Source organism: Sander vitreus, chromosome 12 (genome assembly GCF_031162955.1).
Source record: "Sander vitreus isolate 19-12246 chromosome 12, sanVit1, whole genome shotgun sequence".
Classification (NCBI taxonomy): Eukaryota; Metazoa; Chordata; class Actinopteri; order Perciformes; family Percidae; genus Sander; species Sander vitreus.
Window position 1 is genome coordinate 14,880,137 of NC_135866.1, and position 133,667 is coordinate 15,013,803.

Sequence of the window (133,667 nt, forward strand, 5' to 3'; positions counted from 1 at the left end):
ACAAAAAAGGAAAACGTAATTGTAAGATGACTCTGTACGAGGAAAAGAGGGCTACTCCTAATTTCTTTTTCCAGAAGAGGGCACTACTGCTCTGTTGACCAGTGGGGCATTTCATAATGTGAATGTGTAATGTGAGTCCTCAACAAAAACATTGTGCTGAATATGGGGCATATTGTTTATTTTATATGTTAATAAACTATATTCTAAAGTGTAATTAAACCTCTGGTATCGATCTGGTTAGAGCTCTGGTATCAAAATGGGAAAATATATCGTGATCACATGTTTTGACATATTGCCCGGCCCTACTTTCAATGATGACTTTTTAGCTGAATTCATAAAAATGAATTAATTCCAATACTTACAATGCCAGTTGTGTTGCTTTATTTATTAATTTGTTTATAAGGAAGATGAAGGTATACCTATACCCTTATATTTAGATCTAATCGATTAGTTGTATCCAGTGTCAGAATAAATGTGGTATCATCAGCAAAACGAAGTCTCTATACAGCAATGAAATCATTCTTTTTTAAACATGGTAGAGACATTTCAAGTTCAACTTCTAGCTTATTACAATGAGTGATAACAGACCACAATAAAATCACAGAATTACAATACATGTGTCATGTCATGTACAGATAATGCAGATTTACAGTACAAGTCAAAAGTTTGGACACACTTTCCCATTCAAATGAATTAGAAAGCGTGTCCAAACTTTTGACTGGTACTGTACAATAGTATCAACCTTTAGCAAGACATATACAGTAGAGGTGGACCTAGTATTCTGTATATAATATTTAAAAACAAACATTGGAAGGGTTTTCTTTTCTGTTTTCAAGAGTCCCAGAACTTAGATGCACATGTATTATATTTATATTTTTTAGTAATGATGGGGCATTTTCAATTGATGCAATACAAAGCAGCAATACTAAAACATGCAACATTAAGCCATAGGGAAACTGTGTCAAGAGAAGACACATGACACCAAGGGCCTGAGAAAGACAGGCCATGAGGACAGAAATAGTTATAAAAAGGAAGAATGACAGTACATCAGAAACACAGATATCACTGTGACGCTATCAAATCCCTGTTATCCTTCACTCTACACAAATTCTGTTTTTTCACTACATCCATCTTGCAATGGGAACAACATGCAGATTGTTAAAAAATGATTTGTGCAGAGAGAATAAATAGACTACTCATTTTCTTTTTTAGCTTTTCAAACGTCCATTTTGCCCTTCACTGTCGTGCCATTGCTATCTCCCACTGGGTCTGGAAGGTGTAAAACTGCTGTGTATCACCTGTGATACACATGGAGTCATCAACTTATTTTTTCACCTGCCAGATTTACTGGGAGGGCATGCGATGCATTAATGATTCAAGCTTTTCCCTAAAAATCCCACTCAGGTACCACAACCAATCAGTAGGAGTAACTAGTACGCTGTTGAGGATGTATTCCCTCACCGGCTTCCCACCACGAATCCTGCCAATGGGGTTCAATAGGCTGAGCCAAGCCATAAGCACCAGTACCAGGCACTGAACATAGTGCTGGGTGGGAAATCAGGTGCCCATTTTGGTTAGATGCCTATTGGTCAGTTTTTAGAGCGCACTTTCCTTTCCACAGAATCTTTACGTGGTGATCAACTAAATTATTTCTAAACTTAGCACAAAAAGTAAGGACATTTGTGTTTGGTAGATTATTTCTCTGTGGTAACAATGCTTTTTGGCAATCAATCTTATACCGTTGGAAAGCCTGTTTAGTTCCCTTTCAAATGGTGCCCCATTTGTAAAGAACATGCATTTGTGGGATGAGCAGCAGCGCTGAGTATGTGGGTTGCGCCCATGAAAAATCTGCCAAATCTTCTCTGCCAATGCCAAACAGCTTATTCTACATACTCAACGCTGCTGCTCATCCCACAAATGCATGTTCTTTACAAATGGGGCACCATTTGAAAGGGAACTAAACAGGTTTTCCAACGGTATGAGATTGATTGCCAAAAAGCATTGTTACCACAGAGAAATAATCTACCAAACACAAATGTCCTTACTTTTTGTGCTAAGTTTATATGGCAACTCCAAAAAGTACAAAAATTGAAAAAAATGTGGTTTCAAAACGACAGCGGTGCAGTCGATAGCATCTAAGCCAGAGATCTTCAACAGGGTGTCCAGGGCCCCTAGGGGGTCCTCAGAGTTACTGCAAAGGGGCCAACAAATTATTGTTAATTTTTTTAACGTTTTTCATCACAGAAAAATACTTTATACATCTATGTGAGACAGGTGAGTCGGAGGGGAATTAGTAAGTCAAAAGTTTTAAGTAAATGCAAGTCCCTACTGCTGTATTCCGCTGTTCTCACATTGTACCAATGCTGTGAAGGCAATGAGGAAGCTTACAATGCATTTCTCAGGAAGGACGTGGTGACTGCATGCATCTGCTGGACTGTCAGAGCTACAGCAGTCTTTTCATGCGGCAGGTATGCTTCTCTATGTGCATGGTGGCTCGGTCAGTGGAGCTGGTTAGCTCATCCAGAACATCATCCTGTCGTTCCAGCTCTGTCTCTGCCTCCAGGGCAAGGTTCTTCAGCTGCATCAGCATCTGCATGCACACGCACACACACTTTGTTTAAGTAATTACACACCAGTCCTCAGTGAACATGGACAGCTGAGGAGCAAGACACAAATAAAAAAATGATTAAATACTGAAACCCACAGAAAATTGGTGAGCAGTTGTATTGTGGAACATGTGGAACATATGTTAAAGATGGGGTCAGTGAGTTTGAAAGAGAGTGTGTTAGTGAAACAGAGAACGAGGAATAGATAAGAGTGACATTTAACTTTATTTCAGAGGTTTTTTTCTTCTTCTAACCTTGGCTACAAAGACAATAGCCTGCTGCTTAATGTCTGCAAATGACAGCGAAACTTTACACTAACCATGAATGCAATAAGAGCTACTCACGTGGCAGATATGATAATATTTTATTTTATGAGGGACTGTTGTTGTTGTCGATTGTTGTAGTCATTTCTTATTGTATGTGTTTTATCTTGTATTGTCTGTCTTTTGCTTGATGTTTTTTTATTGTACTATGGACCGTTTTTTTTGTGTCCTGAATAAAGTAAAGTAAGTATGTATATGAAGCTGCTTGAGAAGATATTCAGAGAGAAGTCTTGGCTTATCTCCTGGGATCATTGATATCATACAATACGGTTTTCTGCTCTCAGTGGTTTTAAGGAATACTGCGACTACATCTCCATCGTCCAACAACTGTGTATGTTATGATTGATGGAACAACTTAAATATAAGGTGATGTGCCAAGCAAAACCTAATAAACACTACTCCAAACCCCACTACCATGGTTTCTAAACTAATATTATGTTATACTACACATGCTCACACACCCACCGACGTTATGTCAGTTTTCAAAGGCCGGTACGCGCGGACATTGCGACTGAGTACAGAAACAGTTCCAGTTTGAAAAACATATAGTATGTCAATACACACCATGGCACGACTGTATTCGTTCACTCAGGTCTATGACTTTACTATTTCAACTGGGAGAACATGACTGAATCGCACCTTGCAGTTAACATTCACTGGAGTTTTGGTGTGTCATAGAAAAACACAGAAAATGAATATTTTTAGCTGTTGCTTATACAATGGTTAGAGGACTTAAGTCATGTAGAAAGCCCTAAAATTAAACATTTAGGCTAGAACTGATAGAAAAACACATGAGCTAAATGCTAGTCTTGTGCATGAGTGGGGTAATTTCAAGACTGTAAATTAATAGAAAAAATGAACCAGTTTGTGGTGTTAGCTAGGTAGAAATTTCCAACCTCAAACAATAATAATGGTATGAAAATGCTCAGACAAAGGGGAATGGTTGCTAAAGCGCTCACTGCAGGCCATTAAACTGAGTGGCCCTCTGTACAAGTTGTCCCACTGTAGATTCTAATCTTGACATGAATTAAGAGTAGGGTGTGTACAGAAGTATAGCATTAAGTCCAAACTGACAGCCTTTGAAATTTGAGCCATTATCAGCTGTAGACAATACACCATTTATGAACACAATAGACGAGCCAACCTGTATGACTGGCTGACTAATGCAGTCACTGTTATGATAAGTTTGTTTGAAAAATGATTATATAGACAACGACAATATTAGGTATAAAGTGCCTTGTTCAAGATAAAAATCATGCAGTGGTTCAACACAATAATGTATCATGAAATAGGACTAAGTTTAAGTAACTAAACTACAATGGAAAACACTGCAACAAAGGCGGAACATATAAGGACACAAGCAAATGCCTATTACTTGCCAGCCCCAATATTCTGTATATGTCAATCATGTTCTTACTTGTGACTGCTTTTCCTCTTTGTAAGGGAATTTGTAAATATATTCATTATTTTTTTCCGACTGCTCATCTTGACAAATTAAATTAAATTAAATTAAAATGTAATCTTGGCACTAGGTAGTAGGACCTTGGTGTCATCCCATGAAGTCTACATTAATTTATTCATTCATCTAAATGACCCTATGCGATGTGAATATTAGCATGTGGTAACAAACAAAAGTAGTTTACTGAAAATGTTTTACTTTAAATATCTTATAGTATGTAACACACACACACACACACACACACACACACACAAATTGTCCGAATCATACATCTGAATTTGCGTCACTGTGTAGGTCTTGCCACCACAGACCATGTCTGTAACATCTCTCAGTGTTGCGAGGTTCTGAATGGAAAGACATTGTAAAGTCTGACCAAATGACAGAACAGGTCTCTTTCCTTCTCTTAAAACCAGGATGGACTTTGGTTTGTGGTCTCACTAAATAACATTTTAATCATACAGGATGAAAAATACAAATCATTATGGTGAATTGTCGGTTGGAATGGAACTATCAAAATACATGTCACTTAAACCGTAGGGTTGTTTACTAAAATACACATAAGTATACAAATATGAAAAATCTAAATGTCACAATGGTGCAAGTCATATATTCACACAGGTCTCACCTGTTTGAGTTCCTGGGCCTCAGCCTGACTGACAGATGGCTGGAGGACGTGCACCTGCAACTGGGACAGCTCTCCTGCTTGGACCTCCAGCGGGAGCTCTGTGTCTTGGCACCTCTGCAGCAAACCTGACTCCATGGGTGGAGATGGTGAAAAAGTGGAGAGTGCATATGTTGTTTATGAGGAAACCAGACAGTAAACTCAAAGTAACTGGGGCAATCAGGATGAAGTGACTCATCAAAACACATTTCTGTCAAGGAGAGACACCAACAATAACTGTGTCCAAAAGTCATGTGGATTAAATGTTTTTACATGTGGCTACACACCTATAAATAAACAGATGTGGAAACATAGACCTTTACTGCCACTTAGTGGTCAATTTCATACTAGACATGGAAACAGTGAAAGAGCCTTTATTTATATTATCCATGCTTTACCTTCATTCCAGTTTGGCCCCTCTGTACCACACGGAGATGAAACTGGAGTTGCTTTGAAAGCAGTGTATTCATTCATGAACTCCACTTTCTTTTTGTACTGCATCTCTAACACTGACATTGCCTCTGGCATCTTGGCAGACAGGAACCTGTAGCATATATCTGGCTTCCCAATAAACCGCTGTCTAACAGTGATCTCATACGGACTGTGCACCCTGATTTCGTCGATGTCATTTCGTTCGAAGCGGTGAAGGAGTTGACAGTTTGTGTCTCGCACCTCCACTGAGGACACCAGCACCAACAAGCATCCGGGTTTTAAGTCTGAGTCCCCGCCTTTGGTCACTACAGCTGGGATGCTTGCGATCACCTTATTTCTACTGGACTCTTTGCCAGCTGCAGAAGCAGCGGCAGCTCCAGCTCTTGCAGCGTCCTGAGCCTTGGCTTCCTGCTGAGTCTTCCAAGGAAGTTTACCAAAAGGCCACCAGGAGGGAGACTCCAGCTCTAACAAAAGTCTGCAACAGAGTACAAAGGGAAAGGAAGAATTCTATGAGAGTGTATGACTTGTTTCACTATTATTTTATGCCAGTTTTTGTTTTGTAACTACTACTTGAGTTAGGGCTTTGACTTTTGCCCCAAAATCATATTCGAAGTTCGTTTGTTTATTAATATTAATATTCGAATATATTCAAATATTTATTAATAATATTTTGACCATTAAATGCCTTTAGTGAGACCTATATTGGTATAAGTTGTATATGTTCTGTCCACCAGAGGGTGTATCAGTCAATGTCAATAGGCAGGCAATTATGTTTGAAGAAAAAAACACATTGCCGCAACTGTTTTTTTTTTTTTTTTTTAATGAAAAGTCAGACCCTGGATTAAACACAAACAGTATGCTTTTAGACCAGGAATTTCAGACTTTCACCGTAGCCTCATTAAGTGGTCTGATGTTCATGCCCAATGCGCTGGTGTGCATCGGGCAGTGTGTGTGTGTGTGTGTGTGTGTGTGTGTGTGTGTGTGTGAATAATGTCAATAATGTGTGTGTGTGTGTGTGTGTGTGGCTGTGTGTGTGTGGGAAGAGTGTGTGTTGTGAGTGAGCGGTGATTACCGGTGGTTTCAAGCGGCGACTATATAGAGTCATAGTGAGAAAACCATCGTCTCCCTGTGTTTTCTGATACGGTGGGACATCTGTAGCAGGAAAAGTTAACCCTCTCCTTGATTGTACGTTGTTTATGGAGAAGGAGAACCAGGAAATGAGTCGGGGGAAATGCAACGCTACCAAGCTGCGGCCCGACGGCGTGCGTCGCAGCGGCAGTGTAGTTGGTGCAGTCAGTGAAAAAGCCTAGGAATCTCTGGATTGAAAACAAAGGTTTACAACAGAAACACATTTACAAAAAGTAAATACCATAACAGGTTCGAAATCCCGAATATTAAAGGCACCCCTAATATTAGATTCGAATATCATTGTTTTTTTAAATATTCGAATTATATTCGAATAACGAAGTTCGGAGTCAAAGCCCTAACTTGAGTTATGGCAGTCAACAGCATACGAATAAAACATGAACAAGACTTCCAAATAAAAAAGTGCATAATATCATAATCGAGTCAGAAACTATTTAGATAATTACTTATCAGCCACGCCCAGATCTGAGTCAATCTTCTCCAGTCCCTGTATCATATTGTCAAACTGCTCTCCTTGGTGGCTGAGGACACTGCCGGTGTCCTCCAGTCTTCTCTGGGCCCCTGCCACCAGGCTAATCAGCTCTCTGCCTTTAGAGGGTTTACATTCGGCTCCCCGGGCCTCTGAGCTGGGGGACAAAAGACGTTCTCTCCAAAAATGCTCTAAGACATTATAAACCACCACCCTGTTGGGCTTAAGCGAGCCAAACCAGTGTTTCACATTGCCCTCTTCAAGCACTGTGAGAGTGCTGAAGATAAAACTAGACGACTCCATCTTGAGCTCCATGATCCTGGAGAGGCGGAAGCTGGCAAGACTCTCCTTACTCTGGTTAGAGACGAAGCGCACCATGGTCCTGGTGAGGGACAGGGTGCCATTTTCCCACCGCTTCTCACTGTTGATGTAATAGGAACCGGGCCAGCTGTGGATAGGGATGTCCCGGCTCATTATGGAAGGAGATACACTGATTCACCTAGAAGGACAATGAGCTTCAGTATTACGGTTATGTACCATACACATGCACATTGTTGCTGTTAAGAATATCATAAGGACACTGTACTGAGTGATCTCTCTGTCCTGATAGTAGACATAGTTTGTTCAGTGTAATAAGGGATCCAGCAGCAGATGAACTTAGCTGAGGCATTCACACTGGTAGCTTCAGCTGTGGAGGAGCCTTTTCTTTCCAACTGACCGCATAACGAGTGCGTCATTATAATGTTATAAACCCTCTTAGCATGTATCATTTCCTCTTGTAACAATTGTATCCGTCCCACACCACATTAATCTAATGTATTAGTAATATTACCTTGTTGGGCTGAGCATTACGGTTACACCACACTCTCGCTTGTTTATTACGGAAGTGACGCCACGCAGTAGCACGGCTGTATTTACTGTCCGACTTCAAGGTTTTGGAAACGTATTGTTAGCTAGGACGCTTACCTTAATACATCCATGCTAGGACGGCGGTTTCTGAAGTAGCTAAAATAGCATTCACTATTCGCATTAAATACATTGAAACGTTAATATAGCAGTGGTGACAATAAATAAACAGCAACAGTTGTGCATGTGCGGCGTTCAGGAACTATAACCTGGTGACATTACCTTCGAGGACTGCAGGCATCTGCTATCAAAATAGAAAAAAATACGTTTTAGCATAATGTTAGCTTTCTAGCCTAAGTTTGACAGCAAAAGTGAAACGACGTGCGGAATGTAATGTCAAACCAATCGACCTGCTCGCTTTTTCTTACCGTTTCTTGCTGTCCAAGCGGTGATAGCTAGCTTGCTAACGTGAACCGGCTAGCCGATGTCTTGTTTACCATTATGGACAGGGAAGCGTACCGTAACTGCTGCAGCCTGGTCAACATACCAAGACAGTCGTATGAACAGTTTTGGTCATCACATTTTGTTGACTACATCGACAAGGAGCTGAGCTATTCTAAGTTTTTCAAGAAATACTTGCTTCCCAATCACCCATGTATGTTTTCAAGAAGGTTTACGGAGAACTGGAAGTGTAGAAAACAGTGGGTGTCTGAGGAGGGGAAGCCTAATTTCCAGAAACTGCTGCAAGAGTTTGGTAAATAAATATTACTAATGCGTAAATAAGTATTACTAAAGCAGCTGCTGCAATGACTGGTCATGTTAATGTGTTCATTCTTTATCACAGATGAGATTCCTGTTCCTGTTGCAAATTGCAATGCAAAGGAGTACAATGCAAACCCTAAACAAGTTATGCCATTTAAAGAATTTATACTCTACTGGAAGGAATACATCCAGTATGGCCACTCATCACCTAAAGGATGTCTCTATCTTAAAGACTGGCACATGTCAAGGTAGCAAGTAATACGGATTGAACTACACTTTGTTTCATACAGCACAATATGCAAAATATGTAACTACCCATGATGAATTTAATATTATTGTTCTACAGGGACTTCCCAGAACATAATGTTTACACCACACCAGTATTCTTTTCTTCTGACTGGCTTAATGAATACTGGGATACACTTGAGGTGGATGACTACCGCTTTGTCTACATGGGACCTAAAGGCTCATGGTATGTAACATCTAACATAATGTTGGCAAAACCCAGATTATAGATTTTTTTTTGGCAGTTAAAAAAAAAAAGCTGTCTCAACATATTTTTATTATTATAGTTGTGAGGCAAAACATGTGGGACATCTATCAATCAGATGCACTTTCTCATCACCAGGACCCCGTTCCACGCGGATGTGTTTCGCTCCTACAGTTGGTCTGCAAACATCTGTGGCAGGAAGAAATGGCTCCTGTATCCCCCTGGTCAGGAAGAGTTTCTACGAGACACTCACGGCAACCTCCCTTATGATGTAACATCAGCTGAGCTTCGAGACGGAGGCCTTTTTCCACACTCCGAAAAAGCCTGTCAACCTCTTGAAATTATTCAAGAGGCAGGTGAAATAATTTTCGTGCCCAGTGGCTGGCACCACCAAGTTTATAATCTGGTAAGAACTGTAAAGGCAACAAAATAGAGTAAAAATACCTACCAAATGACATACTACTGTGTACATTATGGCGTGTTATCTAATTGTGACATACTAGGAACTCTCTCTCTTTAATGTTCATATGACAGGAGGACACTATCTCTATTAATCATAACTGGCTGAATGGCTGCAACGTAGACATCATGTGGCAGTTCCTTCAGAATGAGCTTTTGTCCGTTCAAAAAGAGATCGAGGAGTGGAGAAACACGATGGACTCGTGGCATCAGCACTGCCAGGTACTTCAGGGACAAGACTGTTCAACCTGCCTGCTTTCTAGAAACATGCTGCTGCCGTGAATGTTTGTAATATCATATTAAAAGTCATTGTTTGTTACTTTTCAGGTCATTATGAAGGCCTGCTCTGGTATTAATTATGCAGAATTTGCCTCATTCCTGAAAATCATTGCTGACAACCGAATGGCTTTCCTGAATGCTTGTTCCTCTGGGGATTCCTCCGATTGCCCACGGCATCTCTCAGAGACCCTCACCACACTTGGACCTTACCATGCTGCTTTTGACCTACAAAGAGTGGCTCACATAATTGAATGCCTACTCTGCAATGAAGACTTTAAGCGGCTCGATCATTCAACTTTGCAGCCAGAAACCATGTTGCAGCAAATTCGGGGCACAATACAATCCACAAGGGGGCAGCATCTCCTTTATCAGGAATAAGATGTTCAGTGGTGTCTCAACAATGTTATCACCCGGAAATGGCTTGAATGAAAAGTGCCAATTTGTACAGTGCGAAAAAAAAGATGATAAAGGTTTTACTACACTTTTGATTTGAGATGAATTGCAATCTCCAATTTTCAATGTTTGGAATTAGTTTTTGCACTGAAAAATAAAAGAAATTAAAAAAAATAAAAAATACAAAAGTTAGTTGAGTTTGTGTGCTTTATTCAACAACTAACAATAACATATCACTGTTGATATATCCTGTTGTAAAGTGCCACAATAGATAATTTAAATAGCATAATTCTGTGGTAAATAATACTTTACAATTTGGGAAAAGTCACTCTCAAAGTTGATTTTATTGGAAATTAAACAAATGCTCTTATATGGATTAGTGCCACACAGCTGTTAAACAATGACAGTACATACTGTACTTAAGGGTTCTGTCTACGAGAAGTCTGTCAGATGTGATATATGTCACATTTGAGGGAACTATAAAACACCCTACTCTTCAGTTGATTTTCACATCTTTAGGCCACCAGTCTGGCACAGAGGCCTCAAGTGTCACTGTGGTGTCGTCAGAAGATTTGAGTGTCAACACCTCTTTGGCATGAGCCATGCGGATTAGGCTCAGACCGAGCTCTCCAATCCCTACTCGGTGCTTCCCAGCTGGTTTGCCCGACTGCGTTTGCAGCTCAGCTCCTTCCTTGAGGCCTTGGACTGGAGTTGAAAAGCGTACTGGCATCAGGCGTTTCCGAACCACCCCAGTGTGATGAGTCCTAGCTGTGAGCTCCTGGCCAATGTAACAGCCCTTGCTAAAGCTGATACCCTGCATGTAGGCAAGATTGGACTCTAGTGGTAGTGCCACCCCAGGGGGAAGGTCCTTCACTCCCTCAGGAAGTCCTAGACAACAATGACAGCAGAGGAAATAAATGAAACTTGTCAAAAAACTGTCAAGAGCACATGGCCACACAAATCCTTACTTATCATCCCGTTTTTCATTTAATACAAACAACAAACAAGGATTCTAACATACAAACTGGTCTTACCTATTGCATAGCGATGTCTGTGATATTCCTCCGTGTCACCTTTCTGACATGATGCAATGATATCCAAGGGGTCAATTTGACTTTCCAAAACCAATCTCCAGCCCATTTCCTGAGTTCGAGGATCAGCCTCCCATACCAGAACTTTGTCTGGGGAAGAGAGCTCGGGTTTACTGGCCTCATGACCTGCGTTCTTTTTCTTGGAAAGCACCGCCCATACAGAGAGCTCTGGACAGTGGTTTATGTTTACCTTTCTGCGGAGCTTGTACATCTTCAAATGTCTCAAGATTGAGTCCTTAATTAAGCTGTCACACTCCAGGAAAACGCCTTGTCCTGCATCAGTTTCTTTTAGACTAAAAAGGAAATACAGCAAGTTTAGTGCCTTGTTTTAAAAAAAAACAAAAAACACTATAAAAACTGCCTGATCTAGCTAAATTAATGATTTAGTTTATTTACCAAAGAGACTTTTGAGTAGCACCAAAAGATGTGCATATCGGCATATTTTGTAATCCTTTTAGTTTAACGGTGGCAAAATTACATATGTCTCTTATTCTACAAAGTTCAACAATTGGCTTAAGATGTATCCAAGTGATACAAATTGGATAAGTGAATTAACAAACTGAATAAAATGAGTCTGTAGCTGGATAGGAGGTCAGGCTTGCCAGGCAGAGTTCACACATTTGGCATCAGTCACATACTAGTATCTATTGAGTTGCTACTATAAACTAATATCTGCTGAAACTGTTGAGCAAACTTCACTGGCAACTAAAATGTATACATGTGTCCTTCAAATGTTCAGCAGCATTTTATGACAGGCTGGGTTACAATATGTCATGTTCTGTGTATTGCCATATCTCAGTCAAAAGGTTTCACTGAATTACATAAGCTTATTATGACTTTTTGTTTTGTCATATTGAAGATTGTCACAAAAATATATGATGCTGTGTTTCTTGCAACATGATGGTCACAATTGAGCACACTTTTCCAGAAGATTAAAAGGAATTTATAAATATAAATTCAACTTGAAAAGTCGTAAATTGTTTACGTAAACCGGTCCATATAAGTTCAGCTGGAAAAGTGAAGGTCTTTCTTCATTTCACTGACCTTAAAGGTCGCTACCCTAGCTTTCCAGCCCTGAGGTCTGCTAACGTTTCTCGGCCAGTAGTACAAACGCCCGAATTTAAATATCTATGATCAACGCCAGCAACTGCACTTCAAGATATGTAGCCACACCCTCGTGTTTACTGAAAACATGTGCAAGTAGTTTAAACGGTATAAGTTAATGAAGTTTACTGTACCTGTACAACATGATCTCATATAGTGTTCTTCCTTGTACATTTAGCATATGTGAGTACATGGCTGAGAGTCCAGGCACCTCCAGCAGCCCCATGTCATTGGTTATAATCCCCTGAAGAAACGGGCTCGTGTCTTGTCCCTGGATTTTAAGTAAGGTCCTGTGAGGTAGGTGATAGCACACAACCTGTCCAGGGACATGTCTCTGGACAGTCTCTTGGCTGTACCTTTTGACACGGATACCTGCTGGAGCTAAAACACCGGAGAGAAACGTGACGCACAAATACCGCCCGGGGTATTTTCTGGCGGACGTGAACGCTCTCCTGGCGAAATACAACAACCCCATGTTGTACACTGTCACAGAAGAGTATTACTTGTTAACTTAAAGTGGTTTATCCTCCTATTAACAACAGTGTACGGCTACATAACACTTACGGTAGGCTCCATTTTGAAATCCCACAATGCATTGCTCGATAATAACGGAACTGTCTATGAACACGACTGGCGCTCTTCTGCAGCTTGCACGCATGCGTATTTATACATCCATGAACATTTCATATATATGTCATAATGAAATTATATATATATATATATATATATATATATATATATATATATATATATATATATATATATATATATATATATATATCGCGTGGATATGAAGTGGTCAACATATCTGCTGGAATTGTTCTTTATGTAGCCTATAGTCTATGGTTAAACTTCTTCTCAGCAATATGCCCTTGTTATAACAAGATTATGCAAGATACGTTTTTGTGTCATTATAACAAGAACTTTTCATATGTTAACTAGAAAAAGGAGTCCCATAATATCGAGAGAGAAAATTGCAATAGGCTACTAAAACCTAACACGATGTTTTGATACAGGGATGACTAGATTGAGCTGTTTGTTAAATACAGCATCCCAAGATGATACAAAGATGCTTTTTGAAATGCATAGGGTTATACAGAACCTCTTAGAGGTAGCGTCATTTATTATTTATTAACTTAAATAACTAATTAAATGAATTAGGCTATTACATCTCACTGAAATTGTATTTTATATTATTTCACTTGACAAATAAATAGATCTATTGATTGACTTACCACAAAGACACAAATCCTATTCCCAGATTCATGTACATTATCAGCAGTCATTTTTACAGAAAATTATATTCAGGAAGTTTAAGTAAGCAACACAACAACTGATAACTATGGTATTGCTATATAACAAACCATGACATATTGGATAAAAAATATCGGCTCTTTATGGCTATAGGGTTATGAATGTAAGTAAGCTACTTCACTCAGCTGATTATGAATATGTAAAGCCCAAATGTTGATTCTCAGCTAATTATAATGACTAAATGCGCAGCAGGCAGCATATGCAGTTTAACGTGGCTCCCACAAAGGCGCTATAAACATTCACTGCTCAGTAAAACGCCTTAACAGATGGGAAAATGCAAAAACAATGAGCACACACACACACACACACACACACACACACACACACACACACACACATGCATCTGTAGTTACAGAACAAAATGTGTAACTCATTATTACCAGGTAAAAGATTTAAAACATATAAGCTATTTCTTACAAAACTGATGGAAAATAGATAATAAAACTCTGATGTGAAAGTGCACCAAATGGTTTCTTCAAGGATACAGATGGTTGGAAAAAAATATCATATAGGCTAAGCATAAGAAACAGCTCTCCAATATTTTATTTTTTGAAAACAATCCATCCATCCATCTTCATCCGCTTATCCGGGGTCGGGTCGCGGGGGTAGCAGCTCCAGCAGGGGACCCCAAACTTCCCTTTCCCGGGCCACATTAACCATCTCCGACTGGGGGATCCCGAGGCGTTCCCAGGCCAGGTTAGAGATATAATCCCTCCACCTAGTCCTGGGTCTCCCCCGAGGCCTCCTCCCAACTGGACGTGCCTGGAACACCTCCCTAGGGAGGCGCCCAGGGGGCATCCTTACCAGATGCCCGAAACCACCTCAACTGGCTCCTTTCGACGCAAAGGAGCAGCGGCTCTACTCCGAGCTCCTCACGGATAACTGAGCTTCTCACCCTATCTCTAAGGGAGACGCCAGCTACCCTCCTGAGGAAACCCATTTCGGCCGCTTGTACCCTTGATCTTGTTCTTTCGGTCATGACCCAGCCTTCATGACCATAGGTGAGGGTAGGAACAAAAACTGACCGGTAGATTGAGAGCTTTGCCTTCTGGCTCAGCTCTCTTTTCGTCACCACGGTGCGATAAATTGAATGTAATACCGCACCTGCTGTGCCGATTCTCCGACCAATCTCCCGCTCCATTGTCCCCTCACTCGCGAACAAGACCCCAAGGTACTTGAACTCCTTCACTTGGGGTAAGGACTCATTCCCTACCTGGAGAAGGCACTCCATCGGTTTCCTGCTGAGAACCATGGCCTCCGATTTAGAGGTGCTGATCCTCATCCCAGCCGCTTCACACTCGGCTGCGAACCGATCCAGTGAGTGCTGAAGGTCACAGGCCGATGATGCCATCAGGACCACATCATCTGCAAAAAGCAGCGATGAGATCCCCAGCCCACCGAACTGCAACCCCTCTCCATCCCGACTACGCCTCGATATCCTGTCCATAAATACTACAAACAGGATTGGTGACAAGCGCAGCCCTGGCGGAGGCCAACTCTCACCTGAAACGAGTCCGACTTACTGCCGAGAACCCGGACACAGCTCGCTTTGGTCGTACAGAGATTGGATGGCCCTGAGAAGGACCCCCTCACCCCGTACTCCCGCAGCACCTCCCACAGTATCTCCTGGGGCACCCGGTCATACGCCTTCTCCAGATCCACAAAACACATGTAGACTGGTTGGGCATACTCCCAGGCTCCCTCCAGGATCCTTGCGAGAGTAAAGATCTGGTCCGTTGTTCCACGACCAGGACGGAATCCGCATTGTTCCTCTTCAACCTGAGATTCGACTATCGACCGAACCCTCCTTTCCAGCACCTTGGAGTAGACTTTACCAGGGAAGCTGAGAAGTGTGATACCCCTGTAATTGGCACACACCCTCTGGTCCCCCCTTTTTAAAAGGGGAACCACCACCCCAGTCTGCCACTCCTTAGGCACCGTCCCAGACTTCCACGCAATGTTGAAGAGGCGTGTCAACCAAGACAACCCCTCCACACCCAGAGCTTTAAGCATTTCTGGACGGATCTCATCAATTCCTGGGGCTTTTCCACTGTGGAGTTGTTTAACTACCTCAGCAACCTCCACCAGGAAATTGATGCCAATCCCCCCCTCATCCTCCAGCTCTGCCTCTACCATAGAGGGCGTATTAGTCGGTTTAGGAGTTCCTCAAAGTGCTCCTTCCACCGCCCTATTACCTCCTCAGTTGAGGTCAACAGCGTCCCATCCTTACTGTACACAGCTTGGATGGTTCCCCGCTCCCCCCTCCTGAGGTGGCGAACGGTTTTCAGAAGTACCTTGGTGCCGACCGAAAGTCCTTCTCCATGTCTTCTCCGAACTTCTCCCACACACGCTGCTTTGCCTCTTTCACGGCAGAGGCTGCAGCCCTTCGGGCCCTTCGGTACCTTGCAACTGCCTCGCGAGTCGTCTGGGATAACATATCCCGGAAAGACTCCTTCTTCAGTCGGACGGCTTCCCTGACCACCGGTGTCCACCACGGTGTTCGTGGGTTACCGCCCCTTGAGGCACCTAAGACCCTAAGACCACAGCTCCTCACCGCAGCTTCAGCAATGGAAACTTTGAACATTGTCCACTCGGGTTCAATGCCCCCAGCCTCCACAGGGATGCACAAAAGCTCCGCCGGAGGTGTGAGTTGAAAGTCTGTCGGACAAGGGCCTCCTCCAGACGTTCCCAATTTACCCGCACTACCCGTTTGGGCTTACCAGGTCTGTCCAGAGTCTTCCCCCACCCCCTGACCCAACTCACCACCAGATGGTGATCGGTTGACAGCTCCGCCCCCTCTCTTCACCCGAGTGTCCAAAAACATATGGCCTCAGATCAGATGAAACGATTATAAAATCGATCATTGACCTTTGGCCTAGGGTGCTCTGGTACCAAGTTCACTTATGAGCATCCCTATGTTCGAACATGGTGTTCGTTATAGACAATCCATGACTAGCACAGAAGTCCAACAACAAACAACCACTCTGGTTTAGATCAGGGAGGCCGTTCCTCCCAATCACGCTTCTCCATGTGTCGCCATCATTACCCATGTGCGCGTTGAAGTCCCCCAGCAGAACTATGGAGTCCCCGACTGGAGCCCCATGCAGGACTCCACTCAAGGTCTCCAAGAAGGCCGAATACTCTGAACTCTTGTTTGGTGCATATGCACAAACAACAGTCAGAGTTTTCCCCCCCCCCACAACCCGCAGGCGTAGGGGAGGCGACCCTCTCGTCCACCGGGTTAAACTCCAACGTAGCGGCGCTCAGCCGGGGGCTTGTGAGTATCCCCACACCCGCCCGGCGCCTCACACCCTGGGCAACTCCGGAGAAGAAAAGAGTCCAACCCCTATCCAGGAGTATGGTTCCAGAACCAAGACTGTGCGTAGAGGTAAGCCCCACCTGATCTAATCGGTAGCGCTCCACCTCCCGCACAAGTTCCGGCTCCTTCCCCCACAGAGAGGTGACATTCCACGTCCCCCAGAGCCAGCCTCTGCTGCCCGGGTCTGGTCCGTCGAGGCCCCTGACCTTCACTGCCACCCATGTGGCAGCGCACCCGACCCCAGCGGTTCCTCCCACAGGTGGTGGGCCCATGGGATGGAGGGATGTCCGCCACGTAGCTTTTTCGGGCTGTGCCCGGCCGGGCTCCGTAGCAAACCCGGCCACCAGACGCTCGCTGACGAGCCCTCCATCTGGGCCTGGCTCCAGACGGGGGCCCCGGGCTTCCTCCGGGCAGGGTCACTTCATCCCTTCCTCGATTTTTCATAGGATTTTTGAACCATTCTTTGTCTGGCCCCTCACCTGAGACCACTTTGCCTTGGGAGACCCTACCAGGAGCACAAAGCTCCAGACAACACAGCCCTCAGGTTCATAGGGACACACAAACCTCTCCACCACGATAAGGTGATGGTTCCCGGAGAAGTTTTTGAAAACAAGCTCATTGTAATTTCACATGAGGTCTTTTGCTAAAGTTTGGACAAACACCGATTGTTCTCTCTGTTAAACAATTTCTTAATTAGCAGCAGGTGTGGAGTGCAACTTGATATATAAGGAAACCTACATTGGCACGGAGATTGAGGAAATTGTGTCAACTTTAGATATATTCAGTATATTCATAGGTCGCCTGTACCTCTTGAAATACAGTGATAATTTGTGAGTATGGAGATAATGTGAATGAAGATTGTGTTTTGTAGATTGGTGGTGGGGTTTGCTGATACAATGAGCTGCTCCAATGTAGGTTATGTTTGTTTGTTCTAAGTGGCAGTCCACATCTGGTGCTACTTATCCAAAAATTAATGGATACATAAATGGGTTTGTCTCCAAAGGTACATTTTTTAAGTCTTGTTTTAATAATAAATGTAATGTTTTTTATTTTCTTATTGCTGCAGCTGAATCTGGAAAAGAACCCTTTTTATGGTATTGTCCCATATTTAAGAGAATAAAAATGCTGTGTGCTTCTGCAGGTTATAAAATGATATGCCCCTCCTGCACCAATTATTTTCCATATACCTAAATGTGATTCTTCTCATTACAGTTTCCTGCCCCATACATTTAAAAATTCTTCTTGGACACTCTCCGGCCACTTCATTAGGTACACCTGTTTAACGGCTTGTTAATAGAAATATGTAATCAGCCAATCACGTGGCAGAAACTCAATGCATTTATGCATGTAGACAAGCAGGCGATCTGCTGAAGTTCAAACCAAGCATCAGAATGGGGAAGCCAACGTTGGGCCCATTAGTAATAATTGAGCACAGCCTACCTGAGTATTGTTGCTGACCATGTCTATCTCTTTATGATTACAGCAGGATAACGCAACATGTTACAAAGCTTAAATCATCTCAAACTGGTTTCTTGAACATGACAATGAGTTCACTGTACTGTGAAGGCAAAAGGGGGTCCAACCTGTATCTAATAAATGGCCCGTGAGTGTATTTTTAAGACACATTTGCTGTGATTAGTAACAGAAGAATCTCAACATCTAATCCCAGCATCAGTTTGTATAAATGAGTCATTTACAATTTGACTAATTGTTTATGTATTTTGTTTAGGCTTTGATCGGATCGTTTTCTTGTTACAACATATGAGACACATTTGTTGTAACAATAAAACTTTATTGCAAGCGTCCAACCTTGAAATACAAAAACTCAGCATTGCTATTAGTGTGAATAAAGCAAGAAATCAGACCTTTCAAATCATTTTATTTCTTCATGAATAAAATATGAGAACAGTCTTTAAAAGTTTGAGGCACTTTGAAGTATGACAACAGTGAAGGCAGGGTTAAATATTACTCAGAAACCAATTTTAGTTAGTTATGCTTCAATGACAGAAAAACTGAAACGGTCATTTTCAAGACCTAACATGCCTAAACATAAGATAAATGTAGCGCTAATTGAATAGCTAAGGATGGGATTTCTACTGTAGTCTATGTGTATACTGTATGTTCCCATTTGTAAAGCATGCATCATCTGCTTCAGATTGCAGCAAATCAGTATTTAGTTTAGGATATAATCAGATTTTCTATTCACCTACCTCTTTCCCTTCTAATGTGACACTGAAAGGCTTTGGAAAATATAAAATAGATAAAGGCTTTCACGCAATGACTGAAGATCATCACACTGATTAGATGTTGACTGGGAGAGCCTGCAGTGACACAGCCCTGTTTCATTATCTTTATCAAAATATTTCACATTGAATCTGCTTTCAGCATCCGTTCTGCATCCAAAAATACTTTCCCAAATATTAAACATGCATCTTTCTGAAGATAATCATCATTCCTCAGAAATGAGTCATTGTACATTTGTACAGTGTTTTTCACTGCGTTTTCTAATTTGGAATTGAGGGTACAATCACACACTTACAGTTAGATTTCGTCAGATTAATCCAGTTCAGCGGCAGTCAAGGGTAGACCAGATAAATAGCTCGAAGCAGTATGTTTATACTTTGACATTTTAGCTGGAATTAGAGATGTTTAACTAAATAAGCACATGTTAATGTTAATCATGTCCAGAAGCTATGGCAAGCACAAAATAATGCACTACAGTAACAAAGAAGATTCTTGATATACTGGATTTGATCATTTCCTCATGTGTCTTTTTTTAAATTTCCGAAAACTTTGTACCGTACTTCTTCAGCTAGATTGATTGAAATTGTCAATTGTTATTGTCCAAAGTCGCATCTCTCACTCACACGTACACACACACTTCCTCCAGCTGTGTCACAATGGAGTCCTGGAGACCTCAGTTTTTTACTGTTAATTTACTAAATTAGATGTATCTCTAGATCCAGACAGAGGTCTTTCCATTTTTAACAATGGTTGCTGCCTTCTCTGTGGCTGATTTCGGCCTTGCTCCTTGTTTCTCCTGGACTGTATTGACGCGATTTTGCTCCGCCATTGTACCCCCAGATACAGGACTGCTGGTTCTGGAGGTTTGCTGGTTGTTTTTGGTTTGATATGTTTGAAAGGCCATATCGAGCTGTTCTTGGGCAACCCGTAGGTGCCGGTGTAGGCTTACCAAATCAGAAGGGATGTTCTCATCTGGGCTGGTGCACTGCTGCTCCTGGGCTACATTGGCCATGTTCTGCTCGTGGGTGATGAGGCTGTTGGGGATCCTGCTAGGTTTGTCTGTCTTCATCACAAGGTTGTACCCCGGAGGAGAGGCTGGGATGTTTCGAGAAAACGGGTAGCTGTAGGACGTCCGTCGGCCGTTCCTCTTCATGCGAAGGGTGTCCCGAAAAGTGCCAATTCCCAAGTGAAGCATCTCACACACATTTAGCACTAGACAAAGACAGCTTACCACATACATGATTAGGAGGAAGATTGTTTTCTCTGTGGGCCTGGAGATGAAACAGTCCACTCGGTGTGGACAGGGGACCCTGTTACATACATATGAAGGACTAACTTGAAAACCATAGAGGAGATACTGTCCTGCAAGGAAAGCGATTTCAAAAATAGCTCGCGACATGAGCTGAAGAACATAGATTCTCATCAGGCCTTCTTGCATAATTCTTCGGCGGCCATCATGTTTTGGTGGGTCTTTGCTAGTGCTGCTCACTGGTACGGGCTTGGCCTCCTGCACCTCCAGTGTATCCTCATAGATCATGGGCTCAGCATCGTCATCTTCATCCTCCTCTAAGACATCCTCTAGATGGTGGCTTTCTTTCCATCTGGAGAGAGGAGAAGGCTTTTTGCGGAGCCTGAGTTGCTTCCTGCGATCCAACTCTGTACTTCGGGCTATCTTGTGGATGGCGTAACCCATGTACATAATAGAAGGAGTGGAGATCATGATGATCTGGAAGACCCAGAAGCGGACATGCGAGAGCGGGGCAAAGGCATCATAGCATACGTTGTCACAACCTGGCTGCTTGGTGTTGCAGGTGAACTTGGTCTGCTCATCGGAGTAGATTGACTCGCCTCCAACCGCTGTGAGCACAATGCGGAAGATGATGAGCACAGTCAGCCACACTTTCCCCACAAAGGTGGAGTGGTTGTGGATCTCTTCCAGGAGACGAGTGAGAAAGCTCCAGCTCATGTTGTTCTAACAAGCTTTTCAACTAGAATCTGTGAAGAGAGAATAAAGCATTGATTATTAATCCAAATACTTATGGAAGAATTTGGTTGGAGCTTGAAAAAGCTATGAGTTGCAGATTAATTCATGTTCAATGTTAGTGAATTGTAAGTTTGCAATCACAGATAATATTACTTTGTAGTATAATGTTGTAGCTGTATATACGTCTTTCAGTTGTGTTCCTTATACAAAATGCCTGAGCTGTTTGTGTGCAGTTGTCAACCCAAAGCAAATCCAGACTAGGGCTGCAACTAACAATTACTTTCATTATCAGTTATTTTCTTGGTTATAAAATGTCCCAGGTGACATCTTTAAATGTCTCATTTTATCTAACCACCACTCAAAAACCCCAAAGATATTCTATTTACTACCACAGAAGACTAATAAAAACAACAAAATCACATTTGAGAAGATGGAACTAGATAATTCATGGCAATTTTGCTCAAAACAATTATTAAATAATTAATCGATTAACAAAATAGCTGCCGATTTATTTTCTGTCAATCAATTAATCATTGATCAAACTACAGCCATTTCAGTTATAATCCAGTGTGGACCTACAGTATAACTAGGAAATGTGGACTTTGCAAATGTCACAAACATCAACTCATCTGCACAGATGTAGAGGAGACATTCATTTTCAATTGATTGCACGTCCAAACACAAGACAATGGCTTGTGTTGATTCATGTCAGTGATAGGGTGATGTCATCCAGTCACCCTATCTAAACACACATCACACAGTATTTCTAATATCCCCTTCTAACAGATTGAAATAGGTTATAAAAGGGTTGAAATGGCAAAAAATAGCAAAGGAAAGATTAAAACAAAAGAGAAAAACACTTCATCAGCCACACACATAAACCCACCAGCAACAACTACCATTTTGATTATAGCTTTGATCAAAGAAAACGCTGAACACTACAAGAGGGTTGACAGGCTAAAAACACAAAATGAAACTGACAGAGCTGTGAATATAAGAAAAGACCATTCTGGTACAAGAGTGTACTCCACTCAGAGCCACTTCAGAAACATACTGATCTCTGCATTTCAACACATAATGCCATGGGACACGCACAGAATAACAGATGACATGAAACCTCACAGTGTCATACTCTGACTCTGTGAGGTGAATGAAGCTGTGATAAGGAGATAGCGTAGCGCTTCTGTCCCTTCATTCATGGGGCAGAGCTGCAGAGTTCATGTTCATCTCATGACTGCGGCACTGTGTTCCCTGGCGTGGGATGTGCCATCTCCCCTGCCATCTGAGTGAACAGGAGAGGCTTGTTGCTCTGCCACGAGGCCTCCCCTCCAGATCCAGCACTGCTGACGCTGGGGAGGGGTACAGCCACAAGGAGACAGATGGCACCTATGGTTGGCGACTCATGTGCCCCAGGATGGCATGACAGGAGGGCAGCTGCACCGAGGATGTACTGTATAAGATTGAACAAATCTGTTGTATATCATAGCATCAACATCATACGGTAACCTAACACTGAAGTGATCTTGAGATATCCGCCTGGTGTTAATGTGTTTTGCAAAGTGTTCTACAGCGTGTTGATGTTGATTATTTGCTGCCTTGTCTGTCTTTAGTTTTCAGTGCTGTTGCCATTTTAACGAAGTCTACCCTGAAAAGAAATTTCTAATCTAAGTGGGACTGTTTAATAACAGATTTTTACTAAAAGGTCAAGCAGCAATGTAATGCAACAGAGATCATCATACAAAGTAACTTACTCTAGGTCAATGCCATTTTTTTCATTTATAATATTTTTAAACAGGGGAAAAACATACTTTTCAGGATCAGGATTTTTAAAAACAAGCTTATCTCATCTTACAATTCAATATCAAAATGGAATAAATACATTCACTCTTGATATTAAAATTCCACAAAATAGAGCCACTTTTTAAATAAAGGTGTAATATGATTTAAGAAATTAGATAGTCAAGAACATACTGTATGTTTATGTTTATAACTATTTAATTTATTTTTTAATAATGTATTTATTGCAGGAGCAGTGGTTCATCATACATGGGTGAAGAGCTTTTGGTTCAATTGTCTTCATAGCAGATATATTTATATTTGAAAGACTACTGCAAAGGCATGAAATAATCTTTCAGGAGGGTGGATTCAGCAGGATCTTACAAACAGTCCACAATTTCACTGATAATTGAACAGAAACTATCATTCAGTTTCTTAAGGGGAAAGGCAATAACTAAAACAACCCACCTGGAAAAGTTGTACATGCATTTCCCATCCTGAAGGTCTCCTGTGCCCTCTCTAGATATCCCCTGCACAGTCTGATCCATTGAATTCCACTTCCATCCTAATGTCCTGGCCTTTTCCATCTTATTAATAACTTCCAGAATGGCAAAAATGAAAAAACAATAACGGAACTTATCAGACTAGACTTTCTATTTATTCCGTTTTCCCACTCTATGAAGCAGTGAGGTCTCGCCGCTGTGAATGCCTCACATTCTGGCTTGTGTCTGGTTTCTATTACACCAGCCTTCTGCCCAAGAAGGAAGTATAAAAAACAGAGAGGCAGAAAAAAATCCTCCTCTGGCAAGTGACCCTCATCCAAGGGTTCAGACTTGAGGATATCGTACTGCAGATTGAAATGAACACCCAGCTGAGGGAGCGTGTTAATCGCAACACAGTCAACCTCCCCCCAATGCTCATGTGCAACATTTGTAACACAGATGATGAAGGTCTCTCCCTCTCTCTTTCTGTTTCTCTTACTGTGTCTCTATTTCTCTCTCCCTCTCTTTACATCTATCTATATATCTTGGCTTCTTGCAGGTTCCTGTCTACTGTACATGCCCTCCAGCCATTTATACAGCAACAGCAGTAGCTTACTCTGAGAAAAAAGGTGATGTTTAGCGTTGTGGCACACTTCACACACGTGTAGAAATGCAAATAGTAATTTAAAACACACACACACACACACACACACACACACCTCTCCCTTTTTCTCTTTCTCTCCCTCTCTTGTCGCACACACACACACATCAACCACAATAACTGCAATTAGCAACCTCTATATTATCCGTCAATTACATACCAGTTTACAGTGGGTGACAGTTATGAAAAAACAACTTTGGGGCGACAAAGACAGGGAGTTTGAGGACAGACATGTCACTGAGACATAAGCCACCTTGCCTCAGTGCAGATCCGCTAGAATGTAACCAGCAGGTATGCTCAGTCATATCAAGTGTCATAACATTTAGATCCTCTGTCCAGGCAGATGGCCAGATAACAGAGCAGTGGACAGGTTACACTCTGCACTCCTGCTACACGTCTTTTCCATGTTGATGTTTATACTTTCAAGCTTTCACCTCGGCCTGCGGAGTGCAGTAGCACACGTTGTTACTTCAGGCATGAGATGGATTTTTTTTCACATGATGGCAAGAGCAGCTGTATGTGGACAACAGTCTCTCCCTGTCTCTCTCACTCACTCACACACACTTCCTTCCATTTTTATTTTTTAAGTCTGAAATAACAAAACAAAGTACAGATGAGGAGGTGATTCATGCAAGATTAAAATCGGAAAGGAATTTCTCCATCTCTTTATTGTATGTGCCAGACCTTGCTGTCAAGTTTGGGAAAGGATCTAAAGTCAACTTCTTTTAATAGAGGACAGATAAACGGGTTAGTGTCTGGCTTGCATTAATGAAATGTGTCTGGTCATTGTCACAGTGACCTTATTATTATAATGTTACTTTCACAAGGCCCTCAATAAGCCTTAATTATGACCTGTATATAGCTATAAAGCCAAGAATAACGTTCAACAACACCAGCAAGGCCACCATTAATCAGATCACACATCCATCTCAGTTCTTTATAATTTTAATAATAAAAAAAGAAATCTTGATGTCCTGTGTCTTAATATATTTTAAGAATATCAGACTGTCTTTAGTAAAACAGCAAAGACAACTGTGCGAGACATGTCAAGAATGAGATAGTACAAGCACGTTATAGACGTCTTTGCATTTAAATCTCATTCTGTTTGAATAGTTTGTGGTCGAAAGAAAGCTCTAAGAGCCAGCCATCTGGGCCTGCAGGACTCATCGTCCTGAGGTCTCGCCTTCAAGGATCCCCTCTCCGTCTGACTGAGGAGATGTGGCGTAGCGGCACCCCTGGTGCAGTACTGAAGAAAAGAAGACGAGCGATGCTGCTAGAATGACTAGAGCATTTGGGGTTTTGGACATGTGCTATCCCTAAGGGACGGATAAGCACGTGTTTTTAAGTTGCAGTGCATTCCTCTCTATGCTAAATCTTTCATCCAAAAGACACAGATGGTCCAGTGAAGACAGTTGTTAAGTGAACATTCAAATAAAAGTCAATTAGAGTTCATGTTCCTCAACAAATTTCTGGGATTAACACTCTTACTGAGGTGCCACTCTACTCTAATTGATATTAGGTCATATATGTATGAATCTTATGTTTGTATTCCCAGATCTGTATTTAATACAGTTATGTTTAATATTATATTTGGTGATACATATAAAATAGATACTTTCCTTTTTTAATTGTGGTTATCCCTCTTTATACCTTTTGTTCTAAAAAATAACCCCTATTTTTAATTTATTTTTTGGTTCTTCTCAGAACCTCACAGTACAAGGTTTTACTTTTTACTGTATGTACAAAAGAAACAAACTGATTTAGACCTATTACTACTTACTTTATTACTGTAACAGCCGGCAGGATGCCGTTGTGTTGACTGTTCTGCACGGCAGTGCAAAGGATCATGGGACTAGGACTTAACGGTCCCTGTCCTAGTTTAAGTGTGTAAATGATGTTCTGTTAGTGTTTTTGTTATGCATTGACGTTACCTTGGTTTTAGTCTAGATAATGTGTTCATGTTTATTTACATTTGTTGGGTTACCATGTCTGAAACGCTGGGGTAGATTGATGACATCTGTGTATCGACGCATGTATAGGTTGAATGAACTTCTGTTGGGTGACATTTTGGGCTCTCTGACTTCTTTCATGTAGCTTGCAACATTAAAATTATTAAACTAGTTTTTTATTTCTCTAACAATTAATAAAGAAAAAGTCTTTTAAACTGCATCAATACATTGGAATTGCTCACAGTTAAGCAAAAACAAAAGTGCACAAATGCATACAGTCAAATCAATGACTGTCTAGTTTTGAATGTGCCGTCCCTGTGTCCTTGGACAATTCAGGCTAGTGTAGCTTTGGGTAACTTCAGTTCATGTTGATAAATATTGATTGGACTGCCCAGAGCCAGGAGAATACTCCCCTGTAAGATATGGTTTGACATTGTTCTTGTCACAAGGACTGGCATCATGTGGCAGCCAAATGAGAATGCTTAATATTCATTAGGTTACGGTTATATTTAGTATTACATGTAAAATAGAGCAGATGTGGTAGCATTGTGAGATGCGAACTTTCAAAAATATCTAATATGACAGATGACAATTAAACAGAAAATCTAAATTACTTTAAAGACAAAATTGATGAAAAATAATCAGCATAATTGCTGTGGTGCAATGGCTGTATGAATCATATAATACATTTATTGCAATTGTTTTTAAATGTATACTCACACAGACATATTTTAACAGAATGATTTGGTTATTCCCTGACAGTTTCACCTTTAAGAGGTCACTGGGAGCTGTGAGGGTTTGCAGCGTAGCCGAGTGTTGAAGTGATGCAACATGGAGGAGTGAACATCTCGACAACTCTCCTTGGCCGCCACCAATGTCATTACAAGAGTTTTATCCAAATGTATTTACTGAACAAAGTTGATGCAAGCAGACTGGGGGCTGTAAGGGTCTGTGTTTATGTAACAGATCAAGCGCCACCATGTGACTTGGATGCCCCCCCCTCAGAGAAAAGAGTGACACAAGACACCAGAGTAAAATCATGCAACTTGGTGCTTGGACTCCTCCTCTCTCCCATCTCTCCTACTACTATCATTAAACTGTTCTTACCAGGCTGTGGGGGGCTATCCCATAGGCAGCCTGAGAGTGGTGGCAGTCCCATCTCATTTGTTCATTTTTCTCCCAGTTTCTCAGCCAAGCCTATCCAACCCCCGGGGTGAGTGTGTCCCGTGCCAGTTTTACTAAGGCTGGACTCCACTGAAGCGACTGAGATGAAAAGCCTTGAGGTGGATGCCAACAACTATCCTCAGCCAGGGCTCTGCGTCTCCCACATGAGCAAAGCAACTTGTATTTAAAAATTAGCTGCACCACTACTGTACAATATTTTTTATGTGTAAATGAAATTAAAAAAGGAGTGTATTCCACCTAAAATGATTTAACATAACAGACGAAGCCCTCATCTTTATTCCATACTATACATCTGGACTCATTTAAAAATGCACGTCAAACTATTTAAAGCACTGGAGAAAATGAGGATATATAGCAACATTTTAATAGTCTTAAAAATAGTTTATCTTCCATTGGAAAAAGGCCTGTTTCCTGTCTCAGAAGGAGGTTCTGTTTATTTTACTGCCCTGGAATACTCCAATCATTCTGGTAGTAAAGATTTGCCAATAAATACTCTTACACACATTACTGTACATGCTTTAAGTGAGGTATGAGGCTGGCATATAGACTTGATATCAAGAGCTCAAAAATCATGTCTCATTTATGTTTATGATTAGGAAGTAATAAAGTGTTGCATCAGTATTGCCTCCCCAATTAGACATTTCCATCATAAATAACATTCTGATATGAGCTGCCAGTTTTCATCAGTGTGCCAGTTATATGTTTCACAGTAGTCTCGCATTGCCACACCTTCTTCCACAGCACTGCGGAGGAGGGTCTGGCTAGTCCACACAGCATTCCGGGATGGAAGAAAAACGTGCTCTGGTTAATTGGCATTTCTTTAAACCAATCACAATCGTCTTGGCCGTTGCTAGGCGCTCTAAATGAAAATACTCTAGTGATAATATTGTTTGAGAATAAAAAACAGTATGTTTACATGCCCTCTTCATAGATCATGAGCTGAGCACACTAATTTAGATTTGCTTGACAGCTCTCAGACTACAGGAGCCCTAACATTAGAAAATGGAGGAAAAAAAGAGTGATGATAATGTGTTTTGTTGAAAATGTATATTTAAAATCAGGGTTGTATACTTGACAAGGCACATTACATTATAATGAAATACTCAAGCGAACAAGTGAATCAATAAAATAGTATTCAGATCACAACAATTGTTTAACTCCTTGTAATCATTTCTACACTCACTTGCTGATGAAGTTTTCCATCAGGGCAGTAAAATCCAACACACAACTACCCATCCAAATGAACAAAATAACAGCGCTTCGCTCGCAGAGCTGGAGGGCCTTAATCTTTGACATTATCTTGTCTTAACTGGCCATGGCATGAGCTGATCTGGGGCAAGCCCAAAGGTGCAGCAGACCTAGTCAGGGTCATTTGGATTACCAGAAATATGTTTACTGCAACTCCTTCCAGATGCCTTATTGCCGTTGCCCTTCTCTAATTTAGTGGACTCCGTAGCAACACTGCAGGATTACACTGATAACAGCAATATACACTCTCTCTTTGGCGTAAACTTAATCAAGGAAAGCTCGGATCAAAATTGTATATGTGCACATACTGTATAGTGTACTGGTGAACACATTTAAAGCTCAGCTATTAAGCCAGTGAGAAGAAAAGGCAATCTGCTGACTTAAAGGCAATGGCTAACAGAAGTAACAAAGTAAAATCATGTGCTAATGTGTGCTGGGGATATTTTCTGCATTCACAAAATAGAAAAAGAACACTTACTTATCTAGTTTTTCTCTACTTTCGTCAGTGGACGTTTTTATCCACTAGATGGCAATCATTTATTCAATTTATATAGACTCTTGGACAATCATTATCTTGTGTTAACAATGGTTAACAAACATTTTGGAATTTATTTATCTAAAGTCTAAAGTCTAAAGTCCTGTAGACTGTTTTTGCCCCCCAAACATGTGGTCAACAATACCTATAATGGGGGCTATGACCCAGTTGACACTGAGTAACATTAGGTGATAAACCAACCTGTCAGATCCTTTTGACTACACAAACATCACAGCTGAATCCCTTAAAGCCTTTAAGGTTAAGTTACTATATTTTAAGGCATTTAAAGCATCTCATTAAGATAGCTGAGGAGCGTAAAATACCAACAACTACAACAGTTCACATGGAGGCTACACTGAAATAGGAAGGGTTGTTCTATGTGCTGTTGTCCCATTGTTTCAGGCTTTGGCCACGGCTTTCCTGTTGAACTGATTGCACCTCTTTATCACTAATATAGGTTATTTTTCTTTTTTTTCATTTGCAAAACCTAATATGTTTTTGCTTTATAGAAACAAAAAAAACAATACATTTACAGGACATAAAGCAATAACTTATTTTAGTATTTAATGGTTTGCTAGAACTTTATCAATTTGAGCCTCGAGATTTTCAAGGCTAAAGTACAAAACAAACGCCATGTGACACAACAACACAATGTGAGACAGTGGCATTAAAACTAAACCTCAGCATGGTGTTAAGCCCCACTTGGGGTCGCTTTAACTACCCTCTATTAAAATTGAATAGAAAATGCCTAAAATATGTTTAGGCAAAAATGTAACAAGCAAACCTTTGTTTTGCTACTTCAAGTTGCATGAACTAATTCTCCAGTTGAATTCAAATGCTGGTAAAAGAAGAAATTTAAGCTTTTGTTTATGCAAATAAAGCCAACAACTGCATACTATTAAACAGCATAATCTACAGAAAAAGCCACAAAAAAGAAGAAGAATGAATGCTCTACCTACCTGTCCATGCGGATAAAGCAGGAGCTTATTCTATGCTTTATGGTAGGTCATCCTGGGCGGGCATCCAGAGGCATCGTTTCACTGCTCAGGCTCAGAAACAGGATGAGAGAGACAATGGGTCATTTTTCTTCAAAACCCCTCACCACCAAGTACAGGCAGGACACTTAGGAGACCAGCATCCTGCCAAAGGCCCCATTGTTTCCCAGCTTGTCCGCCTCCATTGCCATGACCACTGCTTGTATTTATTTAATTCAGGATGAGTCCTACTACAACCCCATTCATTCACCCAGAAATTAACAGTGGCATAGCTCTGGACCTCCAAAACCTTGCTTTTCCTGATTTAGCTGTGTGTGAGTGTGCAGACGTGTGTGTGTGCTACATGACATGCACATTCACATTATTTCCAACATATTTTTTTAGGGGTTTATTCAACCTCCAGTGCATATATTATCCACTTAAACCTTTTTTCTGCTGCATGAGTTGAAGAAGATTTTAATGGGTTTTCTTTGCCATTTTCCAAAGTTTTTTTCAAGACCAAGAAAGCTTGTGGAATGTTTTTCCTCAGCTGGTTGCAGAGGGCTGTTTGTTGTTTTTTTGTCAAGTGATGGAAATACGGCATGACAACTCCTTTTCCTGATGTGCCATGGCATGCCAAAACCATGAAGATTACAAAAGATTTGATGTTATTTTTTTGGCATTATGTTTGACCTCTTGTCCTCTTTTGCATCAGAAATGTAGTTCTGTTGTAGTTGAACTTACATGTAGTTAAAGTAGAAGATTGCACTATGTGCTATGTGATAATTAACTTTAATTCAAGGAACAACAAAGACTAAAACAATAACAAGTGAGGAATAGGAAATGTTTGAATTTCACCAAGAAGAAGTGGTGGGCCCCAGATCACATATTTGTGCAGAGAGTGGTTTGATCGACAAAACATATTCACAGATATTTACACCAGGCATGTCAAGAAAAAGGCTAGAATTGTTACAGGTTCAAACCACCCGAGTAACAGTTTTTTCTCCATGTTGACATTCATCAGGTTCATCAGGTTCATCTGGTTCATCAGAGGCTCAGGAATAGCTTCCACCCTAAGACAACTAGGATCCTAAATGAAGACACTGAATGACGACACTCATTACTGATCAGAGTTCTTCTTCTGAAAAATCTTAAATTGATGCAGTCTTTCTTCATAGTCATATATGATGTAGGTGTGAGGACACTGAGGAGGACAATGATGTTAAACATTAATCTAGTAATGGAAGGTTGACGAAATCAAGGGTAATGACTTAAAGGCCGTGTTGCAGGGTTCATTTTCCAACAAATTTGCCCAATATGCTTGTTGGCAATAAACATTTAAACTGTTATCCATTGTATTTGATGTTGTTGGGTATCACAAAACGTAATATAATACGAAAAAGTAGGTACTATTTTACAGCGGTTTGCAATGATTCTCCTTTCCCCTACAATGCATTGCACCTTGGGGAGATGACCAGGGGACTGGCAAGTTAGCCCATAGCTAGCATGATTTCTTCTATTTCTAGATCTAGATAAGTTTACCGGTATTTATCTGAACTAACAGACATACCCCTCCCATCTTCTCCCTCTGGTCATGTGCATTTGTTTTCAAAGAAGCCAGCGAACGCACGGAGCCATGTCCACTGAGGTATGTATGATACATAGAAGGCTAGCATATAAATGTTGAGATAGTGTATATTTGTATTGTGTTATCAAACGTAATCCGTCACATTATGGTGAAAAACAAGAGACTAAGAAATGTTTCCGCTTATTTGTGTTTATTTTTTTAGCTTAGCCTATCACGATTATAGACCTTTATAGAGATTAGGCAGTATCAAAATTCTTTTATAATGTTGACGGGGATTAGAGTGATTGTTTGTGTCACACCCATAGTTTCTTTGGCATGAGTATGTGTAGTAGGGTAGGCCTATAAGTTATTTGTTCATAAGGGACGGTTCGTTATTTATTTCAGAGGCCACCGGAGGAGTTTTGGGATCTTTAGTCAAAATAGGCCTGACCCTCCCTTCACCAGCATTACATTATGGATGACCCTCCAAAATGATTAGGAAAAAAGGGATGACCATCCCCAACAATTAATTGAATCCGTCTGTACTGGTTTGTGCTCGGCAAAGAGGTACAGATGCCCGTTGTTTTTTCTACAGCCATGACATGTGTGACTAAACCTCTGCATTCTCATCTTATACATCACACTCCTCTGTTATGGTGGCCATTTCAGTAGATTTACTCACTAACATTGTTGTGGAAACACAATAAGCATGGAAACTATTACTAATACTACATATCCCCCCGATGGAGTCTAGACACTGGTGGCGGCGGCGAAGGAGCCCCGAAGACCAGACCGAAGGAGCAGCGTTCTGCTGGAGGTGTGATGGTGACTGGAGGTGGAAGGGGAGGAGGAGGGTTGCATGCTTTACCTGAAATGACAGCTGACAGCAGCAGAGAGAGAAACAGATTTAAAGCAGGGATGTAATGCTGTGATTCAATCGTGAATTTCGTGGCCAATTCTGGTTGGTTTACTGAAAATGAACGTCTCTAAACAGCTGAATAGTTTTAGGAAGAAAGAGCGGTTATTGAAGTTATTAGAAGTCTTCCTGAAGGAATTTGCGCTGAGCTTCATTTGTTGAATCATGTAGGTAAAAAAAGGTCCTAAGGGTATGTCCACATGACCCTGGCCTGAACTTGCTGTGATATATTGAAGGTCTAAAACTTGTTTTATCACCACATACACAGATGTAAAGTACACACAAAAAATTATGTATATGAAAGGAATATGTGTATGTATTGTGATGGCAAATTTACATTTAAGCATGATTCTCTATATTATTTGTATAATTTCTTTTACTGTTTCTCTCACAATACTGGAAGGGAGTTTTTCTTATTCTCACATGTTGAAAGTAAGAGCCACAAAGTCTGGGAACGTAATGTGTACGCTGAAAAGATAGGGGCTACAAGGTCACCCTAAACTATTTGTTATTTCTCCCTGGATAGTTGAGACTTCTCACATAGTTGAGATAAACGAGATGTCTAAACCTCGGGGTAGAAAGTGCTACAGAGGGGAAGAAGTGAAGTGGCTCCTGAATGTCTGACTATGTTTGATTGTAAGAAATGTTGAGTCATGTTTAGAAAGGGGGCATGTCTTTCTATCTCACTGGAGATGCATATATACTGTGTGCTTTTTCTTATTCGTTGAAGAGACCTTTCACACCAGCGCTGCGTGCCTTTTGTGAAATGTGTGCTTCCTTGTAAACTTGCAAGTTTATAATAAAATACAAAAACCTAACTTGGTTTAGTCTTCGACTGTCCTTATTTTGTTTCACCTTCCTATTTTAAAACATCTACACCTGCTGCATCGAAAACTTCCACCACAGTATACTGAAAGGTGCTTCCAAAAATGTTGTCCCACTATTAATGCGTAGCATATTGAGGTGAAAAGATATAAGGCATGCATTTAAAAGTCCACAACAGTCCTCAAAAAAATGATAATAGGGTTGAAAAAACAAGTTGGACAAGGGTAGTAATTATAGGATATGAAAGGTACTGTAGGCTTATCACAAGGTGTTTAGCTTTCCTGGCCATTTATTGTGTTTTCAAAAACACCTTAGAATCTCAATGGTTCAGTCTAATATTGGACAGCGGATAAAGTGGCTAGGGCTAAATAAAGCAACCCATTAGATTGTTTTTCTAAAGTTTCCTCCATGTTTTATCAGATGCTGGAGATGACATGGAAGTACAGCATATGGCATGCATTAGTACCAGATGTGTGCATGAGTTTGTTTCTGTGTGTGGCGTGCCAGCAATACACAGCATGGAATGGTTCAACCCACATCCAAGCAGCTTTTTTACGAAACAGTGTGACTGTGGGGTAAGTATCTTCTTTCTCAAAAATATCAGATTTTTAGGCATTTTTGAGTTAAGTGGGTTGTGAAAGCCATTCCAAAGCATGCATTTATTTTGACCAATAGAGGAACATGTAGTGCAATCTGTTCCTGATATAACAACAGCAATATGTTAGTAAAGTGAGTGCAAATGTGAGAATCGACACATCTTTCTATCTGTGATGTCTGTACAGAGAGTTAAAAAAGATACAGGAGGTAATCCTATATTGCACATATTCATTATAATTGTGTGAAAATCAGCATGTACAGACTGTGAGTGCATGACGTCTGACACATATTGTCATACTATCATACCTCTGACAGTATTAAAAAAACACCTCTCTGACCCAGTCTCACATTACACATTCTAAGTTTGGATAAAGGTAGTAATTTTTGCAGGATTATCAAAAGCCCTATTCGCATGTGATTTAGAAATGAACTACCCCACTTCTGTGTTCCGTGCGGCACTTTCACACGTCATAAGCAAAGTCTGTATTTTACTCAAATTTACTGACATTTCCCCCCGCATATGATGTCAAAACTTTCATTAATAATTGCCAACGCAGCCAATACAACCCCAAATCACAGAAACCTGACGAGACTTTGGACTTTATTGGGCCAAATGGGCATTCTGATATCAAGCACTGTTTTTACAAAATCACAGTTTGTTTTGTCCAACTCTTAGACTGTTTCAGATTTTATAATTAGCATGAAAGTGGGGAGCAGCTTTAAGATCCTCAGTAAAGGATTTGCTCTGTCCCCTACAATCTTCACTCTACAAACATAATTTACCCAACTTTATGTCAGGTACTTCATGTCTCTTTGTTGACGACCTAAATACCCTCAAAGAACCGTGTAAGTTTGTGTTGTAAATATGTTATCTTCCATTGTGTGAAAACTCTGAACAATGGCTCTCTCATCCGTTTCAATTGGGAGGCTATCATAAATTGTAGATTGTTTTTCTGCCTGGGGTTTAGATGTGACATTCTGAGTTTGTTTTTATTTTTAATATGTTTAAAATCTGCAGAATTCTGCTTCTGCAGATTTCGTGTGGCCCTGCTAATGATTTATCTGTGTGAACGTACCTTGAACCAATCCTCCTTTATTTTGGTGCCCTTATCTACTCTCATGTCATGGAAGTGAGTGGAGCGATTGTTAGAAAATGTTACTCTTGTGTGTGTCCCTTCAAACATTTACAACATTGTAAACTGAACCCTGCTTCATGTCACTTTGTTCTCAAAGCTAGTAACTGTTTTTAGAATCATAGAGGTCAAGCCATGACCTTTAGCATTCCAATAAACTACGGTACAGAGCTACTGACCTGTGAAGTAAATATGTCTCAAAATCTAAGCAAACTCTTCACAGTCAGCCTAATGGAAGTCAATGTGGACTAAACTGTGGATCACTTTTTATTAATCTGACACAAGATGCATTCAATTACAACATCTTTTAAAATGTATGGACTGTTTTCTTACTCAAACTAAATCACCAATGTGTTGTTTATTTACAGTTATTTTTGTACATGTTCACATACTATTGTAAAACTGTTAAATGTACGTTCAAAACATATCACAAAATTACTGTAAGTTAGGACAGAAATTTGCTAAATGCTGCTATATGTATGGTACATCTAAGTTTTCAGCAGTGGAATGATAGTGAGCACAGCAACGACTAGTTATGTTGTTTAAATATGGTGATAGCTAAAACGTAGTGCCAGTCATGTGTTATTGAGTAATTATATTTTAAAACAATAAAGTTCAGAGACCACAGTAAAATATGATCTTTTGTTATTTTGGTCAAATGAAGGCTTTGTTACAGGTTGAAAAAAATCTAAAAACTCACAAGCATTTTAGCATAATCATGCTAATTAACAAGCCATAAGTATGGCTACAGGTGCGCACACCTCCCATACCTAACGCTGGCCGTCTTAAGGTTACACAAACAAACAAAAATTTGTTGAACAAATTATTAACTAACATCATGATGACAAAGCAATGGCATCTCAGCTTTTTCTACTTCTTTTTACATTATGTAAAAAGTAATGCTAACTAGTTCCAACACTCAAAATGTTAGCATCTGAAGCTCTTCATCTTTGACTGTCATCTCATTTTTTTTTGTCTTGGAAGTAATTATTAGACAACACTTCATAGTACAACACCTGCTAGAAATGATATCATACTGGAAAAAAGCTGTGTAAGAAGCAGCCATAATATTCACAATATTCTATTAAACCAACATAATTTGTTTATACAACGATTAATGATTATTGTTCTAGACTAGATTGAACTGCTCTCTGATTTGTGATTCACAAGAGAGAGGGAGTTATATTCATAATAAACTGGTCAAAATATAAAAAATAGTAGTGTATTTGTGCATAGTACAACTGGAGGGAATTTATTGTAGTTCTTATTTATAATATGGTTGACAATTTAGTTAGACACAAAAATATTAAAACACAAGTTTTAAAGCCACATTCATAATGTGCTTATCACATCACTGGAATGGAAATAAAAACAATACTTCGTTGTGGAATCTCATGTTTCCGACATAATTGTCAAATGTGCAGAGATGATCAAAACCAGAAAACACTTTGTCAGAAAACGATTGATTAGTTTAATATTTGAGTCTGTATCGGAACTGAATGTCGCTGTCAGGTTGCATCGTTCCAAAGCCCCATCGACTGAAGTCCATCTCAGGTATCTTCTCATCAGGATTCTTCAGCTCAAACTCAAAATAAACCAACATGAGAAAAACAAACTGCTTCAGCTCATTGGTGGCAAAGAAACGCCCAGGGCACATGGAGACCCCAGCCCCCCAGGGCATGTTGTAATACTTCACCTTCTTCCCTGCTTTGTAAAAATGTGTTTTCTTGCTCCTGTCTGGATTGAGAAAGCGGTCATATTTGAATGAATGTGGGTCAGAGTGGATCTCTGGGTCAACTTGAATGGCAATGTAAGGAAAGACTGCCATTCTGTCACCCTTGCGGATTAAGTATTCCCGCCCATCAGCCATCTTGAAGGTCATATCCTGATTTACTGCTCTGGTGAGGAGGGGTGCAGCAGTGAGTCGGAGGGTCTCTTCCACAACACTGTCCAGGATTGGTGTTTTCATCAGCATTTCACGGGTCAGGTTGATTAAAGGGCCACCATGTCGGACTTCTTGCCCAAATTCCTTCAAAACCGTATTTACCTCTTCCTTTACTGCTGCCATGGCTTCTGGGTTTTTCATGAGGAAGAGGAGCAGCCAGAATGAAGAAGGCCCTGTGTTGCCCTGAGAGGCCCAAAGAAGCACAAACATGTACCTGTCTATCATTGACTCCTTTATACCCATCTCCCCTTTGCCTTGCTGGATGTCCCACACCCAGCGACTGATGTTGTCCTTGGTCTTCATCTTCTGAATTGACAGAGTGTTCCAGAAGAGTCCCAGGAGCCTCTGTGCTTCCAACCTTTCCCTTGGTGGCAGGACCCCATAAGCAAACCTGGGGAAGAGTTGGTCATATTTACGAAACTCGTGAAATAAGGCTTCTGATTCAGCTCTGTCTTTCTCCTCACTTCCTTCTGACTTGTGTGGCTCATTGCCATATAGAGATAAGTAGCCGGCCCTGAAAACAATATTGTAGCAGTACATAAACAGTCCATCCTCCGTCCAGGTTCTTTGGTCTGCAGGTGAGCCAATGTTGTGCAACATCAGGTTCTGCAAATTACTCATCATGGATTGTGTCATTGCATCCAGGCCATCCCCCTGAAGATGCTTGTTGCTGTACATATGGAGAATGGTGTGTTCGTTTTCTAAAGCAGTGTAACCAAACACTCTGCGCACCAGCTGCACAGAAAACTTCCTGAAGTCCAGTTTTTCTCGACTCTCCTTAACAAATGATCCAAACGATAGAGGGTCCTGAAGGAACGTAAAGTAATACCCTCCCAGCTGTATTGTGAACACATCACCGTGTTTTTGCTTCATCCTCTCTAGGAACTTAAATGTGTTCCTGCGAAACTCTAAGACATGACCCAGCCAGGGGATGAGCCCCTTATCCAAAGGGGGTTCTCCTGGTCGCCGCTGTCGAAACACCCCGAGAAGGTACAGCCCTCCAATCAGAGCGGCAAGAAAGCCAAGAAGAATCGGCAGCAGCAGTCCCATGACTGGTTTCTCTGTCAGCCACACAGGGTTTTAGAGTTCAGATTCACATCATGCTTAATATACAGACGTTTGCTCCTCCCTTTGCCTTGGGGATCGGTTTCAGGTTTCCACAAGCTGCTAAGTCAATATCATCCCTTTACCAAGCATGCAGGTTTTCTAAATGAAACGTAATCAAATTATAGGTATTTTATAAAAAATACATGCATTTATTTTGACCAATAGAGGAACATGTAGTGCAATATGTTCCTGATATAACAACAGCAATATGTTAGTAAAGTGAGTGCAAATGTGAGAATCGGCACATCTTTCTATCTGTGATGTCTGTACAGAGAGTTAAAAAAGATACAGGAGGTAATCCTATATTGCACATATTCATTATAATTGTGTGAAAATCTACTGTAGGCTTATCACAAGGTGTTTAGCTTTCCTGGCCATTTATTGTGTTTTCAAAAACACCTTAGAATCTCAATGGTTCAGTCTAATATTGGACAGCGGATAAAGTGGCTAGGGCTAAATAAAGCAACCCATTAGATTGTTTTTCTATGTTTCCTCCATGTTTTATCAGATGCTGGAGATGACATGGAAGTACAGCATATGGCATGCATTAGTACCAGATGTGTGCATGAGTTTGTTTCTGTGTGTGGCGTGCCAGCAATACACAGCATGGAATGGTTCAACCCACATCCAAGCAGCTTTTTTACGAAACAGTGTGACTGTGGGGTAAGTATCTTCTTTCTCAAAAATATCAGATTTGTAGGCATTTTTCAAGTGGATTTTTCAAGTGGGTTGTGAAAGCAATTCCAAAGCATGCATTTATTTTGACCAATAGAGGAACATGTAGTGCAATCTGTTCCTGATATAACAACAGCAATATGTTAGTAAAGTGAGTGCAAATGTGAGAATCGGCACATCTTTCTATCTGTGATGTCTGTACAGAGAGTTAAAAAAGATACAGGAGGTAATCCTATATTGCACATATTCATTATAATTGTGTGAAAATCAGCATGTACAGACTGTGAGTGCATGACGTCTGACATATATTGTCATACTATCATACCTCTGACAGTATTAAAAAAACACCTCTCTGACCCAGTCTCACATTACACATTCTAAGTTTGGATAAAGGTAGTAATTTTTGCAGGATTATCAAAAGCCCTATTCGCATGTGATTTAGAAATGAACTATCCCACTTCTGTGTTCCGTGTGGCACTTTCACACGTCATAAGCAAAGTCTGTATTTTACTCAAATTTACTGACATTTCCCCCCGCATATGATGTCAAAACTTTCATTAATAATTGCCAACGCAGCCAATACAACCCCAAATCACAGAAACCTGACGAGACTTTGGACTTTATTGGGCCAAATGGGCATTCTGATATCAAGCACTGTTTTTACAAAATCACAGTTTGTTTTGTCCAACTCTTAGACTGTTTCAGATTTTATAATTAGCATGAAAGTGGGGAGCAGCTTTAAGATCCTCAGTAAAGGATTTGCTCTGTCCCCTACAATCTTCACTCTACAAACATAATTTACCCAACTTTATGTCAGGTACTTCATGTCTCTTTGTTGACGACCTAAATACCCTCAAAGAACCGTGTAAGTTTGTGTTGTAAATATGTTATCTTCCATTGTGTGAAAACTCTGAACAATGGCTCTCTCATCCGTTTCCAGGCTATCATAAATTGTAGATTGTTTTTCTGCCTGGGGTTGAGATGTGACATTCTGAGTTTTTTTATTTTAAATATGTTTAATATCTGCGGAATTCTGCTTCTGCAGATTTCGTGTGGCCCTTACCTTGAACCAATCCTCCTTTATTCTGGTGCCCTTTTCTTATCTACTCTCATGTCATGGAAGTGAGTGGAGCGGTTGTTAGAAAATGTTACTTTTGAGTTACTCTTGTGTGTGTCAGGCTTCTGATGTGTTCACTTATTTATACTTTGAAAACCCAATATTCTAATATTTCCAGTAAGAAATCAAATGAACACCTAGGTGAACAAATTTCTGTCTGTTCAAAAAAAAATTATAACATTTTTTTTTTTACAGATGTCAGAGAAATGTTGTAGGTACTGCCTACAATCTGTGATGGGACCAGTGGCAGCAGGAAGAAAACCTAGTAAAGCATTTCAAATACTATATGGAAATATAAGATCTTCTGTTCTCATGTATTATTTTCTCACATTTGTTTTAACATGGTGAAATAATGTCACAAATTATTGGAAAGGCATACAGCCACATTTAGGTTAATATATAAAGTTTAATTTCTCTAACACATATTTGAATTTAGTGATTTAAAATGGATCACATCACACCCAGATCATTTTGAGTATAACCCTGACCCACACTCGATTGATTATGAGTATAACCTTGACAATGACAACTGTTCATTGTGTTGCTTAGATGTGGCAATCTCTTATTTATTATAGCTCATGGATAAACCTTACATAGGAAAGTTCAAGACCTTGAACCTGTTATATTTGACATCACTCTTTAGCTGGACAGTTAGAACACATACCACCCACTCACAGGATTGGTTGTTGCTGCAGGGTCCTATGCAGGTTCCTTTATTTGTTCACATTATTGTAACTAAAACGGTTGATATTGTGCATTTTAAATTGTTGCTTTAAGTTGTTATGTACTTGGTCTCTTGAAAATGAGATCTCGATCTCAATGGGGGTTACCAGATTAAATAAAGAATTGATGAAGACATGGTATGTCTGGTTACAGTCAAGGACAATATATTTGCTTTTAATCCTGTCTCATGGCTTCATAAAATGTGATAATTTGGTCACAAGTGAAGGCTTTATTAAGCGGGATTGTGTAATACAGACACATTTACACATTAACAAGCTACAGGGTACTATGGTTAAAATATGTAGTAAATCTATGATATCCCTGATAAAACCTTTGACCTTTAAGTAAAACTTGATTGACAGATTACAAATGTATAAAGCTACTAAAGATAACCCCTGCCCTGTCTGACACAAAGGGATTTGCATTTTCCACCATCATGATGACCATGTTATAGAAATACTTTGCTATATTCTGCTTTCATCCACATTGTTAACCTTTCATGTGCTGTTTAGAATTCAATCAAACAAGGGATAAGAAATAAGGTGATTTTAGAGCAATATTTACAGTACTGAATTCACCCCTTTATTTTTTTATATTGATTTTTTGAGAAGTAAAAAAAAGAAGCAAAATATTATCTTCACAAAATGTATTTGAGCATAAATGTCAAGAATCATCTGATTTCCAAAATCTGCTCTATGGTGCTCCTCGAATACGCAAGTGGACATGTAGCACCACCTGCTGGAATGAATAGCCTATTGGTCTTCCTCATTGGAAAAAAAAAAACAACTAAAAAGCAGCAGCGGAAGGGGGTTCATGTGTGAAACCGACAACAGAGCGTTATTTATACAAGATAATACATTACTGTCTGTATTGAGTTAAACAGCTTTCTAATGTTAGGCTAAAGGTGTAGATTTAGATTGTGATTGATAAGCAGAAGAGACAATAAGTTATATTGAAAGTAAAAGTATCCATTTTTGAAGGCTGCACTGTATGAATGAAATTATTCTAAATCCGAAAAAAAACATTTCTTGGACTATCAAATTTTATAGAGGAACCTATTACCTCCAAGACTAGAGAAGGCCCTGACAGCAAAGAGCAGAATAAGTCAAAAACAGGACATTTGGTACCATCAGGTCCAACCAGGCTGAGATGGAACTTCCTGAGTGTGTGTTCAGATTTAACTTCAGTCAAGTTTTAACTTCTCAGGAAATAAGTAATGATCATTTTTTATTAAGTTGTTTCATTAAGGAAATTTTGAGCATCAAACACGTCATTTCCTGCATTCTGATACATTTTTATGCTCCAATTTATGGTGAAAACATATTTATTTATGTGAAGGAAAACATTAATTCAGGAGGCAGTTGGCAATTCAAAATATAAAAATATAATGGAATATAATGCAGTGACGGGGCTTTCACATCAGGGACCTGGGTCATGATGTGGGCTCAAAGTCTAGTTTGTTTGAGGGGGGCAAGGTGGAGGGTGGGGGTGTGGCCTTGACCAACTGCCATGCTTTGCTTGTTTTCAAGCCATGATGTCTCTCTCTTTCTCATGGGTGGGCCAAATTCTCTGGGCGGGCAAAGCAGAGAAAGGGGAGGTAACCTTCCTTATTATGACCTCATAAGGAGGAGATTCCAGATCGACCCATCTGAGTTTTCATTTTCTCAAAGGCAGAGCTGGATACATCTATTACATCTATCGCCATTTCTAGCCACTTGGGGACCATAGGCAGGCTAGGCCATAGGAACTCACATTAATGTTAAAAAACTGTTAAAAAAACTCATAAAGTGACATTTTCATGCCATGGGACCTTTAAAATGTATTCTATAGACTTTAAGCTTTATAACTTTTATTGGTGGTAGTTGTAGGTTGCTTATGATGACAGAATACCTTTTTGTTCATCATAGCATTGCTGCTTATTGTCCTCTAGCAGGGATAAACAGATGAATATGCTGTAGCACTAAGGCTGCCACCAAGGTCAAGGTCAACTTTATTATCCACAAGTAGGAAATTCATGTGGTCACCATAACACGCTCCATTGTTATACAGCCTACTGCATAACATTAAAAACATAAATACAAAACTTTAAAAGAAAGAAAAACAAGGCATAAGAACATTGAAGAAACATGACAAGCATGTATGAATAAATAAAATAGTTGAGTGTTGATACAGTATGCTCATAGTTTAAAATGCCTAAGAGTTTTTAAGTCTATTGTTGTGCAGTCTAATTGCTGTAGGCACAAAAGACTTGCTGTACCTTTTAGTCCTAATTTTCCTTTGCAGGAGTCTGCCACTTCTTAAGAAATTCGGATGAAGAGGGTGGGTTGAATCATTTAGAATTTGTTCTGTCTTTTTTAAACATCTGAAGAATACAGCTGTCTATTCCAAAATGATTGAGTTTCCTTAGAAAAACATCCTCTTCTGCAACTTCTTGGACTTATTTTGTGCACATTTATTAAATTTCAATTTATTGTATATTGCAACACCCAAATATGTGTATATTGTGACCCGCTCTACCACTACACCATTTATATTTGAGGGTGGAACTATAATTCCCTTTTTTATTAAAATCTATGGTCATCTCCTTTGTTTTCTTCACATTAACCACAAGGAAATTATCTGGACACCATTTAATAAAACCCTGCACCTCCCTCTCAAAACCCTCTAGACTTTACAAAACCCACTAATGCTGTATCATCAGCGTATTTAACATAAGTGTGGTCTGAGGAGGTTGCTTGGCAGTTATTGGTGTATAAGGTGTATAGAATAGGGGACAGAACGCACCCTTGTGGTGCCCCTGTGTTTACGGCTTTTAACGATGAGACACGTGAATTGAATTTGACTTGTTGACTACGGTTCATCAAAAAGTCAAAAATCCACAAAACTAATCTTGGGTTAACCTCGAGGTGTAAACATGTTTTAACCATCAGGTGGGGTTGGATTGTGTTGAAGGCACTGCTGAAGTCTATGAACACAATCTTGACAAGACTCTGTTTAAGGTGCTCATATATGTTGTTTGTCAGGGTCAGCAGTGCATCTTCAACCCCTCTCTCTGCACGATATGCAAATTGGTTTGGGTCTAAGGATGGTGTGACCTCACATAAAAGCTGTTTCATGTCCTGCTGCTAATACCATCAGGCCCACTAGCTTTACAGGGATTCACATGTCTAAAGTAAAACATCTTCTAAACAAATGTCAATCAACCAAATACACCAGCTTTTAATAAAGTTCAGGCTTAAGGCCTTTACACACCAGGGACGTTTTTTTTTTTTTTAGCAATTAATTTGCACATCAATATATTTTTTCGAACTGCTGTTTTTGTCACAAGTCCTTTTACACAGAACGTGAATATTACGCAGCGATAAATCAACGTATTTCTTTTCCGAAACAAGGTAGATTTTTCTGAGCTTTCGCAAAGCGAATAAAGACATCAACAAATGATGTTGTGCAGAAACTTGCGGGAATTAAAAGAAGTGCAGACTTCGGTGTCAATAGTTTTGATCCGAAATATTCGCATGCGATTATTTTGCATTTTCGCGTCGCTTTTTCGTCGCGCCCCAAGTGTGTAACGGCGCACACACACACACACACACACACACACACACACACACACACACACACACACACACACACACACACACATATGAATCTCAACTTACTACTGATTAGCAAATTCATCAATGGGTATGTTTCTTTAATTAACAACATTCCTGCTTGCTGGGCTATTTCACTGAGGCAGTTTCCTTTAAAACTGTTTTTTGAATTTCAGTGCCAAGTATGCGCCAAGGAAACTCATAAAGAAGGAAGAGTCGTTAGTCAGTCATCATGCATCATTGGTGCCAAGCCTGTAAGATTCTACATGTATTTAATTGAATAAAGCATATTTGTTATCAATAACTAACCAACAAAACTGGTAATGATATTTAATAATATTCAGGAGGGCTATAACTTCAGCCAGCTCTATTTATAATGTTTCCTATTATTGTCAGGAGGTGGCGCTAATCACCAAATTGTATATGCCTCTGGACCTTCATCACTTACCGTTCAGGTACTTGTTACTTTGTTAGTCAATGAACTAAGATGGCATTTGCACTTGTTTAGCTAACGTTACCCAGCAGTATCTCTGTTGAAACGTCCTACATAAACTTAGAGATACATAAACTAAGACCCTATTAGTAAGAAATAATCATTGTGAAGGTGTAAAAGACACAGGGAGTGGTGGTGTTGGTAAATGATAGCAAATGTTATGTTAAAACCTCTTAATCATTTTCATGATTTATGTGTCGGACCTGCCCCGTTGGGTGTATTATGATTTAGCGGCTATGTTGGACCAAACAGGGTATAACGTGTATATATTCAATTATGTTCTTAGAAGGTTGGGAGATAAATTATGGTTGTTTGCAGCACTCCTTCCTTATGTCTACTTTAATCTACAGTGCACATCAGGGCCTAGGGCATGATCAGTGGGACCAGATAGTCTGTAATTGCATAAAGAAAATTCCACAGGCTCATTAGGGCTTCAAAGCTGTTTCTGATTTCCATTGTCAAGAAGGAACACACACTCTCACAAATACGTGGCAATTTGCTATTATTAAGATACCAAAGGTTTATTCTGCTGCTTTAGCTTTACAAAATATTTAAACTAGTTTTAAGTTGGCCACATTGGTTTCAGTTGCCCCTGTCCTGCTTAGGTACAATGAATTGCAAGAATAAGTAGCTACCACTAATAACTTTGCATAATGTATTATTCCATTAATTAGCCAAGCAAATGTCTCTATGTCAACACAACCTTTTTAGCATATCTCTTGGGTGGTTTATTAAACTATTTCAATGCAGAAATAGGTCTAGAACTTGTCAGATTTAAGAAAGACAAGATTTTTTCATTAAAATTACATGCATGAGCAAGATGCTCCAAATGCTCAGGTTTTTGTGATATAGTGTTATTTAGTTTGTGAGCAATAATGTCCACTTAGAATACTACCACATTTTACTGTTAAGGGCTATGCCCTTGATTGTATAGGCTAATAATAATAATAATAATAATGAGTATATTACTATTATTATTATTATTATTATTATTATTATTATTGCATTACATTATTATTACAATAATGATAAAACCAGCAACCAATATGATTAGAAAACAAATGTATTATTTAAAGTAATTTAAAAGTGGACCATAAACCTAAAAATGTGGACCATCAACTCGGACTATTATTAGAAGTACTGTAATAGTTTATTGTTACAATGTTCTGAAGTGGGGATGCAGCACGTTGCAGAAACGTGCAGCAACGAGGAAGCCGTCATAGCCCACTCATCCCAGAGAGCAACACGTGAAGCAAGAGTGTTCACTTCCACCTATCTCCACCTTCGTTTAATAACTGGTAAGGCATGGAATCGCGTAGGGAGAGGTCAAAAGCGTAAACCAACGTTGCAAGCTATTTGGTTCACTTAAGGACAGAGAAATTAGCGGTTTGTTTATTATTGGCCATTAAAGATGAATGGCTTTTTTGTTTCATCGCGACATTGACACGCCTATCGGGCCGAGTACTATCTCACATTCGTTGAGTCTTTGCGAGTGGATAGTGCCACTTGACTATGTTGCGTCCAGAACACATCGGATTTACTATAACTTTCAATATGTTGCACTGTAACCTCAGGCCCTAATGATAACAGCTGCCAGAGGGAACACTATGATAAGTGTTGTCATGTTTAGCCATCTTGAATAATGCATAGCCCTACACAGAATATTTAATCCGAACTTGAACTGAGATGGAAGTTTACAATTTAAAAGCATTTCCAAGGCGCAAGCCATTTTTACCATTTTCTCCTACGATCTGAACATAACACACTCGTGATAACCTGCTGACGTCAGACCTGCGTGCGGGATGGTAGTTTATATCACGTAACCGACCGGCTAACTGCTTCCTCCTTCATTTTTAGCTAGGTGCGACCTGAGGCTCTAAAGGATCCTAAACCTGTCCGAATAATTTCTTGATAGGCGATTCAAATAGCGACACACTCCCTAAACAAGTAAGACTTAGTTCAGCCAACTATGGCGTAATAGAGGGTTTATCTGATGTCAGAATTGTAACGTTAGTACTCGCTCTCGATTGTTGTATTTTATTATCTGGAGTCTTTCTGTTATGTGACATTTGATCTAAATACCACAACACAATATTATAACTTAGCATTGCACAAGGGTGTAACGTTATGTGTCTTACAAAATGCGTAATTGGGAACGCTATTTAGGTTTATATAAGGATGTGTCTTATCTGCCCTTCATGTGTAACCTCTGAGCAGTCCATGTGGTAATATAGTTAGATCTGAACAGAGTTAAAAAAAAAAAACAGCTTGGATTACGAATTTAAACAGTATTGTATTACGTAGGCTAAAACTTAAATCTTATCCATAACTGTAATTTAGGTTGACAGCGAGGATTTAACATTGATCTAACAATGGATATACTGAATGAGCTAGCATGCTATGTTTTGGGAATAACCTTAAACTTACTTAAACTTAATACCTAACTTTTCTTTTCTATTTAGTCAAGATGTCTTCTTATGATGAGAATGAGTCAAAGTTCCTTCGTAAGGCAAAGGAGAATCCATTTGTCCCAGTGGGTGAGTATCTTGTTCTGCGTTACATCATTTAAAAAAGTTAAATTGAAGTTAACTTGTATCAAATTAAAACAAAATTAAGTTGGCAGAAACAGAATTGTTTTGTCTAAAAGTATGCAGTTAGGTGTATGTATCCCAGTGTTAATACATTTTTGTTACACTCTGACTTTTTTTTAGTGAGTCATCTAATTTATGCTCCTATATATGCTCCTTGCAGGAATGGCTGGATTCTTTGCCATTGTGGGGTACAGACTGCTGAAAATGAAAAGTCGGGGAGACACAAAAATGTCAGTTCACCTGATTCACATGCGTGTAGCTGCCCAAGGCTTTGTGGTTGGAGCCATGACTGTTGGTATGTAGTTTGGATGTTTCTGATTAGATCTTAGTAACATTGTTTCAGTTTGTGCCAAACTGCTTTGTTTTTGTTTTTTACTTAGTGACATGTTTTTAATTCTGGTTATCAGAAGTGGTTTGGGCTAAAACTATTATTAAAAAATATAGGTCTATAGATTTTGGCTGGTTACATCATGGCCATTTTTATTTACCAATAATAAACGTTTTAAATTTTTAATATTGTTGTGTAACATAACCCCCTGTTTCTTTGTTTTAGGGGTCCTGTATTCAATGTACAAAGAGTACATTGTAAAACCCAAAGAAGAACAGAAAGCAGTCCAAAACAAGTGAACATGGACTGACATTTTATGTCCCTTAATATTACCTCATATTAAGGTGTGTAGAAGTTTATTTTTAGATGTGTCATATTGTATGCACACATCCCTTCAGCTGCTCACATCTACTGTTAACTTATTGATTACACTTGCTATCCTCTAAGTAGCGTACCAGAGGGTCAAGTTATCTCTTCTGTACTGAGGAAGTCTATTGCTCCAGTTGTTTTAACACTGGTTGCACTCTCTGTGTTTGCATCTGTAAACCCAGCTGGTTTGATATCTATGCCAACAGGTGACTTGACTGACAGAGTTGTGTTGCCTCTTATTTAAAAGGTGTGTGAGTGAAATATCAAAAACTAAAACATCTAGCAAATCACTTAAAAACAGTTAGACTAGGCTAAGCCTAGATTTAAAAAAATAACCACCAACCGCAGATAGACTGATAATTTATTTCTTCTTTTCATTGTGTTTATTTTATTGCCTCACACCAGCTATATTTTTTTATGTACTAATGTAGGGATTTTTGCCAAATGGAAAATGTTTGCACCTTAGCCCACTTTTTTCTTCTTCATGGGCATCCCAGTGCATTAGGCATGTGTTTTGGAAGGCTTTGACAACATGTGGTTTAAAGACAAGGCCTGTGCTTTCACATTATTTAAACAATGACACAAATGGTTTGTGAGCCACCACAGTATCAGGTAATGACACAAAACAAATATATAAAATAATCACATGGAAAAAACATGAACCAAAAACATAGAGGTATATTGTAGAAATACAGTGTGTGATTTCTTTCAATAGGCATTATACAAATGTATTGTAAAGGCCAAGTCTTTTTTTCAGTTGAATCATTGTTACATAGTGTACACAGGGCTCCAGTGTTTCATTACAGAATCTTTCATGAGACTAAACTAACTGATGTGCACCTGCTGTACAGTAACCCATAGATTGTAATGTGCTTAAATAGATGCCTTTTTAAGTTTTTCACAAAGTAAAGTTTTAAATGGTGTGTACAAATACAGTTCCTTTTTCTAAAGTTTCTTTTTCTGGAAATAAAAATGACCAGTCTTGTAATTCTGAAATTCTGTTGTGAACGTTTTGAAACCTCTCCAAGTTGTACTGAAAATGTGTTTTGACTGTTGTAGCTTATTCATAACAAATTCCAACATTATATTCAGTTACCTGTTCATTATTTAGAAACACCTCTCAGTATATCACAATACAATTAAACAGCAGCACAAACGACAGCCTCAAAAATAACATTTACAGTCTCTAAAACAGTTGCAACAAAATGTGAACATTAAAACATTCATGAAGGTAGGATTTATTGAAGACTGCATTAGTTTTAGTTAGGTGTACCTAAAATACTGTCCTAATAGTGTACCATTTATTACAAATTGTTTTCTTGTATGGTCACACATTCTTACTTAAAACGCCTGGTAATTGGAAAATGTTAAGTGCTCACTTCATTGTGTACCAGTTGGTGTTCAAAATCCCAACCAATAAAACCATTACACATTTTTTAACATTGCAAATAAAACTGCTCTGCTTTGTTGTTTTATGTTTTAGGCTCTGTATATTGTCCCACCCTAAGATCAAATTTCAACAGGAAATGCATTACAAGTTGGCAAGATGCTCTAAAATGCTGTGTCATTGTGACTTTGGACCTCCTGATTAGTAGCCTATTACTCACAATAAAGAACATTGATTCAACCTGAGATCCAATAAATACGATGCCAACTGCCATTTATCAGGTAACCACATAAAAATGCAAGTGGGGAGCACAGATGTCACGTACCTGTTTAGTTCGTCACAATAACATTTGAGGAGAGTGTGTGTAAGCATGACTAGGCTAATTCTGTAGCTCCCATAACTCCTCGTAGATTGTTCACACAATCATACCAAACCAGCATTCTTAAAGTTGTTCCTTACCTCCAAACCTGGGTCGAGGGATGACATACTACCACTCTATGGGATTCACTATCAAATGAGAAATAGTATTTCACTTTTCTGTTTCTAGAGTGTATTATAATAACACACTTTATTTATATAGCATCTTTCAGAACATAAAATGCAGCTCAAAGTGCTTTACAAAAGGAACAAATCAATAACACAGGTATAAAAAACAGGAGACGCGAAAACAATACAATAATAAAATCTCTAAAGAAAAAATATATACAGTATATAAACATATAAAAAGCCATAAAAGAAGTATGAGAAAAAAAATAAAAAATAAAAATAGCAATAACAGTAATGTTAAACATTGGTGGGATTATTTTTAATTATAACTAGAATGTACACGAATGGGTGTTTTAAAACATGGATTGGATGTACATACCATGGTACATACAGCTAGTATCTTCCAACCCGACAAACACAATGAATGTGCTATTGTGTATTTGGGATGACGTGATAAGGAGACTGAGAACCCTAGCGGCCTAGTTGGCAGTTTGACAAAAGCTGTTTTGTAGAGTAACGTTATCTCGCCCTCTTGTGGTCAATGTAGGACATTGCTTGCTAATAAAGAAAAACGACTAGTTTTTCTATTCCAATAAGATAAACACTATTACTCACACTTTACTAATGGGTATTAGCAAGTTTTCGAACCCCTTTTTGCCTTGAGGTGACTTGCTTTAAACAAACCTCTGAATCTCCTTCACTGGACATAAACCTTTTAATCAGTCAAGAGGTTTTGCACCTGTTAACGTTACTACTGTTGACTGTTTGCTAACTTTCCACCTCAATATTCACTAAATTAGAAAACAATTGACAGACAATAGACTACACATTTGCAGACAGAAAATTGTAAACATATTTAGCTAGCTAACTCACAGACCTGTCAACTGTTTAGCAGCTATCAGCGCCCTCTTGTTCCCATGACTATTGCTCCCGCGAGACCTTGTCCTAAGTCTCTGGAGTGCTGTTGCTATGGATACAGACGCGTCGCAATCAGTGAGCAGTTTTTTGTTTTTTCGACTATGGTACAAAATGAGGTAGTGCAAAAGAGCCTTTAATTTGTTTACTAACGCAGTACTTGGATAAATCACAGGTGAGCTATTTTCTCTTAATTCAACCTTAAGAAGACTAGAGTTCTTAGAGCTAACGTTAAGTATTCACAGTCACTCAAATTATCATTACCATTAACTGTATGGTTAGCGAATTGCTTCTCACGTTATCTAGCAACTATTGCGTCTTCTTTTTTTTTTTTTTTTTGCAAACGAGACTAAAGTAGTCCAACTCAGTCTGGTTTTAGTAATTACCCCATGCCAGACAGTCACGGACTCTGCAAAACAAGAAGCCGTTAAAAGGTCTCTTGTTCTGCTGCTAACGTTACTTTCACAAGGATGAACGCAAATTCTGATCATTTATTTAAACAAGTTTTTAAACTTGGTCTGCTAAAAAGCATATTAGCCAGTGACAAAGGAGCTAAGATTGCCAATCTGGTAAAGGTAATGGTTATTTTTATTTAGCTAAAACAAACAACAGCTTACTTCAGCTTTCAAAGCGAAATATAGCTAATCAAGTATCCATGATATTACTATCACCAAATTCCCACACAATTTTTTGTCACGAAATATTGTTATTATGATTATTTTCTCCTTATGCTATAAATCACAGATAATGGAGCATGACGATGAATTGAATGACTTGCGGCTTCAGTTCCAAGCGCTACAAAAACAGCAGGAGAAAAGAAAACTGGATAGGAAAAAGCAGAAAGAACCAGATAAGCTTAATGTCAGTGTTACCCAGGAGGATTTGGATCTATGTAAGCAAGGTATTCAGGCAGACGATCTCGAACACAGGTGAGTCTTTACAAAGGCTAAAATAAATGTTTTTCTCAGTGCCAGCTCAAATTGTGTTGATGCTTTATTAATTAAACACAACATATAAATAAGCACCCATTGCAATTCTTATTTAGAAATATTAATGAATCGATGTGAGGAATCATGTTTTTAACTTGCAATGAATCACTCTCACCTATTTAGTGTTCATTTTTAATGACCTCCCAATAGACTGCTACAGAATGAGAGTCAAAATCAAAATTTACTGGACCAGCTGAGGGAGCTTGAGGATGAAAATGGTCGGCTCTTCAAACTTCTAAGTGAAAAGGATTTTGAAATTAAACACCTGAAGAAGAAAAGAGACGAAGAACGACTGGTGTTAGCAGGTATAATACCATAACATTGCAACACAGTCACTTAAATATATACCGCAGCTTCCTCGTGACTCATCCACTCATCCATTCAGGCACATCAGGCTTGGCAGGGGACATCGCAGCCACCAAGATTGTTGAGCTGTCCAAGAGAAATAGAGAGCTAACTGCTGAAATTGAGCGAGAAAAGATTAAATCCAAGCAAAACAGCAACAGAATCAAAGAGCTTGAGAAAGAGGTAACAAAGTTGTGTGTTAGCTGTTTCATTTCATTTGGATGGATGTTCATCATTTCATCGCACAACATTTGTATTAAACTAAATATTTGCTTAAATCAAGCTATGTTTTTCAGAATTCTATTTGTAGAATGATTTGAATATGTTAGAGAAGGAATACAGTAAATTAATAAATAAGTGTATGAATGTTGTGCTGCTTGCTATAGCTGCAGGCGGCTTTGGTGCACTCTCCACCTGGGCAAAAAACGTATACAAAGTCACAGGACAAGAGGTCATCTGAAGACTGTGAGGTAATTATTGATGTGATAATTATGTGATATTTTTATGTCTACCTAACTTTAATGATGACAACCTAATTTGAATCATGTATCATCTGTTCACAAAAGCAGGACAATCCAGTGGTGAAATCTCTTCAGGACAAATTAGCTGCTGCCCAGCTGAAAGTGACTGAGTATCGTAACCAGGTTCAATCCGTCAAACAGGAGTTGAAAGTAGCTCAGAAGGTAGGATCTTTTTGTCCTGCATTGAGTCGAAAATGCTCAAGAATAATATCACATTCATATGATTAATTATCAGTGACTTTTGTATTCCCTATTTAAGAATATCTTTTAGAATATTTGCTACTGTTGTTGTAGGTTTTGATCAGTGAGGTTGGAGAGGAGGTCAACTTTCAGCAATTACTAAACTGCCCTGGGAGCTTCAGAGGTCGCTCTCAGCAGATACTGGCTCTTCAGACAAGGGTAAGCTAGAAGTCATAATGTGCTTCTCAAATTTACCAAACTCTTTACAGAGTTAAGAAAATGCGTTGCAAAGTCACTAATATAAGATCGCAGACACATAAAACAAATACCTGAATTCAGCATTCAGTATTGTGCAACAGGTGCGGGACCTTGAGCAGCAGCTGAACCAGTCAACTCAGCGAAGACAGCAAAGTGTCCTGAGCTTAGAGGAAGAGTTTCTGGGCATGGGGGTCCTACAGAAAACTCCTCCTCAAGACAGGAACCTCAGCTTCATTCGCACCATCGAGAAGGAGAAGAGGGAGGCATTTGAGGTGTGTGTGTGTACAATACTTGTAAATGAATTGAAACATGAATTTGTTAAAGAAGCCCTGCTCTCCTTCCACCACTGTACAGAGGATCTCAGTGGACTACGAGGCCCTCCTGAAAGACCACGAGGATGTGAAGAAAAAGCTTGAAGCCTCTAAAGCTAGAAACAAATCTCTGTCTGCTGAAATGAAAACTCTGAAGGTCCAGATCTCCACCCTCCTGGAGAAGGGTAAACATGATGATGAGCTTGTGGATGCTCTGCTGGTAAGGCAAAAGATAAGAGAAAAAAGTCTGTTTATATTTAAATACTTGTTGTATCTTATATTACAGTATGTGTACACACACATATTGTGTTTATCTCTCAGTATGTGTTGTGAGAGGTAAAGACCTTTTTTAGGTTGACCACAGTGCAATATGAGGTTGTTCCGAGTGAGTTGATTCCGCAACGTGATTAAAGCCCATCTGACAATTTGTGGCTTAGCAGCAAATGCTCCATTAAAGGCATGATATGTTCACAATTCATATTTTGTTACACAGACCAGGGATAACCAGGGATTTCACATCACATTTACGAGTTAAAGTGAGCCACAGGCTGCAGAAAGAAGGATCTTCTGCGATAAGCCCATGCTTTACTTCATTGTTCTCAACAATAATAACCTCTTTTACCTCTGGCAGAAGCAGCAGACTCAGATGCAGGAGGTGCTGAGACGGCTCGGCCAACAACAGAACGTACAGAGCAAGGAGACCCAGCATAGCCTGAGACAACAGCTGAGCACCGAGCCTTCAGAGCACAATACTCTCATCCAGAATCTTAAGCAGAAGGTTGCTGCCAGAGAGGCCAGGATCAAAGAACTGGAGGAGGAAATCCAACAGCTCTCTGTCAAGGTAAAAAAATAAAAAAAATAAGGCAAAATCATGGGAATGACATATAAACTCACCTCAGCAAAAAATAATGTTGCATTTGACTTTTTAGCAAAAGGCACTACATTTTAAATGAAAACTTATTTGTCCATTCAAAATTTTTGCCTAATGCTTTCGTCATTCACATTCAATGCTTGGCCAAGCCATTAAATTGTGTGTACTGATGTTGCAGGAAGAGGGAACGGAAAGACAGCCCAGCCTCAAGACAACACTTTGCAGTTCAGGATTTCCCCCTGAAGAGGGAGACATTACCAAGAAAATACCACCTTCAGGGTATGTGTGTGCTAATTTACATGTCAAACTAATTTCCTCTGCTGACTGTTACAGTAAGACTGGTTTCTAAGAACTCTTGTCTGGCAAAAAAGGGTTAATAATTCACTATGGCTAATGTGGGACTTTCTGTAATCAGATTATTGATTTTGTTTGATGCCTCACAGCTTTGCCACAGTGATTTATGTTAATATGACATATATGTCTGTCATCTTCTTTCCAGTTCAGTTTCTAAATTTGGTCATAAGCTGGTGCTGCCTGCTGTGGGAAGTACTATAGAATTTAAGTAAGTGGACTTAAAGCTACTCTATTGTGACATGGTGTTTGTTGAAATGCACAATATCACTTCATAAGTAACTTTAAAACAATAAATGGTCTTCAAAAGCAAGCACGTTTTCATTTGGGTACATTTCTTACTGAGTCTGAGATTTCTTAGCAAAACATGAATCAATCCATGAATACATAAATGATTCACATGAGGAATCTTTGACATGCAATTTTCCAATTTGCCAATTTTGATGGTTTTGACCACCACAGACAACAAAATGACCTTTTCTAATAAGCTGTGAGGGAATGCTGCACCACTAAAATATTCTGTTCATTTGTAGTCCATTGTACGTGTCCATTTGAAGGCCGTGGACACTTGTTACTGCTTTCTAAATAGGTCTTTTAACTAGGTCTTGGATATCTTTTTTATTGATATAATCAGTAAAAATGACTGATGGGTGCACTGAAACCAAGAGTTGTGCAGTTTCTTTGACAGGCTTAGTATTACAAAATATTTACTTTTTTGCTAAAATTCTATGTGTCTATATTCATGTAGCAAAGTAACTTAATTTCCTACCCTTACATTAAATCTGAAAATGTATTATGTTATGAATAAATAATTCTAAAAGTTATTTAGTGTAGGCAATTACTTTTATTATTAACTAAATAAGTAAATCTGTATCATTCATTTATCTACGTATGTATAGCCATCTGAAGTTTCATTAGTCAGTCATCATCAAGAGGAATATAATGTCTAACTAGGACAGACCTTGCTTGGATCTTCCAGAGAGAAAGAGATGAAACCAATGTTTTTGGAGGTAGAACAGAAGTACAAGGAGAAGCGCCGCAGCAAAGTAGCAAGGGTAGAACAGGTATATGCCAAGGTCAGTGACATTGTGATGTGACAGTGTTAACCAGATATCCATATTTTGTGACTCAATTTCTTCCATGTCTGTCTTCTGGCTATCGCGACTCCTGAGTCCCTCAGCACCTCAGTGGCAGGAGTCGCGGAGCAACAGGATCTGAACAGACTGTCCAACAAATCGGTTGGCATTTGTAAACATTTTATTTCTAATTCTGACGACACTGTAGATGTCTTGGACTGGTTCTAAAAAAACATGCAAGGTTTTTGCTTTTCCAACTACAAGATTTACACCAGGCGACAGAAATAATGATGCGTGGCAATGGACACACTGCCTATGGACAGTGCTCATTCTAACCCTCATGTTTGGGCTCCAGAGAGATGTTCATGTTGCTCTTGTATGTTGTCTCCTGGGTGGTCATTTAGCTGGAGGAACTAGAGGCACTGAGGGCACCGCTAAAGAGCACTCTCCACCATGACCTGCAGCTCTGCAGTGACGTGATGAGACAAGCCAAGCATGTTTTTCTGCAGGCTCTGTGACAGCCCAGACTAGACACTAACCAGGGGAACTGGCAGGTCCCTGCTCAACCTCACGTCCAGCTGAGCCCTACCTTCTCCTGTCACATGTGACGAACAGCAGCCTGCAGGAAACAGACTCTCCTCTTCTGCCACACAAACATCAGAAGGATCTAGGTCTTTTTCGCCATTTCAATCCTCATAGATGGTTTTTGTTGGTTCCTTTGTGCGTTCGGCGACCTCAGTTTAACCGCTTGAGTCCCTTGAGTAGCCGAGCTTTCAGCGTAACCCTGATGGCATCAGACAAGTGTTCCTTGTTATTACAGAAATGTTTGATGCTGATTTTGTTTGCTTGCTGTTTTATAAATGTCACTGTCACACTGGTAACCTTAAGTGCATTACAGGCACCTGTATAGAGAGCAACATGTCTGTTTTTAAAGTATTATTGTAAGCTAATGGAATATCCAATTTTATCAATGAAAGGAACCAAAACTTCACCAAATGTTTTATTGTTTACATTCATGGCCATGACCTTCCTCGAGTTTTGAGTTTTTTTTGGCTCCTGATGGTTGTACATAAATGTGTGACTGGCCAAGCCAAATAGTAAACACCTCAGTTAGGTTCCTAAAAACTTCAATATTCCTTATTAATATTACTGCTAATCATTTCTGACTTGAAACCAGCTGTGTGGGAATAGTGGTTGAAAATGAATGCAGGCTCAAGCTACACAAACTCCCACTGTAGTCCTCCACTCCCCAGAGCATGTAAAACGTATGTAGCTTACAGTGTGAGATCTTAGCTGCTTAATCCAAAGCTTGTCTGGATATGCGTAGCCTGGTGGGAGTGCCCTCTACATTCATCCTAACATCCGAGTTATTTTCTTCACGTAGCCAAAATGATTTTTTAGCAGAAACCCTCCTGCTTCTCCTCTCCCTCCACATCACGCTTAATTTAAAACCATGGCTGAGTTAGTGTGTTGCTTCAAATACCGCACTATTTCTTCCAGGGCCTTGTGGGAGATTGGCAGGTCCCCATTGGACTGAGCGAGAAAGTGCCACAAGACAAAAATATCAGAGTTTGGATGTGATGAAGAAAGCCTTTATACTCAGAGTAACAAAAAACAGCTTGTGTTGAATACCTACTGGATAGAAGGTGAGGCACCCTTTAATATAGTAGAGTGAGATGTGTCATTGGAGGAAAAGATGAGATACAATAAGCTTCATGACTACATACCCTGCAGGATTGCCCAAAAATATGTATCAAATGTAGCAATGTGTGTCAGAAAGGGTGTTGATGGAGCAAATACTTGTCATGGTCCCTAACTGCATCTGATTCCAGGCAAAATGTTTAACTTAATACATTCTTGCTTGGTTGTTTTTTAAATCTGCCATAACACAACCCCATATAAAAGTGTTCATGAGCATGTTGAATGTTTTCACAAACATGTAATCTAAAGCTTTTATTTTGTGGCAGTTGATAGGGAGAAGGCCAATTTTACCAAGTATTGGACTTTAAATTGAGCTTATTGCTGTTCAGTACTCATTTTACTGTGTAATTTCAGTTAAAAACCAATGTTGTCATAGATTAATATGACTACTCTTGTTGACTTCAGTCATTAAAGAGTGTCATCACTTTCAAATAAATTACACTTCACCAAACAATTTTAATATTGTTTTATGTAGCTGTATTACGCAGAAAGGTGTAGATTTATTCCAAAATGCCCAATAACCCACCAAACCAAACACAAACTTATGTAAACACAGCATACGTAAACAGCCTCACCTATTTGTCATTCCAGGTTTGAATGACTCCTTTCTCCATCCTTCTCCTCCGAGGTATTCCCTCGTTCTGGACCAATGCTTCCTGCAGACCATTGACTGCATCCAGAAACTAAAGTAAATAGTGGAGCTGTGAACGCAGAGGTTAAAGTTAGCCATCAGTATATGAGGGATCTGTGAACTTTTCTCAGGCCAGAAAACAGTTTGTGCCTCTATGAGTCCATTCATCTCCTGTTGCCTCTCATTTACATGTAATGGAAAGAAAATAAACAGTGGTGTCCTAATGTGCTCATTTACAGTAAGTAGAACTAAAGTAATGAGCTGTTATCTCTGCTGACAGTGGTGAAGCAGTGATACGCACTTTTGTCTTTCTTTTTTTTACAAGTCAATCAAAGTCTAGGGCATGAATAAAATTGTTGCTGACATTGATGTCCAAAATAAAGTATGGAGGCATTCAATACAGTCCTCCACAATTCATAGTGATGTGTTGACGAGACAAGTTCTGTCAGCAGATCCTGATTTTGATCTGTGCCTCTTGCTCTCTTATGTCAAACTTTATGTTTGCTTTATTTTCAAACTTTGGCTTTGCTTGCAGATCGCTAATAGACATAGTCAGTGAGTGATCATGTCAAAACTATATGCTCCTTTGTAGTCATTTTGTTTATTTCAGCAAGATGGCATCACAAGATGGCAGTGTGGTTAGTCATGTACTGCATATCAACCACTTCTGATATGTTTTTATGATGGTCAGTGACCTGGTATTGTCCTGCAATAATGTGGCTTGAAGCCAAAATTAAACATGCAGTATGCTTAATCTGTTGTACACCGCGATGCTGTGCTGTATCTATTCAATACAGTACATTTTAATTGCCATTATGATGACCTAGTTGTGATTAAATCAATAGACTGTTAAGACAATTGTCCTACTTCTGGGAGCGATGTTGTGAATGAATAAATAAATATGATAAATACAATAATGATAGAGTAGCAATGTTCTTGTAGAGACAGTACTGTGTATTTGAATTAGACATAGAAAACAATACAGGAATATATTGTGGTAGTGACATTACTGTAGAATTGTCCAGCTGTATTTCACTCTTGACTGTAAAATTGAATTGCTTTCCGTGTTTTGTCAAACTTGGAAATATTAAATTTCTCCAGGAAACACTCACATACCTCACCTCACATGTGATGACAGTCATATCAAAAAAAGAAACAGCTGCATTGTTTTAATGCAATCTGCTCAGCAACTGGCATTGTTGTGTTTTTATATAACTCAAAAACTACCTCTGTCAAAGAAGCAAAAAGCATGTTCATTTAGACATACTGTATTTATTTAAAGTCAAACTGTACCATATGTCTGAGTCATTGGCTATATGGCATGTGTGTCCATCACATAGACAAGAAATGGACCAGCAGATCCCATTGATCTGGACGAAGACCAGTGAAGAATATTAGAAGCACTTTTCCGGTGAGGGCTGAGCGTTATTGCGCAGCTGCAAACTGAGCTTGAAGACGTAGATGTGACGTGAGCAACCTGTCTGAAAGTTGTAAGTCTTCTGGAAGCTGTGCCAAGAGAAATCTCAATCGCTCCCAATCTTGCAGAGACGGAGAGCGTAGGTATATGTAAGGAGATAACATAGGCATGGGCTAATTATTGCTAACTAAAATGCTAGTTAACATTAGTAACTGAACTTAAACAGCTAATGTAAGTCGAAACTGCCTGCGAGCTCCTCCTGTACTATACAGTAATTCCTCTACTATGCTGACTGCTGACTTCTGGAGATGTATGCATGAGCTGATCATAGAATGCTGATTTTTGTTGTTTTACCTTTCTCTGATAGTTCACAGTAAAGAGAGAACGAAATAATTGGGAGAGACAAATGAGGATGACATGCCAGCTGAACCATCTCGCCGCCCCAGGAGGTTGACAAAGAAATACTCTCTGTGTATGCTTTATGAATAGAATATGTGTGAAGCTTTGTTTTGACACAACAATCACATCAGATGATTACAACTTAATAATACTTAATCATCATTATGTCTTCATGTAGTGTGCTATGTAAAGGTGGTATGCAATAACATATTATCAGAACCAATAAAGAAGAAACATGATGCTCAGATATTTTTAATGTGTTGAAGGTTTCCAGACAATCCTAAATGAGTTACATCATTAAAACAGAGTTCCACTCAATTTAAAAATTGCGGTGCGGTTTATTTCTGTCAGCTGCTGCATCCTGAACAAGCTGTTAGATGTTTCTGCCTCCATTTCTTATGTAATTGATTCCTGATACTAAATATAGTCTGTAATTCTATAAAAAAGACAATTTGTTAAATGCACCACACATTTCCAGGCCCTAAGCCCTACCACCTTAATTGTCCTCTACCGACTGATACCAGGCATTAAAGGAGAATTCCAGCCAATTTTTACGTTAATCTTGATCGCTATAGCTACGCGAGTACTTTCGATAGAAAAACCCCCGACCCGAATCAGTGCAGGTAACACAGAGAAGCTGCAGCTACGTACTACAAGCGTCCCCTGAGCTAAAACGGCAGTGGTCGGGGCAAGTTTTAGAGTGCCTTTGTGCCTCTTAACAGACACAAAATGCAATTAATATGTCTGTGCCACATGAACAGGGCCCTTAAGTGTCAACAAGATGTGTTTTCAACTCAGACATTGTTTAAATTCACCTACCCTGGTCCTTGTATCGATAGCCGTTAGCCATTAGCTGCCGTCCAGTGAGTGTATTCAGACAGTCTTCTGTGATAATCATCCCAATAACAATCCACGGAGCGGTGGTGGTGTGGATATGTCCTCCAGAGGACAGGTCATGTCACGTCTTGAAGTGTATTCCCCCCTAAAATAAACAGTAGTGTGGTAGTAGTTGTTAGCTGCTAGCTGCCCTCCGGTGAGTGTGTACAGCCAGATAGCCGTTAGCTGCTAGCTGCCGTCCGGTGAGTGTATTCAGCCAGGCTTTTGTGATAATCATCCCAATAGTGGCGGTGGTGTGGCTATGTCCTCCAGTTACTGAAGGCTAGCTTTAGCTTGCGTTTGGAGCATCAAGTTCATCTGCCTGTTTCCCCTCTGTCTGTCTCGTTCTTTCCAACTCTTGTGAGGCTAGTTCTTCGTCTGTATATTCGGGTTCAAATAAATAAGGACGACCATCAAACTCAAAAGGCTCTTCCATGTGTTGTATACTGCTATATTCTCCATAGTTACGTTACTCCAAGCTTCTTCCCTTATAAACAACTCCGCTTTTCACACACTACGCTCCAATCTGCACACTACTGTTTACCTTTTCCTGCTACAACTGAATTCCCAGGAGACAGCACGATGCTACAGCTAAGCTTCAGTAACGCTATTACTGTGCAAGCCACAGACATCGTTTATCCCGTTTCCATGTAGTTACATAGTCACTGATATGGTCATAACCACTACAGTGCTCAATTACCTATTTTGAGGGGGAAATAATCTAAACCTTTCGCTGCGAAGGCATGATCTGTCCTATGCAGAACATCCACCAGACCACCGGGCGCGTGGATTTTTATTGGGATGATTATCACAGAAGCCTGGCTGAATACACTCACCGGACGGCAGCAAGCAGCTAACGGCTAACGGCTATCTGGCTGTACACACTCACCGGAGGGCAGCTAGCAGGTGACAGCTACTACCGCACTACTGTTTATTTTAGGGGGGAATACACTTCAAGACGTGACATGACCTGTCCTCTGGAGGACATAGCCACACCACCGCCGCTCGGTGGATTGTTATTGGGATGATTATCACAGAAGCCTGTCTGAATACACTCACCGGACGGCAGCTAGCAGGGCAAGCTAGCTACCGGCAGGATCGAGACAGGGACCAGGGTAGGTGAATTTAACAATGTCTGAGTTGGAAACGCATCTTGTTGACACGTAAGGGCCCTGTTCATGTGGCACAGACATATTAATTGCATTTTGTGTCTGTTAAGAGGCACAAAGGCACTCTAAAACTTGCCCCGACCACTGCTGTTTTAGCTCAGGGGACGCTTGTAGTACGTAGCTGCAGCTTCTCGGTGTTACCTGCACTGATTCGGGTCGGGGTTTTTTCTATCTAAAGTACTCGCGTAGCTATAGCGATCAAGATTAACGTAAAAATTGGCCGGAATTCTCCTTTATTGGCTTAAAGCGTGTTTCTTCTATCACACTGAGTCTATCTCATCAGTCGGCCATATAGGACAAACATGGCAAACACTCACAGTTTGTCTAAATGGAGAAGGTATTTTCCCTCCCTGTATTATAAACAAGTGATTTGTCCTTCAGTGTTTGATGCTTGAAGATGCAACATGTCTTTCTCTTTCTCTTTTGCATCTGTGCATCTATCAAATAGAATTTTGAAAGTATTAAATAGCATTGTGTTGGTGTGTCTGTATTTGCAGTGTTTTTAATATTCAATATTTATTAATAATCTGAAAACGTCTTAATCATTTATTGTGTTTTATCTTGTGTGTTTTCTTAATTTGCAGTATGTTGAGCTGTCCACCGTACATTTTCCCGCACACTAGGAATCATGAGTGCAGTGTTGGTGACGATGATAATATTGAATGAATTGGATGCTTACTGTCTTTAAACGTCCTCTGATGTCATGTGAGAATTTTAGGACAAAACATTGTTATCGCCAGTTGTTGTTTCCTGACTCTCCTCTTTATTGCATTGTGAACTATAACAAAAAAAATAGAAAGTCAAGCTATAGATAGGAGCAGAAGAGATTTAATGACAAAAAGTTAAAACCCAAAGCTTTGTGCAAGCATATGAGTAAACGGCCTATTTTATTTTCCACCAGTCTGACTTAATCTAGCTGATGTAGTACTGGTATGGTTGGTGATTGCATCCAACAACTCTGACAAAAGCCAATCACTGGGAGCTATTTCCGACTGCTGCTGACAAGGGTTCCTATTATCACCAAAAATTCAGATTCAAGTGTGCTACATACTGTACGGAAGTGTATCTGCCTTGATCAAATAATGCTTAGTGCCCCAGTTCCTATGGTGAAAAATAGGTAAGTCATAGTCTTCTGGAGAGAAAATATTTGAAGACAAGACAATTTGTCACTGAAAGATTTACCCAGGACCAAGACAAGACTGAGCAAATGGAACTATAATGACAACGAATCCACTCTGACTATAGCATTTTTTATTAATGTGCCTTTAAGACCGGCCCTGACACATGAGGATGGTGCTTGAATCAATGTGAAAAGCATCTCTCTGCAGGATGCTTTAGTCAGTTTGTTTTACTGTCCCTTAACTGAAACCCTTTATGTTATCTCAACCGTAATCTGTGAAGTCATTATAATGTCTGGCTGTTATAGGTGTGATAATTGGATGTTACATTCACAATAGCAAGAGATGAGATGAGTTTGGATAACTGACCCTAAAGGACATATTTTAATATAACACAGTAAAAACATACTGGAAACATCTATGGGTGAAAAGTAACAACGTATTCCCAAGTATAGTACTTAAAACTGCTCTAATCAATACCATTTTTAATTAAAGGAATAGTTTGATATTTTAAGAAATAGGCTTATTCGCTTTCTTGCTGAACTGAAGTGCTCCTCAGATCTCTGCAGGGTAAATCGAGACAGCTATAGCTAGACTATCTGTCCAATCTGAGTTTTCTGTTGCACGACTAAAACATCTTTTTAACGTTCCACCAAAACAAGTTCCTTTCTGAGGCTATTTTGCAGAGGCACCGTGGCTCTGTCCAGCGCTTAGCGCCACCCATATAGAATGGAATGGACTAACCAGACCCTCATCCGCAGCGCTGTGGAGGAAGGTCTGGCAATGTCAGACTACATTCTGCCACACTGAAGGGACGAGCCTGTGAACATTTTTGCACTCCAGATTCTGAAGCAATAAACATGATGACGCTGACAGCCATTTGCTTCACTGTCCTGCGCAGGCCAACCTCATAGTTAACTGTACTGCCCATCCCCCCACACTGTGTTAACTCCCTGTCCCCAGCAGGATGAGCTGGCTGTAAACCACACCAGGTCTATTAATTAATTAATGTACACTGACTGCAGTGTTCGCTCCCGGGCAGTGTGGTGGAGCAGTTTTTAGCTGTCTGCAGTGTGTTTTTTGGTGTTTTTGCAGCATTGTGGGAGAAAAGCAAGAGATAGAGGAGAAGAGCAGCAGACAACTGTGGATGGAAGGAAGCCGTCAGCACCATAGTCACCATTAATCACCCAGGGCCATTGTGGTCCTGTCCTCTATACGGCGCCAGTGCAGGCAGGCAGGCAGACAGAGAGAAAGAAGAAGAGAGGAAGAGGGAGAGAGGGGGCAGGGTGGCTGCAGGGAGAAAGAGGGGAGAGAATGGTTGGGGATCAGCCTGTATGTCCACCTCAGCACCTACTGCGGGGCTGGGGAGCAGTGTTGCTGTCTCAGTGCTTGTCCTCCGTGTTCTCCCAGGTCCCGGATCCTGAGGTAAGAGCTTGATACACCACCATGTCCTCCACAAGTTCCTCTCAGGAATATCCTGAGGGTTTCTCTGTGACGGGTGCAGGTGTTCTGCCATTTAAAAGGTAGCTTTATGTGATTCACGCTCGTTGATTGGGCACCATAGTTGTTGCTTTTGCTACATGATGAGGAATGAGGGAACATATGTAGAAACCTGATACATTATATGGTCTTACATAAATAGCTAAGCCACACATGTTTGTATTGGTGCAAACAGCAGGATGAATATGACAAGTCCTTGTATGACAAGTTGTTTTGTGCCTTTGCAGAAAATATGCAGCCTGTAATGAGCCAATGATCTGACTACAAAAAACAGCTGGAATCCATTATGTTTTGTAATAAAACTATTCTGCTTCTGAAAAAAATGGCAGTTTACCTACTTTCTAAACACTACACTGTGTAGAAACATGACTGAAAGGACAAAATACCATATATTCAGTTGGTAGCTGAAGATGAATAAATGTAATGTTTATCCTGTTCATACTGAAGGCTAGCTCAATAGCATCAACCTCTGCAGGTGTCAGACAGTGAAGGCTTGAGTGATATCAGTTTTACTTTCATGTGCATGCGGTGCAATTTTAAAACTTTGTTCAGGATATATAATCTAAATACTATAGGCATGACACACAATTGCGTATATCCTCTGTACAGGAAGTCAGTCAATTGTAATTGGTCCTTTAATACATGAGGTATAACTAAACGCTTATACATACATCCCACTGCTGATTTTCCTTTTGTTAGATGTTTAAATCAGAATATTTTATTACCAAGCAAGTTTACACTTGCAAGGAATTTGCCTTGGTGTATATGGTGCATACACTAAACCATAAACATATTAAAAAGTAAATACACATTAAAGCAAATAACTGCTACAGTCAAGAACATAAATACAGAATAGATATACAGTATTACAATAAAAAGTACAAAATAAAAAAAATAATAATATGTATTCTAAAAAATGCACTATAACAAATATATATATATATAAACTACTACAAAGGGAAAGAAAGAGTATGATTTGTGCATGGTGTGGAAAAATATTGATAAGGGGATGTGCAAAAATGTATAGTATTTATAATATGTGCAGTGGTTAGGGATAATAGTCAAGAATGTGTGTTAATCATGTAATTTGTAGTGCTGGGGGTGGGGGGGGTTAGAGTCTGTCAGAGTCTGTCACCGGGGGTCCCAGGTCTAGTTGGTGAGGCCCACTGCAGTCGGGAAGAAGTTTTTTTTGTGGCGTGGGCTTTTGGTCTTGATGGACCGCAGCCTCCTGCCAGAGCGGATTGATTCAAAAAGTTTGTTTCCGGGGTGGGAGGGTCGGCCACAATCTTTCCTACCCGCCTCAGGGTCCTGGAGGCATACAGGTCCCCCAGGTCCTTGAGGTGTACAGCTGATGTTTAGCTCCCACTTGATGTGCTGGGGGATGATAGCCCAGGAAATGGAACGACTCCATAGTGTTGACTGGGGAGTCACCCAGGGTGATGGAGGCAGCTGGGTCTGGGTTCTTCAGAAAGACCACAACCATCTCCACTGTCAAATTTGTCTGACTGCACCAGGTCACCAGGTGGTCAATCTCCCACCTGTTGACCGACTCATCCCACCCAGAGATGAGTCCAATGAGGGTGGTGTCGTCCGCAAACTTCAGGAGTTTGAGGGACTGATAAGAGGTTCAGTTGTTGGTGTACAGAAGAAGTACACCAACAACTTAACCTCCCTGAACCGCCGTTGATTGAGTGGGGGTGCTTTAGGTTTGTAACTGGTTGATCTGTCTGAGGCCACACCAGACAGAGGCAGAGTCATTAGCCGAGAACGGTTATTGGAGTTTCTCGGAGTATAGTCTTTAAGCATATTTCACTGCCTTGCTAAACCTGTACTTTGCCTCTTTAAACCTGTCCTTGTCCCCACTCCTAAACGCCTCTGTTAATGTTAATCCTCCATTCCATTAAGCTAATCTTTCTTGAATAGTCCCTAAAGGATCTTCTTAGAAAAACAAAACAAGAAACTTACTCGAGGAAGAATATCCAAATATGCCATTGAATATCTGATGATCAAACTAACCAACCAACCATCCAATAAACAAAATATGTCATACATTTGGGTATATAATGATTAACATGAGGTAACTTGAGGTCAGTAATCTTCTGAGTTTGTGTTGTTTGTTCCACCAGAAGAAAATTTGAGGCTTATAGCCACTAATCCTGCCCCATGAAATGCCCCCAGAGGAAAGGACTAAAGCATTATATAAACACTCTTGAAGCAAAACTTGTTTTTATTTAAGAGCCGTGCAAAATATCCCCATCAAGGCTAATCCTTCTGTGGGAGTTGCACAAACACGAGTGTAAACTTATTGAGACTATTTCTTTCTTTTCAGCTTCTTTGTTCAGGTTCACAGTACCTATCATGTCCTCAAACAGTATAGACCATGATCCCTTGGGAGTCCTTGAAAATGTATTATTTTTTTTTTTTTGGCTTTATAGTTCAACTAATAATAATTACATTTTTAAATCTAAATTAGTTCACAGATTACATTCTAATCTAACAAACCTATATATATATATATATATATATAATCTGCAAATATTTCATAATATTGTAAAACATTTTGGTTAATAATAACCTGACAGTTGTTCCTTGTCATATGTTTTAGTAGTATTAGAAGTATTTTATTTAATTTCTCCCCAAGCAAAATGATTCCCTTTCATTTCCTAGAGCCACCTTGGTTTATTCTTAGAACATTTTTCAATTTCACCACATAATGGTGTTATCAGTAAAGGCAGCAAATGTAATAACTGTCCATTTTCTGATCCATGGCTTGTTGGTTTATTGTCTTAAAGTATAGAGTTTCCAAAACAACCTTGTATCATCCTATCAAGTAATACAGTAGACAGGGAGAAATCCTCACACTGATTCTATCAGGGAACTGATGCTCTGCTGGCACCGGCAGTAAGTAGTGATCGAAGCCATCGATCCAACACAAACACACTCACGCAGTTTGTATACATATTGATCCCCAATTCTCAGCTCTGGAGAAAGGCGTTTTGAAATGCAAGAAAACGTTGTTTTGGACATTATTGACTGAAAGCTATAGTGAGTACTGTAGTTACTGTTGCCCCCATGAGGATTTCTAAATAATGACAACAACACTGTCGGTGCATCTACATGATGCAAGCCTGCGGTGATGACGCACTTCCCGTACCCCTCCTCCACGCAGTTGCTAGTAGCGTTTATCCCGTCAAATCAAGGAGGACACGTAGGATTACAAAACAAAAACAGGATGGACTCTTCAGAAGAGGTTAATATCTAGTAATTTGTATGTCCTCTTCGTCTCCAAAGCTGAACGCTGCTGTTGTCCTTTCTCAGCGGTGACGTAAAATGCATCACTCGAGCTTCTGCGTGTGAATGTCGCTGGACTACACCATTTTGTAAACATAGACATACTGAGGAATGTAGAGAGAGTTTTGTGGAGCCGATAGGCTTAACTATCAACTTGTTTGGCAATGGCTTGAATGTAACGGACGTTAATTAACATAAAATAATCGCGCACTATAGCTTTAACTTTGTGCAGCAGAGCGTTAAGACGTGAGTCCATTGGAAAAGTTCAGAGAAAATGCAAGAAAAGTCTGCAATGAAAAGATATCAGCCTACCCTGGCTGCCTGGTCTCATGCCGGTCATGTTTGTAGACCTCAGCACTTGTTTGTGTCAAATAAGAGGAGATTGAGGTGGAGACAGAGCCACAAAAACCCACAGGTTATGTGGGTGATGTTGTTTTCTTGGCTGCAGAAATGCTAGACCTGTTCACCTTTAGTTTTGTAACCTTTTTTCCAATGCCTTGGGGAGAAAAAAAAACACTTCTTAAAAAAAATTCTGTTAGGAACTGTTCAGTTAAATGTCATACACAGACCTTCACAGAGTTCAGGATGAAAGGCGAGGTTACATGCTTGTGGATAGATTGCACTGAAAGAAGACTATTATTGGTCATGTGAAACTTAACTGGTGATAATGTCATTAAGGTCATTGGGGAAACAATGCTCTTTAGAGGACTTCAAACCCTTCTTGTATATCTACATTTGTTTAACGTATGACTGTGTATCTGTGTCTGTAATTGGTTTCAATCAGAGTGGATTATTACTTTATTTCTATTTGAAGTCAGAAAGAAAGAAAAGTGACTGAAACATCTTACACAGCTATACTTTACTGACACACTACATTGCCCAAAGATGATGAAAAGAGGATGTGAAGCTTGGGTTACTCTAAGAGCTTGTTTACTCAACTGTTTGTGAAGGTTTATTTTTGGTGTGCAGATACTCAAAAAATCAACGTCTCTTTTTCTTCCCACAGCTCTTGCCCACAGATCCCCCAAAGAAGCCGGACCCCATCACCTCAGAGTCAGTTGTTTTCTGGGGGCTGCGGTTATGGCAGGTCATCGCCATCTTTTCTGTGTTTATTTTAGCAATTGGTCAGTATAGCTAATGAAATCATTTTGTTGACACCTCCACAAACCACTCTTTAAATACTCTGCAATCTTGAGAAATAACTGCAGGCCAAAGATGTCAGTGCATGCAATTATGCGTCCACAGTGTGATTATCAAGCACAGTGTGATTAGTAATGATGACTTTGATATTGTGTCAGGAAAGGCGGGGATCACACTCTGTTCATCTGTACTTAGTCACAGTAGTGCTTTGAGATAAATGCCAACATGCTCAATGGCACAATGGGGCTTATTAGGTATAATATTGACCATGTTCACTATCTTAGATTTGCATGTAAGCATGCTAACATTTGCTTATCAGCAGTAAACACAAAGTACACCTGATAATAATGAGAAGGGAATGCTGTTAGTTTTGCAGGAGAATTGGACAAACTAATAATTTTATCTGATGATGGTGCTGGATGAAAAGTCAAATTATTAGTTATTGAAATTAAACTTGAGGGGGATATGAATGTCTGTATCAATTGTCGTGGCAATCCACCCAACAGTTGTTAACACATTTCACTCAAAAACACAAATGTAAACTTCATGGTGGCGCTAGATGACAAAGGATCAAGGGATCACCAAAATCATTAAGATTTATCATCAAGGTAAAATGTCTGTATAAAACTTGACTGTATAAGTAAAAACTTTAAGTAATTATTATAACTCTGTGTCTCTCAGTTATCGCTCTATGTTGTATATTCAAATGTAGAATCCCGAGAACCAAGAAGGAAATAGAGGCACGGCACATGCAAAGACAGGCCGCCAAGAAATACGCCAACACATTAGAGACAGTGCCACCTCTGAATGAGCTGACTGAGGTCCCAGGCTGTAAGTACCTCTCTCTAATATCTTACCAATATTAATGTGACTCTATTAAATTGGTAATATGAACAAGCTGAGATACACAAGCTCGAGTAAATGCGTCATTTATTCATTCTGTTTGATTCTGCAGAATCAAAAGCTGTCTCATATCTGTTTCATTAATAAACGGATATTATATTATAACCTAAAATCTATCTCTCAGTGTCTTATCTCACACCACCTCTCGTAAGTGAACAAGCCATGGCACTATCCTGGAGCCGCTTGTTTTCTTTTTCTTCTGCACACAGCAACTTCAAATGCTGGCGGCTGACAGAAAATGGGAGAAAAATGTTTGAAAACTGTTTCATACATAAAAGTCCTGTGACATCAATAAACTGCACAGAGTGCATTGCACCCCATCAAAACAATCTGTGATTGCACAAAAGCACACCCTAGAGATCTGAAAAAGCAGGAGCTCTGTGGGTAGAGCTTCACTATGGATTAGGGTACCTATATATGGGCAGAGAAGTGTATTTAATACCAGAATGAAATGTTTTCAAATCGACAGGGTCTTACAAGACTCTACGCTGTTTATTATTAAGGCTACGAGCATGGGCGTAAATCTTATCTAACTGTTGGGGGGGACAATAAACATAACATTTCTCAAGAGCAATTTTCGAAGGGGACACAAACAATACAGCCAAAGTTATACAGTTGTAGAGGATATGTGTAGTTGTGGAACTCCAGTACGAAGGTTGACATGGCTTTTTTATCCACTTCAAACATCGGATGAAGTGATTCTTTTCTGTTATACAGATGATGCTGAACTGAGAACTGAACCCCCCAAGCAATAAAAGCTAGCTAACTAGCCAGCCGGCTCATTTTCTGTAACCAGTGAAAGCATGCTGGGTGGAATTAGCAAGTTAGCTAACTAACTATCCAACAAGCTACCAAACAAGCTAGGTAATATTATATTTGCTAAAATAGAGGATTCATGGAATTTTTACTTTACATTTTCTTTTGTAAAGACTACTTTAGAATTAATTAAAATGACACAGTATCATTTGTATTAGAGAAAAGAATGACTTCATCCGATGTTTAAAGTGAATGAAATAGCCATGTCTACTTACTGGAGTCCCACAACAACGTTACTGAGTGATTCAAATTTTGTTTTCTCCCACCCAGCGCTGTCTCTCTTAACAGCACTGCTCTCACCGAACGGACTTGTGAGTGTAGCATGTAGTGGACCAAACCATTATGAGGCTACGTTTATATTGTTTTACATATATTACATAATTTACAATACACAGCATGTTTTTTAACAATTTTTTAGTGGGGGGGACAACCCTCAGATGGGGTGGGTCCTGACCCACCCCGACCGCCCCACGATTTACGCCTATGGCTACGAGGACAGCTGTCTTTACATTAAATCTCTCCTAGGACAGTTTTACTTTCTTACAATTTTACTGTCTCTTCTTTTCACCTCACAAAACTTGCTGCACTTGTTTCAATTCATCTGCTCTGTTTCATGCTTTGTTATACAAAATTTCCTCTTCTCCTCTCTTTTTCTCTTCCTCACTGCTTTTCTTCCAGCTGCCCCAGATGCTTCTGCAGTGCAGACAGTCTCCGAGCATGTCCAAACTCAAAGTGCCAACAGCAGACAGCCTTCAGTAGTTAGGGTCAGCGAGGAGCAACCCAGCTCCCTCACCTTGCCAGAGACGGGCTGATTTTTACCCTTCCTTCTCTTCTGCTCTCAACGTCTTTCAGACTCTCCTTTTGCCTAAGTGACTTTGAAATACACAGTGCATATACACTGGTAGCCACTCTAAAAGTCCTCTTCATTCAACACCCATCAAGCTGGTCTTCCTTAATGCTATTGATAAAAGAGAACTTCAAGAAAATACAAATGCATCTCTCATTTAACTGCTTACCACATCACCTTTGAAATCTAAAGCCAGAAAATAGATTACACTAATCCAATGTTGCTTTGTGGTAAAGTTATAGTGTAGCAGTAAATGTGCAGTAGAAAATAAGACTTTTAGTGCAGTAGAAAATAACTTTTACTTTTACTGTGGCCACAAAATACAGATTGTAATGCTTTTGCAAATTTGATTACTTTAAGGCAGCTAAACTTCTGTAGTTTATACTTTTTGTATTTTTTCAGGTTTTCTTCTTTCTTTAAATGTTTTTTAATAGATTTGATTTTGTTTCATGCATATTTGCACGAGAATGTCAAGCGCCTATGACTTTGATAACTTTGAGTAAATTATAAAACATAAAATTGCTATTACTGTAAGCAGTGAAAATGGTAATGCATTCAGCATGCTGTTTGTGCTCTGTTTGTCTGTTCCCCTGCCTGTTTGCTCTCCTAAGATTAGCTCTGGTCTCCCAGTAGTGTTAATTAAATATGATCATTGATGTCAACAATACTGTAATTAAATGTTCTGGTCTTTACACCTCCCCTCTCTCAGGAATTTGGTGTGTTGCCTTGTGTGTTTATTTAAGCCAGGGGTCTTCAATGTTTTTTAAGCCAAGGACCCCTTAGCTGAAAGAGAGACGGAGCAGGGACCCCCTATTACATATTGTATAAAATTAAGTTGCATATTAAACTACAATAACGTGTAGGGCGGCCTAAATAATAATTGTTGATTTTATAAGTAATGTTTTAATGTTAAACATTCATGTGGCACAGTGACTCCTTAGGATTAACTGTATCTGGGGATAGTAAACCTGTCATCAGTGAGCTTTTTTCACAAATAGGTTGATTTATATTTGCTAATATTATGTTGGATATATATATATATTTAAATTTTTTGAATAAAAAAAACAAATTAACAATAATTTGGCGGCCCCCCTTCAGTAACTCTGAGGACCCCCTAGGGGTCCCGGACCCCCTGTTGAAGACCTCTGATCTAAGCCATCTTAGCTGCTTAGCCGTGGCTTTCTCAGGTTAAGAAATGTGACAAATAGGGACTGACATCTGTCTTGTCCTGTTCCTCGCTATGATATATTATGCATTCATGTGCACAAATACATTCATTAGTTCTTGTGAAATTATCTATGGAAGAGAAAGCATTGAGCTGTCAATACGTTTTTCTTGAAAACTGTGTCTAATAAGATCTGCGTTAGAGGGGGGAAAGAAATCACATGATAAACCTACTGTCGCTAGTGTAGTCTAGAGAGTTGATCTAATATGCAGATCCTCTATAACAACTATATAACTAATCAACCGTGTGGCTCTAGGAGAGGGGCTGAAGGGGAGGTACACTGACTGCAGCCATGAGATATAACATTTATAAGATGCCATCAACCATGAACTCCAAACTAACCATACGGTAATGTTTGCTTCTGAATTAACTAAAAAGGAGGGCTTGCAAATTGCTGCTTTTCCCCAGTTATGTCATGCTTAGGGTACACTGAAAAGAATTATGCAATAATATCTGACAAACCAAATGACCACACACAGAGACTATAGAGTGAATGTAAAGTAGTACACATTTTAATATAAAATGAAATTCATAATCAAAACTTTTGCAATCTTTCTTTTTTTTTTCTTTTTTTAAATGAGGGCTTGATTATGTAAAGCAACAGTACACACCAAATATAGCTTAGATGAGGATCAAGAAATGCCCACTCTTATCTTTGGAACGTGTGCATGAATACATTTTTCACAGTAGCTTGTAAAAACTGTAAACATGTTTGCAAAAATATTCTCTGTCTTTGCACCATTAAGATGTCTGACATTATTTATTAAGAATTTATCTGCGCCTCTGTTTGCCGAGCTGTTAAAGGCATCTGGGACAAAGTAGACGAAACAAAAGCTTTCCAGGTTCATAGCCAATATAACGTATGTTGGAAGACACTGAGAAGAAAGGGAAGGAAAGAACAAAGTCTCTATCATCCCTCTCTCTCTCTCTCTCTCTCTCTCTCTCTCTCTCTCTCTCTCTGTCTCTCTCTCTCTCTCTCACACTCACACCAACACAGTGACTGAACAGACAGAGCTGTGAATCAATCTCTTTTTTTTGCCACCTTCATTTGGCCATCAATTCTCACCAGACCAGTGCAAAGTGGTTGCAGCTGTTGTTGTAAACAACTCACACACATTTCTCACACATCTGTCCACTACAGTTCTGAATGCGCAGCGAGGAAAAGGTCATTTGAGCACGGCGACTGATGAGTGGCATACTTCCAAAGAGGAATTTGGTCTGGTTACAGGTCCCGCTTTGTTTTGATTTTAATAAGCATTATTTGTGATATCAGTAAGATATCACATCTGAGCTTACATTTACAATTGTGTCAGTCTGACTGAATTGTGATTTCTTTGAAATGTCACCATGTCAAAAAGCCCTATACCCTCAAGTTTTATTAAACAGTCTACCAGCTGTATCTGAGCTGAATTTGACATTTAGTGGTGGTGTGAGGGTCAAGGCCTTTGGTAGAGGGCAATGTTAACCTTAAATTATACAGTATGTAAATAACAGGACTCATGGCAACAGCACTCCAAGTTTGACCAAACTAGAAAAATGCTCCACATTTTTGGGTTTGAAATACTGACATTACAGCATTTAATTTAGCCATCACTAACCCAGGCTTTAATCCCTAATTAAAGTTTTGTCTAAATCAGGTATATACAAAGAAGCAATATAAAGGAGCTGCTGAGTGGAAGAGAAATGCATGAGGGTAAGAGGGGAAGACAGTTTTAAGTCAGCACACAAAGAAATCTATTCACAAACATTCTGATGGTTGGTTGATTATTTTAAGTCAGCTGGATTCATCCAAAATAGTAAAACACAGGACCGAAATAATTTCAGGTTTACTCTGACCCCCTCCAGCAACTTGACATTTGCCATGTTTTTTTTTTTTTTTTTTTCTTGGTTTCTTGGTTTTGTTTGTGTATCCAGTGTCTCTGCAGCATTTGCAGAGCACCAGTAAAATGTTTGCTTAGCTCCTAGAAAAAAAAACAATGAAGCTCCGTCAACCTTGGCCCCAACTGGAGTCTGTCCTTTGAGCAATTTTCACAGTTTTTAAACAAAAGTTGCTGAAGTGTAAAATCTCACCAATGTTCCAAGAAATCAAATGAAAATGCTTTTTGAGTTTTCATTTTTAGGCAAATTGAAGGTAGCGTTACCTTTGATTTTATTCTCAAAGATTACTTTTAGTTTTTATATTTAAAAAACAACAACGTTTCACATGTTTCCGTTAGTTGTCTGCTGTCTAATCCCCTTAAAACAGCAACTTTCATTTTTTACACTTCGGCTTTAATACAAATCAGCAGATTTTTGTTACATTTGGACAGAGTGGAGTTAGCTGTTTCCTCCTTTTCTAGTCTAGCTTCATATTATATATATATATATATACTATACAGACATGGTAACTATCTTCTCATGATACTCTCAGCAAGAAAGCGAGTAAAGATATTTCTGAAAATGTATTGTAAGTATTATTTTAATTGTATTTGCTGCTTAAGTGAACCTTCCAACCTCAATCTTGTAATTTTAAGAAGATATTCATCCTCACTACCTCTGTTAGCTGTGCACGTCCTCAGGGTGTCACCTCCTGAATAATAAAGAGAAAAAACTTAAACCCACACAAATCTCACTGTAAACTTTTGTTCTCCATGTCTCACCCAGAAAGCATATCAAACAATCTCATTAAAAAAATTAATAGACCATGCTTATTAAATAGAAACAGATGTGCCTTCATTACATGCAACCTACTTCGCCCCAACATTCTGTTGGATTAAAATTCTCCCTTCCAATTAGCATTACAGGCAGGACCCTGATGATACTTCATGCTGTCATGAAGCCTTTAACCTATTTTTTTCTTTTTGTCCTGCAGCTGCAAAAGCTGAAGTTAAAGAGGAGGTGACAACAGTCTCTGGGAAAGTGGATGCTGATAAAGGAGAGAAGAAGACCAAGGAGGGCAAGAAAGAGGGCAAGGATGCCAAAGAAGGAAAAGGAGATGAAAAGAATGCGTCAACAAAGAAGGGTGAAAAAGGTGAAAAGGGAGCATCCAAGAAAGATGCTGGTGACGGGAAAGGGAAGAAATCTGGAGAGAAGGGAGAGAAAGTGGAAAAAGGAGGCAAAGGAGACAAAGGAGGCAAAGGAGGGGCTAAAGGGGGAGCCAAGAAAGCTCAGAAGTGAACTCCGCCTTCCATGGACAAACACTGAAAAAGATAATTTCATATTTTTCACTGCAAGCAACTTTTTTTTCTAAAATGAATTTGTAAATTATATTTGAAATAAACAAAAAGCTTATATATAAGAGCATGCATTTGTCTACTTCAGAATCATGAAAGGAAAATCAGAGTACAGTAAAATTACAGATTTATTGTCATATTCACAATTCACTGATGAACACTAGAGACCAAAAACATATTCTATTTTATTCCAAGTTTACACTGATATCTACAACGTGCCTTAATCACTATAGAGTGATAAGAAGGCGAACACGGCTCACATACTGTATCTAAAGCATGAAGACCAATGCTGACTCCACTGAGTACATTTCGGCACGAGATAAATAAAAGACAACCACACACATTGTATACTTCCATGAGAGGTATTTCAAAACAATGAATTACAACATTAGCTCTATGATTATTGGCCTTTTGTACACTTGATTCCAAACAATCATTTTACATTACAATCAGAACAAAATACTGTATTATAGGGTAGTAAAGTGCTCAAATATAATTTTCCATGTATTAAAAAAAAAAAAAAAGATTTTCATGTTCTGTTACCACCCGCCTTTTTAATAAAAAAACTGTCTTACACAAAAGTAACATAATGTTTACCTGCCCAGTGACAATTAGTGGAAAGCCAGATTAAATTTGAACAACCACCTCGGTCAACTGTATTTTTTTTTTTACTTTGTACAACCGTACTCGTGAATGGGGTACAAATTCAGACTACAGAAATTCAACAGCTCAAAGAAGCCAGCTAAATATGACATAAATCTTTAGAGACATTACGATACTGTATTATCAAGTGACAATTTTTCCCTCCACCTCCGGCTTTTCTTTCCATCACTGTGGCCTGCAGCCACCTGTCATTAGTGTCATAGCAAAATACACTTAGCCTCATGTCACAATAATGACCGATCCCCATGGAAATGTTAAAGTTGGGTCCAATTTTAGTCACCGAAAAGACCGAAATGCATTTCTTAGAATTCCTCGGCTAATTAGTCCACATTATTCTATATTTTTCTTATTGCCAAGAAATGCAATGAAAATACCCAATCCATCAATGTGTTGGTCCATCTCTCTGTACTTTCCTATGGCATCTTTTTCTCTTATTCAAAAACTCATTTTTTTCCAAATCTTAAAAAACAGGTTTGAATATGTTATTAATTTTTTTAAAGCCTACATATTTTCAATAAACACCAGAGCACTGTAGCATTTAGCAAACGTCACTCAAACATTAATTGCGCATCTGTTGGTGACTATTTGCAGCTGCTGATTATTACACATTTGGTGTGTGTGTGAGTATTTACGCACCCAGGACTCCGGTGTTTGTGAGATTGACTCAAAATAAACTACATTGCCCACTTCTTATTGTATTATATTTTATTTTAATAGTTTTTGGGCCACAATAGAGGCATATGGCACATAAGTCAGTTTGTTTTGGTATTTGGATCATGGGATTTGTTGACAATAAGAAAAATCTAGGACATTACCAGACGTATCCTTTAAACATCTGCTAAATGGAAAAGCAGTGGAGAGTTTGTGAAGTTGTCTACATCTATTTAAACATAGAAATTAATGTTAGTGCTATCTACTCTTTTAGAAGCAGAATAAAGTTGATGGACTTGTAGGCAGTACAAACTGGAACAGACCAGGCTTTAACCTTTCAAAACTGAGTCAAAGCATACACCTCTAGCATCAGGTGGAGAAAAACTGGCGATCAGGGTATTGGGAACATAATTCAGTCAGTGTGAAGTCACCAGTGGAACACAACAGCAGATGGGATAAGAGAGCAAATGAATGGGTGGTAACACTGCCTACAACTGCAAATATTAGCTATGGTCACATATTGAAATGAATGTGAGGTAAAACTCCATTTAGCTGAATCGGATCTAAATCACAATTCTATCAGACATATCAGTCCAAACCCAATAGCAACTCATTTAGCACTTCAGACCAAAAATCCAAATAGAGCAACAAAATTGCCTTTGATATTAATGGTCTTGGTCCATTGTTACTAAGCTACTGAGTGTTGTGAATAGTTTTCTCATTTGCCTCACTGCTTTAGAAACTGAGTATTTCTAAAGAAACTTTGATCTGTGTGGGTGCACTATCGCACCACTTTTATCTTGACATTTTCCTACACTAACTACACCAGTAGCAAATACTTTTTTGTTTGGTAAGAGAGGGTGATTTTACTGCAACTTTAAGAATTTTTGGTCACTGTAAACAAGATGGTGGATGAAAATAGAAAAAAATGCTGCAAAATAACCTTTTCTCTGGCAGGGTATTAAGCCTTTTCTCTTTGGTATAACATATGGTATTTTAAACTCTGTAACTTTTAATTTACCACACTTAACCTGCAAAATTAAAATCAAAATATCTTGTGGAATGCTTCATTAAATGCTAGTTTGAATGCCCTCTGTTACCTGTACATATATTCACCAGTTTTGTTTTGGACTATATACATAACCAAATATTGCAAACATTCCGTAAACAATTACATGAAAAAAACAAAACATTGAAACAACATTATAACATATGCGTACACATGAACACTATTAGCTCACAATTAGAATGTATTTCTGATCTTTGTAAACATTGTGACTTGTATATACACATCAAAAAGCAGCATAACACTGGACCATCTGAAAGAATTGTGTGTGTTGTTCATGTCTGGCTTTTCCTTCATATCTACCACAAATGTCACTCTTGGAATTCCAATGGAATATGAGCTTTTCTTGGAATCCTCATTTAATTAACATTCCACTGGAATACATGACCGTTTCCTGCACCCTGTGTTTTTAACTGGGTTCTCGTACTTTGAAAACTTGACTGTGGGAACATATGATACCGGTTTTGTCAAATTTCCATATATTTCTTCTTAAGCTCAACTAATGCTGAACCCAAAGAAAGAGACAGTCTCCAAAAGATATTCTTACTTTGGCATCATGTTGTGTGTGAGAGAGAGAGAGAGAGAGAGAGAGAGAGAGAGAGAGAGAGGGGGTATTTTTGGAGAAAATTTGAATATGAAACATTCATTTGAACTCGTTGAAATCTGTTGTAATTAGAGAGATGAATACTGTTTTTTTTCTAAAGCAGAAACTGTACAACATTTTGAAAAAAGAATATTTAACACAGACTTATATTACATACCAACACCCTCAGAGAAATGCTGACCATGCTAAAACACCACTTTAAAAGTATAAAAAAAACGGTGTGCAACAAATGAGGACTTCAATTACCTGAGTACCTTCCCTTTTACACTGAAGTGGATTTAAGTCAATGCAGAACAAATGAGATGTCATGCCAGAAAGCATGAACAGATGCCCCAAAATAGTAGCATTCATTTTTTTTAAGATGAGCCTACAATTACTACTTCTACTCACGCTAACTTAATCCAAATACTTGCTGATTAAATTGCCCACACATGTGTCACTAAGTGCACTCAGAATCCACCTGGCTTTACATAGGTGATAATTAAGGCTGTTCCTGGCAACTACTGTACCTAACTAACCTCACGATTTATGCACAAAAGCGGCGCACAAAAAAAAGCAAACAGAAAACAACATAACAGTTACGGCAGTGGAAAAGAAATAAGAAACGGCAGTCTGTTTTTATCCTTTTACACATTCACTCTGGCAGGTGGTTGGTGAAAGAGAGTGTTTTGCCACAACAATGAGGGTCATCATCTCTCAAATAAAGGTGGCCCAGCTCACAAAAGAGATACACCCTTTTGCCGTGAGCCTCATCTGTCGGCAATGTTCTGGCTTGATTCACAGGAAAAAAAACTGGCAGTGTTAATGCATGCAGCCGTTCCCTTCAGACCGCCCTGAGATTGTTTCATGATTGGTTTTGTTTTTCAGTTTTCATCCCTAAACACAGCGGCCTGGAGGTCACATGACTGTCTCCCTCTCCTCCTCCACCACGGGTGAGGGTTTCTCCTTCTCGCAGGCCCGTGTATGAGCCGAATGGTCCTCATCAGGAATGTGAAGCTCCTGTCCCGAGGAGGGTATAGAGTTCTCAGAGACAGAGCCGTTCTTCACGTACCCAGGGAGGTTCCTGTGCCCGTTCACAGGCACTGGTCCCAGCCTTGTGGTGAGGTGGAGGGCCAGCGGCCCTCTGGCAGTGACATTGGTAACACTGGTGTTTGATACCATAGGCCCATAGCTATAAGTGTTGCTGCCGCTCCGAGCTTTTCTTTTGAAGTCCAGGGCCAGAGTCCTCCTGCTCCAGGACTTTTTGATCTCAGCTTGCACCTTGGAGGTGAAGAAGTCATTTAGCCATGTAAGAGCTTACATACCATGCAGGAGTGTGTGGTGTAAAATGAAAAAGAAACTGAGTCTTACCTCCCCATTGCAAAAGCAGTATATAATTGCAACTAAGAATCCCTGGAAAAGAGTAGAGAATGATTTAATGAATTTCCAGACCAGCTGTCTTACGTGTGCACCTAATATGAACTTTTAGCTGCATAATTTGATAATTTGATAATAATTTAAATCATCAGCCAGCCCTCCCTTCCTCTTTATCTTAATTAAGATCTAACCACAACCAAATACCCCGACAATAAGCAACTATTGGACGTTATGTAACTTATCGCTTTCAGTATTTTTTGAGATGTCTTTTTCAGTGATAATGACGCATTCATCTTCAAGACTTAATTGCTGAAGAAAGGTCATCAGATTTGTTCAACGTACATACATTAATATTTATTGGGACCTTTAGAACTTTATTATCATTTCTGACATTTGTACCGCAACAGCTTTACCTGGAAGGAGTTGAAAAGCATCTCATAGTGCATCTGTATCAGCCACGGAACTCCAGACACCTCTGTATACGGCATGGCATGGAATATGATGTAGTGAACACCAAAGAGTGGCATCAGCACCAACGTGGACTTCAACAGTTTTCTGTAACAGCAACCAAACAGTAATATCAAAATACTAGTTTCCTAAACCGTCTGCACTTTATAGAGCTAAAACAGTGATCATTCAAAAAATCATTTTTAGTCGTTCAAAAGAAGTAAAACATTTAAAACATGGTCTGTTTCCAGATTCTTAAATGTGTTTTTCAAATCATTCTAAACTGAATATATTAGAGTTTCAGTCTGTTAGTCGGACGGAACAAGCAATTTGAAGAAGTAATGTTGGAAATGGCATTTTTCACAATCTTTTCAAAATGTTATAGACTAAACAATCTATTAAATCTATAGTGTGTAGTTCTGTCACCCCCATGAGGAATTCTAAGTAATGACAACAAAACTGTTGGTGCGTTCACATGATGCAAACCTTCCGTGATCCCGCACCACCCCTACCCCCCATCCGCACAGTTATTAGTAGCCAAGTAGGACACAGAGGACTAAAAAATCATTCTAGAGGTAATTATCTTCACTTGATTTTCTGCGTTCAAAAGTCGCCAGACGATGGCACTTTCTGAACATAGCCATACTGAGAAATACAGAGAGAGTTTTGTGGAGCGGATAGTCTTAATTAGCTTTGTATCAACTCATTTGGCAATGGCTTAAATGTAATGGACGTTCATTAAACACACACTAAAGCTTTAAATGAAAAATATTTGACTGATTATTCGGTAATGATGCTTGCTTTGGTTCATTTCTGAACCTGCTTCATGATGCAAATGCGATCAGAGTAAATACAGTACATTCGTGGTTCTTATCACACTGGCAGTGAAAAATACCTCTGATGAATAGATCAAGAGGAGCAGATGGTCTTGTGAGGTTCAGAAATGAATTATATAAATAAGAATTTTGCAAAATGCTAGTAACTCAGTACCTGTACTGCTGTCTTGTGTCACACCTTCCAGCATTTGTTTCTCGTAGTTTAGTTGCCAAGACTCTGATGATGTTCAGAAATAACATAAAATTAACCTGAAGACAAAATAGAAAGATGGAATCAGGAAGTGTAATTGCAAACATAATAAGCTGTTATGCCACAGGTGAAACACTCCTACTCAGCAGGGGAAAAGCAGTGAAGCAGTGAGCATGTACTCACCACTATAGCTGCCAGGATAGGCACTTGATATATCCATTTCAAATTGCCGGCGCTTAAGTCCCAACACCTGCAAAAGATAAACAACAACATAACAGGGATCAGCAAGGGATAAGTAGGGATCAAGCTGCAAGGTGTGATGATCCAGGATCCCTCAGGTGTCTCTAATGATCCCTGCCACCATTTCACAAAATCAAAGGTTTTAGATAGAGATTTAGACAAGACATTTTCCTCCTCTCTCATATTGATCTGACAGGTCTAGACACAAGTAACGAAACCACTGAGATATGATTTCAAGTTCTTTCCAACCTACTGAATTGATAAATTACTCCTTGGCTTTATACCTTCGCAGTTCAGAAAATACTTGTTTAGTTTGAGCCAAGGCATTGAAATATCAAAATCTGTGCCTTTTTTTTTAGTTTGTATCAAAACAGTTCTACTCGACCTAAACTGTCACGTTTCATTAACTAGTGCTGTAGCTACCAATTAGGACACTGAGGTTATCTTCTCTGTTTTTTCTCTCTCCATATTTAAGTGGCCATTAGGGGCAAAATTCATAGATCTTTGGACAAAAAGCATTGATAGTGGGTCAGTATTAACCAGTGTGGCTGTAGATACAGTATATGTTTGGCAGAATGCCTACCATTACTTCTTACTGCTCAATGTACATGCCCGAGCTGTAGTTACTATCACTCTTGGAGCTGCTCTCCTGCTGACTGAGAAGTGAAATACAGTATGTGGTTTAGTTTCACTGGACAGCTGCTGGATACCAGCTTAGCCATAAGCGCTCAATTCCAGAGTCCTCAATGTTTAACTCTGACTACAAATAGTGCCAGTAAGAGGGAGTTGAGGGCCTGCCAAGTTGGTTCGAGTTTTTTTTTTACAGTTTTCTCTGAAGGTGAATCCACTTGAATTCTTCTTGACTTTCATACCTGTCCTCAAGCCTTCTACTACAGAAGTTCATGGCATATTTGGTACCGACATTTTTAGACTTGTTATCCTGAAAATTCAGTCTGTTTGAAATGCTGCTGTTGTTACAGCCTAGTGTGGATATGTATATTCGTTGAAGGAGACAACAAGAAAAAGATACATCTGATCAGAAAAATAAATATACTGACGCAAAATGTACTTTATCTCTATTCAAGTTCACCAAGACTAATGTGTATTTCATTTATGCAGATCACTTACTCTGTGTCTGCAAACGTGGCTCTCATAGTTGCCCAAACTGTCACAACCATAGCTGGTACTCCTGAAAAAATTGAATAAAACACATTCAAATTGTTGTGATAAAATAGGCATCACTATAAGAAAATAGTCCATACATATGGGTTGAACCTGGGTAGCACAGCATCCACATTGTATGCGCTGTGCTTATGTAACTTATACGCACAGTGTGTACAATGCAGGAACTGTAAAGCCCATATTCATGCAGTGTTTTTACGCTGACACAATTAATTTACTATTGTCCTCCTTACCTACCTATTAATACAATATCAGGATCTCTGGGATTTGACAGCAGCCCCCTTGGTTTTTGTTTTGAAAATGACTAATTAGACCATCAAAAAAATGAAATACTTTACATATTTAATTAAATTTGCATGTCAAGCCCACTAATCATATTGTAATTACGTTCGTGCAAGTAGAATGTAAATGAAGCAGAACTCACCCCATCCAATCAGAGTAAATCCCCATAAATACTTTCTGTCTGAGAAGAAGGTCATAAAGATGAGGCTGTGGAGGTACAGACCCTCCACAAGGATCCAGTAGTAGTTGGTCGCCAGAAAGTACAAGAACAAGGTCACAACCACCTTGCAGCCGATCTATACACAAACAACAGGCAATGAGAACAGATTTAATCACTACCCACACTGACAAAAAGTTACACTTTTCCAATACCTTTTTAAATACAATACAGTCTGCAGACAGCTGCAGCTGAGAATGCTGCTGCTAGAGACATAACATGACCAAGAAAGACCAAGAAAGTGGATTACATCCCTCCAGTTTTCAGATCTTTGTACTGGCTTCCTGCATGATAGTTCAGAGTAATTTCACCCTAGGGTCCTTTGCACCATGACCTTGAGCCAAACACCCCCCCAGAAGCTTTTTTCCCTTGGTCGAACATTGGGCTAGTTAGTGCAATCAGCCGAATGGTTTAGTGGAGGCGCTAATGGAACCAAAGGTGTATCTTGTAAATGACGTCACTAATAATGCCTGGTGTTGCTGAAAAGGTTTTTTGGTATATCCAAAGTTTTTAATTATTTTTTCCGAAGTGTTTACAACTTATGGTGTTTTTCCATTACATGGTACATGCTCGACTCGCCTCGACTCTACTCGCCTCGACTCGCCTCACTGTGCGTCCGTTTTCCATTGCAGATTTTAGTACCGCCTCAGCGTGGCTGGTCGTCATAGCGGCGCCGCAGTAAACTGCCGTGACCTAACGCGACACACACACAGAACGTGGAAGGTGTGTTGTTGTTGCCACAGCCAGAAGACACATTTTGTTTCAAATGAAGCTGGAGGCAGCAAAAATAAACACAGCTGGCTAAACTATTTAAAAATGGCGGGTTTGTTCAGGACACCCCCCTCTGTCGCTTTCACGTCACCTTTTGGTATCGGCTCAGCTCGCTTGGAACCTCGACTGAGGTGGTACTAAAAAAAGTACCTGTTAGCAGGTACCAGGGACTTTTTTTCGTAATGGAAAATCAAAAAAGGCGAGTAGAGTCGAGGCGAGTCGAGCAGGTACCATGTAATGGAAAAGCGCCATTAGTGTTAACTAATAGTTGTTGCAAACTCCGTACATTATTAGTGGGGTAATTTTCGAGATACACTTTTGGTTCCATTAGTACCTGCACTAAGCCATTCGACTGATAGCGCTAACTCGCCCAATGTTCGACCAAGGGACAAAAGCTTCTGGGGGGGTGTTTGGCTCAAGGTCATGGTGCAAAGGACCCTAGGGTGAAATTACTCCGAACCATCCCTTTAAATAATTGATTTTTAAAATACTATTGAGAGGAAGAGGAAAAAAGAGCAAAACTTCAGATTGAAGGTGATGACAGAAGAGGATCTACAAACTTTGGAGTGCTGCTGCTTGTATTGATGTAGCGATTCATGTCTATCACTTCACTACTTCCCCACTGAAAACCTCAGTTCTGATACAACGTAATGTTTGCTAGAGACAGTCGGCACAAAGTCATGACTGAATGAGAAAAAACATCACTTTGATTGGAAATAACATTGTTAAAAATGAGGTACAGTTGTAACATTTCTATATTAGGGAAATGAAGTATTTCCATAATCAGAATTATAAGGAAGCATATTTTTGCTGTGCATGAACAGAGCCTGTGTAAGGACTAGCTTTTATTGTACTGACTTGCATGTGCAGATTTGTATATGGAAAAATGTATTTCCAAAATGTAATTTAAAAAAATATTCATGTTCCTCCTTTTTATTAAGTCATGTAGCAGTAAGTAAGTTAAATTCCAATTTTTAATAATAAACAATTAAAACATTTGAGGGGGCTAATATAGCCTATTTATTTTAAAGAAAGAAAAAAATTGTCATTATGTTAATCAAAGTGCTTTTTTTGTGATATAGTGAATGGACATAATGCGTTTGTTTTGAGAATATACATTTATCTTGGCTCTCCTGACAGTCAGCCATCAGTCATCAGCATACTCACCCAAAGATTGACACATTTTAAACGGCATTGGCGCCTTTGTTATTCACAGCCTGTTATTTCTCTCTGACAGTGTCTTGATTGATAATCTACACTTGTGGAAGCCCAAGCTTTATTCTAAGCTTTTTGTTTGAAAGTATTAACAGTGAAAATCTACAATATGCAGTTTTGAAACCATGGGAGTTTTCTCGGTTTGACATATGAGCAAAATTATTTCCAGCTGTCAGTTAGTGTGTTTGAAAATTAAAAGAAAAAGACAAGAAAAATGATAATAACGATTGGATGCTTTGTTGCAGCTGACTGGCTGTGTTCATTTTTTTAATAAGTTATGTGACATGAATGTGTCAACCTTCTACATAAGAAATATGTAATAATGGTAAGACAATAGATATAACCACCACAATGTATAGGCCAAGTGAATTCAGTAATTAGGGCAGATGTTATTGGAAAACAGAGCTGCAGCTCTTTGTGTAAAAGTTGTATATTTTTTGGAACATTTGAATTTCTCTTGAAACCCGCTGACTTGTTATGAAGAGCAATGACAATTGGGAGACACATCACACAAGTCATTGAAAAAACAACAACAAATAAATAAATAAATTAATAAATTAATTATTGCCCAGGTTCGATATCCTGGAACTATGCCTTTTATATATTACAAGTGGCATTTTGACCTTATTCAATATTATTTCTGTTTGAACAGAGGTTAAGTCACGTCAATTTATAGTCCTATATCCACAATCCCTCTGCCCTTAGCACCTGGATTCGAATAAGGAAACCCCCCCACCAAAAGAAACAAATGTGTGTACGTCACAGGAGCACATACTGATCTAGTCAGCATCGATTCGGCTCCAGTTAAAGTCAATCTCCAGACTGTTGTCCAGCTTCAGTGGTTGCTATTGTATTGTCACGTCATGATTATTAGAAGCCAATTCCTCCGTACTGATTACCAGTCTTATAATGGTCTGTGATTTGGTTTGGTTTATTTTTGCTGATTTATAAAGCTGCTGAGTATTGAGATCTTGCCAGTAAAGCTTTGTTGCAAACCCTGTACTGTGGACCAGCTATAATAAGTCACAACCTAAAAGACAGATGCGTATAGGAATCGGACAGGATGATCAAATTATTATGAGTATGCAGTCAAAGTCAGCAAATTAAATGAAATGTGCAAATGAGAGGTAAATAATAAAAACCTAATTTTAGCACCAAACACTGTCTACATTATAATCTCTGAAAAAAACAGATCTTACCTGGTAAATTTCATCTAGATTGACAGAGACTTCGCATTTGTATTGAAATATCTACAGTACATTTAGGATGAAGCCCACAAAGTGTAATTTCCATTTTCATTAGGGCGCTAGGTCTAATTTGCTAAATACACGGCAGTATACAGTATGCAAAAGCACACACATCTGTGTTCCGTCATTGTGTCATAAAGTATGCCACCTACTTTAATGAAGCAGTTTTAATCCAGTATAACTCAATTTGGAGAGCCACAGGATATGTGTCCATTAAATATATTGCGCAAATTGTTTGTTTGCATATTAAAGCATGCATGAAAAGTACCCAGTCTTTACCCATTTTTTAAACATGACTCTGAAAGGGACAGCCAAGTACTGGTCTAGTAAAAGCTTGGCATGGTGACAAACAGTGCAGTTTATGTGCTCCAGCACTGGAAAAGCAGGTGAGACTTTGCAAAATACCACTTCCTCTTTGGAAGCAAAACGCTTAACGGCCATCTACATACAAGACAAATTATCTGCGCATGAAAGGCAATCAAACGATGATTCCTGTTGTGACATTGTTTGGAAAAAAAACAGAACATCTTTTATGGTTATATTGGGTATTAAACCATATATCAGAATCCTACCATAAATACTACTACTACTTGTTATAGCATGTAAATCCTCTTTAAGCAGAATTTGTGTGTTACAGTATGTTGGTGTACTTACAAACTGTGTTTTGTTGGCTGGCGGAGCCTCAGTGATGGACTTGAGGTCTTCCACTGTGACTCTTTCCATGTTCTCTAAGGCCGATCCAGAGTAGAGCACAACATCTTTCACAAAAATACTGATAGCTCTTAGCATGTAGGACACAAATAGGTGCATGTGGATGTAGTTCCTGGTGCAGTGCAATCGTCTATGGAGAAAACAAACAAGAGCGGCAAGGTCAAAAGATATAGCTGTTGAAAACTGTGTCCGTTTATATGTGTGTTTGTGTGTGTATGTGTGTGTGTACGTGTCGTCTGGCACTCCTTCATTTAAGTGTGTGTAAGTATTTTCACGCACACACAGACACACACACACACACACACACACACACACACACACACACACACACACAAACAAAACTCATCCTAATTAGAGCCAGCTGAATTCCACGCTGACTATAACACATTCTTGAGATTTAGGGGCTTGAAACGCACAAATATTGAATTGCTCGGCTCAAAGTGAGCTGTAAAAACAAAATTGCAAGCATGTGTCGAGAAAAGCATGCAAATTTCCTTCCAGACAAGCACAAGTTTATCTGTCAAAAGTTTCATCCAAAACATCCTGTCTGAGCATTTACTGTAAAGTCGGCCTGTGAGGTGATGCTCCAGTATCGGAATAAGGTTGCTGGATCAATAGCCGTAACATTACAAAGTCAAATAATAATTGCCAATGATAATATAACTGAATGTTCATTAGTTTTTATTTTTATTTCCAAAAGCCAACTTGAACCACAATATTTTGAAGTCCAAAGTAAAAACAATCTCATTACTTGAAATGATCCTACTGTTATCCATTATTAATATTTTTTCTTCTAAAGCCTCATTAATGAGCTGAATATTTGACAAGCTACCCAGAGAGAGCTATTGATTTACAGTAAGTGGAAAACTAATCTAGCGTACATGTCCCTGGTGAAAAATTCTGAACACAACTGCTAATGTGAAATATCCCTTTTTTCTCCCTGGAAAACATTTACAAGCTCTCCTGTCTAAAAGCTGACATGTTGAAGGGAAGACATGGCTGGAGTGCTCCAGAGTGCAGAGCCAGAATGTCAGATGGGCCCCTGGGATAACTTATTAAACTCATTTGGCCCATAGATTTCCTGGTGCCAGTTGGGAGCGTTCCTAAACCTGCCTGACTGCGTGCCTGTATAGTCACGCTGGTGGGAACATTGGTAAACAGCACCTTCACATCGATTCCTGATACTATCCATGCCAAAAAAATAAGCAAATAATGACAAATGTGCCCTGCATTAATTGGCTGTGGAAAAAAAAACTGTTGCCGCACAAAAAAAGAATTCAACCTTGTTTTAGTGTTTTTCTTCAGTGCAGCATGGTTACCACTAAGGCAAGAGATGTAAGATAATGCTGATATTACTGTATGTAATACAGCATCTGTGGTTAATCATTTTATCTCTTACAGTCCTACACTCACCTAAAGGATTATTAGGAACACCATACTAATACCGTGTTTGACCCCCTTTCACCTTCAGAACTGCCTTAATTCTTCGTGGCATTGATTCAACAAGGTGCTGGAAGCATTCTTTAGAAATGTTGGCCCATATTGATAGGATAGCCTCTTGCAGTTGATGGAGATTTGTGGGATGCACATCCAGGGCACGAAGCTCCCATTCCACCACATCCCAAAGATGTTCTATTGGGTTGAGATCTGGTGGGGGCCATTTTAGTACAGTGAACTCATTGTCATGTTCAAGAAACCAATTTTGAAATGATTCGAGCTTTGTGACATGGTGCATTATCCTGCTGGAAGTAGCCATCAGAGGATGGGTACATGGTTGCCATAAAGGGATGGACATGGTCAGAAACAATGCTCAGGTAGGCTGTGGCATTTAAACGATGCCCAGTTGGTACTAAGGGGCCTAAAGTGTGCCAAGAAAACATCCCCCACACCATTACACCACCACCTACAGCCTGCACAGTGGTAACAAGGCATGACGGATCCATGTTCTCATTCGGTTTACGACAAATTCTGACTCTACCATCTGAATGTCAGAAAGAAAATCAGAAATCGAGACTCATCAGACCAGGCAACATTTTTCCAGTCTTCAACTGTCCAATTTTGGTGAGCTTGTGCAAATTGTAGCCTCATTTTCCTATTTTTAGTGGAGATGAGTGGTACCCGGTGGGGTCTTCTGCTGGTGTAGCCCATCCGCCTCAAGGTTGTGCCTTCACAAATGCTTTGCTGCATACCTCGGTTGTAACGAGTTACTTGAGTCAAAGTTGATCTTCTATCAGCTTGAATCAGTCGGCCCAGCTCCTCTGACTTCTAGCATCAACAAGGCATTTCGCCCACAGGACTGCCGCATACTGGATGCTTTTCCTTTTTCAGACCATTCTTTGTAAACCCTAGAAATGGTTGTGCGTGAAAACCAGTAACTGAGCAGATTGTGAAATACTCAGACCAGCCCGTCTGGCACCAACAACCATGCCACGCTCAAAGTTGCTTAGATCACCTTTCTTTCCCATTCTGACATTCAGTTTGGAGTTCAGGAGATTGTATTGACCAGGACCTCACTCCTAAATGCATTGAAGTAGCTGCCATGTGATTGGTTTATTAGATAATTGCATTAACGAGAAATTTAACAGATGTTCCTAATAATCCTTTAGGTGAGTGTACAGTGAGAAGCAAAGCTGTTCAAATACAATAACGTTCACAATTCTTCACATCTTTTATAAACTTCTTTTATTATCTTGATATGTTTCAGTGGGGAAAGGGGAAAGAAGCACACACATTGTGGCTTAAGAACTGTAATCTTTGTAAGCTTTGTAGAATACCAAAATCAATCTCCAAGCTTTGGTTGTTTGTCATCTTCATATAAATTACAGTCTATGATCGAAACCTGAAATCAGCATGAAAATAACAAAGAACCTAAATGTCAGACAATGGAGCATGCAATACTACAAGCCTGGAGGCACACTCCTCAAAGGTAGACATATCATAGTCTGTTAAAAGTCAAAGTAAAAGCCAAAGGTAACGTTTGATTCAGTTTGCACGCTTCATGTTGTTGCCGTGACACAAAATATCCTGCATTGCATGCTTGCATGATTTCATGATAAAGCCATTGAGCCATCATGAAATTAAAATGCTTTCTGCTACACTGTATAGTATGTTTGCAACTGACTACATAGTATAAAACTGATCTTTATTGTGGCATCATGCCAGTAAACACTCAGTTTTGATCTCTGCTAACCTCAATTTCTAACCCTCTGTCTAAATCCCTCTCTTGGGAGCGTCAGTTGTTGAGAAGATTGACAGGATGAACAGCATCGACTCACCGGAAATATCCCAAGATGACCACAGCCACCATGAGTGATCCCAGAGAGATGGAATATCCGACTGTGTAGATGAGATACAGACGGTGAAAGACGTCCTGTTGGAAGAGGGTCATTTGTTAGATAATCAACAGGGCATCAAAATGGATAAAGACTAAAATGGAGAGGAACATCCTTCATTTACTGGTTTGCTAGATGTACTGCCCGTTTTAGTTAGATTACTGCATTTTAGTGTAAAACAAACACTAAAAAAACAAATAATAATAGCAGCAATAGCATCAGTGAGCAGGACAGGTGGACTATAGAATGTGTCAACTACAAAAAACAAAATATAAAAAAATAGATAAAGATATCTTGTTTTATATGCTTGTACATAAATAAATCACAAATCGTTGAGATTTATACAAAAAACACTTTAACACTATAATATCCATCAGTAATAAATGGCAAATCGAGTTATTTTACTTTTAACAAACTGACAATAAATCATGTTTACTAATCATTAGTAATGCTATCATTCATGTTTATATATGTTTTACAGTTTATTGTTGCACACATCATACCATTTGATATATTATATTAAGTATTCATTATGTATTAACAAATGGTTTGTAAAATAATTAATGAAATAATTTGTGAACTGTCCATAAACATTATTTGGATGGCTATTATAAAATTGCAACTGATGATTATAATACCTTGTTAATGGTTAATAAATACTTTGTAAAGCATCTATAAACATTATTTAGATTTATTATCAGTGCAAAAATAATCATAATCATCTTTTATAGATCACCAAAATTAATGTTACTTGATGTTTTATTAACCACATATTAGTCATTAAGTAATTATTCTAAGCATTAGTTGCAACTGCATGTGTAGCCATCCAAATAATGCTTATACATGGTTTACAAAACAATGATTAACCATTGACACAATATTAACTACCTATGTATAAACTAACTATTGTATAATACACAAAACTAATAATGAAATAACATAACGTATAGCATTACTAATAATTAGTAAACATCATCATTTTATTGTTTGTTAACAGTAAAACAATAACTATTGGTTATAGGTCATAGGTTCCCATATTTATGTGAATAAATGGCTAGTGATATATAATAGGATAGCTGTGGAAAAACACCCAATAACATAATGTTTTTGATAGATGTTACAAGATCTGGTTTACCACACTTACGCTTCAGGGTTTTTCTTAGTGCTTAGTAACATTAGAACAAGTTCAAATGTAAGTGACCACATTACTTAATGCAAGTGATTTTATTACAAAGAGCATGTTTTCACAACATTCACACTATATTCCCATGTTCCCCCCAAAAAACTGAACTTCAAAATGTGTTAACTTCAGTGTGTTTAGAAATGCATTGCCACCTGGTGACGGAAATATCTCAAGTACCCAGAAGTTACTGATGGAAACAGCATTTGACATGGGTGGTGGAGCTGAGAAAGGCTGGGTGGGGCATTTTGATCTTCCAGCAGTGAGCTGGCAGCCAGAGGACACTGTAAGGAGAGCCACTAGCCAGACCTACTGTGCGTCAACATGCTGAAGGGGCCAAGAGCCCCCAGTGATGTAAGCAAAAACTCTACTGCTGTTATCATTTAGCATCAGGATCGTGTGCCAAAAAAAAAAAAAATGGATGTCTAAGTTGTGGTGGTGGTCTGGCAGTTGTGCTGTGTGGGGCTTTCGTTTGTGCATATGTATTTGTCATTAACTGCTGCTGCTGCTCCCTCAGGAGTCCATCAGCATAAACATCTGAAGTCAGAAAGAAACTGAAGGGCGCCATGATGAGGTTATGCCCACATCCGCTACACCACATTCAAGCAGGGGGGAGGAAAATGTATGTGTGACATCTGATGTTTGTAGCGTAAACATCAAATCAATGTTTTTTTTATCAATGAGTGACTGATTACTGTATTTTTTCGCTGTCCAAAGGGCAAAGTGCAAAACGTTTTGTAACCAACACTACAAACTGCATAGCCTCTTAACACAAACCTCTAATATACTAAAACACCTCATTCATTTAAAGGCTATAAAGTGTTTTATAAGTGAGATTAGTAAAATGCTTCCAGACCATATTTTTTCATATTCAAAAAAATATAACATAAAAATTCCTTAAAACACCACGTCAGCATCATTATGGCGCATAATACCATTTTATTTATATAAGAAGACTTTGTCCAGATACACACAACAATGAGTGAGTAATAGCTATTCTTCCATTTATATCCATGTTCTAGCTGTTTTCCACCCTTCTTACAATACCCAGTAGTCCTATTCACTGCCTGTGTTATGCTCTAACATCCAACCCTCATGCAGTGATAGAGAAAGAAACAGTAGGAGCAACTGCGATCAGGATCACATCTTTGTCAGTCACATGGGGATGACGCCAGTAAAAGGTTACCGTGCTTGGTTTACAAAACAATTTTCTCAACATGCGCTGTTATGTGATAGTGATGCCAGTGCTTAAGGTATTTATGATCCAAGGTTTGACTCTCACACGCTGGTTAGATTTTATGTCATAGAAGCTTAATTATAATGTTTAGGTTGTATTAAAGATTTGTTGTTTAGGATTTTTTTTTTCAACACAAGAGTTATATTAAAGTTAGAGATATTGAAACTGCAAAGGGTATCAAGAACCTGGGAGAATGGTTAGACACTATTATTCTGTTGTTTGTTGTTGTTTGTTTGTTTAGCAAACATCTGCTTGTGTGAAATGTACAACCACTGTATTACAAAATGTTACAAATACACAACAAGGGAACAATGGCTACTGACGGGACAGGCATTAAACAAGGATCATCCCCGTATTAGCTCTGCTACTGTAATTATGCAATAACTGTTTTTTTCATAATTTTTGCATCATAACAACTGCAAATGACAAACATTAAATATATATATCTATATCTATATATATATATATATAGAGAGAGAGATATATATATATATCTCTATATATACACACAATATGGCCAAAAGTATGTGCTTGTGCTTATTCTGTAGTTTGGTTCTGGTGAAGTAATCAAAATGCTGCAGTGTATAATGATGTTACAATGACAGTGCACTTCCATTTTTATGGCCACAGTATGTTTCAATGTGACAATGTGGTCAAAGCAAGGTCCATAAAGAAATGGCTATCTGAGTTTGGTAGAAAAGATCTAGATTGGCCTGCACAGAGCGCTGACCACAACCCATCAAACACCTTGAGGACACCTGGAATGAGTTGGCCACCAACTGTGAGCCAGGCCTTATCACCAGTCATCTGTCTCCCATTCTTCTTGCTCTCATTCAGCCAGGTTTTAAAATCAGTCACATATGGTTGTTCTGTTCAACTCCGTATTCATTGTCCATATACTTTTGGCAATGTAGTGCATATAAATGTAACACACTTACAAGATTTAAGTGCATAAAAGAAAACAACAACAAGAATATCAAAAAAATATGTATATTTAAAGGTGTGTGACAGAACGCAACCTCAAATAGTAGGGAGACACTACTTCTTGTAGTTTGAATATATCGTTAAAGCAACATGACATCAGTACGTACATGGTATCCTTGGGTCTAAATGTCTTTTTGTATCACTGTGCTGTAAAGGCGCCTAGGAGGTTAAGTCAATTCAATTCAATTCAACAAATCTTTATTGTCCGTGGAGGGCAATTCTGGTGCAGCATAAAACAAGATGATTGGTGAGTTCTTAGATTTCTTTGATTAGGATACTTTCTAGGAAGTTTACAATTAGCAATAAAGGCTAATGTGACACTGCCTTTAATTTATATCTGACCAGATATTTAGCTAATGGCAGCCTCATTTTATCACAAAGCAACCACATTGCCATCCTGTCATTATGTCCCCAACATTATCTCGAAATACAATCAAATATGATTCTATTTCATTCGCACTGTACATTACTAAGAAGGCATGTCGACAGTGTCTTACACATTTCAAAAGGATTGCAATTGAAGGGTAAAACAGTCCAACCTTTGCCTAAATGGCAGCAATATCTATAGCCTAACAATGGACTCTATGCATTTACAAAGCCTATAGTGGAGGAAGGCACTGTATCTGTGACAATGAACATGTAAATAGCGATGAGGCGAATCCCACCTTTTCATGGCTGTGGTTGTAATGGTAGAGGAATTTTGCACATTCGTTATAATTGGCCCATGTCTTGTTGGCTGTGGCCAGTTCCCACGTTCCGTTGTTGTCACACCGACGGTATGCTAGTCCTAGACATCAAACAGAAAAGGCTACCTTTAATTACAGATTTTGCTAGTTGTTTTCCATCACAGTCAATTACTCATCCTAAGCTTGCTTCTTAATTGTACCTGCATAATTGCAGAAATTGCAAAAGAGGTTTCATAAGGAGCCCAAGTTATGATTTTACTGTATACAGCAGCACCCGAGGCCTAGTGCTTTTTCATCAGCTAAAAATGAGCTTCAGGATTTCAACTGCTGACTGTATCCAGGGCCAGTCTTACCTTTATGGTTGAAGTCATGGATATACTCTGGACAGGAGGTGGATACAAGCTTTCCTGGGGGCCCTTCAGGCCAACAAACAATGCCGTCCCATTCTGGTGAGCAGTAACCATCTGCGGAGACAAAAGCAGTGCTGACTTTTAAAAATAGAGCCACAGAGTGCTGTTCTCCGTGGACTGCCGCATTACATGGCCATAGGCATTTACAAGGGCAGTAGTGCTGTATGTTTTCAAGGATTTTGTTGTCCTTTAAAAAATTAGGCCAAGTATGTGAACTTTACACTGTATGTAAATCAGCACTGTAGAGCAGCCAGGAAAACATGAGTCACCCAGAGAACAATCCATTGTCATATAATTAAGACTTACAATCATGGAATGCTGATAACAAGTTCGCCATTGAATTGTGTTCATTAAGTTTTGCTTGTTAGCTGCAGCAGATTTCCATAACTGCTACAATGTTGATAGCATCATATTGGGTTATGTTATATGGAATTGGTTTCAGTATGGATCTCATTTAAGCACACTGGCTACATTATTGTATTCTTAGTAGCCTATTATATCAAAACAAAAGTGCTATAGCTTAGTTCAACAGCTTATTTTCTTCTCTGTGTCACACGTTTGCTTCTGACCTGCATTAATTAGGAATGTGTAAAACAATTATTAATTTGATTATTGATTTATCTTTTTTCCAATTAATCTGTAAAATGACAAAACAGTATGAAAATTGCCCATCTCACAAAATGTAAAACCCTAAGATATAACAATTGAAATAACAGAAAATCACAGAAAATCTCTGTAAATCTTCACATTTAAGAAGCTATAGTTTCAATGTGAGTTGAGCACTTTAATTCATATTTTTTAGAAGCTGGAAACAAATAACATATTTGCCATTTAAGTTAAATTTTGATCAATTATCAAAATAGTTGCCAATTAATATTCTATTGAACAACTAATTGTTACATGAACTTATACCTGAATTATTGGGGAGCCGGTAGAGAGAACATTTTCACATGCATTTTTGTCATATCTCTATACTGTCACTATCTAACAGACAAAAAATACATAAAATGCCCCTAATATTAATAACAAGAAAACATAATTATCATATGAAATGAATGAATGAATAAAGTATGCATGATTAGAATATCGCATCTCTTTTCATCTTTGCATTTCTTGATGAATACACTTAATAAGATAATATAAGATAACACAATATTAAGATTTATAAGATCCTGTAATTACACTTCACATTTACAGGATTCAGAATAAACGTTTTTCAATTCAAATTTCACACTTTTTACATTGTGATGAGGAACCTTTAGCATGTAAAAAGTTTTCCAGGAATCAGTATAACATGGACTGTTCAGTACTTTCCTACAAGATTGCTGACTGTGCTTTACCTGAAGATCACACAGACAAAACTTTGTCATCTATCTTCATAAAAAATGCATGACATGAGACTTTGTAATAATACATCTATACTTCAGAGAAAGCGCTGCAGGTTCAAAAGGTGGGGGGAAAAAATGCCATTTCCAAGCATAGAGCCCCTTAATTGTCAGCTAAACCGTAGACCTCATCCCTCCGATAGTGGGAGCAAAGCAAAGTCCCTTTCCCCACAGATTCCTGGCAAAAGCCTTCCTTATGGCTTGGCATTTATGTTGTATTATTGAAAACATCTGCCCCACTTTGACCACTAATAAGTAGCTAAGGATAAAACTAAAACTATCCTCTCTTTGCAGTCAATCCATTATTTTCTCATTCCTGTAATCAAACTTACAAAGAAACATCTGAAGCAATGACGGCATGCTTTTTATTTGCCTGTCACTTGGAGCGCAAAATTAAAGAGCAGACTGAGTGGAGCTGACTGATTCCTACAGATCTCTGGCGGGAGAAAAACAGCGTTTAGTTTTGAAAATCACACTGACCACACATCCTAGGAGTAAAATTGCTTTTACCATAGCTTTTATTAGCATAGGACCACCTACTAACTTAGGCTTAAATTAAACACAGAACACTCACACACACACACATATAATTTCCTGTAAATTTCTTGACCACGATTAAAATATAAATGTGTCTATGGGGGGACTTTGGTGTTAGTGATGTCACTGGGGTTTTTAATACTGTTTTCTTTCCCCCCCTATTCCATTTGATTCTGACCTGCAGATGTCAAAATACACATTGCATTTTCTCCTGATACATGCAACCTTTTATAATGATTGCTGATGTTATTCTACACCCAGACCACAAGCTTGAAGGCTGAGCTATTTTCACACTGCAAGGTCTGGGGCATTGAACCCACATCCCTCCACTGTCCTCTCCAGGCAAACCTCAGTGTTTCACTCAATGAAAACCTTGTCTTAGCCACGTAATGGAGACTTTTGTGTATTTAAAGCACAAATGAGAAATAAAACCAAATAGATAAAATGTTGAAATTCAACCAAAACTGAGGTTTTAACCTCACGGAGGAGCTAATCCTTTCTCTATGAACTTGGAATTGAAAGATCAATTCATTAATCTGAGCAAATCATACATTTCACACTATCGTTTTAAAAATAGTCATCACTCCACATCTCCTATAATAGTTTAGAAAACCATGAGTTTACAGTGCCAGAAAAAGAAGAAAAAAAACTCTGGGGGTGGTCAGGCAGGACACATGCAAGACAAATACAGATGTAAAGCCACAAAGTACTAAAATGCACGCTAGCTGCTTTTCTCTGCGTTTACCTCAACCCACAGATTCAAGGTCACACCACAATACAAGAAGAAGGAAAAAAAGAATGGTTTAAAAAATTACAAGAGGGAATGCTGTCCAAGTCCTAATGACCACTTCAAGGAAAACACTTACATGGGTCACCAGAAAGCACATGTAATGCTTTCCTTGAACTTTATCTCAAACCTTGACAGCCTCTAAATTTTACAGCATCACAAATAAACCACTACCCAGATTTGAAATGATTTCCACATTGCAAACAAACAACCAGATGAGACACTTAAGTTCGATAAGGGTCAAATAAAGTGAAGTCGAAGCAATTCATGTGTACGATTGGCCGACAGGAGCAAACGCACTGCAACTTAATGAAACACACGCAAATAGACAAAACACAAGCAAATTAAGAAAACATCTGCATTAATTTGACAACACATGCGCAGCATTTAGCAAACGCGCTGGAAATACACACAACACAACCAATTACACAAACGCGCTGCAAATATAGAAAAGATGCAAAAAGAAAAGTTTACGGAAGTTCTCCATGCCTCTAGGGGGAGCGCTAAGTGGAACAGCTTGATTTTCGACCCCAGAGAGAGAGAGAGAGAGAGAGAGAGAGAGAGAGAGAGAGAGAGAGAGAGAGAGAGAGAGAGAGAGAGCCGGGGCACGGCTCAATCTGAGAACAGTGTGCACCGTTGGGAAACGGTGTGCAACTGCTATGAGATCATATACTGTAAATATTAAGTCTATGTTTGAGATATGTTTTCTCTCGTTTGGTGGGTGTGTCTCTAGTTTATTGGCTCAGGTCACAGGTGATACCCAATCAGCAGAGTCTATAAACTTGTGGTAATAAAAAGTCAGAGCGCTCTCTCCCCGTGCGGTCGAAAATCAAGCTGCACCACTTAGCGCTCCCCCTAGAGGCCTGGGGAACTTCCATTGTGTAAACTGGATGCAGCGTTTTTCTGGTGCATTTGTTTTCGGGGATTGTGTGCTTTTCTTTTTGCATTGTTTCTGTATTTGCAGCACGTTTGTGTATTTGGTTGTGCTGTGTGTATTTGCAGCGTGTTTGCTAAACGCTGCGCATGTGTTGTCAAATTAATGAAGAGCTTTTCTTAATTTACATGTGTTTTGTCTATTTGCATGTGTTTCATAAAGTTGCAGTTTGTTTGCCCCTGTCAGCCCATGTGCCATTAAGTAAGACAAAATCTGAAATCAAGCACGTTAACTGAGCACATATGTGCTTATCCAGGCATACAACGACCACATTAGGGACTCTTTTTTTTTCTTTATTAAGGTAATATGTTTATCTTAATCACTTCAACCATTATTTGATTGAACACACATGTGCAACGTTCCAAAAGAGGTCAGAAAACAGACACCACATACAGGATGAGTCACATCTGGTTTGTGCCAGCAGCATCAGGTATGCAGATCAGCTCTGATATGCTAATGTACCCCCAAGACAGAACCATGAGCATTTCACAGAATCAGATCCTGATGGGCTTGTTAGAGTCCAGATTCAATGTAAACAACCCCACTATCTACAGACCGAGAAACATGCCCATACATGAGTATAAAGTGCATATAGGGCTGCAACTAACTATTATTTATATTATAGATTAATCCGTCAATATTATTTATTATTCAATTCATTATTTAAAAAGTAAAATAAAATAGCAAAAAATGCCCATCTCAAGGTGATGTGTGAAATTGCTTGTTTTGTCTGACCAACAGTTCAAACCCCCGATTTATTCAGTGTCATTAAATTTTTTTAATCATGTGAAACAGAGAAAAGGAGCAATACTCACTTTGAGAAGCTGGAAACGTACTATTTATTAAAGCTGAAACAATTAATCAATCACTAAAATCAATCAACTAATTGATTAATTGTTCCGACACTACACTGCATGGAGAATTGGCATCAATTTCACCCATCTACAGTTAAGGTATAGTTCGTCATTTTGGGGGAAAAAAAACACTTAATCACTTTCTTGCCAACAGTTCTATTCAATTCAATTCTATAATTTGGTTCAAATTCAATGTACAAACACTATTTAAATAATGACATCTGCAAATGAGATAAATGTGCTTGGGGGTTGCTGGTGAAGTGCGACACCAGGCTTGCTAGTCACTTCGACATGTCAGGATGGATTAAGCATGACGATGGTCAGATGTGCAGCACAGACTCATCGGAGAGAGGCCTAATGTTTGAATCTGCTCTGCATTAGCATCTCTGGCCATCCTGTTACATATGCTTTGAGAAAAGGCAGCGTTGTTATAAAAGCCCTTGACATCTTACACAAGCTGCTGTTCGGCGCCTGCAGTTCTCAATAGTAGCAATTCTGTCATAGTTTTTAAAATCCAATTTGGGCTTTGGACATTTATCAAAACCAAGAAAAGTTGGGAAATACCACGCGGGGCAATGTACTGTAACTAGTGGGAACGGTCAACAAAAGCTTTTGTGTTCTCAGCCTAAAAGAAAACATTTTTAATTATGTGTTTCATTTACAAGGGGGTACCGTTTTGAGGGTTGAAGAATTCAATGCGACCACAATGCACTGGAGTTAAAGACAAAATAATATGATTGGTTTGGCTGTGGAATCCAAAATCCTCCTCTGAACAATCAACTGGGAAAATGACAGTAACCACAATGAGATACAGTAGATGCTAGGGTCTGCTGGAAAATCCTGCTCTTAAGACACCCCTAAATACACAAATACTGTACACCCCACATCTCTCATCATTTCCTTGCAGTTCTCATGCATTAATTCCATGTTGCTGACTGTGTACTTGCTGTGGCTGCTTCGACATACAGTATGTTGGTGTTTGAGATGGCTGTCTATTGTAGTGTAAAAGGTTTAAAAAATGTGTGTAAAATGTTAACTATTAAAAATATGATCCTGGTCATTCAAATGATTGCAAAAACATGCATGTCGCGTAGCATTTAGTGTGACGTCATTATATAAACTGACTTTCTCTCAGCACGCTGAATGACTTCCTCTGTCACTGATCAAGGTAATTCTTGTAGAGCGCTGAAGTGTGCACATCTTCTGCTGATTAGTAGCAGCGCTTATCATCAACAATCACATTCAATCAACAAGGCGGTCTTTACAGTCTCTCTCACTTTCACTCTTGTGATCATCATGGTTTTGCTGCTGGTTATGCTGTTCACTCCCACAGTTCCTGGTAAACTTTACCTTTTGTGTTGTTTGATGTCTTCCTCCATTACTCCAGCTTTTTCCTAGTACTCCTTTTATAGCTTATTAGCTTTGACTGCCTTGTGTATCTGTTTGGGTTCTGCTCTGTTTAGCCCCTGGGGGATTTATTGCACTCCCCACTTAACCTCTCGCTCCAGCTGTAATTAATTGGGGAGTTCCTCAATAGCTCAGCCCATTCTGAAAACTAAAACAATTTTGCTGCGACTAATGGCTCAGACTCCCTTTAGCATTCTTTGACTCTGAGAAACTCTTTGCAGGTATTGTAAATTCTAACTATTGGAGAACTAATCAAGGCTAATGAAGTGGGAACCTGCCATAATTAGTTCCTTTAAGTGTTGCTAAGCAAGGCATTTTGGTCGATCCTGTATATGAAAACCATGATTGACAGGCTTATGGATTCTCTTATCTATCCAAAAATCAAACATCAGCACTGTAAGCCTTTTGTCATTCTACTATGGCAAAAAAATCCCAATCTTGTTAAAGGAGCAAACGATGGACAAAAACCTACCAGCCTTTAGTGATTACAGATTAGCAACACCAGAAATTCCGATCAGTGGTAAAAAAGACATATTAAAGAGATATTTTCTCATATTATTGCTATTCTTTAAACATGCTAGCAGTGTGGCTGCAGCAGGCCCACTACTTTGTTCCAGATTGAAATATTTAAACAATTATACCATGGTTTGCTATGACATGTAGAGATGTCAATGGTCCCTTGAGGAGGTTAGTGATTTATTAACTGAATTGTTGGGAAATCTGGTACAGACATTTAAGCCCCTATCAAGATTAATTGTGATAACTTTGGTGATCCCCTGACCTTTAGCGACATCATCGTGTCACATTTTTAATTTGTCGAATACTTTGGTTTATAACCAAATACCTGCAAAACTAATGACATTCATATGTACTTAGTGTTCAGTGCTAATGAGCAAATTTTTGAATGCTAACATGCTTAACTTAAAAGATGATGAACATTGTAAACATTATACCTGCTAAATCAGCATGTTAGCATTGTCAACATATTACCACTTTGACATTAGCATCTTGTTTCTCTACTCACCAGGAACCTTCTGCTTTGACTTGATGTTCCCCTCACACTTCCGTTTGGCTCTGACCAACAGGCCTATCTGTTCATCTTTCGTAAGCACATCATCTGCAAAAACCTGCAAATTTAGAAAGTATCATGGAGTTAATAAAGGGAAATGGCAGTATGCAAAATGCATGTTGTAAACACCAAAATCCATCAATAAACAACATCATTTAGCAACATAACCATTTTTGATCTGTCCAAAGAAGCTATTTTTTTTACATGACAGGGTGTTTTTTTAACTGAACATCTGTAGTCTGAAGCAACTATTCTGACCTTTCTCTCATAATCGGAGCATGAAATTCATCAATTGGCTCCCAGATAGCACTCCCAGATGAATGAATCAACACTGATTCATTATTCATTTAATGAATTTAATTTTAGTTTATTTTGATACATTGAAAATATTGTTACAATGCATAATAATTAACCACGAGAAACCAGACCTTTTCATGACATTTTCTTTATTCAAACTTTTGTACAACATTATATTGGTCTCTACTGTAGCCTACATGTAAATAAAGTGCAAGAAAACTGTTGTATTCATTTAAAGAAAACGTGAATTAGCTAACTGATTAACATTTCCAAAAAGTAAATGACAGCAGGGTCAATCTAAATTTACATAACCTTTTCAACGAAACAATATAATATTTATTTAATATTTATAAAACTATAGTTACAGATCAAATATATTAAGTGAAATATAATACCACAGCATGTCTTGCAAATGAAACAGTGAATTCAATATTTACATTTTAAAGACCTTTAAGGCCTAGTACCATTTATCAGTATTTAACCCAAGACATCAGAAAAACTGTTATGATGGTCAACACAAAGCTCATCATTGAGGTTTACTGAATACAGTCGCTACTCAGGTGTTAAATCCATGTTATCTTTAGTTTATTGTGGTACAAACTCACTCACTCACATACAGTCTTTCATTATTGTCTCCTTGAAGAGCCTCTTGTCTGACTTACATTCACACCTGGAGTCTTTTCACTGGTGTCCTGTTCAGTTCTGACTCTGGTGTCCCCCAGAGTCAGAACTAAACATGGAGAAGCTGCATTTAAGCACTACTAGATGTGGAACAAACTCCCAGAAAACTGCAGGTCCGCTGCAACTCTGTTCTTTTAAATCAAGGCTGACGAATTTTCTGTTTGACGCTGCCTTTTATTAAATCAAGTAATTGTTAATTTCTTACACTGCACTGTGACTTATATTCTTGTATTTTATACCTGTCTTATTCCATTTTAAGCTTAATTTTATTTCATACTCTTCAATGAATGTTTTTAATTGTTTTTAAATTGATCTTTAACGTTTTATGTAAAGCACTTTGAATTGCCTTGTTGCTGAAATGTGCTATACTGTATAAATAAAGTTGCCTTGCCTTGCATATTGAAAACCTGACCCAAACCCAATGTTGATTCAACTAAATTTTTTCCCAACATTTTAACTGTGACTGCTGTAAAAATGTTGATATCAATTGAAATGAGATTTTTCAACCTTTAAGTCCATACAGTAACTCAATGTTGGATTGATTACTTTTGCTATCTCCACACATGATTTCCTCTCTTCACAACTCTCTAATGACTGCTTTCTGCATCCCTGATCATAGCGCCTGCAGCGCGTTCTAAATCCGATTTCCCTCTTTGAAATATTCCCGAAAATGTGCACTGCGGTCAATTTCGGTCAAATGGAAAGCAACAGGGTGGCCTGGGTGTTAGACAGCCTGGTGTGAATCTGGAAGGTCAGGTTGAATTGTACTTTGACCGCCCGTCAAAGTGTTCATGAGAAAAACTGTATATTCATTTCTGTCTTAACCCTCTGGGGTCTGAGAGTATTTTCAGTTTTTATAAAGCAAAAAAAGGTTGTAAAAGATTGGATGTCTAGCTTGAATAAACAGTCTCAGTTTCACTTGTTTATAGTCCCAGCTTGTATTCCTGTGATTATATCCACTGTGTGGTCACTAATCAAATGTGACAAATGACATTTTATTCCGAACATTTTCTAACACCTTATATGTTCTCAGCTTTTTAACATTGTGTTTGAGAGTGGTGTGGTACTTCAGGTGTGGTTTTCCAGTCATGGAAACATTTTTCCATTCTAATAGGTCACACTGACTGGCTCGCTTTTTGCCCGTGGATTACTTTTGGGCAATGACAAATGTGACTGTACTGAAAATGACCACATTCATTTTTAACAGAGCGTGACAAGAGAAGTGGAAATGAAAACAGAGAAATTCAAGCCCAGTGCTAAAACTAAAGCATAGATCAGCGCACAAATCATCAGGATTTCCTACGCTGGCATTAAGGGCATTTCATGGTGCTTTGAGTCAATACTGCAGCAAAATGCAAAATGTATACGCACAATGAAACACAAACCAACATGTATGTCATACACTGTGCCTGGAGGTGCAGCTAAAAAAACTTGTTTCGTTTTTTTAGTTCAGTGATGGAGAGCAAACAGTACAAATTAAAGACAGACGTTTGCTCAGAGCAGCTGACTCCCTGGCTGCAGTTGTATTTATCAGCTGCAGACACAAATTAGCCTACATGTCTGGATGAAAAGAAATCATATTCTGCACTCAAGTTTACATAGTAATGGGAAAAGAAATTGTGAAAAAAATAATTCCAACATGCAGAGAAAAAAGAAACAAAGAGACAGAGAGAGTGAAGAGGTTGAATGCATTTGGTGCCACTGATTTGTCCATGTCTCCCTTGTAAGTGACATTTTAATCTGTGTCTAACACAATTTATTTGTAACATATGTGCATGTCAGATGTTCACTAGAGACAAACTAGTATTTCAGAGTGACAATAAACTAAGGAAACGTTATAAAAGGTGGATGATTGCATACTAATATTTGTGTTTAGGCATATAACAAGCTATAATAAATGTGTTAAATCCAACAGTACATCATTGTTAGCACCTGAACTATATGTTGCTTTCTGTTTCTCACAAGGAAAAATGCAGTGGTGCATGAAGTATTCTGATCTTACACTTATGTAAAAAATAGTCATGCAACAATGTAAAGATACCTTTTTTCACAAAAGAGTACAAAAAAAAGAGTATCAGCTTACTTAAAAGTAAAAGTACATTTTGCAACAGAAATGCCCTTGTTGGAGTGGGATTATTACATGTTATATTATTGTGTGAATATTACTGTAAGCAGCATTGTAATAGGCCTATTTCACAGCAGCCATTTTGACATGGCATTGCAGAGCAAACAGGTGTAATTAAAAACATTAATAATGGCCCTGGTCCATTCAGGTGGCTGGGATGAGCTAGCATGCAGGCCAGGGCCTGGGATGGCTCGGACACACACAATAGGACAACAACAGGACCATAATTAATTTGATCAATTCCACCTGTGTTTGCCCTGCAGAGACATGTTAGAATGGCTTTTGTGAACAGGGCCTATTCATAGCTTGTTGAGGTGGAGCTGTCAGATAACTTTGAAGTAGAAGTATAAAGTAGTAAAAAAAGGAAACCATCAAGAAAAATAAAATTTGTACTTAAAGTAAGTACAGAACCTGAGTAAAGGTACTTAGTTAACGTTCCACCACTGGAATGCTTATACAGTACAGTTAATGTAGTAGAAGTACTGCACACCAAGCAGTATAGTATAGCAAACATGTATACTTCTGTAGGCGGCTGCTACCAGTGACATGAGAACCATCTATTGCAACAGTAGGCTGTTTAAGCCTTCTCTGGTGCATGTTTATAATCTAAAATAAACAGCTATGAATCTTCTAAAAGTCATGTGGGAACAAAGACTTATATACATTGTCTCTGATGCACGTGCTTAATTTCACAACCTTAAAATGAAACTGTAAATACCAAGCTGTCGTGGAGTTGCTGCACACAAAACCATAATACCTCAATTTATCAATATTTTCACTACTTTCAGCCCTGAAATAAGGATGTCCAGTCTGAGAGCTGAATAAGGTTACAGAATGAAGACGTTTATGGCTTTGCACAGTAAACAACCACAGATGGAACAACATTTGACCGCAGGCGAACAAGGATAGATACTACCTGTTTACTGTACTAACTATGCCAATATAGAATATTCCACTGAATGTTCCTGGGCCGTTGACACTATTTTCATCTGAATAACTGGTGTTACTTTAGGTGAAAGCTGAACCAACAGGAAACCAGAAACAGGGAATCTGAATGGTAACTGTTCTGAAAGGACAAGTGTCATTATCATCACAGCATCGCAAAGTATAGTATCAGTGGTTCTGCCGTTTTGTATTTGTGTATTTTCACAGTTTGAATGGAAATTAACAAGCTCTTATTATATGTTATGAATCTACTTTATATTATGTGTTGCATTTTTGCATTTTCACCTCAGTCAAACACTTCAAAGTGGAGTGAAATGTCAGCCAGTTTACTACACTTTTACACTGTTTTGGCTATTTTCTACAAACCTGGAAAGTGGGGCTGCCGCTCCAACACATCAAGAACAAATATCTTAACCTTTACAGCGCAGTTTGAGCCTCTGTGAAACATTAAACTAAAACGAGGCATGAAGTTTTGGGGTTTTCTTTCTCAAAATCTAAGGAAATTTCTTCCTTCATCTGCAGATGCCAGCTCGCAGGGACATAGAAGAGTATCATTTACTATTTTAAGAAGAGAATTCTGGGTAATAAGTGTGCCTCCTGATTATTTCTGAAAACTATTCCTCCTCCACTGGCCAGAGTCCAAACCTCCAAAGTAAACACAACTCTCACAGGGAGAAACATGGACATTCTTATGTACTGCATTTCATTCAAAACACAGTAATCTTTTTGTTAAACACTTTTTTCTGGTGTGTGCCAAAATGAAAATTAGAAAAATACACACCGTATAAATATGTGTGTTTTCATCACTGGTCTCTAGAATACAAACTCCACTTGAATAAACCACAAGTTTATATATGTCTTTGCAAACTGCGGCTTGATGACTTAAACTTCAGCTCTCTGCAAGGATATAAGACCAATATTGAGAGAACTGTTTTTAGGCTGGTGTGTCAAGACAGTGTTGAACCACTACGCCTAAATACTGACACTATATAGTATGTGAGTGAAGGTACATTCACAGTTTTAGTTCTAATTCCAGCATTTGGATTCCATATTATTTTAGTAACTCAATGCTAAGTCATATTTAGTTATAAAGGTTTAACTTGTCTGGTACCACAGATGTCTTCAGTGTTCATTTGTTGATTTTTGAATATTTTGTAGCAGAAGGATACAAAAAGTAAAAAAAAAAAATAAATAAATAAATGTAAAAATGGAGTCATATGGAAAGACACCATGCATACATTGAGTGGAGACACTGGGTTTCCGGTACATTACCAACAGTCTTGATTGTGGACAGCCTTGCGCTTTTTCTTTTTTCAAGAAAGTTGTGGTTGACCAAAGTCATTTCCTGAAATGCCCTACAGTGAATAAGAGAGTGAAATGCTGGAGCTTGTGAGGTAGACTTTCCTTAGAAAGCACAAAGCAAAAAAGTTGAGTATTCAAAAAGTTTAAATGAACCGCAAAAGTGTCACTGAGTTCAAAGGCGTGTGATTATCTACAGTACGTCAACAATGGATTGGGAGTCAAAGTACATGAAAAAGTGGTCTAAATACAAAATAATTACATGACAGAACAAAACTTAAAGTGCTCATATTATGCTCATTTTCAGGTTCATAATTGTATTTAGAAGTTGTACCAGAATAGGTTTACGTGGTTTAATTTTCAGAAAACACCATATTTTTGTTGTACTGCACATTGCTGCAGCTCCTCTTTTCACCCTGTGTGCTGAGCTCTCTGTTTTAGCTACAGAGTGAGACATCTCACTTCTGTACTATCTTTGTTGGGAGTCGCACATGCGCACTAAGTACTGCTAGCTTCTCAGTTGCAGAGCATGAGGGAGTGCCATGCTAGCAGCTAGGTCAGCATTATAACTTGGTTACAAAGTGACGCACGTCCGTCACAGAAGTAAAGGCTGGACTACAATAGAGCTGTTTGGAGCAGTTGGTGAACAGTGTTTTCTCTGGAAGATGGTAAGTCCCTTTGGGGTGGACTTTGGGCTTTTTCACTTTGTAAACCTATAATGTGCACAACAAGATATATAACACAATAAAGGAAAGGGGGAAAGACAAAAAGCATAATATGAGCACTTTAAAGTCCAAAAAACAAAACTCATATTCAGCCACACGTTTGAAAAACCTGACAGCAGAGACTCATGTATTTCTTGAGGGAAAGATATTTGTGACCTTTGCACTGAGCTTGGTACAAGTCAAGTTGAAAGAAAATGTCTCTATCAAGATTAAGACGTTATCGCGGTGGTGCAGATCTTTAAAATCACGTTTCTACAAAGACAAAAAGCATACTATTTAACAAATACTTGTTGTTACAGTAGATTACTTACAAATATATTTGCAATAGCCTACTTATTGAAAAGATAAAGATAAATAAATGTAAGGACTGGCAATATCAAGGACGGGTTTCTTTTTTTTTTTTTACCATTACATGATATCAATATCAAACACAACTGATTGATTCCCGACTATGCAATATGTGAATTACTTTTTTTCAGTAGGCTATTTCTAAATATTACTCAAGGCTCCATGGAGCATGAATAACTAAATAAGCTATAACGTATGCAACAAATATGCACAAACACTGTGGTTATTCAGGGAATATCCTTAAACCCCTCAAATAAAAATAGAAAAATCCACAAGATTAGACCAATTAGCAAATGACAGAACCATAAGGTGATAGATTGGTTTAAGTATTTTTTTTTTGTTTTAGAGCAAAGTGTGGCCCTAATGGTCCACTATGAGAAATGTGGTAGGATTAAACACGTATTAAAAATGTTTCTTTACGCTGGGAACATGGAAACAGAAGATAATTTCATTTGAAAACTGAAAAGCAAGCTTAATGGGGGCACTAGAGGACCACTAAAAGTCAAAAAGCTGTCTCTGCTCAGTCGGTCACTGGCGGAAAGCCAAAACAACAGTTGGGATTTAGACTGCCTTTTTATCTTCATCTCCAACATGGACAAAATGTGTCAGAAATTCCCAGGTGTGAATGATGTCACTGAACAGTAATAAAGATAAAAAATGACAATTAATTTGTCTCAATACCAAAGACAGATTTGGATGCTCCAGTACATTAAATGTCACCCTATACCAATCATGCATATCAAAGTACCAAACCAAGTTTGCACAATGACAGTTTGTGCATTACTTACCTCCGTCGAGGAGGTTATGTTTTCAGTTTGGTTTGTTTGTTTGTTTGTTTGTTTGTTTGTTTGTCAGCCAGCAGGATTACGAAAACATAATTACTGGCCAATTTTCACGAAACTTGGTGGAAGGGTGTAGCATGGACCATGGAAGAACCCATTAAATTTTAGAGCGGATCCGAATCACAAGGCGGATACACAAATTATTTTTCACTTTCACTAACATTGCGAGATACGGCATGTTCTTGACGTAAGTCTGCACTCTCTAGTTTTAATATAGTTTGATCATGTCACATATACAGTATTGTAGCTGAATGGAGCATGGCAGATTTCTTTGCAAATGTGATCTTGATTATTTGACAAAATCCCGATATTTATTGATAGGTTTTATTTTAAAACCACATGTTGTGTGATTCACAGTATCTGGGAATGTGTCTGCAGAGGTCATGATTTTAAAAACATGAACTCAACCAACTATGAAACTGTTCATACATGTGACCTCCGTGTTACTATTTTATCAGGAAACACAAACCATATTCATTTTCTCTCTCACTTCAGAGTCGCCCAATAATGCCTCTCTCTGTTAGCTGATCTGTCAGTGAGGATGAGATTTTTAGGTAAATGGTTGTATAAAGTGAGATTTTCCTCTCCAGATCACACTTCGTCACAGGGATGATAAATAATATACAGATAATATTTACTCTGGTAACTGTAAAGCACCTCTATTATGGGAATACAGTCAAATGTTTGTTTTATGTACTTGTTTTGGTCATTTGCCATTCTTTACACCATAGGCTAACATTCACTTCCTTGTTGTTGGCATATATTCAAAATTTGATCCCATGGGCTTTTGGACTTTCCTGTATGTTTTTTCTCCACAAAATAGGAGGGTCTAGAAAATTATAACTCCGCTGAATCTTGTTTTTAATGGCCTGCATGCCCACTATCTGGAAAAATATGTTACTTTTGACATATTGCACCGCATGAATGTTTTAGCGGATGAGGTTCCTGGATATTATAAACTCTATGAGTCAGTGCCACTCCTCTTCAACTGTGCAATTTGCATTTGATGATAAAAACCACAAACCACAAGACTGGTTGTCCTTTGGAAATGCTTGCAGACCACATTCTGACTTAAAGCAGCATTTAGTTCCTAATTATACCCTGCACTGGTCGTAAGCCTGAAGAACAGCACTTTTGTCCTTGATGGAAACATTGTGTGCTCTGAGAGGCAGCATACATCTCATGAAGCCCAGATAGCTGTGACTGTGTTGTTCTCTCAAATCAAAAAGGACTATTTTTGCATTACATAAGTGATTTAATACACAAAGTATGAGCCGTTCTTCCAATGCGAATGAAAATGATACATTTTAATTTTCATCAAAAGCTTAAAAAATACTAATGCTCATGCAATCAAACAGTCAAATGCACTGGGCATTTTATATCTTAATGGATGTCACAAAAATGTCAACTAATAATACTTTTGGCAGACTGCTAGCAGGACAATGGGTTCCAATAAATGTAAATCTAGTCATGTTTATATATGTATATACATATATAGAGAGAGATTATTTGGATTAAAGGTTATTTTTTATTTTAAAGTGGATTTTTAATCCATGAGAGCTTTTTTTACCCTCTGTTATAACAGATTGTGCAGTTTCACTACACACGCTGCACAGCATTAATGGCATATGATACCCTCTCAGTCACAGCTTGCCAACCTCACACTCTAAATTACAGCAGCTGAGGAGAAAACATTAGATGATGTAAGTGTTCATATTAGCATTCAAAAAGCATCATTCATTCACGTTGATTTTCATCATGAGAGGAACATTAACTCAAATGAAAAACTGTCCATTACATTTTGCCACCTTAGAAACAATACATTCACACACTATATGTGGAGAAATAGACATTCATTATGATTGATTATTTAGGTTTTCCATGTGTTAGCTGTGTGTCACATTTCTGGGTAAATCTAATTATATACGTGCAAATCGCCTTGACCTACAGTACTTGTGAAAACGAAATAGGTGAGGTCGCAGAAAGTAGGGCTCTACAATATTTATTAGGATTGACAGCAGGTACCTTCTAATGGACTCATCCATTTTTAAATAAGACTTTCACCAAAATACACACTGATTCAAGAAAAACATAGGATAAGGCTTAAAATGTCTGAAAGCTTTCCAAAGGTCTTTTTTTTTTTTTACACAACAGGTTTCATAAATGAATGATGACAGTAAACTGACTGTCAGAGCAGGTGGGCTTAGTGGTCCAGGTGGTATATCCAGCCTGTGTGCAAAGGTTTGTTTCTGTAGTTCACAGCAGCATCTTCGCGGCTGCCACACGTTTCTCTGCCTCTAATTAGTTCCAGTATTGGAGCACTTGATCTAACTGTTATCATTACAATTAGTTACCCGCAGGGAGTTTTTCCAATTCATTCAAGCTTGTTCAACATCACATGCCAAAGTGTCATCACAGAGAAACACTTTCACAAGTCTAAATGGATGTGAGTGTCAACCATCGAGCCACCATCAGTATTCTCGGCATGCAGATCACTCAGCTTGCTCAAGCTTATTCCTGTATGCCCATGAGACTGAGCCAAGACACAATGTCCACAATGATGATATTTTAGCTTCATTTTTATATACAGTATAGAGAAGCAAAATACCAATATTACAATAAAAGCTTCACAAATGTATTATTTATATGTATTTTAAGTCAGGTGCCTCAATACCACATACTGGTACAACTAAAGTCAATAAACCAGAAAACTGTGTGGAAATGCCTGTCAAGAGTTAACACACCTACACACAAAATTGGTTACACAGTGTGTGCTCATGTGCAAAGAATTTCCTGTTTGACAAGTACAATTGAGCCCACTTTGAAGCCAGAAACCAATGCGACAACAATGTCCTTCTGACCTTAGGAACCAGATGAAAATAATTTCTGCAGCAACAATGTTATGTGCCATTACCGACAAGAGCAGGGCACAGCACAGCAATCAGTGCTGTGGACGTAGTTTGACATTTGAGTGAAGGAGCCGAGTATAAAAAGGTGACAAATGTAGAGGGCAACACTCCAAGCAATCAGCCCCCTAGCCACTGTTAACCAAAGGGAGACCAAGCAGTCTGCCGCCTGCTAAGAAATAGGACAAAGACACTGTTTGTACAAGGCCCCTGATTGTGACTGCCTTCCCAATAAAGCCTCTAAATTGTAGACAAATTAGGCATCCTTTAATTACCCCATTGCCTGCTAATATTTCACCCTTTAGATTTTCTATGAAGAGGCTGCTGAGAGGGAACCTTGTGCAGTTGGTCACCTTGTTTAAAATGTTTTTCAGAAGAGCCACTTTAGCAGAAAGACAATTTAAAATCAGGAAGCAAGGTCACAGTCATATTGAAGATGTCTAATTCAAGAGCACAGCAAAAAATTGTAATAACAATGTAATTGACAACCATTATGATTATTAAGAGTCATTAATAATGATCAAATTAGTTAAATTTATTTATTTTTGGCACAGGGTTAATATTATTATGGAATCACAGATTTCCCTGATGCATAGAAATTAATAGAAAATGATAGTAAGCATTCGACACACAACATACAGTAAGTCCATTTGAAACACAAGCTATAGGAAGATTAAATAAAATGTTCATTGTAGACATTGTTGTGCACTGTACAACACTTTACATAAATTATAATATATACTATATATATATATGAATATAAACTATTATTTTTCTTTGTCTCTGACCAATATATTGTAATTTTTTCATAATACTTGTCAAATGCTGCTCACAGGCCTGCTGACTCTATAAAAAGCTGCTGTTCCACAAATCTGTTTCTATAAAGTCACTAAATGATGTACTGAGCCATTAATGGATTAACTACAGAGATACAAATATATCATCACATTATGAATGCATTTAAAAGATTTAATACATATCCGAGACACAAATGTTAATGCACCCATCTGAGGATGAAGACGCTCAGACCGTCTAGTGAGTGAAGAAAATGTAAACACACATGGACTACACTGTGCACGGTGTGCTCCAACTAAGAGGCCTGCAACTGGCCTGTCAGCATGAGCTTTCCACTATCCACTTATTACAGTGTCAATGGTGCTGAGGTCTTTGAACCATGTTTTTATTTCTCTGAAAATGGCTTGAACTACATGTAGGTAAAAGGCAGAGTCTGTGGCAAAACGCAAACAGTGTGCACAGATGAGAACAGTCTATATTGATATCGCACATTTAGCTCACTGTAAACATAGCAGTAACACAGTTTAAGTAAATTCACTTTGCACATCAGCCATTACTGTAAAAAGGAGCACAAAAACACAAAACCATCTTTATGGACTCCATTTTTAAAATGTGTTTGCTTGTTTATGTGTTTTTTTTACCACAATGAACTGTAAGGCTGTCAACGAATATTCTACATTTGAATATATAATCAAATTGTAAAAAAAGACATTCAAATATGAAATTGTGAGAAAAAGGGTTCAGGTTAGAGACTTTCTGCCTCGCACGTTCTCGCCAGGGCTGCTGCTCCCTAAATGCTCAGCTTCCTAGTACAAAGTCTATGTAATGTCCGATTGAGCCCAGCCGGTCGTCCAGAAAAATATTGATGGCGTTTCTATCGTGTGGCTGGCACGAAACCAGAAACGAAAGAAATCAAACATCTTAGGGGGAAGAAGAAGGGTGATTTACACAAAGATGACAACAAAAATGTCTAACTGGAGAGACGACAAGATTCAAGAACTTCTTTTGGTATAAGGGTACAACAAATTCAAGGAACAGCAAGAGACTATGTTGTTAATAACCAAATTACGAACCGGCTGTAATCCACATCATGCCCTGCATGCTGCATGCTCTAAAGAGAGAGAGAGAGAGAGAGAGAGAGAGAGAGAGAGAGAGAGAGAGAGAGAGGTCTACGGTTTTTAAATTACGTTCTACGATTCATTAGTCTATTAGTTTATTTTGTAATGTGTAGGTATGAAGGTCTTTTTAAAATACATGTTTATGTTTAAATAAATATACAAGACAGCCTTAGTAAACTGAAGTGGAACTGATCCTTGGCACATCAAAGGCTCATAAAGAACCAGGGTTTCTAAGATTTTCCTCATCTGCATAATTCTAATCCCTTTCAAATTTACCTCAGAGAACACAACATCCTGCCTTGTCACATAAACTGAAACCAAACTACCCTATTTTGTAGACCAAAATGAGCTTCATTACCCCATAATTTCAATTCTTTGAAAATCATTGTAGCAAAACCAGAGATATCCTATTTTGTATTCCCTATATTCTTCTTCCTTGTCAAAACCAACTCCACTCGTTTGACTCTTGGTTTGTTATGCGGCTAATGTAGCCTCAAACTGCTAGCTTGAAGCAGAGAGAAGCAGCGGGCTACAGAGGTCTGGTAAGCTCACTTCACACAGACGCTTTTCATTTTCAAATTTGTAGTCATCAGCACCAACCGACACTGACTCAAGTGAGGTCACTTGAGGCACAATTAAGTGACATCACTTGATGCAATTTATCAGATTTCGCGTAGCTCCCTCTGGAGCCACAAAAGGCTTAATGCAACTTTTTTCACATATGCTCCCCAAGACTTATAAACAGACTTTGATGTGTACAAGCGGTGAAGTTCACCCTTTAAGTTTTCACTTTGGACATGGAATTTGTGGGAAGAAAAATGATGGAAATCTCCCAAACCAATGTTGGAGCCTCCAATATTTATTACAGTACATTCTGAATGTAGATTTGTGATTGACTTGTACAGCTCTTTACTGTAGTCCTTATGAATTATCTTTGAAAACATAACATAATAACACATGAAATTTTTCCATACAAAAGTCTGTTTCTTCCAAAAACTATAATGCATCATTACATCAGCAATAAAAATAATTGCAGAAATAAGCCACAAACTCTAAGGGATGTTCCATCTTTAGAGTCAAATGGTAAGTTTGATAAATTATGAAATACTACAACACTGCTTGGTAACCACACAGTACATACAGCAGCAAGTCCACAGGCTACAGTTCAAACAATGCCTCTATTTAGTGTACATGTGAACACACATAAATGCAGACATAGTGCAAGTTTAAGTATAATTGGCTGACTAACACCATGCACTGTATGATTTGTGCAATGCACTAATTTACTAACATGCTTTTGTTCTTTGACTTTAAAACATAGATTTTAGTTGATAAAAACATGAACTTAACTCTCTGAAATAAACCTGCAAAAACATTTACACAGACAGCTCAAATAAATCAACTAGAACTTTGTGTTTTTTATTATTTGTTAGTTAACTAATTCACTCACCCACCCATTCATTAATTTCTTACTCGCCACTGAACATTTAGGGCCACGGGGTTGGTTGGAGTCTGTCCCAACACACACGTCACCAGCCTACCAGGAAAAAACACAGAGAACTTCGACCGATGAGCAATATCTTCTAATGTTGGAGGAAGAACTCATGCAAAAACATTTGCAATAACACTCGGAATAGACCTTTTTCACGGCAGACATGTTGACATGTCATAGTAGGAAAAGCACAGGTGTATTCAAAACCATTAATGATGGCTGCATTCCACTTAGGAGAGGCCCTGGTATTGTGTATGCTGACTCACTGAAATAGCTTACTGGGACACTTGATGGAATTGAGCCATTGTTAAGGTTATCAATTTCAGCTGTTCTTTTAGTATGACAAGTCAAAATGTCTGCCGTGAAAAAGGTCTATTAATCATCTGTCTGGCCATCGATGCACAATTAACATTACACTTGCAAATGTCAGTCCCACATATTAATTCAATTTCTCCAGGTCTATACAAGTATATATTCATACGCAGCGCTTCAGATCTGCGATGATTCAAACTCTAACTTTGCAACCGCATTCTGAGTTTGTGCTCTCATTGGCTCATGTGTTAAATGTCATGGAGCTAACGCAGAAAAGTTCAGCCAAACTTTGCAGTGTTATTTGAATTTAAATTGGCTGAGACTTCCCCTGTGCTGCCATGTGAGGATTTCTTACTTATTGCTGGAATATCTTGAGCTGTAAACTGGATACTTACAAACCCATAAGGCCCAGAGTTTTGCAATGAAACTAATAAAGGTCCTTTAAGAAATCTGGCCTCCTTTCAGCCATGAGCCATGTGCCAGGGGAGTATTCCTGTCCAAGATTTGAGCGGCTTCCAACTCACGTATACAACTGGATCAAATGTGTGTAATCCTACTCTTCCTGCTCTTGATAATTGGGGGAATTGACTTGGAATTGTCTACAAACTCAATTTGTGTTGTATTTAGGATAGTATAATGAGTCTGGGAGCTTCTGTGTATTTGAAACTCAATCCCTTTACCAACAGTGGGGGCAGGGCTGAGCAGAACCGTGGTTCAACGTTAAAGGCCTCTACATAGCTGAGAATTTTCACATGTCAACTCAACTGAGGTACTTTGGGATTCCAAGCATATTGCCCGCAAGGAAGTCTGCACCACAATATTGATACAGCAGGTAACTGATGAAAAAGGACCACATACTGTAGGACACAAACTCAGGTCTGGCAATCAATCAGTGTGACCCTGACTTTTAGACTTGTTTAGCTATAAGAAAATGCTATTCCAACAATTTCTTAAGTGAAAACAATATTGACATGTTGGACATGCTCAACACTGAGTGAGTAAAGAAGAGAGAAGGCAGACCACCTTATCAAAGACACAGTAGGGATGCACCGATCTGATAACTTACTGATATTGGAAATCGGGCCATACTGACTCAAATAGCTAGATCAAGTACTAGTTACAATTGATCTGTTTAATTCCATTCTATATTGTATTTAATTAATAATAATATTTATTTTTTCTCTCCACCCCAGCCTACTTGCCCGAATCGGAAGAAAAAGACAACAACACACAGAAGACACAGCATACAGACAGGGTACCATTAGCTTACCGGTAGCCTGCAGCTGCACTTTTCCAGACACCACGGCCACTGCCGGAGTCGGAGATGACGGAGAAAACAACAGATCTGGAAAATCCTCCTGCTTCCCTGAAGTCATCGGTGTACCATCATTTTGCTTTCCCCGTGAGTTATGTAAACAAACAACAAAATGTAGAGCATGTGGGCTCTGACCGGACTTCATGGTGCGTTCAGGTGCTGCTCGTAAACTCGGGGTGCATTCAGGTGCACCTTGTAATGATGTTGCCTTGCACAAAAAAAATATCCTTGTCACTAACACACAGTGAGGTATAGAGCTCACTAATTAAACACTGGTATCGGATTAGTACTCGGATGCCCAAAGCCCAGGTATCGGCACTCAAAAAGTTGGATCTGTGCATCCCTAGTTCACAGTGAGAAAAATAGTGAGAGGGGTGAAAATGTCAATGTAGTTTACTAAAGCATCTATTGCCTCATTAAATATTGCCTCCTTTGCCTTCACTGATCTTTGTCAAGCTACTACTTAATAGCTTTTGAAGATGATAATTCACAGGATCACTGAGCACTAAGAAGCTGATTTAAATGCATCATTAAGTCAAGGTTAAAAAAAAGGCATACAAAAAAGGAAAAAAGATTATGTTGCTAATAACTCAAACTCATTGAGTAAACAGCCAAACTGCAGATCTGCATGAATGCTGAGGTTCATAGGTCAGAGGCACATCATTAAAATATCTGTTAGAAGTGTAACTTTTTCAGTGAGGCGTAAAAGTGGCATTGAGTTACACATACTCAACCATTTTTCAAGTGGAAAAGCTAAGAAAAAAAAGCAGAGGTCATGGTAAGTCAAGAAAACAAGCCCTTTCCTGAGTCAAACACAGCCATGGTGTAACCTTACTATGCTGGGGAAACTGAAGACTCTCCTATTAACGCACACGTTATGAGTTTGACTCACAGGCCCTCTAAAAACAGAGCAATGTGTCAGTTAATACAAAAAAGATAACCGTGGCACAAGATGTATGCGTTTCTAAGAGAAAGTTCAATAAATTAGATTATTCTGCAGTTATCTCAGGAATCCTCTCAGCTACTGTAAAGCTCTGCAGTGAAATACAGAGCATAATGATATGTGTGTGAAGAGTATTTTCCCACTACAAGTTGCCTCTGTGAGCTGAATCCCATGCTGATCCCAGGAAAATTCAGGCAAACATGTTAACTGACCTGTGACGACAGCGAGTGACTCACAATCTACAGCGACAATCCATGCACAGCAACTGATACAGAGTTTACACCTCTATGCTGCTTAAATCCACATTACGTGCTGTAAAACTAAACTGCAAAATTCAGTCTCGAATCTGTCAACCACATAATCTCATTTGAATTGAGAAATGACATTTTAATCAATGTGGGTATAAATACCATCTGTGCACTTTACAGAATACTCCCTCTCAAATCCTTCAGCTTTATAAACTACTGCTGATCTTCATTTCACCATAGTCCATCACACGAAATTACATGATACACTCAAAACAGGTTATTTTTGGTGTGTTTCAGGGACTCTGAAACTGCAAGCTCTGTAGCACTATCCTTAACTACCTCAAACACAACTTCAAAAGCTTTCCTGACCTGTTGTCACCCGTAACATTAACTGTTCATTTACATCCAGTTTTTAGGGGTGTTAAATGTACATTGTTTCAGGGTAATTTTCCACACCATGTATGACAATTCAGTGAATAAAAGCTTTTATACAGTATATACCAAGAACACAAACCCAAGACCAGTAGGATAGATCATGTTATCATAAGTAGTGCTTTGTAAGAGTTAAAACACATGTGGCGGCCTACAAGAAGTATTGTAATTGCTGTCAGCATTTTTAAGAGACTTGTTATAAAATCCTACAATCAGTAGATTGCCACTACCTGATATAACAATGTGTTGTAGTCTTTTTCTACATGTTAGACAATAAGAACAGAGCATACAGATACAGGCAGCCTGCAGGACGGACACCAAACAATTCAACAACAATCCAACATTCCAACAGTCCAACAGGGCAATAACCCACTGTGAACCCACTGTTTTCACTAACACCAGTCCAAACTGGAATTAGTACAAGTGACTGGCATGCTGTCTGCTTTAGCATGAGAGTGGGAATGAGAATTGCCATCAAATGGTACCGATGAGATGATCATCAGGGATTTATGATTACTAACTTAAATGTTAGCCTTTTCATAATGTAGAGGAAAAGTAAAAAAAAATAATACATTATCAAAGTTTCTATGAGAATGCAACCAATGCTTATTAGGTCAGTGTACACACAGACATGCACTAATGTTCACAAACTGTCACAATATGGCAATGTGTAAAATCACATATTAAATAATCAAACTTATGTTTAAAACAACTGTTCTATATTACCTGAGATCTAGTCTGGCTCCACGGATGTACATTGCTTGGATAAAGCCTGACACAAGTCCCTCCCCTTCCACTTTCTCTGCTATCTTTTTTGCAAGGGCAAAGGACGGTTAAGATTGGTTTAAAGAAATTGGTTTAAAGAAATACAAACCGTATTAACAGCCAGAACATTTTTGTAAGACTACTTGAGACCAAACTTCTCATATGTGTAAAGCAAAGCTCTAAAGCTGCAATAATCAATATCTTAACAATGGATCAAATGACGATGTGTAATGAGAAAAGAGTTGATCTTACTGACAAACTCACAAATAATTATTAGCTGACTTTGCAGTTCCCTTCAGATATAGAAGTGTTTTAGCATCTTTCAGCTCATTCTTTTGGTGACGCACACCTTCACAGTTTTTTTGGTTCAGTCTCACTGCTCTCAGAATTTGAAAACCCCTTATTAAGACAACAGAAATGTGTAGAATGATAATATGAAAAGATCATAACATGACAACATATAATTGGGCTAAAGGTCAATAAAGAATAATATGAAATTATTGCCAAGCCTTACTAGCTAACTATGTTATATCATATTGCTGTATGGCCACCGGCTAAAGTAGTAATTTCAGTTGTCTGTACTGTCAAATTCACATGTGGGAAATGTGTGGAACTGAAGTAAAAGTAGAGACATAAGCATAGTAAACTGGTGGATTATAGCACTTCAGGCTCAGTTTTTTAGAATTCAGGGAAGTGAGGGCACACAGGGTGACTCATGTTTGGTGTTTTCTTAAAGGGGTGATAGAATGATTATATAGGGTATTTCACACTGTTCCTTAAGGTCTCCTAATAGGGTATGTAACATTGGTTGGGCTGAAAATTGCCCGAATGCTATTTTATTAGGCCCTTAACTACCCTGTGAATATGGCTCTATTTGGAACAAGAGCTTTTCTTCCAAATATGGTATGCTCATGAATATTTAGATGAGCTGCGCGCTGATTGGTTTGAGCGAACCCCATAGAAACACATTGGAGACGAGACAGCAGGTCTCATATTTCAGACACTGTAAAGTTATACGTTGTTTGTCGGGCTATTTCGTTATTAAATTCACTTCTGAGACTTTTTTATGCGAGAAATCAACTATATAAAGCTCAAATATGGGCCGTTTTATGAAAATTGATGGCTAATTGCAAATTTGGTTAGACGTGTCGGACTTTAGGAGCTCCATACAGTCTGACGATAAAACGGCAACCTCCATACCCAGTGAAAGTCACCGTTTCTCGGCTACTGGACTACTGGGGCTCGGGGCTCCGCGGAGCTGGCTGGCTGCCAGCTGCTGGCATAACTAGAGTATATTTAGTTTAAATTTCGTCACGCCACTTATATAACATATACCCCAAGGTCTTATAAAGCTAACAATGGTGTCCGATTTCAATTTAATGCATTTTTGTGAACATTAGGGATTTCGTTAGCTGCTACTGTCCCTTCAATCCTATGAATCGCGGCTAGCTGCAGGCCCTGGAGCTCTATCAGGGCCTCGGCATTTTGTAGTCCAGTAACCCAGAACCGGTGACTTTGCGCAGGTATGGAGTGCCGCGGGCTTCCCTTCGTGATGGAGATCCAGCTAGCTCACAGCGAGCCACCGCAAATGAACAGGCTATACACGAAGAGACTGACATTTTCTGATATCTTCGAACTCGTTCATGAGAATGCGTTGCTACCTCCCTCTACCAACCCTATTTAGTCAGAGTATGATACATTTTGAAGTGAGCCCAGACAATGAAGCGCACACAATAAACACTATTACATTTCTCCAAACAACCAGATAGTCTCATCAGTATCAGGGCCCTGCACTTTGGAAAGACAGTGGGAGATCCCTGTTGGATGAAAATCATTAACTCCTTGCCTAATTAAAGCTATTATGAAAAATCTTTCATCCTTTTCCCGCCTGAAGGGTTAGTATCAAAGTCAAAGTAGCCAACATACAAATATGTCACAACTACCTTGGGGCTAGTTTCAAGCTCACTGCTGTTTTGTCTCTGAAGCTGACCAGTGTGACAGCTATCAAACCAAAGTAATGTTAGGCAATAGGCAAGAATTCAGTAGCAACAATGAGGTGAAGCTTACTACAATATACAGTATAGGAACTATACAAATCTCCAAGGAAGCTGAAGGTAACTACAAATCCAGTTTACAATGAATGTTTTACTTGATCCCCTCTGGACATAGATAACCTTCCCAAAATATGGCATCTATAGTTTTAAATTGCATTCATCCCAGAATGACTCTTATAAACGATGCTGAGCCCACATGCTCTATCTTCAATGAGTATTTTGTCTGTTTATTTTCTGTTGTGAATTTTGATGGATTCACATGGCCAGCAGGTCCATCGTTCCTTGGCCTGGTCTCTAGCTTCATGCTCATGCGAGAGATCAATTAGCAATCTGCTACACGGATCCTCAGCTGCTAAAGTTAAATTAACTAGATGAAGTAAGAAAATAAACTGTTAAGACTGGGGGCTTTCTTGCAGTTGTTTCATTGTTTTTTTTGTGAGCAGTGGGGCAGTGCGCTCTGATTGGTAAATTGACAGTCAACGTACTGTGCGAAGTGACCAATGTCAGTACGATAAAATTCTTTGTGACGCTCACAAAACCCAGTGGAGATTGAGCCAAGCATAAAAGCACACAACTAATGCAGCTAGGACTTGCGCTCTGGAAGGAGTTACAAAAAGTAAATACAAAAAAAAATAAAAAAATAAAACAGCGCCATCTAATGGCTGTTTTTTGCCAAATTTCACACAGAGCCTCAGTGGAGCTAAGTTCTGTGTTAATTGGAATACCGGTGTAAAGATACGCAACACTTCCTGTTTTGACTGCAACGTACAAGAAGTTGTACCTGGCTATGGCAGGCAGATACAGATACAGCTCTAGTCCGTCAGACACAAGCAAGTCATAATGGAGGAAAACACATTCATGAGGGAGAAAATAAATGCTCACTAAGGTTCCAGAAAGCAGTGCTTCCCCTTAATTAATGCAATAACTGTGTAAGCGAGGCAGCCAGTCACAGTGAACAAAGACTCTGTGAGGTAGTGCTTGTCTGTACCTATAACTTGCGCAATTTTTGGATTATCAAAATTCTTTAAAATTGTTTTTATCATGAAGGTCCAAAGTTTGGGAAATATTTGTGCAGATTGGACTCACGGTCTAGGAGGAGTATGCAAAAGTAGGTTTTGCATATATATATATATAATTTTGTTTACATATATTGCGATTTTGCGTAAAAAGTGTCTACACAGAAATGGGCGTGGCCTATATCACAAGATTTAGGGCAAAACATATTCAGATTTTTATAGCAACACCTGCTGGTGCCATCAACATTCTTTTCATAACTTTTTATCATGACGGTCCAGTGAGTAATTTTTCCTTTCCCAGTTGCACGTCACACTCCCTATCACCCCTGAAAGTTTCCTTTGCATACCTTGTACGGTATAGGCTGCAGTCCAACTTTAACCGAAGGAAGAATAAAGAAAATAAAAAAAATAAAAATCTGAGCGGTTTCAATAGGGTTCCCATCTCTGCTGGTACTGTGAACCGCGTTGCCTTGCATATGTCAGTTCCCAGCCCCTTCAGGCTTGGAACCCTAATAATCATCATCATAAAATAACCCTTAGAATGCAGAAAACACCATATTGTATATCTGGTGGTCGGTTTTTCCATTCATAAAAGGAATGAGAAATGACCCAGTTGACAGAAATGTACACTGAGATGAGCAAATTGGTCCTAGCAGGGCTTTGTTGTCCCTCTGGGTCTTAAAGGTGAATGATAAGAGAGGGAATTAAGATCAAGGCCACGTCCAAACGGTTTGAACTCCCTGAGTAAATGAATGAAAACATCAAAGGTATATGTTCAAACAGCTAGTGTCAGACAGGGTTTCACAAAAGAAAAATTCAAAGACAAAACTGAAAGCAAATATTTTTAAAGGTCTCCGTAGAGTATGCAGCAGGACTTTGTGCCGTGGAAAACGCCAATAAAGGCTTATAAACCAATCAGGTAAAACAGACACAAGAATCAAAGCCTTAAACTGACTGATAGATGGGGAGAGACCAATTTTAAGGTGCTTTGTGCATGCCGCATTCCAGGAATGTGGAGCGGCAAACGAGAAAGCAGTCTTGCCAAGCTCAGTCTGACTATGAGGGACCTCAAGTAAAAGCCATTCATTGGACCGAGTGGAAAATGGATTTACATATGGACTTAGCAGTGGACAGTAATAGAATATAGCAGCACTTTCTACCGTCAAAAATCGCAGATAAAGGCTTTTAAACCAAATACTACCCAAACATATATGTTTCAGCAGTAATGTGACCAAAAATCGAGGAGAAATGAACAACATTGGTAGCTAAGATTACAGCTTCTCTGGCGTTGGCATGTAGCTACAGTATTTGTGGCAATAAACACTGCAGTAACGTTAGCCTAAAAAAATGCTTCAGTAGCCTGCCTGGAGGAGATGACCAATCATAGCAACGAGTTACGTGACACAGAACGAGAGTAGAAAAAAACGTTTGAATATACGCGGAACGTTCAGAACATGGGGAAATCTGAGGTTTTTGCTCACGGGGATTTCTCTGAAATATGTTTACGTCATTATTTGAAGCTTTGGCCATGTTTAACATGAAAATCCGACATTGTAACATTATAGATATATTGCCTGTTTGTTTTATAACTATGTAAAATCCAATAAACAGATTGTTAAAAAAAAACTATTGTACTATACTATACTATAACTATTGTTCGAATGCTTGAAAGATAATGAGACATTACATTCAAGGGTGGGCAATGTGGAAAAGAATTGTATTACAATAATTGTGGCAGCATTATCACACCACTAATTTACTATTTACAAAACTACAATATGCAAAATAAATGCAAAAAAGAATAATTTACATTACATCTGTCTCATTGAGTCAAATTATTTTTTATAAAATCTTATAATAAAAAAAAGTATTTGAGTGTATAAAATGTATTAAATTAATGTATGAATGTTGCAACAATATGTTTAGCTTGCATAGAGAGACAATAAAGGAAAATACTAAAAATGATAAACTATCACCTTACAGAGTAGGGTCAGCTGCATCATCTCTTATTCAGGAACATTTAGGGTAAATAACTCTGCATGCCGCTGCAGATTAAGTATAATTAAAAGAGACTAGATTTAAAGAGATACTTCCTTGCATGCTCCTTCAGATACACACTTACAAACCCAAATAAAAGTGGAAAAAATGTCATAAGTCATTCCAGAGATCAGTTAAAGGGGCATGCAAAAATGCATTTCAATATTAAGCCAGTTTCACAAATGTACCAGCAGTTCACATGAATTAGTGAGAAGTAATCTGCTGCCCCTAATTACCACAGACAGATTGAGATGAGATTATCCCACACTCTAATCTGTGTTGTGAAGTTCCATTGAGGGTAATTTGAAATGGATGAAGCTACTCTGAAATGTTATTTCTAGGAGCAGTATGTGTTTTTTACCATCAACTATAAAGGCTTTTAAATGATAAACTCTGATTTTATGGCACATTTCTCTCCGTTTACATGTATTTTGAAGAAACTGTGGACTACAGTGATCCTGTGATTTAAAGTATTCAGGTTGAACACAACATGGATTAAACTACTTAATCTAGAAATTTCAGCCACATTGAGGAACCAAGCCACTCTTTCTCTGCGAAAAAAGTTCTGAGCTTAAAGTCTTCAACAACAGATATTTTCCACATCTAGTCAAACTAGTCAAAACTGCCTTGTGCACTACAAAACATGACAGGGTTCACAGTGCTGATATAATGTCCGGCTATGGCAGGCAGATACAGATACAGCTCTAGTCCTTCAGACACAAGTCATAATGGAGGAAAACACAGTCATGAGGGAGAAATTAAATGCCCACTAGGTTCCAGAAAGCAGTGCTCTCCCTCAATAAATGCAATAACTGTGTAAGCGAGGCAGCCAGTCACAGTGAACAAAGACTCTGTGAGGTAGTGCTTGTCTGTGAGCTGTCACTGCAGGCATGCCTGCTGAGGTGTAAAACACAATGAAGAGATATCTTATCTGTTCTTGTATCAGTCAATTTCCTTCAGATAAAAATGTTGGATAACACATATGGCCCCAACCAGTTCATAATGTTCTAGTGGTGAATATTTGTACTTATGATACTAGGATATCATCATTTATATGCTGAGTCTCTGGAAAGTGGCACAGACCTGTAGTCTGACAACTGTATGTCTCAATTTAAAATGTATTCTTTCTTTAAACAGAGACACAGACTTTCCACTCTCAGCTTTGGCTTTCAGTGAAATCTATGTACCGTTTGGTCACAGTTTGGAAAAAAATACTTTTTTTGTGGGGAGGAAGACTAAGCAAACACTAAACTTAAAAACGGGTAAACATCATGCACAGACAGAGCCTTTTAACGACTGAATGTTGAATCAGCTATAAATACATAGCAATGTTATAATTGTTTTCCTCTGCCATCTAAACCAATGAGCCTAGAGGTCCACTGCGGTACAGTGATGGACCACATCACTGGGAAAATGCACTGTACCTCAGAGCCTGGGCGAACTGCCTGTTGAATGCACAACAGCCTTAGCCAAAACACACAGAACCAACTTGGTGCGCTGCTCTGCCTGCAGTGTGTGTGTGTGTGTGTGTGTGTGTGTGTGTGTGTGTGTGTGTGTGTGTGTGTGTGTGTGTGTGTGTGCAGCAGGCCCTCTGGATACAGCTATGGCAATGTTTGAGAGCGCAATTGTAAATCACATTGTAGGTGAAACTGTTCAGGTGCTACTGGAGTTGTGAATGAAAAATTGACTCTCATTGTGACTGCAAGAATTGCTTCAATTCAGTCAGGTGAGTCCTTGAAACAATCTGTAGTAAACACAATGCCCTGCCTATTACAGGAGCTAGGTTACCAGGCACTGCTTTACACAAACAAAGTGCTGTTGTAACTGTGGGAAGATGCATTTAATGGAACATGCGTGTAATCACTAACCACAGCAGCATGTTGTTAGGAGCCCTATCAAACCCTTCAGACCAATCCAGTATGTCAATATGTGTCTCAACACACAGGTGTCTCCAATAGTTTAAGCTCACATACAATTTAGCCTGTATTCCCTGGCAACAATTTCAGAAGAAGTGTGATGCACAGAGAAAATTAGAGGTGAGGAGGTGATGTGGGATAGAAATTAAATGCCCACTAGGGTTTGACTTCTGTCTGTTTTTCATTCTGGAGGTCAACATCTTTCCTTAAACTCGAGCACGTTACCTTAATCATGATTTGCAAGAGATGCAGTGAGCAGATTTTGTAGAAATGCAAACGCTGGGAGTCAATTTTGCAGATATGATCAACATGCATTCTGATTAAAATGTAATTTGGCATTGCATTTTCCCCAACATCTCATAATGCTAAACACTTACATATGAACTGTTGCAATAACAGCTGCTCTTCTACCTGCTCTCTAAAATGCTGTCAGTGATGTGTGCACTGTGCGTCACATGTGTGACGGGACATTAAAATACAATTTTGGCTATTACATAGGATGGCTACATATAAAATGACTTACCAGGCATAAACCGCTGAGTAGTGAGATGAGAAGAAAGTCCAGATTGTGGAGCAGCAGAGCGGATCCCATCCCTGACCTGAGGCAACTCTACCTCCAAAAGTCCTTGCGGGGCTCAAACAGGCACTGATGATGCTCAGATGAAATAATTTAATCTACTTAACTCTCTTCAAAGTGGAACGCGTTGTGTTTTTTTACTCCATCTGGCCTATCGATGCTTATGGCGGCTTGTGAAATCATAACTCTGTAATCGCCTCGCTCTGCCCTCGATTTAATTTCCTATAATCTATATGCTCAGGCTCAGCCCGCTCTCTTTATTTCTCTGCATCTGTCTTTTTTCCTCTTCTGAAATTACATCCACATGTCAGAACTATTTATGTCGCTCTCGCTCTGCGGTGGGAAGTTCAAATGATTCTTTGTAGGGAAGAAACCAACGCTGTATTTTTAGGTCTTTTAAATTTCCCCTCAGACTAACTTAAACACTTCAGTATGGAGCTGTACGCCTTATGGCTTATTCCAGTTCTCTCTTCCAAAATGTTAGATCAGTGTTGGACACAAATAAGCCAGAAAGGTATCACTCCATCACAAGTCGCTGTTGAATTTCACAATTTGATTCCCTCTGACTCATGTCACCATCAACGCAGTCCTGTAGGCTAACATCGTGCAGGCGGCAGTGAAGCAGCTGTGGTCTCAGACAGGGTTTACTTTAAACATTTAACGATAAAAAAAATAAAATAATAATCTTGTGACAGAGCAAAGCGTGAAATTACACACTCTTCATAGATTTGTTTGCGTGAATCAACTTAATCAACGCACTGCTGCGGTTCCATTTCCTTCTTTTTTACTCACGAAAGCACAACATGTGTATTTTTATGTTATTCCCAGAAACCGCGTTCTAATTAAGCTATAACACAATCTAGCGTGGCAGTTCACACAGCAACTGAATGTATGAAACTCCCAAACGGGCTCTGTTTAGCAATGGTGATGTAAAAAAGCTCAGAGAAAGAGAGAAACGCCAACTTGGCTTCAAGAATCTATACTTACTATCACGAGAAAGCCAAATTATCCCTGACGGACTGACAGTTCGCAAACGCCTGAGTGTTTCTGCTCAGAGTAAACGCAAAAGTTGAAGTTTCTCGTGTTAGGAAGCGTCTCCAGATGTGGCAGGCGGCAGGTCGTGTTCAGTAGTGAGTAGCCTATGTGGATGGAAAAGGGGGGGGCGGAAAGGAGGCAGGTAGGGTGGAGCGTAACAGACTCTCATTGGTGCGCACTCTCTTACGTTGGAATAAACCACGACTCCGAAATGACATATTTTCTCACCCCTCAAACAAACTCTACATTCAACAGATCGCAGGGCCTTAGCCAAACCACTTTTTCCCCCTGCAGTCTCTCAAAAGTTGCATCTAGTAGGATTGGATTACCGAGACATAATGCAGAAAAAAATCCGTTTTTATCTCAGGCACCATCGGCTGCTTTACTGTAATTTACATTAAGGCTTCAAGAGCATCTAACACATTTCTCAAGTTTGGAAATTGAACAGCGGATGGTTTGGCATAGGTTACAGTGTTGAGTGTGTGAACAGTCTCTGGGCAATAATAGCAATCCACTCATGCTTTTTTCATGTTTGACACTTCTGATGATGACCTGTTTTATTCAACTCTTGTTGTGTTGACATTGGCTTTACTTATTGTTTCAAGTCCCACAGACCCACTGCTGTATGGGTATACAGTAATAATAACTGCAAAAGCAACCAATTTATTCAAATTATCTTTTCTTCGGACTTTATAGCAGTATGTTGAAACGTGTTGAGAAAAGTATAACACTGAATGAGGAAATACAGCATGTTTAATGGGCTATTCATGGATATATATAGTATATATATATATATATATATATATATACATACATACATATATATATATATATACATATATACATATATATATATATATATATATATATATATATATATATATATATATATATATATATATATATATATATGTATATATGATCTCCTATTGATCATGTCATGCATGACCCATCAGAATTATCTTGGGACCCTTTGCAGGGGCCTGATCCCACTTTTAACTAAACTACCTTACAGTATGTACAGTTACAGAACAAAAACAAAACAAGCTACACTTTGACAAGCCAGTCAACAGTAAAATTCAGCATTAGTAACAAACTAATAATGTCAAATATATATCAGTTACAGGGGACAATTCACTGCAGAACCAGTACTTTACTTTTTGACATTTTGCTGATAATATTTCTGTGCTTTTACTTAAGTAAGAATGTAAATGCATGACTTTTACTTGTAATAGTGTATTTTCACATTGTTGTATTGGTACTTTTTCTCCAAATTCCAAAAGTATGACGTTGATAAAACAATGTTACATTTGTTCTTATTGAGCTGATCTGTCCTTCTCCAGTGGTAAATGGTTTGCCCTTTATATTCTGTAAAGCAGGTAGTGTTAAGGTTCCCATTGAAAATGTGACCTTTCTGATTCCAAAAGTTTTACTACCTGCTGCTCTGAGGCCAGTGGTCAGTGTGATGTCCTCTTCAGGCCAACTCAAGTGTGAAGATGTCCGACTGTTTGAATATAAAATGCCTTTTTCTCAAACGAGAACAGACAAACAGCTCTTAATGAATTCTGCAGATATTGACAATACAATGCTAAAATACCATTGTGTAAAACCAGTACCTACACTAGCTCCATTATACTCTAACAGCTGAGTGTAAAATGCAGTTTTATGCATGTGTGATCTCAATAGTGAACTAGCAGTTAACTGTGGCCAACTGAGTGAAATGTTCCATCAATTAAACCATGCAGGGCCACAGCTATAATAGCAGAATAACTGCACAATTCAGTAATTACCTCACAAGCTCTGCTGTTTGTAACACAGCACTCACCGAGCAGCAAACAAAGACACACTGAAAATAGCTTTGGTGTAAAAGCTTTCACCGTTGACACACAGTGATGGACTGCTGTTGTGATCTGAGCAACAAGTCTGAGAGAACATAGAACATATGCATTATCCAGTGGAGAGAGATGTTTCAGCAGTAAAGTCATTCACTGCCATATGTCACTGCCACACACAGAGAGCACATTTGGCTCAAAGCAACTGTAAAGTGTCATTTATCGTCATATGGAATATCATGTTGTTGACAGTGTCACCAAATAAAATTTTAACTCGCCTGCGCTCATTGTGCAGCTGTGCGGCCTTATGTCCACCCATTGTGTACTTAAATATTAATAGCAAAGTATCCCTATTTAACATTCACCAGCAGTATGGCTTATATGAACATGGAATAAATGTTTTATAAGACACTATAATGTAGTTTGAAGCAGATGTGAGTGAATATCGATGTATTTGTCAACAACTATAACTCCTCGCCCAAATAGAGGCCAGTGTATAAAAAGATAATGAATGACAATCAAATAAAACACAGCTGTTTTCAACTTCCTTATAGTGTTTTATAAACCTCATATTATTATTAAATGCCCATATACTGCTTAAAAAACACTAAACGGGGACTTAAAGTGAAGTGTTACCTTGACCTTGGAAACAATAGTTTGACAAAACAAAACAAACACAAAATCTCAACACAAGATCCACTTTCCAGCTTCTTTCCCTCATGGTCTTCCTCAGTGCATAGAGATTACTGAGCAAACTCCATGTGCTGTGGAAGACCATGAGATGTAGTTTGAAGGCTTTGAAAAAAAAACCTGGGGTCCAGGTTTTTAACTCTTAACAAACATTCAGTACCTGTTTCACAAACCTGTGCATGAACATGTGTTTGTACAGTACTCAGAATATTTAAAGATTTGCCTTTTTCCACTTCCCCTTCTTCCTTCCTTTTTTAAATTCTGTGCATTCATCTTTCCGAGGTCATGTTATTACCGTAACAATATGATCAAGCTTATTCAGCCCAGGCTTCTTTCCCACCAGGAATACGATATTCATGGGGTGAGAGACAATGAACAACATGAATATTGTCATAAACAGACCTGTGTAATCATACATTTGCTCATCCACCATACAGAAAGATTGTACCCTACTGCTTCTCCATGGGGAACTCAAAATAAGATGCAGAAGATTAACAGCGGAGACTGTGTTCATGACACATGCATAATCTCCAGTCTATTTCTAATCTGGCAGGGTCTCTCCTTCTCCATCTCTCCTCAACAAATACAGGACATTTATTTTTGAAATATTCTCTCTGAAAGGTTAAATGTGCCTTTAAGCCTGTTACTTTGTCTCCATACCACTATCCCTGGTTATGGTACTTATGTCTGGTTATGGAAATGTTCATTTTTCACCCTGTGGCCCCTCCCTACAGTTAATATTACCATTATGTATCCTCACTATCTTGCCATCCATCTGGAATGATCTGTAAGTATCCAAAATTGCTTGGCAAATGTCATCAATTGCAGGCAACAAAACAGATAAAAGGGTATTAACATGAGTCAAATTCTAAACATATTTATGGGTGGAAGAGGCAGCTAAGTATATCAAATTATCTAATTTCCTTGGAAAAAGCTTGGCAAGCTGCCCTCGTAACCTGAGTCCCCCTCAATAGTAAGTCAATTTGTAGATGCATGTATGTCATATGTTAAATGAAAGGAGTTAGATGTCAATTTGTTCTCAGGGAAGTGAGAAATTTGCAATCATGCAGTTGGACACAGGTCTGAACCTTGAGACTGCAAATCTATCAAATATTACATTGACATAAAATTGTTTTGTTTTTTTATCACTTCATCTTATCGTTATACTGGTTAATTTTTTCCTACCACAGATTTCTTCCTTAAACAATAACTGGCTTTTCATTGGCAGTTTTTTTCCATCTTGGCCAATGAGGTTCCTCTAATGTTTTTTTGAATACAAAATCAGATAAACAATTTGCTTGGCATTTTCACTTCCAAAGAAGGAAGCAATATAATGTATCCTAAATATCTACAAGAATGTAGGAATGGGGACACTGAAATCCTATAGCTGTGTGACGCATTTCCCAAAAATTGTGTAAAAACCCACATATAAATTCAAAGCATATGTTTTGGATGGTTTTCATGTGTGACTTTTTTTTCACTATATGTAGTTTCATGTAGCATGTATGAAGAGTTCTATTTATACTTTTAGTTTGATCTTTTCCATATGGACATTTATTTAACTTTTCCACCCACATGTTCACCACCACTCAATTGTGAGAGCTTGAATGCAGAAATACAATTCATGGGTGAAAAATATTATCATGGGAAATTTCACATGACCATCACTGTGCCCCAAATTTAATCAATTCCATTTACTTTAGTCGTGGTTTGAAGACAATATACTCATCACATATACAATACAACCAATTCTCTTCCTTTGTCTCAAAAGAATTGGTGAAATTCTCCAGAGAAAGCTATTTCTAGTTGGATCAATGTCAGCTCATCTTCTCTGAAGCAACTCTTATTGTCTTGACAGCTCACCCACTCAGGTCTCCCAAAAGTATAGCACAGAAATAGAGAAATGGAACAAATCTGGTCAAAGAAACTCCGTCATCGACACCCTGAACATGGGTTATATATTCATGCTGCTGAGGTATTATCATTATAAACTTCATTCTTCCACCTTCACGTCTATAGCTATTGATGCAACTTTGATCAATACGGCTTAGAACGAAGAGGGAGCATGAGGTAACTAATGACTTTGACTGACCGCTACACACAATTGAGAAATCTATGACACATTGTGACCTGGTATTGACACAAAATCAAACAGTGGTTGGTTGTTCAACAAGGGCTTTGAAAGCCACACATTCTGAAATTCTGGTCTGAAATTCACAATTTCAATAAAACACAAATACAGGACATGCAAAAACAAACAACAGCCTCACACACATTTCAAGAACAAAATGTGTTGTAATGTTTGAGTGTCAACAATGTCCAACACTGTCAACAAAT

The 133,667-nt window shown here is 38.9% G+C and overlaps 9 protein-coding genes and 1 long non-coding RNA gene across 12 annotated transcripts; 5 read left to right on the forward strand and 5 right to left on the reverse strand.

Annotated features, from left to right (window-relative positions):
- Positions 1–358: 358 nt before the first annotated feature.
- Positions 359–8,461, reverse strand: snap47 (synaptosome associated protein 47). Of its 3 annotated transcripts, none has more exons than XM_078264030.1 (5): positions 8,371–8,461; positions 7,074–7,595; positions 5,448–5,956; positions 5,014–5,138; positions 359–2,590 (listed from the first exon to the last, which is right to left on the reverse strand). In XM_078264030.1, the coding sequence occupies exons 2-5, from the start codon at positions 7,568–7,570 to the stop codon at positions 2,444–2,446; spliced, it is 1,278 nt and encodes a 425-aa protein (XP_078120156.1). In that variant the 5' UTR covers positions 7,571–7,595; positions 8,371–8,461; the 3' UTR covers positions 359–2,443. The 3 variants fall into 3 exon arrangements, with proteins under 3 accessions (XP_078120156.1, XP_078120155.1, XP_078120157.1); XM_078264029.1 differs by lacking the exon at positions 8,371–8,461 and adding an exon at positions 7,929–8,005; XM_078264031.1 differs by lacking the exon at positions 8,371–8,461 and adding an exon at positions 7,929–8,005 and having other exon boundaries at positions 2,573–2,656.
- Positions 8,444–10,517, forward strand: jmjd4 (jumonji domain containing 4). The gene is made up of 6 exons (XM_078264027.1): positions 8,444–8,696; positions 8,787–8,952; positions 9,051–9,176; positions 9,333–9,600; positions 9,729–9,875; positions 9,981–10,517. The coding sequence occupies exons 1-6, from the start codon at positions 8,444–8,446 to the stop codon at positions 10,308–10,310; spliced, it is 1,290 nt and encodes a 429-aa protein (XP_078120153.1). The 3' UTR covers positions 10,311–10,517.
- Positions 10,518–10,650: 133 nt separating this feature from the next.
- Positions 10,651–13,126, reverse strand: iba57 (iron-sulfur cluster assembly factor IBA57). Its single transcript, XM_078264032.1, has 3 exons — positions 12,655–13,126; positions 11,360–11,709; positions 10,651–11,213 (listed from the first exon to the last, which is right to left on the reverse strand). Exons 1-3 carry the CDS (start codon positions 12,993–12,995, stop codon positions 10,822–10,824), a joined length of 1,083 nt encoding a protein of 360 aa, XP_078120158.1. The 5' UTR covers positions 12,996–13,126; the 3' UTR covers positions 10,651–10,821.
- Positions 13,127–19,059: 5,933 nt separating this feature from the next.
- gjc2 (gap junction protein gamma 2) lies at positions 19,060–23,813 on the reverse strand. The gene is made up of 2 exons (XM_078263670.1): positions 23,626–23,813; positions 19,060–21,392 (listed from the first exon to the last, which is right to left on the reverse strand). The coding sequence occupies exon 2, from the start codon at positions 21,361–21,363 to the stop codon at positions 20,110–20,112; it is 1,254 nt and encodes a 417-aa protein (XP_078119796.1). The 5' UTR covers positions 21,364–21,392; positions 23,626–23,813; the 3' UTR covers positions 19,060–20,109.
- A 7,973-nt stretch (positions 23,814–31,786) lies between these two features.
- Positions 31,787–33,539, forward strand: LOC144526709 (uncharacterized). Its single transcript, XR_013502770.1, has 3 exons — positions 31,787–31,839; positions 32,164–32,325; positions 32,513–33,539. It is a non-coding gene; the product is annotated as an uncharacterized LOC144526709 (long non-coding RNA).
- Positions 33,540–35,857: 2,318 nt separating this feature from the next.
- On the reverse strand, positions 35,858–38,268 carry LOC144526708 (5-beta-cholestane-3-alpha,7-alpha-diol 12-alpha-hydroxylase-like). Its single transcript, XM_078264329.1, has one exon. The coding sequence runs from the start codon at positions 38,222–38,224 to the stop codon at positions 36,701–36,703; it is 1,524 nt and encodes a 507-aa protein (XP_078120455.1). The 5' UTR covers positions 38,225–38,268; the 3' UTR covers positions 35,858–36,700.
- Positions 38,269–46,698: 8,430 nt separating this feature from the next.
- higd1a (HIG1 hypoxia inducible domain family, member 1A) lies at positions 46,699–49,158 on the forward strand. Its single transcript, XM_078264043.1, has 4 exons — positions 46,699–46,829; positions 47,345–47,419; positions 47,634–47,768; positions 48,027–49,158. The coding sequence occupies exons 2-4, from the start codon at positions 47,350–47,352 to the stop codon at positions 48,098–48,100; spliced, it is 279 nt and encodes a 92-aa protein (XP_078120169.1). The 5' UTR covers positions 46,699–46,829; positions 47,345–47,349; the 3' UTR covers positions 48,101–49,158.
- Positions 49,159–51,705: 2,547 nt separating this feature from the next.
- ccdc13 (coiled-coil domain containing 13) lies at positions 51,706–54,829 on the forward strand. The gene is made up of 10 exons (XM_078264086.1): positions 51,706–51,887; positions 52,098–52,252; positions 52,333–52,475; positions 52,679–52,762; positions 52,859–52,975; positions 53,108–53,212; positions 53,353–53,523; positions 53,606–53,782; positions 54,194–54,403; positions 54,612–54,829. Exons 1-10 carry the CDS (start codon positions 51,706–51,708, stop codon positions 54,780–54,782), a joined length of 1,515 nt encoding a protein of 504 aa, XP_078120212.1. The 3' UTR covers positions 54,783–54,829.
- Positions 54,830–64,485: 9,656 nt separating this feature from the next.
- On the forward strand, positions 64,486–76,049 carry tmie (transmembrane inner ear). Its single transcript, XM_078264325.1, has 4 exons — positions 64,486–64,596; positions 68,969–69,086; positions 69,784–69,933; positions 75,745–76,049. Exons 1-4 carry the CDS (start codon positions 64,486–64,488, stop codon positions 76,047–76,049), a joined length of 684 nt encoding a protein of 227 aa, XP_078120451.1.
- Positions 76,050–76,279: 230 nt separating this feature from the next.
- On the reverse strand, positions 76,280–117,846 carry pth1r (parathyroid hormone 1 receptor). Its single transcript, XM_078264326.1, has 14 exons — positions 117,741–117,846; positions 103,545–103,612; positions 102,541–102,643; positions 95,556–95,666; positions 95,182–95,303; positions 91,059–91,153; positions 87,727–87,913; positions 83,765–83,918; positions 83,287–83,347; positions 82,102–82,168; positions 81,883–81,977; positions 80,859–81,000; positions 80,440–80,481; positions 76,280–80,349 (listed from the first exon to the last, which is right to left on the reverse strand). The coding sequence occupies exons 1-14, from the start codon at positions 117,844–117,846 to the stop codon at positions 79,987–79,989; spliced, it is 1,716 nt and encodes a 571-aa protein (XP_078120452.1). The 3' UTR covers positions 76,280–79,986.
- Between the last annotated feature and the right edge of the window lie 15,821 nt (positions 117,847–133,667).

Excerpts from the sequence above, each read along its gene's own strand:
- iba57 (XM_078264032.1), bottom strand. The coding sequence starts at position 12,995 with ATGGGGTTGTTGTATTTCGCCAGGAGAGCGTTCACGTCCGCCAGAAAA. Across the intron at positions 11,710-12,654 it reads TATGAGATCATGTTGTACAG|TCTAAAAGAAACTGATGCAG; the intron begins GTACAGTAAACT and ends TTTCCTTTTTAG. Across the intron at positions 11,214-11,359 it reads CAGACATCGCTATGCAATAG|GACTTCCTGAGGGAGTGAAG; the intron begins GTAAGACCAGTT and ends ATTGTTGTCTAG.
- LOC144526708 (XM_078264329.1), bottom strand. The coding sequence starts at position 38,224 with ATGGGACTGCTGCTGCCGATTCTTCTTGGCTTTCTTGCCGCTCTGATT.
- tmie (XM_078264325.1), top strand. The coding sequence starts at position 64,486 with ATGGTTGGGGATCAGCCTGTATGTCCACCTCAGCACCTACTGCGGGGC. Across the intron at positions 64,597-68,968 it reads CCCAGGTCCCGGATCCTGAG|CTCTTGCCCACAGATCCCCC; the intron begins GTAAGAGCTTGA and ends TTCTTCCCACAG. Across the intron at positions 69,934-75,744 it reads GCTGACTGAGGTCCCAGGCT|CTGCAAAAGCTGAAGTTAAA; the intron begins GTAAGTACCTCT and ends TTTGTCCTGCAG.
- higd1a (XM_078264043.1), top strand. The coding sequence starts at position 47,350 with ATGTCTTCTTATGATGAGAATGAGTCAAAGTTCCTTCGTAAGGCAAAG. Across the intron at positions 47,420-47,633 it reads GAATCCATTTGTCCCAGTGG|GAATGGCTGGATTCTTTGCC; the intron begins GTGAGTATCTTG and ends TGCTCCTTGCAG. Across the intron at positions 47,769-48,026 it reads GGTTGGAGCCATGACTGTTG|GGGTCCTGTATTCAATGTAC; the intron begins GTATGTAGTTTG and ends TCTTTGTTTTAG.
- pth1r (XM_078264326.1), bottom strand. The coding sequence starts at position 117,846 with ATGACTTCAGGGAAGCAGGAGGATTTTCCAGATCTGTTGTTTTCTCCG. Across the intron at positions 103,613-117,740 it reads AGTGCAGCTGCAGGCTACCG|TTCTGACTCTGGGGGACACC; the intron begins GTAAGCTAATGG and ends CTCCATGTTTAG. Across the intron at positions 91,154-95,181 it reads ACAACCACAGCCATGAAAAG|GACGTCTTTCACCGTCTGTA; the intron begins GTGGGATTCGCC and ends CTCTTCCAACAG.
- ccdc13 (XM_078264086.1), top strand. The coding sequence starts at position 51,706 with ATGGAGCATGACGATGAATTGAATGACTTGCGGCTTCAGTTCCAAGCG. Across the intron at positions 52,476-52,678 it reads TCAAAGAGCTTGAGAAAGAG|CTGCAGGCGGCTTTGGTGCA; the intron begins GTAACAAAGTTG and ends TGCTTGCTATAG. Across the intron at positions 53,524-53,605 it reads AGAAGAGGGAGGCATTTGAG|AGGATCTCAGTGGACTACGA; the intron begins GTGTGTGTGTGT and ends ACCACTGTACAG.
- gjc2 (XM_078263670.1), bottom strand. The coding sequence starts at position 21,363 with ATGAGCTGGAGCTTTCTCACTCGTCTCCTGGAAGAGATCCACAACCAC.
- jmjd4 (XM_078264027.1), top strand. The coding sequence starts at position 8,444 with ATGGACAGGGAAGCGTACCGTAACTGCTGCAGCCTGGTCAACATACCA. Across the intron at positions 8,953-9,050 it reads AAAGACTGGCACATGTCAAG|GGACTTCCCAGAACATAATG; the intron begins GTAGCAAGTAAT and ends ATTGTTCTACAG. Across the intron at positions 9,177-9,332 it reads ATGGGACCTAAAGGCTCATG|GACCCCGTTCCACGCGGATG; the intron begins GTATGTAACATC and ends TCTCATCACCAG.
- snap47 (XM_078264030.1), bottom strand. The coding sequence starts at position 7,570 with ATGAGCCGGGACATCCCTATCCACAGCTGGCCCGGTTCCTATTACATC. Across the intron at positions 5,957-7,073 it reads GATCTGGGCGTGGCTGATAA|ACTTTTGTTAGAGCTGGAGT; the intron begins GTAATTATCTAA and ends ACTCTGTTGCAG. Across the intron at positions 2,591-5,013 it reads AGGCCCAGGAACTCAAACAG|ATGCTGATGCAGCTGAAGAA; the intron begins GTGAGACCTGTG and ends GTGTGCATGCAG.